Consider the following 144,179-nt stretch of genomic DNA (forward strand, 5'->3'; position numbering starts at 1 on the left):
GTACCTGCAAACTTTTTTTTTATATGAACAACTGTGCCCCTGCACTTACACAAATGTGTACAATTTCAAAATTCATATATGATTGTATGCATGCAATAGTGACATATAGCACATCAATCTAAACAATTGGTAGAGAACCGTAATTCAGTGACAATTTCATCTATTGAGACGGGTAAGTCAATCAACAGTCTGTATTTGGAGTGTCCATTTTCTGTTTATTGTTCCATTTCCAAAAAGGCCAACACGTGTTTCATCGCAAGGAACAAATGCGAATCTTCAGGGCTAAACAAAAAATACAGGGTCTGTTTTTACTACACATGTTTGGTTTATAATATCTATGCAGACAATGGGTGACTCATAGTGTCACCCTGGTGGACACGGCATGCGCAGAGGGTGGTAATGTGACTTAGTGTCCATGTGGGGAACAGTCTTGGCGCAAATGACATAAGTGACTTGGTGGTTTGTGTGGTGCCAAACGATATTTACTCAAGAACAAGGTGACTGGTGTGACTTGTTGATCAATACTTGAACAGAAACCTGGCCGGTTGTGAAAGTGAAGTGATGAGATAGGTGGTGTGTGGAATACAAAGGACGGTTTCCCAAATTTCACGTGCGTGACACAAGTGAACGTAATTGAATCACATTAGGATTGACAATATTAAATAATTGTGGTTGTCCATTGCATAGTGCGTATAGAGTATAGTATCTATAATTGTTTTTATTCTAAAGTGCGCACTTTATTAAATTGGTTTTGTGCTGCTGGACTGCAGTTTAAGCATACCAGACATACCTGGAGAATGACTTTCAGGCCAGGATGTGCTGGTTATTAGTGGACATACGAAAGGGCGCGAAAGGACCGGTCAGGTCGTGGACTGTGTAAATAGTTAGTGAGAAGGTTTCAAAACGACAGATGAAAGAGAAACGGAGGAAAAATTATAAACACAAGATTGTGGAGAGCTGTATGAATTACAGCACAGTGAGAAGCACGCTGGGCGTTACAAATTATTTTACCATTAAAGGCAGGTTTCTCTTTCATCTGTCGTTTTGAAACCTTCTCACTAACTATGAACACAGTCCACGACCTGACCGGTCCTTTCGCGCCCTTTCGTATGTCCACTAATAACCAGCACATCCTGGCCTGAAAGTCATTCTCCAGGTATGTCTGGTATGCTTAAACTGCAGTCCAGCAGCACAAAACCAATTTAATAAAGTGCGCACTTTAGAATAAAAACAATTATAGATACTATACTCTATACGCACTATGCAATGGACAACCACAATTATTTAATATTGTCAATCCTAATGTGATTCAATTACGTTCACTTGTGTCACGCACGTGAAATTTGGGAAACCGTCCTTTGTATTCCACACACCACCTATCTCATCACTTCACTTTCACAACCGGCCAGGTTTCTGTTCAAGTATTGATCAACAAGTCACACCAGTCACCTTGTTCTTGAGTAAATATCGTTTGGCACCACACAAACCACCAAGTCACTTATGTCATTTGCGCCAAGACTGTTCCCCACATGGACACTAAGTCACATTACCACCCTCTGCGCATGCCGTGTCCACCAGGGTGACACCATGAGTCACCCATTGTCTGCATAGATATTATAAACCAAACATGTGTAGTAAAAACAGACCCTGTATTTTTGTTTAGCCCTGAAGATTCGCATTTGTTCCTTGCGATGAAACACGTGTTGGCCTTTTTGGAAATGGAACAATAAACAGAAAATGGACACTCCAAATACAGACTGTTGATTGACTTACCCGTCTCAATAGATGAAATTGTCACTGAATTACGGTTCTCTACCAATTGTTTAGATTGATGTGCTATATGTCACTATTGCATGCATACAATCATATACGAATTTTGAAATTGTACACATTTGTGTAAGTGCAGGGGCACAGTTGTTCATATTCATTGTAGACCAGGTTTCTGGTCTTTCAGAGTGGTTGTGAGGTATTACCACTCGCCCTATTGCCTACACCATTTTTACGTTTGCTTGTCACCATTTGCGGTTACCAAGGTGTGCGCCCAGTTTATCTGGAATTCCCTAAAAGACCTCAACAGGTGCTATTTTTAAACTTTTTTTTTATACCTTCAATTCCCCAGTCTCTATCCTTACACTTCAAGCAAACACTCTGTGATTGCTGATTCAGTATTGTACTGAGGTATTCAGCAGAATGTCCTTATCTAAGCACTGTGCTAAAAATGAAGCTCTTATAAATTCAGTCATGCACTCTCTTTGCAGAACTGTAATCATGCAGTCAGTACCCAAGTGATTATGGAGCAAAGTAGGCCTTAGGCCATGAAGTGCTTTAAACCCCTATAGACTATGCTTGCAGTCTTCTATGCACCTGCAAACTTGCCTTTTATACCTTCAATTCCCCAGTCTGTATTGTTACACTTTCATCAAACACTCACACTACTGTTTCAGTATTGTAGTGAACCATACAGCAGTATGTGCTTATCTATACACTGTTCTAAAAGTGAAGCAGTTACACATTCAACTTGACACTGCTTGCAGAACTCTTATCATCCAGTCAGTACCTAAATATTCATGTAGTAAAGTAGGCCTTAGGGCATGGACTGCTTCATGACTATGGATACACTACTCTATGCACCTGCAAATTTGTCTTTTATATGTTCAATTACCCAGTCTCTATCCTTACACTTCCACCAAACACTCTGTCACTCTTGTTATAGTTTTGTAGTGACTCATTGATCAGTGTGTAGTAATCCATTCACTACATTAAAACACTAGTAGATGTACAATAAGTGGTACATCCTCAGAGATATGCCAGTTATTGTGCACTGTGACATCGCCACCATGGATGCACCGTATTTACAATGTGGTGCACTATGGGGCAAAAACGGCACAGATATGTGATGTATCTGTGCTGTGAAGGCGGCGCATTGCTTGTCTTGAGTTGCAAGCGCAACGCAGCTCCAGCAATGCTTTTGGGGCACTATGCTCACAATGCTGTGTCAATCCTTTCACCTGCTTCAAGCAGGTGCAGGGTTTTGATGCAGCATAAGCCCAAAAGTGACTGAATGAAATCTTATAGATTTCACTCAGTCACTTTTAGGATGCGTTCCTGTGCCAGAACATCCCCCCTGCACAGGAAAGCCTCCTTCTGGCGTAGGGCTTTACATTGTGATGCACCTTCCAGATGCGTCACATTGTAAATACCACACACCATGGCACATCTTTTGCACCACCGCTTTTTTGTAAATCCGCCCCTAACACATACAAATTCATCCAGGCAGTTTCACCAGCAGTGCAAATTGAAGCATAGACTTGTAACATATTTATGTGCATATGTTACATTCAAGTGCTTCGGAGATACTACAGTATACTATAGGTAAACACCTTATAGATTTATGCTGTAGCACTTCCTTATAGTTCTGCACTTTCACATTCACCATACAGTACTAATGTATTCATTCATTCATGTATGCACTAAACATTCATTCAATGTTTTACACACTATCATAGAAATATAGAACTTTTTTTGACAAGTGGAGGTAGTTCTGAGAAGAACTATTTTTTTGTCTTTTTAGTTTTGTATTTTTTTGTATTTTTTGTACTTTTTTTTTTATAAACAAAAAAATTAAACTGGAACCCAAAAAGTGTCCAACAGGAACAAAAGAATGAGAAAAAAAACTAATGTCGAGGACAACGATGCTCCTGCTTCCTACGTTTTATGAGGTCAATTGACTGTTCCCCATAACAAAAAAGTTCATCGCAATAAATGCATAGAATGTTTAGTTCTCCGAAATCGGGTTCAATCTGAGGGTGTGGACTGCTTGCCGAAGGTGGTGGTGGTGCAGTCGATGTACTTAGTACAGCAGCAGGTGGGTTCTCCTGCAACCTCCGTGTTGCAGCTCTTGCAAAGTTATTGGGGTGCAAGTTTTTCACGTGTCGCACCATACTCGCTGTGCCAAATGAGTATTTTTTTGATGGATCGCCCCTGGAGAGAGTTGTCTGGCATATTTTGCAGGTTACTAGCGGAGCATTAACCTTTTTTTCCCCTTCAGGGAAAGTAAAAAACTTCCGAATCAGTGCTTCTTTTTTCTTCTTCTGAGGCTCTTCAGGAATTAATTCTCCCTCAGATGAATGGCTGGAAGACGACTCCATAGGTGTAGTCATGGTGATCTTCCTTCTATTTTGTCAGGATTCACAGAAGAGATGCTTCTTCTTAGAAAGTCAAAGTAGAATGATTAAAATAGGAGGGGTCTTTCAACAGTTGGAATAGGAAGTGTTATGAACCAATCAAATCTCTTCTTTTAAAGTCACATGGCTTTGCGTACGCTTACGGTGCGCTTACGGTGCTCTTACGCTGCGAGTATGTACGACGTACCGCCGCGATTTGCGTAATTGCTTTTAAAAGTAATATACGCTTAATAAAAGTTTTAAAAAAATATCTTCATGATTATCCCAGATAATGTCTTCCCTTAATATGTACATTAAATACATAAATATATGTTTTTGAAACAACTAGAAACTTTCGCGCCGTATGCATACGGGGCGCCGTACACGACGTTACGCGTAAGCGTTGATGTGACGCGTAACGTCAAAGCGTATTAGTAACGTGTGCGCGGGTTTACCGTACAAAGTATGGTGCGATCACCGTACGCGTATGGTACGATTATCCACAAAAAAAACGATGAAAAATTAATTAAATAGAAATTTCATTTTAATATATTGACAAAAAAAGTAATTAATAAATAAGTTTTATTATTTTACATTAAGAATATGAAATATACCTTAAAAAATAAAATAAATAAAAAATAAATATAAATATTTATAATAAAAATGTAGGAAATTAGTATATAAAGAAACAAATATAATAATTAATACATTTAAAAATTATCATTTACGTACACATACGCTCTTAAACATTCACTTATAGAAACACATACTTATTTATACAGGAACTCTTCCAATCTCTCACACATATACTCACATATATACATCAATACTCACATATACTAGTTTAAAACATATGTAGTTACTCATAAAGATACTATTGAGACAGTCATTCACTCACTAACACACCCATACGCACACTAATCCACCCATACAGTCCTGCACACATGCTGTCTTCAAAACACATACAAACAGTGAGTCAATCATTCCTGCATCTGTGCGCTAAGTAATACCCCCCACCAAACCATACAGACACTCAGTCTGATACTCCAAAGTCCAGCTAATAACCCATACAGACACTCATGTAGCTACTCACCAACCTATGCAGCTACTTATACACAAAGTGAGACACTGATACAGATATTTACATATTTAAACATTACTCGCTAATACATGTATTCACTAAGTTACACTTAATAAGTCAGTTATACAATAAATTTTACAAAAAAACATACATTTAGACACTTATTTACCCATTTATTCTTCCATTGACCTTTAGATATACATATATAAAAAATATTTATTTTTCAGAAAGACACACATTCACTGGATGATGTCATCAGTGATTTCATCAGTGATGTCATTTGAGATGTCATCAGTGATCTCATGAGTGATGTCACTGACCATGTCATGAGTGATGTAATATGTGACGTCATCAGCAAGCATTGCGGGCGCGCAAGTTATAGTTAGCTGAACTAACTATAACGGGGGAATTTCAATGGTTTTGTATGAGTGAAATGTCCAGCTAACTATAACATGTGTGAAACCTATGTTTCTTTCAGTGAATTTCTAAGGTTTTTTAAATACTAATTCCTAACTATAACATGTGTGAAACCTATGGTTTTTTCAGTAATATATATATATATATGGTGTCTGAAGGAAAATAAATATATTCATGCACTCAACTTCCAGGGATGGCGGTGCATGGTGTCTGAAGGAAAATAAATATATTCATGCACTCAACTTCCTGGGTCCGTGTTCGTCTTTCCGTCAAGATTTGGTGTTTTGGAGACGAAATTCTGCATATATATATATATATATATATATATATATATATATATATATATATTACCTACTGGCGATAGCCAGTAGGTATATATAGTTAGGATTTTTTTCCTATGGGATTTTTGAAAATTCTATGTCGAATAACTTTGGCGTTTGAAGACAGAATTAGCTGAAATTTTCAGGAAAATGGAACATTTTGTTTCTGAGCAGCCCCTGAAAATTTGGGGGGGTTTCGTCAAGGGGGGGCCGAGAAAAAAGGGGGGTCCCAAAACATGTTTTTCCCATGCAATTTTCCATAGGGCGGTTGGCCTCACTTTTAGCCTGAACGGCTGAATGGATTTACACCAAACTTGGCAAAATTGTAGGGACTGGTAGCCCGATGTGCCTTTGCTATGTCTCAAGATATAGGCTCCAGTGGTTTTTACGAAAATTTACTTTGAAAAATATATATTGGGCTACATTGGGCTATATATATATGTTGGAGCCCAAATGTAGCCCAATGTAGCCCAATGTAGCCCAATGTAGCCCAAAGATGGCCACCAGAGACAAAAAAAAACAAATGTAGCCCAAATATCAGCCAGATGTAGCCCAACTATAGCCCAATGACAGAATGTCCCAGAGTGTTCTAAAGAACAACTAGAGTGCTAACAGTCCTGCTTATTACAAAGGTATGGCACACCTGAAGCCATCTTGATTGGAATAAAGTGGTAACTCTTAAAACATTTAATTTAAAAAGGAACAAAATGAGGGGGTTCATTTTGCCATAGAAAGTATGATTAGCGAATATATGACGAAATCCCGCATACCATCAGTCCGCAAAAAAAATCCCGCATGTATTATTAGGCCGCAAATTAAAATAACGAAAACTTTTAGAACGAATATGCCTTTAGCATACACTAAACAACTAAACTACCCTAAACCCTAAAACACTATCCCCAGCATGACCCTACACTACACAAACAGTACAACACTACCCTAAACCCTAAAACACTACCCCCAGCATGACCCTACACTACACAAACACTACAACACTACCCTAAACCCTAAAACACTACCCCCAGCATGACCCTACACTACGCAAACACTACAACACTACCCAAAACTCTAAAACACTACACCCCAGCATGACCCTACACTACGCAAACACTACAACACTACCCTAAACCCTAAAACACTACCCCCAGCATGACCCTACACTACGCAAACACTACAACACAACCCTAAACCCTAAAACACTACCCCCAGCATGACCCTACACTACGCAAACACTACAACACAACCCTAAACCCTAAAACACTACCCCCAGCATGACCCTACACTACGCAAACACTACAACACTACCCTAAACCCTAAAACACTACCCCCAGCATGACCCTACACTACGCAAACACTACAACACTACCCAAAACCCTAAAACACTACACCCCAGCATGACCCTACACTACGCAAACACTACAACACTACCCTAAACCCTAAAACACTACCCCCAGCATGACCCTACACTACGCAAACACTACAACACTACCCAAAACCCTAAAATACTACACCCCAGCATGACCCTACACTACGCAAACACTACAACACTACCCTAAACCCTAAAACACTACCCCCAGCATGACCCTACACTACGCAAACACTACAACACTACCCTAAACCCTAAAACACTACCCCCAGCATGACCCTACACTACGCAAACACTACAACACTACCCTAAACCCTAAAACACTGCCCCCAGCATGACCCTACACTACGCAAACACTACAACACTACCCTAAACCCTAAAACACTACCCCCAGCATGACCCTACACTACGCAAACACTACAACACTACCCAAAACCCTAAAACACTACCCCCAGCATGATCCTACACTACGCAAACACTACAACACTACCCAAAACCCTAAAACACTACCCCCCAGCATGACCCTACACTACGCAAACACTACAACACTACCCAAAACCCTAAAACACTACCCCCAGCATGACCCTACACTACGCAAACACTACAACACTACCCAAAACCCTAAAACACTACCCCCAGAATGACCCTACACTACGCAAACACTACAACACTACCCAAAACCCTAAAAGACTACACCCCAGCATGACCCTACACTACGCAAACACTACAACACTACTCAAAACCCTAAAACACTACACCCCAGCATGACCCTACACTACGCAAACACTACAACACTACCCAAAACCCTAAAACACTACCCCCAGCATGACCCTACACTACGCAAACACTACAACACTACCCAAAACCCTAAAACACTACCCCCAGCATGACCCTACACTACGCAAACACTACAACACTACCCTAAACCCTAAAATACTACACCCCAGCATGACCCTACACTACGCAAACACTACAACACTACCAAAACCCTAAAACACTACCCCCAGCATGACCCTACACTACGCAAACACTACAACACTATCCTAAACCCTAAAACACTACGCCCAGCATGACCCTACACTACGCAAACACTACAACACTACCCTAAACCCTAAAACACTACCCCCAGCATGACCCTACACTAAACAACCACCACAACTCTACACTACACTAACACAACACTACGCTACACAACACTACACTACACTACACAATCACTAACCCACGAAAAAATTAACACAAACCCACTTACCTCTCTCGTCATCGTGGTTTTCACAACGCAAATGCATTTACCATACATGCCTTTAAAACGTAATTCTTTGTAAAGGCATGCGCGATAAATGCACATGCGTTTTGAAAAAATGCGGGATAATGGTATGCGAGGTCAATGACCTTGCGGGATAATGGTATGCGGACTGAAAGTCTGCGGGATAGAAAATGCGGGAAAATGGCTGCAAACCAAGATTAGCAGCAGACTTCCCTGGTGAGCACTAGCTTTACTACAGTGATCTAATGAGCAACTAGAGTGCTAACATTCCGAATTTATGGCAAATGTGTGACACATCTGGATGCCTTCTTGATAGAACCAAAGTAAACAAGCATTGAAAATGCAATAGATCTCGCCCTCGTTTAAGTTAAAGCCATTCTGTTTGTAATGAGGTGGCTTTTTAGCTTTGCTTTTATTAGTGTTTTTAAAACTTTCATGTAAATAACATGCATATGTATGCATATATGTATATGTATGCATGCATTTATATTTATATAGATATGCAGATTATATATGTTTATATATGTATATTACCTACTGGCGATAGCCAGTGGGTATATATAGTTAGGATTTTTTCTCTATGGGATTTCTGAAAATTCTATGTCTAATAACTTTGGCGTTTGTGGACGGAATTGGCTGAAACTTTCAGGAAAATGGCACAGTTTGTTTCTGAGCAGCCCCTGAAAATTTGGGGGGGTTTCGTCAAGGGGGGGCCGAGAAAAAAGGGGGGTCCCAAAACGCGTTTTTCCCATTCATTTTTCCATAGGGCGGTTGGACTCACTTTTAGCTCGAACGGCTGAATAGATTTACATGAAACTTGGCAAAATTGTAGATATGGTTTGCCCGACGTGCCTTTGCTATGTCTCAATATATGTGCTCCAGTGGATTTTGAGAAATTAACGTTTAAAAAAATATATATATCTGTGACAGCGCTCCGGTTAGCGCCCCGGTTCGCGTACCTGACGCGTAACGGAACTTCGCGAAGCAAAGCTGATTGGCTCTCCGGTGTCTGTCAACATTCTAAACAGTCCAGAGCGGCCGCCATCTTGTCTCTCGGTACGATCGAGAGACAAGATGTGGTGAAAAATGAAGGGGGAAATGAAGGAAAGGGGGCAAGGTAGACCACTCCTGACCCCCTAGGATTGATGAGGGGGATATTAAAGTGCCCCGCGGGGCAAACAATAAAAAAAAAATATTTTTTGCGATTTTACGCCGTAGAGGCGCGTCCCGGTACGCGAACCGGGCAGCTCACCGGGCAGCTCACCGGGCAGCTAACCGGGCAGCTAACTGGCAGCGTAGCTGTCAACATTGTAAACAGTCCGGAGCGGCCGCCATCTTGTCTCTCGGTAGGTTCGAGAGACAAGATGTGGTGAAAAAAGAAGGGGGAAATGAAGGAAAGGGGGCAAGGTAAACCCCTCCTGACCCCCTAGGATTGATGAGGGGGATATTAAAGTCCCCCGCGATTTTTCGCGGTAGAGGCGCTTCCCGGTACGCGAACCGGGCAGCTAACCGGCAGCGTAACGGGAGTCCGCCATCTTGTGTTTTTGGAGCGTCCGGTTCGCGTACCGGGTAGCGTCCTGGTAAGGGTAACAAGGGGAAAACCAAGAGAAACAGTAAAAAAATAATGAAGGGAATAGATTTCCAGCAAACTTGGCAAAATTGTAGGGACTGTTTGTTTGATGTGCCTTTGCAAGGCCTCAAGATATGTGCACGTGTGGATTTTGTCTAATTAAGGTTAAAAAAAATATATATATCTGTAAGCGTGCTCCGGCACGCTTACGTTACGGGTTTTGTTTGCGCTGCAGAGCCGATACGTCACGGTTTTGCGACGCGTCATGAGGCGTCTCACGTGGCTACGTGATACGTCACGTAATAAAGAATATATTTTACAGCTATAGATATTAGCTTTTAAAAAACCAATGAAATTCACTGAAAAAACCATAGGTTATAGACCATATATAGTTAGGAATTTGCATTTACAAAACCTTGAAAATTCACTGAAAAAACCATAGGTTAGAGACCATATATAGTTAGCTGGACATTTTATTGACATAAAACCAATGAAATTCCATATATAGTTAGTTGCACTAACTATATATCGCGCACCCGCAATCCACTGCTGATGATGTCACATATTACATCATTCATGACATGGTCAGTGACATCACTGATGACATCACTGATGACATCTCAAATGACATCACTGATGACATCACTGATGACATCTCAAATGACATCACTGATGACATCATGACACACCAATACCAGTTACTACATACGCACTCACTGATTCCTACGTCTACACACACATTCACTCATTCACCCATACAATCACTCATACATACAGTCACTCATTATTACAACACTATCATATGCACTCATACACCTATGCAGACACTCACACACTGCCACTCATCCATGGAGTTACTCACACACCTAGTCAGTCCTGTAAATAATCAATCACACTTCCATTTCCTCATCTATACAGTTAAACACAGAACACCATACTTCAGTGACATCACTGATGACATCACTGATGACATCTCAAATGACATCACTGATGACATCTCAAATGACATCACTGATGACATCATGACACACCAATACCAGTTACTACATACGCACTCACTGATTCCTACGTCTACACACACATTCACTCATTCACCCATACAATCACTCATACATACAGTCACTCATTATTACAACACTATCATATGCACTCATACACCTAGTCAGTCCTGTGAAGAATCAATCACACTTCGATTTCCTCATCTATACAGTTAAACACAGAACACCATACTTTTCACACATATACTAACACATACTTACTCTCTTATACAATCACTGATACAAGTACACATTGATATGCACAGAGTCACACACCTCCCAGCCAGCCACACACACACTCAGTCTTCCATACATCCACTCATTCTTCAATATGTAAAACATATTTAAACTGTACAAAAACACACAGACACTAGAAGATGTCATCAGTGATGTCATTTGAGATGTCATCAGTGATGTCATCAGTGATGTAATTTAAGATGTCATCAGTGATGTCATCAGTGATGTCACTGACCATGTCATGAATGATGTAATATGTGACATCATCAGCAGTGGATTGCGGGTGCGCGATATATAGTTAGTGCAACTAACTATATATGGAATTTCATTGGTTTTATGTCAATAAAATGTCCAGCTAACTATATATGGTCTCTAACCTATGGTTTTTTCAGTGAATTTTCAAGGTTTTGTAAATGCAAATTCCTAACTATATATGGTCTATAACCTATGGTTTTTTCAGTGAATATATATATATATATATATATATAAAGATAGATAGATAGATAGATAGATTTTACACATGCATTTATAGGTATATACTTATATATGTGTATTAATTTATATATTTACATAGGAATGTGTGTGTGTGCACATATATATATGTATATATCAAATACCAATATATGCATCAAATATATATATATATATATATATATATATATATATATATATATATATATATATATATATACATATGTCATTAAAACCCCACAAACTCTCAACCCATGCCCACCATAAACATTAAACATTCCCTTACCACCCAAAAACCTATATCCACCCCTAAAAACCTATAAATTACCATTGCCACCCAATAACCCATACCCACCCAAAACCCTAAAATTACTCTTGCCACCCAAAAAGGAATACCCACCCTAAATCCTAAAATTAACCTTGCCACCCAATAACCCGTACCCACCTTAAACCCTAATATTACCCCTGTCACCCAAAAACCCATACCCAACCTAAAATCAAAATTATCATCGCCACCCAAAAGCTTACACCCACCCTAAAATTACCCTTGCCAAACAAAAACCCTTAGCCACCCTAAACCCCAAAACTGCCCTTGCCACCCAAAACCCATACCGACCTAAACTCTAAAATTACCCTTGCCACCCAAATACCCATACCCACCGTAAACCCTAAAATTACCATTACACCCAAAAACCCATACCCACCCTAAACCCTAACAAATACGTTTGCCACCCGAAAACCCTTACACACCCTAAACCCTAATATTACCCTTGCCACCAAACAATCCAAACCCACCCTAAAGTCTGAAATTACCCTTGCCACCCAAAAGCTCATACCTACCGTAAATCCTGAAAATACACTAGCCACCCAAAAACCCATACCCACCCTAAACCCTAAAATTTCCCTTGCCACCCAATAACCTATACCCACCCTAAAACCCTAAAATTACTCTGGCCACCCAAAAACCCACACCCACCCTAAACCCTAAAAAATGCCCTTGCCACCCATACCCATCCTAACCCCTTGCCACCCAAAAACCCATACACACTGTAAACCCTCAAATTAACCTTGCCAACCCAAACCCACCCTAAAATTATCCTTGCCAAACAAAATCCCATATCCACCCTAAACCCCAAAAATTCCCTTGCCACCCAAAAACCCATACCCACTCTAAACCCTAAAATTACCCTTGCCACCCAAAAACCCATACCCACCATAAACCCTAAAAACACCCTTGCCATACAAAGTCCATACCCACCTCAACCCTAAAAACATCTCTGCCACCCAAAAACCTATACCCACACTAAACCCTATGTTAGACTTGGCATCTTTTGGCGGATTTCCCCTGAGTTTTGACTCTGTTTTTGCTGGCGTAGTGTTTCTGTGCACTTTTCTCACTGCTGATCAGTGGCAAAGTGCAAGTGCTCCTGTGGTAAATTGTGTTATAGATTGGTGTTTCCATGATTGGATATTTGATTTACTTGTTAGTCCCTAGTAAAGTGCACTGAGTGTGCCAGGGCCTGTAAATCAAATGCTACTAGTAGGCCTGCAGCAGTTTGCGCCACCCACTTGAGTAGCCCTGAAAAAGTAACTCAGACCCGCCATTGCTGAGTCTGTGCGCTGTTTGTAACTGCCATGTCTACTTGGCCAGTGCATACCCTTCCCAGTCCCTCACCTTCCCTTTTCTTCCATGTCAGCCACCCCAAAGGTAGGGCCAAGGTACCCCTGTGGGCCAGGTGCAGAGTGTGTGAAAGGTAGGACATGCCCTGGTGTGTGTGGCATGACCTGATACAAATTACGGCCAATTTCGTTTTTCGCTATTGCAAGGCTACCTGTTCCCCATAGGACAGAATGGGGAGTTTGTTTATAACATCTTATACACATAACTGGCCTGGGGAATTAAACTCAACTACAAAGGGTTAATTAATCCTCAGAGAAATACCCAGGCGCTCAGCCTCTAGTATATGCAGAGGTGTTTTTAACTACAAAGTATCTGTATGGTGCAACTGGCAAGTGGGAAACCCCTGTAACCGCTCAAAAGTGTGTCTATAAATAGACACACAAATAACTAATAGCAAGAAAAGCCTATGCACACATAATCAACAATCCTTAACATTCGTATCTATACATGAGCAGTGAAAATATATGGAAACAAAGACAACAGTAATCGTTGATTCTTTAAGCGTTAGATTTTGCCCAGATTTTTAATCGTTCCAAAAGCCAGTCGACACGTGTTTCGTCGCATTAGAAACAGATTTAACGCGACTCCTCAGGGCTTGCGGCCGTGTCGCAAATCGGTCAAGGTCGCTCCACCGGTGTTATTTCCGAGCCGGCGGGGCCTGTTGCCGTCAGTAATCGAAAAGAGATAAATCAAGATTCCAAGTCTAAAAATCGTAACACAATATGTTTGTCCTCTTAGAAGTCCGTTAAAAGTGAAACACATCCGTAAATGGTAATTATAGCTGCGACTACGAGTACATAGGCGCTCTTGTAATGTTTAAATTCAATCCTACGAATCCAGGGAACCTCGCGCCTTGCTGAAGTGGAAGGCTTGCAGCATGCGTGAATGCAATAGTAGAGATCAGTCCATTCCGTGTCGGGTTCCTGGTTCACTGCCAACTGTATGTGTGTGAAAGGGAGGACATGCCCTGGTGTGTGTGGCATGACCTGATACGAATTACGGCCAATTTCGTTTTTCGCTATTGCAAGGCTACCTGTTCCCCATAGGACAGAATGGGGAGTTTGTTTATAACATCTTATACACATAACTGGCCCGGGGAATTAGGTAGGAAAATAAACTTTAGAATGCCTGAACTCGGAACCTAAAGATGTATCTTTCAGTGAAGGTGATTTTTACATTCTGTGTTTGATAATACCACTTTTAGGTCAATCGACCTGTGTGCCTCTGTTGGAATGTGGATTGCCTATCTGGGTTTTGGATGACACGAGGCTGGGGAGCAGGAATGGCTTCAGATAGTTTAGGTGGGTTAAAAGAGGGCTGAATAGACCTGCGCTGCAATTGGGGAAGGGGGAGGAAATTTCCTTGCACTTCAAAGGGCTTGGTCTGCCTCTGGCCATGCCATATTCACCTCCTGCCAGGAAGTCGCTCCAGAGAAAGCAGAACTGTTTCTGGCTGGGCACAGACACTCTCTGCTTAAGAGATCGAATGATTTTGGGATATAAATATTGGGGCCCGGACCCCTGAACTTTAGAACTCTTTTGGAGCAAGAAGAAGAGCCAGAGAAGCTGTGAGGAGGAATTACCACTTTCCTGTGTGCTTTGCAGTGTTGGCCTGCAGTGGCTGCTTCTGTCTTGGGCAGTGAAAGGACTGGACTGAACTTTCTGCAATCTACTTTGTAAGTTTCTCCAAGGGCTTGAGGTAGAGCTTGCCCCCTGTTCAAGAAGTCTCAGGAACAGCAAAGACTTCAAGCTCTTCTGCCCTCAGCACTGGAGACTGTGTGTTTTGTGCTGCAACAGAAAAAAAGCAACCTGATGACGTCTACGACGCCACTGCCGACTCCATGTCCTGAAGGCACCGCAGAGGGCACCACCACAACGCTGCACCGCGACTCCTGGTCTCCCTGCTGACGCACTCATGTTGTAACTGGTGTGTTGTAAATGTAATGCGTGGTAACATTAGCATTGTAATGGCTGTTTCCCAACGGTTACCATGAACAGGAACCAACATGCTGCATCAAATATACAGTATTTCGGGTTTGGCTACGCGCAACTCGGTGATGGCCGCGTAGGAGAGGAGCTCCGCACCGCCTGAGCCCTAAACCCCTGCATCGCCACACTGATCCGTGTCCTTTTTCGGGACTTGATTGCCCCGGGTGCCGTGACCACCTCTGGTCTGGCTCCTGCCCCGGAGGCGGAATGGGAGTAAATCGCGGCCTTGAGTGGTGGTAAAGCCGTGACCCACAGTAATTCCTGCCGCCGTGGGGCACGCACTGCTGGGCGGACCCGCGCCTTCTTGAGGTACACCTCCCCGAATAGCCCCGCCCCAACCGTACAGTCCGGCAGGGATCCATGGGGGGGCAGAAAGTGCACCTCGTGAGCTGTCCATCAAGGACATTGCAGGGCTGCGCGCCTCAGCCGACCCCATATCGGTGGAAGTGGTTTTGATCAGGGCCGACCTGGCGAAGACTCATGAAAAGGTCAAAGCAGCTGGAAATAACCACTCAAAGTTTGGTGGATGACGTCTCGCAGTTAGAGACGGAGCTTCAGGATTTCCATGCCTTTAAAAGGTTCGCGCTTGACAAGCTTGACGACTACGAAGGGTGCTCTTGGTGCAACAATGTTCGCATAGTGAGTCTTCCCGAAAAATCAGAGTGGCAGGCGCCGGACCTATTTGTCGAGGAGCTGGTGCTCCAACATCTCAAGCCGCGAGGACTCTCAAAATTCTTTGTGGTGGAATGGGCCCACCGCATCCCGGGGGGCCGACTGAAGCCAGGGGCTCCTCCCTGACCTATTCTGGCAAGACTCCTGAACTTTAGAGACCGGGACGAGATATTGCAGCATGCCAGGAATTTGCCGCCTTTCCAGTACGAAAACTCAACGGTCAGTTTTTTCCCAGATCACACTCAGGCGGTCCAGAGGCCGCGATGATCATTTTTGGCTGTCAAAATATCCTTGAGAGAAAAAGGTCGGAAGTACTCTATGCTCTTCCCCGCAAAGCTTAGAGTGGAGGCTAATGGGTAGGCCTATTTTTTTGATCAACCGGAGGCTGCGGCGGACTGGCTGGAGAGCTGGAGGGACCCCGAAGAACACTCCCCACGTTGAGCCTGGTGCTTACTGACGTTTGTGGTATGTGGGTTTGGGAGTTAACTAACTGTATGGAGGGGCTCCTAGACACATTGTTGTTGAATAAATGTGGACAATATGTGGGGAACATCACTGCGAACTTGGATGTGCTGGCGCCACTGGTTATGTATCATTACCTGCTGCCCGGGAGGGGTCTCCTCGATCAGGACCAATGTACTGTGTATTTCTTTTCTTTTAGGGGGGTTTTTGGGTGGGTGGGGGTCCTTCATCCCAGCATTTCACTTTATTTATTTATTTATAAATTTCTAAAGCGCGAACAAATACCACGAATGGTGTCTCGGCGCTGGGCAGACAGAGAGGCACTACCTGTGCATTATTGAGTGAATAGCCATGTCTTCACTTGCCTTCTGAAGAGCAACAGTGAGGGGCTGGTTTTTATGTGATGGGGGAGGGAGTTCCAGAGCCTCGAGGCAGCCACCAAGAAGCGTCTATCTCCCCAGTTGACTGTTCTCACTCGTTGAATGCATAGTGATGTGGAGGAGGCAGATCTTAGCGCTCTTTTGGGAGCATACAGCTGCAGTGATTCCCTAAAAAAGTCGGGTCCTTGGCTATTCAGTGCCTTGTATATGATGCACAAAGCCTTGAATTTTGTTCTCTTTTTTACTGGGAGCCAGTGCAGTTGGTAAATGACTGATGAGATCGGTGCGAACTTGGGAGTTTTGGTCAGAATTCGCGCCGCGGCGTTCTGCACCATTTGTAGCTTTTTAAAGACCTGCTCTTGGGCATTCAGCAGAAGCCCATTGCAGTAGTCCACCTTGGATAACACCAAGGAGGACATCAGGGTTTTCCCTGCCGATAATGGAAGGTAGGGTAGTATCTTTTTCACCTTCCGCAGCGTAAAGAAGGCAGAGGAGACTACTGCATTTGCGTGGTTGGTGAAACTTAGTTTGCTGTCGAACAACACTCCTAGGTTTCTAACCTTTGGGACTGGGATGGGTGGGTTGCCCATTTCCGGTGGCCACCAGATCGGAGACCAGGATGGTTTTAGATCTCCAAACACCATCACCTCGGTCTTATCCGTGTTCAGTTTTAGACAATTACTGTCCATCCAGCGACTAATGGCTCTCATCCCAGTCTGAAAGTTGGCTGCCACTTCGATCCCATTCTTGTGTACTGCGAGTACCAACTGAGTATCGTCGGCGTACGAAGTCACTCCCATTCCATAGGTTTTAATGACCCTCGCCAAGTCCGACACATAGATGTTAAAAAGCGTCGGACTCAGCGAGGATCCCTGGGGGACTCCGCAAGGCAGTACAAACGATGGTGAATAGAAGTTCCCCATCTTCACTGACTGTTCTCTATTGGCCAGGAAAGAGGTCAGCAGTTCCGCAGCCCTACCCCTTATGCCCATGGCTTTGACACGGTCGATCAAGATGTTGTGATCGACCGTGTCAAAGGCCGCTGATAGATCCAGCAGCATCAGTACGGCTGAACCGCCCTGGTCCATGATCTGTCTGATCTCTTCAGAGGCCTTAATAAGCGCCGTCTCCATTCCATGTCCACTCCTGAACCCGAACTGGGTGTTATCTAACAGGTTGTTTTGATCAATGTAGTTTGCCAGCTGTTTATTTATGACTTTTTCAAGTATTTTTGAAGGGTAGGGGAGGGCTGCTATAGGGCGATAGCTTTTTAATTCCAAGGTGTTAAGGGTTGGTTTCTTTAAAAGTGGCTTTATTATAGCGGTTTTCCAGTTTTGGGGATATTTTCCTGTGTCACAAATAGTGCTGCAGATGTTCTCCAGGATTGGTGCTACCACATCGGATGTTAATTTGATAATAGTTGGTGGGCAAGGGTCAAGAGGGGAGCCTGACATGGTGGTTTTGATAAGATCTTTTATTTCAAGCAGTGATGGAGGGATAAATTCAGTCAGAGATAAGGATGTAAGTTCTATATTCTTGGTGTTATCTGCCAGTTCCTCATTTGTGGTGTTATTAAATTTATCAAAGATTTCTGTTACCTTGGTCCTGAAAAAGTCGGCCATTTTATTACAGAAGTCTTGGGAGGTTTCATTAGTATTAGCTATTGGTATCGTTGTTAGTGTGGCCACTGTCTGATATAATTTTTTGCTGGAATTCTGTGCTTTTTCTATCTGTTCACAGAAGTATTTACTTTTTTCCAATCTTAGCGTCTTTCTATAATTTGATAGCGCTAGTTTGTACCTTTCTTTGTCGTTGTTGTCATACTTGACTCGCCATCGCCTTTCTAGATTGCGGCATTTCTGTCTTTCTATTCGTAGTCGTTCAGAGAACCATGGGGCAGATGGTGTTGTACGATTTGACCGCACTCTTTTTAGAGGCGCTATTTGATTGAAGGTATCTGTTAGCCATTGGTTATAGTTATTAGCCGCTGGTTGAGGGTCTGATTCTATGGGTGGTTTAGTATTTTCAAGAATCTCGGCTAGCGTGTTCATATCTATATTTTTCCAGTCCCTACTGAGCTTCTGTTGCTTGTTTGCAAAGGGTTGATTTTTGTGTTTCTTAACACAGATGTGAAAAACCACCACGGCATGATCTGACCATACTATGGGAGTTACAGTAGGGGGGGTAATGGCTGGGTTATTCGTGAATAGTCCGTCGAGAATGTGACCTGCTTTGTGTGTGGGTGAGGTGACCAGCTGGTCTAGGCCAACGGCTTTAAGGTCCTCAATCAGACTCAGCGTATCTTTGTCTGATGTATTTTCTAAATGAAAATTGAAATCTCCGAGTATTGTAAAGTCAGAGACTTCTGGCACTGTTTCTAGTAGAGTGCTAATAGATTGGAGAAAAGGTGTTCGGGCCGCTGGGGGACGATAGAGCAGGACTCCATTGAACACTTGGGTGTTCTTATTCTGGGGCGACAGGCACTCTGCGTAGTTGGTTGTTGGGCTAGTTGTAGGCCTGAGATGCAGGGAGGGGGGAGTTGGAACTGGGGTAGGGGGGGTTGTTCTTTGTTGTTTGGTCGGCTTCAATGATGTACATGGTTTTGGATATGGTGGCACCCTTCCTGGGGACCCTAAGATTGAAGCGTACACTGACTCTTCATTATGGGTTCGCACCGGGATAAAAGTTTCACTCTACTTAGCTAGAATGTCAACGGTCTGGGGGACAAGGTGAAACGTATGGTAGTCCTGCAGTACATTGAACGGCACTCGCCGGATGTAGTCCTCCTCCAGGAGACACACCTGGTCGGTAACACCTGTAGGGCTCTGAATAGGTGGGGGTACAAGCTCATTGCCCACTTGGGATTTACTAGTGGGTCCCGGGGAGTGGGGATCATGGTCAAAACTTATTTTCCTTTCTCGCCTCAGTCTACGCATGTTGATGATCGGGGGAGGTATGTTGCGCTTTCGGGGCGATGGGAGGGGAGTACACTGACCCTTTTGTCATTAGAGGTTCCCCAGGCCTCCATGCCCAGTCGTTCACTGATCTGGGCACTCTGCTTCTTTCTTTGCCAGATGGCCTTCTTATGGTGGGTGGGGATTTTAATGCAGTGTTGTCTGGGGAGCTGGACCGTCGGCCCTCACGTGCCTTGGGACCCTCCAACAGTTGGCTTCTTGATTTCATCGAGGCATTCAGGCTATCTGATGCTTGGAGGGCCCTTCAACCTGGGGACACAGAATACAAATTCTTTTCCGGGGCCCACCAGAGCTGCTCCCGTATTGGTCACCTACTCTTGCCTGCCTCCCAACTGTTTCACCTGCAAGAGGTCCGCCTCCTGGCGAGAGGCATATCGGACTACTCGCTGGTGTGGGCAAGACTTACGCTGGGGGAGGGCCGGGTAGACATGGTGGCGCCTGTCAATTCATGGTTCCTCCGAAACCCATCTCTCCGTAAGGACCTGATGAAGGAGATAGACCATTACTTTGGTAGGAACCTTGCGTGGGTGGATTTCCCTCAGACGCTTTGGGAGGCCTTCAAGTCTAATGTGCAAGGGGCTGCGCTTTCTTTAGTGGTGGGGATCCGGAAGGAGACTTTTAGGGATATTGACGTGATTGAAAGGGATGTAATACGCCTTGAGGCAGAGGTTGAGGGGGGTCCCCAGTCGAGGAGCATCTTTTGCATCTAAAGACGGATGCATGCAAGTCTCTCGCCACTTAGCGTGCCAAGACCTGAGGTAGGGAGAGGGATGGTAGAGTGTATGAATGGGGAGACAAGGCCAGGAATCTTCTTGCATGAGGGAACGTGCTAGTCGACTGGTGCCTGAACTTACGACCGATTTGGGTGTGAAGGTCCGGGAACCGGCCCTTAAAACAGGCGAATTTGCAGCACATTAGTCAGCGGTGTACACATTACGCTCACCCCTCAGGGAGGCGGATTCGGTGGATCTCCTCACCGATATTGGTCTTCCGTCCCTATCGGAGGATGACCGGGACTACTTAGATAGTGCTTTAACTAACGACGAGATTGCGCAAGCAATCAAGGCCCTCAAATCGGGTAAGGCGTCGGGGCCCAACGGACTCCCCATCAAGCTTTACAAAATGTGCCGGGACAAGCTAGCCCCTCACCTGCAGGCTATGTTCGAGGACGCTGCTGCCCGATCAACGGTTGGCCTCCATAGTTGTTACCCGAAGGACGGAAAGCCGAAAGACAGGTGCACTTCTTATCGACCCATCTCCTTGATTAATGCCGAACCAAAAATACTCGCTAAGCTTTTAGCCACCCGCTTGTCACGAGTGCTTGCCTCTTTGGTGCACCTTGACCAGTCTGGATTCATGCCTCACCGCAGCACTGCTTTAAATCTGAGACTGGTCCATGGGGTGATGGCACGAGCTGGCACGATACAGGAAGATGCAGTCATCTTATCCCTCGATGCGTCAATGGCTTTTGACACTATCGAATTGCCTTACTTATTTTCAGTACTCTCTAAATTTAGGTTTGGCCGCAGTTCGTCTCCTGGGTCAGGCTCCTTTACTCCGCCCCTCTTGCGCAAGTGGTGGTGAACAACAAGTGTTCTGAGTCCTTCCTTCTGGGTTGGGGCACCAGGCAGGGATGCCCGTTATCGCCCCTGCTCTTTGCTCTATCCTTGGAACCCTTGGCCGCTTGGATTCGGCAAGATTTGTACGTTTGAGGTATGCGGTGGACTGGGAGGACTGCATCTCCCTCTACGCGGACGACATTCTGCTCTATCTGACCTCCCCTTATAAATCACTCAGATGTGTCTTGGACATTTTTATGTCCTTCGGCAGATCATCGGGCTACTCTATCAATTGTGGGAAGTCTCTCCTCTATGTCTTATCCGGCAGAGCCCCATCACTTCCTAGGGACTGTCCAATACAAGTGGTGACGGATGGTTTCTGCTATCTCGGGATCTATGTTACGGCCGATACCAAGCTCCGGTATGAGAGAAACCTGCTCCAGCCCATGCAACGTCTGCGACGGGATATAGCGGTCTGGAAGTCCCTACCACTCTCGCTACTCGGACGCGCTGCTCTTTATAAGATGATGTCCCTTCCCCGCTTTCTCTATGCCCTTCAGAACTACCCAGATCCATTTCCTGCGCTTTATTTCAGGGAGATAGATGGACTACAGAAGCAGCTCCTGTGGGAGGGGAGGCCTAGAATTGCGCTCCACAAGTTAACCCTTAACTGGTACGATGTTGGGTTTAGCCTCCCCGACATTAAAAAATATTATTGGGCGCCTCATCTCGCTGCCATTAACCAGGGTACGTACCAGGCACAGGGGGATCCGGGATATGCCATGGATAGGTGGTTGCTACCAGGTGGCTCGTACAATCGGGCCCTCTACTCGAATCCAAATACCCTGCATTTGACTGGACCAATGTCTCACTCAGTCCAGGTGTGGCAGGGAGCTAACAAAAGTCTGGGATGGGAACACAAGTTGACACTCGCGACCCCCCCTTTGGGATACGGCTCAGTTGGGGGGGCCTTCATTCCTCCAAAGGCTTTGACAAGTGGGACCTGATCGGCATTTCTCGAGTGGGTGATCTTTTGGTGAAGGGCCGAGTCCTCAACTTTGACCAGCTTAAGCAGCAATACGAGCTTACAGACTCAGAGTTCTTCCGCTATTTACAGATCCCTCATGCTGTAACCACCACCATTGAAGAGGGTTCCAATCCTCCTGACTCCTCCCCACTGGAGGATAGGCTACTGGATGGGCTCCTCCTGCAAAGAGCCATCTCTTTGACATACAAAAAACTAGATCCCCTACTTAAACTGCGTTAGACATGGGAGGCAGATGGCCTCTTACTTGATGATGAGGATTGGACTGTTGCGGTGGCCTCATCAAGGGAGGTAGCGATTTCAGCACGTCTATGCCTGGTACAATTGAAAATCCTTCATAGGGTCTATATTACGGGGCCACAGCTGGCCCACATTGGGCGCGGTGACAATGTGAACTGTAGGCGACAATGCCGAATGGGGGCCACTTTCATGCATATTCTTTGGGAATGTGAGTACATTCATACTTTCTGGAAAGAGATCCATAAGGTCATGTGTGAGTTCCTGCACAAATCAGTCAATCCAGAGATAAAAAGGTGTCGGCTCAATGTGTGGGAGCCCACTGATTTGATTGCAGCTGAAAAGTTATGGGTCACGCTTGGGACCATGGTAGCTAAAAGAGACATCGCCCAACTATGGGGGGCACCAACACTTCCTACTGTTACATTTTGGAAGAGAAACATGGATTGGTGCATGTTCCGGGAGAAGAAGGTGTATGTGGCACGGGGTTGCCCCCACAAGTGGTCCCGGGTATGGGCTAAGTGGAACTCTTATAGGGGGGATATGTGTGTAGCACCCACTGCTCCTGCTGATGATGATCCACCGTCGCCATGAATATGTAACAGTAAACGTGTGACATTCCAGATGTACTCCTGTAAACCTATGATGCTACCATTCCAATCATGTATGCTATTCTCAGACAATGTAAATGCTGATTATGTTTTTTCTTTCTTTTCTTATCCTGCCAACAATTTCCTATATATCAATGATTGACACTGTGTGTATTATATATGTCATTTAATTAATGTAAGAAATTCTGTATTTTGACTGTATGTACCCAGTGCAAACATACATACAGAGAATATGTTTTATATTTGTTTGTGTATTTAGCCTTATCTATTTATAAAAAATAACAATAAATAAAAAACACTTTTGATACTACTGAACAGAGGTTGCATGTATATGTTTCTAATACTATTTAGGTCCATATTTATTTCCATTTTTCCTGAAACTGTGATATTCACACCATAATCCACTTGTGTTCAAATCCATTTATTGGTATATTCTGCTTCCCGTCTGTTCTGCCTGTCATAGATTGTTCCATGCCCTTTTGTTCCCAAGATTCTACAGCTGACTCCAGCTGTCTGGAACCATGGTGGTGAATGGAAGCAATAAAGCAATATTAACCAATTACCAGTGTACGTCATTTATAACACTGAATCTCCTTGGTCGGGGAAAAGAAAAGGGAAACAAAGGAAGAACCATCACTAGTGGAGAACAAGGGATGAGGAAAGGAAACCTGGCTGGGAAAAAGGTAGCAAGGAGGGAAAAGGAGAAGGAAAAGAAGAAAAAGAAAAAATGAATGCATGTACCGTGTGGCATAGTGCATGACAGAAGCAGTATAAGAAGGTATTTCTCCAAACTATTTGACTTTAAAATCGCTTTGCCAAACATGAGGAACTATGGTTCTCTGAGACCTATGGAGAACTTGTGGGTCAGCGCCCAGGGGAGCTTTCTCAGTAGTAGTAGGGACCATCTTGTATCCACTGACAAGCTTATGTGACATTATTTTGTCCAAACACCAGGTTTGAATATTTTCCAACAACACAACATTTCATCCCACTCTGTTAAATCTGAGAGGCTCCGAGTACCTAGAACCTTCCCTTCTGCGTGGTTTGTGAAGATCACACGGAGCCACTGTCCTTCACAAAATTTAGAAGATTTTACATAATGTTTGCAATCATACCTGTTTTTGTCCCTATCCTGGTGCTCAAGTAATCTCTTGAATATGGCATCCCTATTCACCACACACCTACCCTACCTTTTCAGCCAAGTAGTAGATAAACTTGGTTTTTGGAATTCTGCTTTTTTAGTGATGCAAATGGAGTGACTCCAGTGATGCTATTAGGTGCAGTGTGGTATGCCCATAATGTATCCTGACGGGCCATTTTAGCAGGTATACCTATTGCTTCTGATTGTTGCAAACATTCCTTAATCATACGATTCATTCTTTCAACCAACCTGTTCGCTCGAAGACAATATATGAAAGTTTTGTGATGTTGTAATTGGAGATCATTTAAGAATTCTTTCATCCGATCAGAGGAGAACTGCACACCGTTGTCAGTTACCAAAATATCATGAATGCCTTCCTCACAGAACATGTTTTCTACAAAATTGATAAGGGAGTTAGTGTCTGGTAGTCTACTAATACCAGGATAAACCTTTCATTCAACACTTTGAGAGGACCGATTATGTCACGTGCTAACAAGGTCCAGGGGTTAACCGGAACCTCCATGGGAGAAAGAGGAGGCTTCCTGACCTGGTGTGTTTTGTCACTTTTGATGCATTCTAGACAGTCTCTCACTTTACAATCAACCATAGCATTCATTCCCGGCCATCAATAAACCTGACGTACTTTACATTTGGTAAGACTGTGCCCCAAATGTCCCTCATGTGCAATATCAATTATTTTCTCTTTAAGTTTCTCTGGGGGAATCCTTTTGTCATCTCTGAAAACTGTGCTGTCATGCACACTTAATTACAACCTGACCTCCCAGTACCTGGACACTGGTTGCACAACACTTCCTTTGTTTGCTGGCCAACATTCATTTCATTTAATTTCATTTCAACCATTGGTTATGTACTCTTTAATTGCACTCATCTCACTGTCAAACACTCCTCCCATTCTAGTGTATTCATGCTTGACACTGAGTACAACTTCTTTGTCTTCTTCGATATAGCTAATCTCCTCCAACCTCTGCTGGTGTGTGGGTGAGGAAATCCGCCACAACATTTTGCGCACCGGGTACTGTACATCAAATTTATAGCCTTCCAATCCCAAAATCCTTTGAGAGATTCTTAATACTGAAGGCATACATTAGAGGCTTATGGTCAGTTTTAATGGGAAAGGGTATGCCCCATAGAAAGAATTTAAAAAGCCTAGCCGCCCAATAACAAGCAAGAGTCTCGTTTTCCACCACAGAATAGTTATTTTCAGCCCCCTTGAGAGCTCTAGAAGCAAACACAACCACCTGTTCATGACCATCCACCATCTGAGTTACAATAGCCCCCAAACCCTTGTTGCTGGCATCAGTACACAAAACAGTGGTTTTTGGTGGGGTTAAATCTACCAAGTGCAGGGGCTGCTACAATGCACGCCTTAACTGAAGAAAAGGCATGGTGACATTTTTCATCCCATAGGAACAGAATCTTAGCTTTGAGTAGTTTACGTAAAGGGTCGACTATGCTAGCATAGTTCTTTATGAATTTAGAGAAATACTCTGAAAGCCCTAAGAAAGACCTGACTTCATCCACATTAGTGGGGTCAACTGTGTTCTGAATCTCCTCCACCAGGTTTCGCTTAGGTTTGATGCCATCTTGGGATATGGTGTGTTCCAGGTATTCTACAGAACCTACGCCAATATGACATTTTTACTTTTTTAGAGTGAGACCTGCCCTATGCAACTCATGGAGCACTTTTCTCAGCATACCCTTATGCTCTTTCTCATCCTTTCCATGGATTTATATGTCATCCTGGAAACATAGTGTACCAGGTATGTCTTTTAAAACGTGTTGCATGAGACTTTGGGAAGCAACCGTAGTGGACTCTAAACCAAAAGGTATGCATAACTATTGGACAGCCCCCCTCGGAGTTACAAAGGAGGTGAGGTGGCGAGACTCACATGCAACTTCACCTGGTGGTACACAGAGGATAAATCCAACACACTAAAGCAGCTGGCATCCTTAATTAAAGTAAGAATCTCATGAATGCGTGGTGGGGTGTCTATTGACCCAAATGTTTGCGTTGAGATCCCTTTGATCAATGCAGAATATTATTTCTCTGTTAGAAGCTTTGGTTCTGCTAGCTCTCACTGGGCTCAATTACACAAAATCCTAACAATCTGTCAAGCTGTGCCTTAAGCGGAGCAAACATCATATGGGGTATGGGTCTAGGTTTATGCGTTATTGGTTTAGCTCTGGCCTTTAATGTGATGCAATGTTGATAACCTTACAATAATCCTAATTTTTCCATGAACAACTTGGGAAAGTCACTGCAGACATCATTACCACACACAGCCTGATCTACCACTAGCACTTTATCAGGACTGTTAGGGACTAGTTTGACCCATAGTTCCGTCTGAGGTCTCCATCCTAACAAATTTCACCCTTTCTAAGTGATGTAAATCTTCCCTACAGTGTTTCTACTGAGGAAAATGATATTTTGCCTAACAAAATATGTCCTCTACATATACCCTATGTTACATGTCATGTGCATGTCACCCATGCATATTTCCCGTAGTGGCCTGAATCACTAGGCCTCTGCAATCATGTCCTGCATTAGAAATGCCAGTCATCAAAGTCTCCCAAACATTAAGTTAGCATAAGGCCCGTGTATTTGCATTGCATTGTGCACTTTTAAATAAATATGTAATGAACCCATTTTGTGGCGCAGCCCGAGCCACTTTTCTGAAATAAGGGTGTTTCATGACTCCTGACACACTGAAGCTGCAGTTACGTCCCTCTGACCTCGCATACTTCTAGCTCAGCCGAGAGAAGCCCAGCAAGAGGCCAAGACAGTATTATGAATAACAGTTATCTGAGGAAAAGTACACAGAACCCGTCCGAGGGAGATAGGCCTAGCCATTCTGTCTCCATTTAAGTAAATCACAGTGCTTGCACCCATAGAAAGCTCATGCAACGAATAAATATGCCCTCTCTGTCTTTTAGTGACGAACAACCTTTGCTTCTTTTGCTTGCTGACTCTAGATATCAGTTGTACTAGATGTGCTGGTCGCCTTGACACAAGAGATCTCTCTGCTAGGTTGAAAGTCAGCCTCCACCCAGTTACACGTCAATTGCACGTCATGCTCAAAGTTGCACAATTAGGGCACAGTTCGAGCTGGTCATGCCAACTCCTCCTCTAAGTACCCACCCACCTATGACACCTACCTATCACACACCTATGACTCATCAAAGTACACACCCTCATGCACGCCCACATGCTCTTATCTCATTTTCTGTCTTGCGCCTGCTCCTATGTACAAGGAGTGAAAAGTATATAATATAATGTTTTGTTATTAAATGTTAGAAGACTCTTCCTGAACCTCAGAGGTGATGGAACATATTCTCCCTTTGACTCGAGTTATTGGAATAAAGCCCATTTTAACTCAGATACCACGGACTCTGCCTCTCACTTGATGCATGCTAATTGTTAATGACTAGAAATTATGCCAGGGTAATTTTTATTTACCACACTACCATTGAACCCAATTCGCATGGTAGTCATGCCTAGCAACGGTATGGGATCATCATTGTAACCTCCTGGCTTAATATCATGAGTTTTCTAACTTGTCTTGCAACTCGGGAAATATCTGAGAGAACACGTTTTTTCCAACCAGGGTAAAGAGTGAGCACAAGTCCACGAATACTGTGGCCGGCTTATTGTCAAGAGTGATTCTGCATGATGGAAAACTCATACAAATATTAACATCTTGTAGCTGGAATACAAACTTGTCTCCTTCTGTTTTATCTTGTTCTACAGCTAATACAGATTTAGAACGCTGTTCTTGGCAAACCCTCACTAAACGTCCTTTCTTCCCACATTTCTGGCATATTACCGTCACCACTCTCTTTCATTTCCTTGATGCAGTCAGCAGTATGCTCTACACTTACATCAATGTCACTGGCGTCTTTAAAATCTGCATTTACCACTGGTAATTTCTCTTGTTGGTGCATCTGACTAACTGATCTCTGATTAGCGAGTCTGTTAATTTCTCAAACTCACAAGTGTTTTCTTATCCCATCAGGACTGCAATGTATGATTTCACCTTATCATTTTTTCTTAGTATTCTAGAAAATATTTTTGCCTCTCTAACACTACATTAATTTTCATGCCAAAATGCTTCTCAAACTGCAATCTGATATACATTCTCATCATCATCACTGTCATCTCCATCTTGGGAAGATACAGAGATGTTTTGTATGACTAGAGACCTTCCAGGCCTAAATTATGGAGTAAAGTGTGTATTTTGCGAAATGGTGAGAATTCCCCAACCCTCCACCCCCCTAGCAATGAGGTATGATCCTAGCAAACCTATCCATTGTTTCCAAGGTAGGTAAGGTTCTCCCAAATCATTCAAGAAAGGAGGTGGTTGTGATAAACTAGTTGCTGCCATGACAATAAGATGAAACACTATAAATGCGTAACTTACAATATAACGGAAGAGTGTAGGTAATACTGCAATTATTACCCAAACAAAGAGAAAAATTCACTGCACAACAATATGAATTTCTGGAATGAATACTAAAATAAGGACGGAAAATAAAATTAGAAGAGAAGATGTGGGCTGCTAAATATTTGTTACAATAGTACCTTGGTGGGTAGATCCAGCAGGAAATGCCAGCAATGGAGAAACATCCAAAAACACTCTAGGAGAAGCTGGCAGGAAATCACAAAGAGCTGTACCTATCAGCGCAGTCAGGGGTGGGAAGGCAAGCACACTGAGAGTGAACTGACAGGCAGATACCCAAAAGCTGTGCCTGTCAGCACGATGCAGAGAAGGGTAGAGTTACCTTAAGAAAACAAACACACATAAGAGAGAACTGACAGGCAGATGCCCAAATGCTGAACCTGTCAGCGCGATGCAGAGATTTCAGTAATTCACTTAAGGATGTCAGGTCAACACGACCTGCTGTGCCTGTCAGTGCCTCGACAGTGAAGGAAATGATTCCTTTGCTGTGAGGTGAAGATGAGGAGAGTTAGCTAATCAGGCGCAAGGAGGCGTGGCGAAATCAGTGGAGACGATTCCCATCTGCTGAGCCACGCCCAGGATGTCGAAGCCATTCCGGGGGATGGACCGCCTACCACAGCCGTCCTGACACAATATTGGAAGAGCTGAGGCAGTATCCGCTCCAGCGCACTTACAAGCGTCACCGGGAAAGCGTCTCAGCCAATGAAGTCCAATTAAAAGTGCTTAGGACTCCACAGCACATTTTTAGAATACTGCCAGCACAACTGGGAACAGAGGAACTGAGGAGAGATTGAGTGCAATCCCAAACGGCTGGGGAAAGCATCCCAGCAGCCGAACAGGAGAGGGAAAGTGTTCAGGATTCCAAACTGAAGATATGCCACAACCGGGGATCCAGGGACTGTTGGTAAACCTCCAACACATGATACTACAGGCTGTGATGTGTTGTGTCTTGAGCCATATCCTTCCTGGCTCGAGTGTGACTCGTGCTTACTCTTTCTGGTAAGTGTTGTTATTTAAATGGTTCATGAAATGCATCTTACATTCCTTTTAGGACTGTAGGGGTTGGATGGAGACAGAGACCCAGGAGTAGAGCTGATAGGCGGCTGCGTCCGCACTTCCTTCTGTCACTAGCGTTTATGCTATAGTAAAAGAACCTCAACTTATTCTTTGTGAACATTGGTATCTTTACAACATGATGCACCACTCAATCGCAGACCTTGTATTCCTATATACCTAAAGTTCAACAATGCAGCTTAAGAGTGCACTCGCAGTGGCGTTGCACTGCAGAGAGGAACAGTGGCAATGTGAGGAAGAGCACAAAAGAAATCTCACACCCCAAGCAGGAACCCACAATCACCTTCCAGTCACAGATCCGAAGCAATGTCAGAAAGGCTCCGCCAAAAAGGCACCTCCACGAAAGGTACGAAGAAGAAGGTGTTTGATGAAGAGAAGAAATGAAAATGTCTCACCCAAGTTAAAGTTCTTCTAAGTAGAAACTGCAGCCACTGGAGGATAAATGGGGGTGGTGGTGAATCAGTCCCCCACACAGCGATCGTCGCCAGTATTATAATAGACATAAACTGGTAATTGGTTAAGGTTTCTTTATTGCTTTCATTCACCACCACAGTTCCAGACAGCTGGAATCAGCTGTAGAAACTTGGGAACAAAAGGGCATGGAACAATATATAACAGGCAGAGCTGTAGGGAAGAGGAATATACCAACCATATACCATATTTAACATAATTGGATTATCACCGTTACACCCACCTGTACAACAATGCACATATTCATCTAGAAAAATAACATACATCTAATAACACTGCATTACGAAATGACTCAATATCTTATGGTGTGTATGATAATTTAAAGCTTTTAAAAATTCAGACAGTAAGGCTTACATATTGGTAACATTTGCTTGGATAAGGTTGTTATCACAATAAAATCAGACTGACCAGTTATATTGCTCCACGTGCAAGCTGTAGCTCTCTTACTATTGGCCGGTAATATAGCTCAGTGAGTTAAACTACTGGCATCTGTTGTGAGCTGCAGGTCAGTAGTTTGAATACTAACTAGGCCAACTTATTATTTTGTCCTTCTGAGATCCGGTAATAATACCGGATCTCAGAAGGACAGAGAAATAACCAAGGAAGAGATGCTCTCCGCCCTTCAGGGTATGGCTTTAGGGAAAGCGGAAGGCCCAGATCGGATCCCACTGGAGCTATAGAAAGCAATCCAAGAAGAAAAAGTCCCTATACTTTTAGATCTGTTTTTGGGGATACAACACGGTGGGACCCCGCCAGAGTCCTGGCAAAGGGCAGATATCGTGTTTTTTTTTTAAAAGGGGGAAACCTGACGATAACCCCGCTGCATACAGACCTATATCTCTCATGAATGCTGATACAAAATTGTATAAAAAAGTCTAGCCACCAAGTTAGGGAGGATCATATCTCATCATGTCTCCCCATGGCAGCACGGTTTTATACCAACGAGAGGCACAACAGACCACATCAGACGTGCTATAGCCTGTAGCCCTATTTGATATCACAGAGACAACTGGTGAGAAGATGGCTATGATCCTTCTGGACGCTGAGAAAGCATTTGATCGTGTAGCATGGCAGTATTTATGGACAACGATGGTACAGAGGGGCTTTGGAGCCGGTTTTTTAACAGCCATACAAGCAATGTACTATCGGCCATATGCTAGGTTAAATATAATGGGCAGGAATCAATCTCTATAGAGATTGCAAGGGGGACAAGACAGGGGTGTCCCAGTTCTCCAATATTATTTGCTCTGTATATTGACATCTTTATAGAGCAAATCCTCCAAGATCAGACTATTACCCCAGTAAAGTGCAATGGCCATGAGACAAAAATATTGGCCTATGCCGATGATCAGGCAATAGTAACAGGAGAGCCAGAGAAAGCAATTGTGCAAATCCAGAAATTAGCTGAAGAATATGGTAAAAAATCAGGGTACCTGCTAAGCGCAGGGAAAACTCAGATTTTATGTAATACCAAAACTGGGTGCAGCGATCCTCGAAGGTCAACCAAGGTAACCTACTTAGGCATCAAGATCACCAGTAATATAGATGCCATTTGGAAAATAAATATGACACTAGCAATTAATAAAATTAGTACAGATCTTCGCAGATTAAATAGACTTGACCTGTCACTTATAGGGCATTGTAATATTCTAAAAATGGTTATGTTTCCTGAAATGTTATATATGGTTAGATCTATACCAGTAGAGACCGAAGATCAGTTTTTAAAGAAAATAGATAGTATCTTTAGCATTTTTGTCTGGAAAAACTCCAAAATTCGGCGATCCTTTAAATTTTGAACACTGCCACATGATCAAGGAGGATGGTCCGCCCCTAATATCAGGTATTATTACTATGCATGCTTTCTACAGCAAATGGCTTTTGTAATCCTGCCAGGTATAGAAAGTAGCAAAACCTTGTGCTGCATTCTGTCCATCAATTGTTGTTTTTGCATTTGTCACCCCGAGTGGGATGGGTATGCTCAGACGTGAGTCCCATGCTCTCCACACCACTGGAGTCAAGCTATCCAGACTGATGACGGCTGATAGCCAGAAACCGGTCCTTGGATGCTTGACTCCGGTCCAGGAAAGACATGGCTTGGCAGTTCGGGCTGGACTGTTCCCATGAGGCACAGGGTCAAGGCTGATTTGCATATGGCCATGTCTGACCTGGGGTGGTGTGGAGTGCAAAAAAACGATGGATTTAGGCCCAGATCCCTGTACTGGGGCGAATGTATGACATTGTGCTGCATTCTGTCCATCAATTGTTGTTTTTGCAGGTATAGAAAGTAGACAGTATAATATAGCCGGGGATCTTCCCTCAATATATGATTTAGCCATAGGAACCAACGCTCAAGGGGTGCTCCTTAGGCAAATCGAACCAAGCTATTATAAAAAAAACGACATTTAAGATAATGATAGCAATTTGGAAAATTTGGAAAAGGATGGTGGCCCTTGTCAATATTCCTATATATAACAGATATACTCCATTGTGGGGATCTCCCCTTTTTCCTATATCAATGTATAATATGCTGGCTAGGCAGTGGGAGGAGAAGGGAATTTTGAGGGTGGGGGATCTATATTTGATAGAACAAAGATTGTCATTCTTGGAGCTCCAGCAGAGATATGGTATACCAGATAGATCATTATTTAAATATAGGCAGTTTACGAGTTATCTGAACAAAATGAAGGAGAAGGGATTCTCTCTGCAAAGGAATTCAGTAATACAAACTATCTTTCAGCCTCAGACTAGAATCAAGAATATATATATAAAATTCTAATGGGTACATTTCCGTATGATTTGGTGGTAGTAGAAGCTAAATGGGTTATGAAAACTGGAGACCGCGATATTGATGTATGTCGCTCTCTGACCCTACCTAATGAGATATTTCTTGCAGCGAATTTAAAAGCCCAGCACTACTATACAATATATGAACTTTATTTTACCCCTGAGAAATTACATCGCTGGGGGAAAAGAGAGGACGATAAATGTCCTAGGTAGATCAAGGACCAGCAGACACCATTCATATGTTCTATAGCTGTGAGAAATTAGATCCATCAATAAAACAAATAGAAATCTTCTTGACAGCAGCTGTAGAGAACTCTATTAAAATATCTGTAACTTTAATGTTACTAGCGTACGATCAGAAGATACAATGCGATAACCGCAGGAGCAAATTTGTTTTCATTGCTGTTGCCGTAATACGACTCCTCATTGCCACCCACTGGTAAGATCTAGATCCTCCTTGATCTCAAGCATGGATAGGACGTCTATTGGCACTGAGAGGCACCCTTTAGCCCCCTCCTTCACACTCCTTCCATTTCTAATGTTCTACCCATCCCAGTAAAGAAATCCGGCACTGGTTGTTGTTGATCCCTGGACCCTCTCCGGTTTTGTTCGACTTGCTTACTCTGACTTTTGGTATCCACTGAAGTACTCTTCTCCAAAACTGGTCTACCTGACTTGATCTGTATTCCTAACCCTTTACTTGTCCCCCTCTACCATTTATGCACCTTAGGACTTGTTTTCTATGTTATCTTATGCTCTAGCAACGGATGTATTTATATAACATTGTCTTTTTCTATGCTATGTTATGCTTTAGAAACTAATGTAACTATGTAACACTGTTCTGTTGTAGCCATATCCTCAAATAAAGCGCTCTGATACCTCTGGGTCTAGCCAGCGCTATATAAAACTCTTAAAATAAATAAATATATATCATGTGGAGAAATCTTTATATAAATGTAAAGGTCGGGCGCTCGTAAGTGAGTCAGAGAAATCTGGGCAGCTTTGGAAAAATGGATCATTAGCCAAACTGGTGTATAAAGGAAATATGCCTTAGCAGGGTCTCCAGACCGGGAGATCTGCTAGAACTGATTGTGTATGGACATGTTATTTTCTGGATTTTGTTGCTATTCACCTATATATCGTTAATGTTTTTTTTCTTTGCGTAGCTTGTTTGATTTCTATCTATACAATGTAAATATATGTGAAATATGGAATCATCAGCCCATGCCTAATCGGAGGCCAAAGGTTAATTTATGTTTGGAATGTTTAGGAACTCTTATTTTGTAAATCCTCTCCAAATAATAATAAAAATAATAATTAAAAAAAGAGATCCTGTAATAATAATAACTTTATTATTTAAGTTTCTTTTAAAAACCTTCACAATATAAAACAGCAGGTATAAACATACGTGGCCTGTTCTTGCTAGTGATACAGAATAAAATGTCAAAATCTTAAACAATGATGTATTTTAGGTATTAAAATACATACCGCAGTTAGTGCTTTTATCGACCACATAAAGGGACACGCTAATTATTTCTCTTATGAAACTACACAAAGTCAAGTTTTTACAAGTTAAACAAGAGTCAAGGACTTGCATTTTAAAAAATAAATAAAAGAGGAGGTTCTGTATTTTCTTCTGAGATCTGTAGAGTGCCTGGAAACTGTAAATCTGAGGTATGGGCTGTTGCCTAACAAAATATATATCAGTTAGCAACGTCAGAAAAATACGCAAATTAGACACCCCAGTCAGGATTGTAACCTATGAAATGCATGTTAGACATACATATTTGCAGACGTTTCACAGACATTACAAGCTTCCTGACCGCCGAGGAACGTATCACATTTTCAGGCTAATGTGGCATAATCAATATGTCTTTAGGGGTCCTGACAAATGTGTTTTTGAAACAAACTTTTAAGAACCATACAATTTTTTCGCATTCTGGAATCACATGGTATTTATTTATTATTAAGGTCCAGACCTGTCTATAGCTTTCATGGGGTCTGGGTAACAAACATATTGCAAGGCCCCGCAGAACTCTTTATACAAAGAACTTGGCGAAGATTATTAAATGTTGCTTTCAAGTATTTGTGGCTCTTAGCAATACAAGTGCCTTGTGTAATCAGCCGCCGCAGCTGCAGGTAAGAGAGGTGTGGCCAGCTGGGGGGGGATTTCGAGAGACGACCACAAAGGAAAATTAATTATTTATTTAATTTTCACTTGTGGCTGTCTCTCGAAATTCCGGCTCAGCCGGCCCCACCGCACCACCGCTCTAACCTGCAGTGGCTGCGGCTGTATGTAATACAAGGGCAACATCATACAGAACTTGGAGGTGGTCCCAAAGAGTAATTTATGATGTCAATCAGTGAATTTTAACAGACATTCCTCAACACACACACAAGTATAGTAAAAGCAGTCAAGCTTCTCTCACACATAGAACCGGTTCAGCAGAGACAACAGCAGTTTAAGCTTTGTTAGAACATTAGAATGTTGGGAGCTCCATTGAAGTCAATGGAGAGCTCCGGGCTTCTATTGGCTGGTAAAAGCCCGGAGGGCCAACATTCCAATGTTTGCTGTTCACAGGTGCTGCTGTGAACAAAGTCCTAATGGAAATCCCCTCGGGCTCACTGAGGCCTTTGTATTATTTGTTATAACATTCTAACCTTTAGTGGTGGAATATTCTATTAGCCTTATAGCCTGCCATAGTTGGGCTATACCGGCCATTAAAGGCACGGTCCAATATTAAAGGCACTCACCTTCGGCTTGGGTCTTTAACACTGCAGTTGGCCTTTGGGCGGTATAGCCTGCTACGGCAGGCTATAAGGTAATATTAATATAGACAGAGGAGGTACAGCATACAACAGCAGTGCACGTGTCATACACAGAAGAGGTAGAGCATCAGACTGATGGAGTGCGATGATATTCTGAAATTTGTAGGGCTGCATCATAACCATGGATAGTCCGCACCCGCTTATATTTTCATGTTGTATTAATATTTGACCATTAGAAGGAGTTCAGCATTAACACGTGAAAGAGTAAATGCCAGGAAAAGTGTCATGCCATGCAAAGAGACAACGTAGCATTCATGTGAGGATATTGTAATTCATAGTATTTGACGTAATTTGCCAAACTAAATTGCTTATATGTAATGTGATGTGTATGATTTAAACATGCACCATATTAAAATTGCACACAGACGCGACTTAATAGACCTCTGTAAGTTGTTCGCAGTTAACAATGAATTTGGTGTGCTTCTGTAATGTAATGAGATGTAAAGGCCTAAATGAAAAGTTCACTTTCGTGTATTTGAGAGGCCTATGTGTTTCACTCTTATGTTGGCCGATTTCATTAGGACTTCAATTTATTTTCCGAGGGAGCTCAATAATGAGGGTTTTTGTAAATTTTCATGTGCATGCTGAATCTGTTCTGTTCTCACGTTACTATTGCAGGTGGAGAAAGTTGTCTTTGTTAGTTAGAGTAACGCCTTTTGTTTAGGAAAGTTAGGCTCAGGAGGATGAGTTACATTTTGGTGAAGAAAGCTGATGATTGGGAGCTGGTGTTCTTTCTCACTGAGGGAGGCCTGAGAATGAAGGTTGCGTGGAAAATCACCTTTGGGAAGTGTCCAGTAAAATGAGGTGATCTGTGGGAGTGTTTTTATGTTTTTGTGTTTTGTATTAGGGATAGTGTCCCAGGTGGAATCAGGAGAAGGGATGAGGAGATGGAAGGGAGAGAAGGAGCATCTTAGAACGAGCTCTTTAGCTTGTACAATGCGAGTGTACTTCTTAGGAAGTCTTCATTCGCTGAAACCTTTATCCTGATCTTGCCTGGGAAATGCTAAGTAGGGATGTCACAATAGTAGTAGTATAGGGACAGACTAATGCTTTTTATTCATATTCTGCTGTTGAAGACCGAACTCGACGTGGGGGCAATCATTGCCTGCATTCTGCTTCTGGAGATTGTCATTCTGTTTATGATTCATCGTATAAAGTTAGCCGTAGGTTTGGATCTGTATTAGTTCCCATGTACTTCTACAATCTTGTAATGAGGTATTTGTACATCCAGTTGTTCTTGGCGTTGTAATAAATCGCACTAACTTGGATTCCGGAGTCTGTGATTCTTCTGAGTCATGGTTTCTTGTAAATTGTGATCCGGTTCAAATGAAATGTTTCTCCCCTTTACGCTTCTCATCAGGCAATAAAGGTCCGTCGGTCATGAGTTCCACAGTAATTTGGTAGGGAGGAACTCGGCCCTTTCAAAACCAGCAGTGTATGTGTCCAGTGGACAACAAGTGCAAGCAAGTTATTCATAATGTATGAAACTATTTGTTTCATACTTGCGATTCCTAGTGGGGCGCAAATTGACCTACCTCATGAATACTAATGAGGTAGGTCGCAGTTTGCAACCCATTAGGAATCACAGCCATTACAGGTATGGTGGCCTGCTGAGGTCAGCAGATGAATATGTCTGTTATTGCCTTTGAATAAAGTTTTTTGTTGAAATGCAACTCGTTTTCATTAAAGGAAAATGTGATGCCTTTTTTAACAGAAAAATATGAGATGTTTTGTTTTCGTGGGACCACTGCCTGCTCTTAAAAAAGGGAGATCTTCCAATTTGAGAATGCTTTATCACAACCTTTGAGTTAGTGGTAAAGTGAAAATGTTTTCGACTGCATTTCGGTCACAAAACATTTGTATATACAATGCAATTCAGTATTCGGAAGGGATGCCCTAAACATGCCCCTCCCATATAACGAATAGCAAAATCTAAATTCTGATTCTTTAACAAGTTACCGAAATACAATTTGGGCTTTGTACATTCCAAAAAGCATTTTTCTGGTCACATAAGGACCGTTTGTGATCGGAAAAATGCTTTGTACATATATATTTTTTGTTTGCCTACCACATGCTAAAATTGTGCATTAGGCAGGTCAAACCATCTGCACATCCCACAACTGTGTCACCAGCGATGCACTGAGAGATTAATCCTTCCATTTCACAATGATGATCAAATGAAGTTGCCTATAATGGCCTGTGACGAGGGAGAAAGAGAGAACAAATTTAGCATGAATTATAGCTGTTTATTTATAGAAAACAACACTATGTCAACAATTACAACATCCCAGCTCCTACCACTGACCAAACTGCCTCATATCCGGACTTCGACCAATGCCTGTGCTGCATCCTCTTCTGTGATAGGTGGGTAGCTTTCCTAGTGAATATGATAGTGACCTTCTAACACCATGTAGATGCCCATAATAGGTTGTAGAGATCAGTAGCATAACAAAACCGTGTGCAGCCGATCTGCAAGGAAACAGTGAGGACCCACCATATCCACAAGCTAAAAGCTGTCGCCCGCCCTATGATCATGTTTCCCCAATTCCGCATGTTTTGCAATTCGGTGTGATTTGGCCTCTTGTGCTTTTTGTTCCTGCCTCTTGGGTCAGATTAAAGGTTTGCTTTCTCAAGGGACTGTAATTCAACTTCTAGTCTATTACCACAGCTAGCATGTGTCAGAAAAAAAAACATATAAAACTCCAAAGTTAAAATAATTAACTTAAATGCAGACCATGCACAAAAACGTTCACCTCTATCGTTATTTACATCATAATATTTCATAGAGAGTTTACGTGGCAAATTCACGTTTATTTACCCATATCAGTTCACACTTTCAACATGCACAATTATTACATATAATCGCATAATAACGCTGACGCATATAAATTCACAAGTAGGCAATAGTAGTAGTCATGTCCAGGTGTAACCCTTCTATAAATTGTTGTCTAAAACCATTGTGATTATGGCCTTATCATCATGGTCATAGAATGAGATTCAAACATTCTTTAAATATTCTATGCTTTGATTAATCAATCAATCAATCAATCAATACATTTATAGAGCGCGCTACTCACCCGTGAGGGTCTCAAGGCGCTAAAGGGAGGGGTGCTGTCATTGTTCGAATAGCCTCATATCCGGACTTCGACCAGTGCCTGTCCCGCATCCTCTTCTGTGATAGGTGGGTATCTTTCCTAGTGAACAGGATAGTGACCTTCTAACACCATGTAGATGCCCATAATAGGTTGTAGAGATCAGTAGCATAACAAAACCGTGTGCAGCCGATCTGCAAGGAAACAGTGAGGACCCACCATATCCACAAGCTAAAAGCTGTCGCCCGCCCTATGATCATGTTTCCCCAATTCCGCATGTTTTGCAATTCGGTGTGATTTGGCCTCTTGTGCTTTTTGTTCCTGCCTCTTGGGTCAGATTAAAGGTTTGCTTTCTCAAGGGACTGTAATTCAACTTCTAGTCTATTACCACAGCTAGCATGTGTCAGAAAAAAAAACATATAAAACTCCAAAGTTAAAATAATTAACTTAAATGCAGACCATGCACAAAAACGTTCACCTCTATCGTTATTTACATCATAACATTTCATAGAGAGTTTACGTGGCAAATTCACGTTTATTTAACCATATCAGTTCACACTTTCAACATGCACAATTATTACATATAATCGCATAATAACGCTGACCATATAAATTCACAAGTAGGCAATAGTAGTAGTCATGTCCAGGTGTAACCCTTCTATAAATTGTTGTCTAAAACCATTGTGATTATGGCCTTATCATCATGGTCATAGAATGAGATTCAAACATTCTTTAAATATTCTATGCTTTGATTAATCAATCAATCAATCAATCAATACATTTATAGAGCGCGCTACTCACCCGTGAGGGTCTCAAGGCGCTAAAGGGAGGGGTGCTGTCATTGTTCGAATAGCCTCATATCCGGACTTCGACCAGTGCCTGTCCCGCATCCTCTTCTGTGATAGGTGGGTATCTTTCCTAGTGAACAGGATAGTGACCTTCTAACACCATGTAGATGCCCATAATAGGTTGTAGAGATCAGTAGCATAACAAAACCGTGTGCAGCCGATCTGCAAGGAAACAGTGAGGACCCACCATATCCACAAGCTAAAAGCTGTTGCCCGCCCTATGATCATGTTTCCCCAATTCCGCATGTTTTGCAATTCGGTGTGATTTGGCCTCTTGTGCTTTTTGTTCCTGCCTCTTGGGTCAGATTAAAGGTTTGCTTTCTCAAGGGACTGTAATTCAACTTCTAGTCTATTACCACAGCTAGCATGTGTCAGAAAAAAACCATATAAAACTTCAAAGTTAAAATAATTAACTTAAATGCAGACCATGCACAAAAACGTTCACCTCTATCGTTATTTACATCATAACATTTCATAGAGAGTTTACGTGGCAAATTCACGTTTATTTAACCATATCAGTTCACAGCCCGTGTGTACCATGGATGTGTAGAGGAATATATTTACCATATATGCAGATACCCAGAGTACACTATGCCATTTATTACCTTTGATGAGGGATGGGAGGAACATTATAACTCATTGAGGGCTTCGCCGCTCATGATTCATGGCCCCTACTCACATTCCACAATGGTAATAAATAAATTATTACACTGGGCGCACGTACATATATGTCGGTCTATTTGCATCATTAGTGAAGAACACATTTGTACCTTAGAAACTATCACCGTGCACGCCCCTTTACATGAGTCGGAGCTATGAAATGTTAGAATTTTGTGAGCCTTTTTACAGCCCTTCCCATGCCCGTGGGATGGGGCCCTGACATCGAAGGTGTGATTGGCACAGAAATCACTTACGTTCACAAGGCATGACACTATTAGCTCCAGAGTCTGTTGCGTAGGTTGTGGTGAATTAATTAGCTACAGTGCCCTGCAAGCACTTCATGTGGTAAAGTGCATATCTGATTTTTTTTTAAAATAAACACATAAAATACATTTGCTGCAGAGCAGGTGTTTTTTACTGCGTTCTGTTCACAGACCCTTTTACATTTAGACAGGGGCGCTCTTTGTCGCCCCCGCTCCCGACAGCCTACAGCTGCGAAAGGAAATTAAACAAAAGTTGGAGGTGTATTTTTTTTTCACTGGCAGGCAAGAGAAATATTCAAAAGAATATGAATTATATCACTCAATCTTTTCAATGCGGGCTGAAGGCGCTGGCTAGCAGTGTTACAGGTGGTTAACTTTTACCACTAGCAGCTAAAATAAGTCTACAAGACACCCTGTTCTTGTACAGTGAGAGGCTGTTTGTAAAAACTATTCGGAGAGGAAGTGTTACAACGTCGGAGCTGCAGCTAATAAGCATAAATGTTGTGCAAATGCTGAATAAAAATAAAATCATATTTAAAGATGGAAATAAAAATAATATATTAAGAGAGATAGCAGTTTGTCCATCAATTAGCATAGCCCTGTGTCTCACTTTCCCCAGCATCAGGGATAGTAGCTGACAGAAAAAGTCAAGGTACCAGACGCACGAGGAGGGACTATTCGGACTCCATCATTCCAAGCTCAGCAGAAGCCCGCGTGATGGCCGTGGCCATAGTGTGGCACAGTCACAAGGGCCCCTTTAAGACCTGAAAATATGAGTGTGTAGCAATACACCAAAATAACAAGCCGTTATACGTTCATCACTCTTTTATTCTTATTGAAGGCTGGTAAGACGTATGTTTCAATGCACACTACAACATTTGTCAACAACTGCAGAAGCATTTTCATATCACCAAAAAGGGCTGCCCCGAAATGGTGGTGCACAATTACCAACTCCGAATTGCATGAGCAAGCAATGGAGTTCTTCAAAAGGGATTTGTGTGATTCTCCTGCAAGGAAAAGTTAGGGTGGGGGGTGGAATGTCCAAATGGTGTACCCGTACTCTATTTGAACCAGTGGATTCAACTGGGGCTCACCAGCAGTCGATTATTGGGGAATGGCACTCATTTTTCCTCAATAGACTGTCAGAAAGAACTATTCAAATAGGGGAAAGATGGAGTAGGGAGACAAATAAAAAAACTGTGACAAAAAGAGAAAGCAAGGTTGAAAAGCTCTTTAGTAATACATTGGGCCCGGCACTTTAGGGTAATTCAGGGGGTTCTTGACCAAGGAATGGTGCTTTACACAGAATCATTTTTAAACTAATTGGTTATCAATTCACAGGCTGGGGTTGAAGTATTACAATACTTTTGTGATTGACAAGCCAAGCGGTTATCCTCTCCAGGGATGTGGGGGCACAACTTCTGCAAGAAACGTTTGAAACATTCACGGCAAAACAGGTGGGTTTTACATCACAATTTCCCTAAAAATTGACTAAATGACAATTTCTGTTACAGGCAGTCAAAATCTAGTTGTGCAATGCCATATTACTCAATGTTTCAAACAGCATAGAACATATCTCTCTTTTTTAATTTTGGAGCAAATCATAAGTCCATAAAGGATCTACATATCACAACACACAGTGACAAAGATAAATACACGATCCAAGGGATCTACTAAAATCATCACAGAACAATATGTACAATACAGGCTGTAACTGATCATCAAACACTTGCAACAGAATCAGTTAAGAATTTTCATTATTTGGCGATAATTGGTCTTGACCAAACCTGATCAGCCCAAAAACGCCTCAGAATCTCCCTCATTGGGACCCAAATTCTCCTTAGCCTGCTCCGACGCTCATGATTATCAATTAAGGACTTTCCTGAGAACCAATATTCACAAATTCATGCCATCAGAGCAGAGGATTGGCCTCTTTAAGCAGGCAATGCTGGGCAAGCACTATTCTTGCCAGGGATATTACAATAAAAATCCCTCCTAAATGTGTTGGAATTTCTGGGGAGTTTCCTAATACTATCAACTTAGAATCCCTGGACACATTGGTCTGCAGTGGCAGCTGGCATGGCTCGGGGGTTGCAAGGGAGTCGCAGGGGTGTCGTGGGGAATTACAAAAATAATAATAAACTTAGCTGCAGTCCGGGTCCCATGTCTCTGCTCCTGCTCTTCTGCCTTCGACCTCAGGAACAGGAAGCAGGCAGCCAGGCTCCCTCCCCCAAGCCAATCACAAAACGCTGAAATGCAGCATTGTTATTGGTCTGAGCACTGTGACACAGAGCTCAGCCAGGGGCTGGAGGGGTGTGCACGTTCTACATGCAGAGATCGGGAAAAGTATGCATGACTGGTTTGGCCGACCAAATAGTCATTGCGCACTTGAGTGGGCAAAGCACTCCTCTCCTGCTCCGAGAGCAGAGCCGCCCTGCCCACCCGCCTGCCCACAAAGCAGCAGGACACGAAGCATAAAATGATAATAACTCTAAGTTATAATCATTTTATGTTTCTACTTGCCACTGCTTAAAAGCAGTGGGGTGACGCTCCTCTGCCATAGCGGAGGAGCCGCCGCTGTTGGTGTGAAAGGTCTGATTCAGCTTCCCCATGACTGACTCCCAGAAAGGCTCAACATGATGGGCAAGAAGCGAAGCTATGAATTGCTTTCTGCTTGCTCAGCCATTCAAGCAAAAGCATTTTGATTCTTGTCTGACCTTCATAATATGGAGGCGATAGGAATGTAAAATAAAAGTCATTAATAAACTTGAAATGACAAGCTTCAACCCAGTGAAAACTGGTTACATTTGAAAGTGTTGGGCTTAAAAGTTGGGTATGAGTGTTAAGTCGTGAGCTTGCTAAACGCACAAGCAAGACCATCTCGGGAGAAATGCGCATGCGCGGCCGCCCGCGCATGCGCATTGGTATCCAGGAAAGGACGCTATTCAAAGAGGGAGCCCCGGACGAGCCCCGGACAAGGTAAGTGCTTTAAAATTGTTTTATTCAGGGTAGTTGCTTAAATAATGTATCTAGGGGAGAGCGGGAGGGAGGTGCGTAGTGGGGCTACGCGGAGTGCGGGAGTGGGCGTAGCTTCTCGCCCAATCCGCGTAGCTCCGCGGAGCCCCACTACGCCCACTACGCCCAGGGTTAGACATAATATCAATTACAATAATATAGAATTACCAAAATATTGAGGAAAAAATTTAGAATACAAAAATATCGAATTCCTATCTACAAACAGGTAAGTACAAAAATATCGAATCAAACATATTGTTTTAAAAAATATAGTTAGTCAAAATATGTTTTTTTTAAATGTCTTAAAAGTAATTTCAAATTAATGAAATAATAAATATAATTAACTAAAACATACTTAAAAATACTTAAATAACCTTAAAATTATTTAATCATTTAAGTTATAAAAAAAACATAAAATTAAATTTTTTAAAACATATATATATCTTAAAATAATATTAATAAAAAATATACAATATTTTTACCGTAGGATAGCGGGAGGGTAAAATTTACTATTACCACTCCAGTGAGTGCAACAGTAGGGAAAACGTAGGATAGCGTAGGGGTAAAAATTACTATTCCCACTCCAGTGAGTGCAACAGTAGGGAAAGCCTTGGATAGCGTAGGGGTAAAAATTACTACTCCCACTCCAATGAGTGCAACAGTAGGGAAAGCGTTGGATAGCGTAGGGGTAAGAATTACTATTCCCACTCCAGTGAGTGCAACAGTAAGGAAAGCGTTGGATAGTGAGAGGGTAAAAATTACTATTCCCACTCCAGTGAGTGCAACAGTAGGGAAAGCGTTGGATAGCGGGAGGGTAAAAATTACTATTCCCACTCCAGTGAGTGCAACAGTAGGGAAAGCGTTGGATAGCGGGAGAGTAAAAATTACTATTCCCACTCTAGAGCGTGCAACAGTAGGGAAAGCGTTGGATAGCGTGAGTGTAAAAATTACTATTCCGACTCCAGAGAGTGCAACAGCAGGGAAAGTGTTGGATAGTGTAGGGTGAAAATTACTATTCCCACTCCAGAGAGTGCAACAGTAGGGAAAGCGTTGGATAGCGTAGGGGTAAAAATTACTATTCCCACTCCAGAGAGTGCAACAGTAGGGAAAGCGTTGGATAGCGTAGGGGTAAAAATTACTATTCCCACTCTAGAGAGTTTAACAGTAGGGAAAGCGTTGGACAGCGTAGGGGTACAAATTACTATTCCCACTCCAGAGAGTGTAACAGTAGGGAAAGCGTTGGATAGCATAGGGGTAAAGCAATACTATTCCCACTCCAGAGAGTGCAACAGTAGGGAAAGAGTTGGATAGCGTAGAGGTAAAAATTACTATTCCCACTCCAGAGAGTGCAACAGTAGGGAAAACGTTGGATAGCATAGGGGTAAAAATTACTATTCCCACTCTAGAGAGTGCAATAGTAGGGAAAGCGTTGGCTAGCATAGGGGTAAAAATTACTATTCCCACTCTAGTGAGTTTAACAGTAGGGAAAGTAAAGATTTAATATATTAATAAAAAGAAATTAAATATAAATACCAATAAAAAATGAATTACCAATTTCATAATATGTAATAATTAATCAATTAAAAATACAAATAAATACTAGTTATTACAATTAATTACCTGTTAATACAAATTAATTACCAATTAACAATTAATTAACAACAAATTAAAAATACCAATAAATTAATAAAAATAATTTACCTAATTACAATTAAATGACTTCCCACCCTATTCCCCTATAAACCCACAACCCGCTACGGAAAATAAATTCATAAAATTAACATAATTATCAATTAATCCATTAATAAAAATTAATTACCTAACAGAAATTATCTAATTACCAATTAAAAATGAATTAACAATTAATTCAAAATGAAGACCAATAAATAAATTAACATATTTAATTAATTACAAATAAATTACTTCACACCCTATTCCCCTATAAACCCACAACCCACTACGGAAAATAAATTAATAAAATTAACATAATTATCAATTAATCAATTAATAAAAATGAATTCCCAATTAAAAATTAATTATTCACCAATTAAAAATTAACAATTAATTCAAAATGAATACCAATAAATAAATTAACATATTTATTTAATTACAATTAAATTACTTCCCACCCTATTCCCCTATGAACCCACAACCCACTACAGAACTAAAACGCAAAATTAAATTAAAAATAATTAGTAATTTCTAATAATTAATATTTAATTTAATATAATTAAATTACTTCCCACCCTATTCTCCTATAAACCCACAACCTGCTACAGAACTAAATTACGCAAAAATTAAATAACATAAAATTCATTACTTAAAATAAATTGCAAAAAAATATACACTTTTCACAAATATACTAAGATACAAAACACTTGAAAAAATGCGATATTATTAAAAATTGGATATATTTTAATACCTATAGTATATACTTCGATATTTAAAAAAAATCGATATTATATTACTTACCTTCAATTCGATATTTTTCACCACTATATTCTGTCCATTCGATATTTTGTCCATTCTATATTTTGACTTCGATATTATTGCTGTTCTATATTTTGAATTCGATATTTTGTCTGTTTACCCATCTCTGCATCTTCATAAAGTTGGGTTATGCCCCTTCACCCACGGCTCTATGAAAGGGCCGATCTCAACTGCCTGATGTCAGGATAGGCTCCAGCGACAGCCCAGTTGGAAGAAATAAAACAAATGCCACAGAGCACAATCACATCGCCCTAGCAGGCAATAAAAACTTAGACGTTGGGTAGATTTACAAGCCCCTTGAGACATTTTTATGGCCCTGTTGTGTCACTTCTGTGACGCAGCGGCGTCGTAAACAATTCACCACCATGTGACAGATTTACAACATGACGCATCTAGTGAGATGCGTCATGTTGTAAAGCCCTTCACTACATTATACCCGAGTCAGGTATTATGTATGCATGTTGGGCGTTCCGTCGCAAGGAAACCCTGTAAAAGTGACGCAGTGAAATCTACAACATTTCACTAAGTCACTTTTACGTTCCCGCAGCGTCAAAACCTTACGCCTGCTTGTAGCAGGCGTAAGGAGTGACGCAGCACTATGGGTATGGGCCACACCTGAGCAGTGCTGGAGTTGTGTGGTGCATTAGTACTTCCGCCAACGTAACAGTACGACATGTCAGCATAATACTATGGTTAAAAGCTACCAGTAAGGTGCAAATGCCAGGGTTTGCAAATAAGAGATGTGTAGGTACCAAAAATAGGAAATGTATTCTCAAAATCGGGACAGTGACGGAAAGTGACATCGATAGGGCAAAACAACCATACTGACAAATCGACAAAAGGGCAAGTCAGCCTAGACAAAGCCTAAGTGACAAAAGGATACACAATTTACATACTCTAGTAGTACTGCAAGCCTAGGAGGTTCACAATTCTGCCAAGTCATCCTTGGAGTAAGTCACATACACCACAGACACCCAACTCTCACTGGTAAGGAATTCACAGAAATATTAACAAATCCACAGGTCTATGGGGTCAGGAAAATAGTGCACAATAAGGAGTGAAAAGTCACAAACAATCACAGAGTTGCGGTTTGAATCGATTGAGCCTGGAGCACTGCAATGAAGCATTATAATTATAACCACAAACTCCTTCGAACAGGGCCGTAGCAGGCACCGGGCATTTCCCCAGTGAGCCGCCAGAGTGGTGGCCGGTTTTGGGCCCCTGTAGGGGCTGTTTTTGACGCATAGCTGTTACAAAATCAGCCTAAACCGGCTCTGGCAATTAGCTCGGCCACACCCCAAACTCCCCGGGGGCCGGCTGAGATCTTTGCCATGGCGGGTTTTGGTTCCCAGTCCGGCCCTGCCTTCAAATAACAAAGCAGGCAGCAGAACTTGGAGCTCATGTTTTTACCATTTTCAGATTACAAACAAAATGAATTACTGTGTTCACCAACCGATCAGCATGTGGAACGCACTATTATGACATCACCTTCATATATGACCCAGGCCTTAAGCGCATCCAGTACCACTGGTATTGAGATTTCCAGCCTGGATAGATGCTTCTCTTGTACTCAAACAATATGTGTAAATAGAACAGCTCTTCCCTGATTGGTTCACATTTGTGGGGTGCTTTGATGCCATCTACATTCCATAACAAGATAAGTAGGTGTTGGTCATGACTATTAACATTATTAGCCATTATCAAAGTTCATCCTAGACCAGTCGTACCCTCTGAGAAACTTGAAGACCATTCCCGACTTCGAACAATAACCTCCCTGGGTGACCGCAATTGTTAGAAATGGGGTTTCTGGTCGGGCAGAGTATGCACCTAAGCCAGGTAGAACCCACCATCCTAGTCAGGGCACGTAAGTTACACATCAAATGTAACCTGTGCTAACCCCATTGGTAGCTTGGTACCAGGGCTGGACTGGTTACCAGGTATGTTTTGCTTGGGTGGCAGGGTGGGGTCCAGGTTCACTGCTGAGGGAGCTGATTTTGTTGCTGGGGAGCTGCCGGTGCTTCTGAATGAACAAAACAAATAGCTTTAAAGCGTACTTTTTTAAACATTTGTTTTGCATTGTTCATTAAGAAAAGCCCGGTAGCCAGTCCAACCCTGCTTGGCACAGTCAGACTTATCCCAGAGGCAATGTGTAAAGTATTTGTGTACACACACACACACACACACACACACACAGTAATACAGTGAAAACACTACAAAAGGACTCCACACTTTTTAAGAAAAATAGCCAATATTTATCTGAATCAAACAAGACCAAAACAACAACATTTCAACATACTTAAATCAAGATGTCACTTTTTAAAGAGTAAATCAAGTTTAGCTCTTAGAAATCAAAAATAGCTCCAACCGGGGCTATTTGGTTGCGGTCAAAGTCGGCAACTCCACAGAGTCAGTCTAACCTCAATGGAGTGAGGGTCAGTTACAGAATTGGGCAGACCCTAGTACAGTACCTTAGAGGCGTTGTGAAAAACAAAGACAGTGCATAATAAAGAAAAGGTGAGGCATCACGTAGACTGGGGAGGTGTTGGTTCTTTACTGTTTCAGAGGAGGTGATGAGTTAGTTCCATACTGCTGGGCACGGGAGGTGATGCATTGATTCCTTACTGCTGCAGAGAAGGTGACACTGTGATTGCAAGTGCGATACCTCAGTTCCTTACTGTGGAGTGGAGTTGATGAGGTGTCAAGAGTCAAGGAGCAATGCTTCGGTTTCTGCGGCATCAATGTCAGACCAGGTCACATGAATCAGAGTCGGAGAGGTGCTCCACGGACTTTGGTGGTGCTCAAGACTCGCGTAGTGGACGTTTCGGAGGAGCTGCAGCGTGGATGGATCCCGCAGTGCAAGTTGCAGTCCTTGTGTTGAGCGGGCCATGACTCCGGTGGAGATGCATAAGAGTTGCAAATAGGTACCAGTTAGGAAGTCGATCGACGTTGATGCCTTAGTTTCTTCTTAGTAGCACCTCAAACTCACTTCCAAGGGCCTAGGAACTGGAATTGGAACCACTTGGCAAGTAAGACTCCTCAGCAGAGGGGCCCAGAGGTTACAGGTGAAGTTTTGATGGGCCTGAGACTTCTCAACAGGACACAAGCTCAACCCAAGCTTTTGGAGTACGTTGGAAGCAGGATATAGAAAGCAACTTCCAGTTCTTTACCTCCCAGGACAGAAGCAACAAGCAGCAGGACAACACAGCAAAGCAAACAGAAAAGTGATGGTTTCCTGATAGCTATTCAGATCTTCTTGATGGCAGAATGTCCTCAACCCAGACGTGTTCTCAGTACATGGTACCACAGGTCCAATACTACATGGGGTGGAGACTTGTTTGTGTGTGGACAGGCACAACCCTTTTCAGGTGTCAGTGTAAATTACTCCCACCACTCTAGCTCAGAAAGACTCATCAGCGTGGTGATTGGCCATCAGGATATGCCGGGCACACCTCAGCTCCCTTTGTGTGACTGTCCAGAGTGAACAAAGAACCTAACTGTCATCCTGACCCAGACCTGGCTTCAGAGACAGGCACATGCTCAGAATGATTAAAGTAAGAAAATCCCACATTTTTAAAGTGGCATTTTCAGACCTGCAAGTTAAAAACCAACTTCACTAAAAGATGTGTTTTTAAATTGTAAGTACAGAGACCCCAAACATCAATTTTCTATCAGCTCTTAATTGGCAGATACACTTGTAAGATGTTACAATGCAGCTCCAATGCTAACCTATGGGAAAGATAGGCCTTGCTATAGTAATAAACGATATTAGCAGTATTTCAACATCAGGACATGTAAACCACAACAGTACATGCTCTACCTTTTAAACACACTGCACTCTGCCAATAGGGCTACCTTGGGCCTACCTTAGGGGTGCCTTACATGTAATAACAGGGAAGGTTTGGGTGTGGCAAGAGGGTGCACTTCAAACCCCATAAACCATGGAGGCTAGCCACTGTAGGGAACAAGAAGCTACGAGGCCTCAAGTGTGACCTGACTTCCAGTCGCAGACTGTTACACACAAACGAGTCACCAGGGTGAAAAACTATACAGGTATTCAATCAGCATAATATCCACCATGCTCATGTTGCGTCACCCTAGAATTGGACATACACAAAAATGTGATGGGATATCCTCACACACTACCAGGTGTCATGCTTCATCATAGGACTTCCCTCGCTCTTCAAAGACCCCATTTGATGAAAAGTGGGTCTACACCCTGGAGTCAGGGAGATGACTCCCTGACTCCTCGCTTTGCTTCAAACACTCTCCAACATCTCTTACCAATATTCCCCTCTGGAATGCAGGTGTAGCTAAAAGTAACCTCTCATGATGATATTGCCCACTTAGCATAGATGCCGAAAAACAATTAGTCTTATATGATCTATCATAACATCAAACTAAACTACTCAAAAATGGATTTCCTGCTGATAGCACACTGTAACTGCTCTTCCCCAGTACAATCGTGACTAGATACCTCAACATCCTAAAATATAGCCCTTCCATCATCAAAATCATAAAATCTTTGGGTTTCATCCAGAGTAAGATTCTCAGCCTTCAATCCCACAAAAGTGTTTTAGCTAAATAGGCTCATTTACAAATTAGATTCTGTAGTGGTATCAAACCTCTTTTATAGAATTGAAGACTTTAAACAAGTGTGTCCAATCCCTAGTCCTCTTATGACTAGACCATAGCAGGTCCTTTCTGAATGGTCTATCAAAGCTACATCTTGCTCCCTGAAGGTAAAACACTACGCTTCAGCCAAAAATGTCTCAACGAAATTTGCCCATATCCCACCAATCTTATCTCTTTAACTGGCTTCTGATCGATCGAAGTAAGGAGCCCACTTAAATTGTTCTGCCTTACTCACAAAGCCATACAATCTGCCCCCCTTGTTACCTGGCCAAGAAACTGGGCATTTTCCGCTGGGCAATGGAATTTACAAAGCCATCCTAAGAGATCTTCAAGAACACATTTGGAAACACTACTGTTCAAACAACACTTCTCAATCTGATTTAAATCTCACGTACAAGATTGACCTGGACGCACCACTTACATATGTTCACATTTTTTGCGCCATGCATAGGAATATGTTTTTTGTGAGTTTTCTGCCAATGCTTCAAGACATATCCCACAACAAAAAGCATATGCCTAAAACAAGTCAGACCTATTGGATCTGTTAGTACCTTTTAGCCATTTGATATACACGAGTAACAACAATGATTCTGCTGGAAATAATTATAATAGATCATTTAAAAATGGTACATATGTGACGATCACTGTTTGCACGATGGGGAGAGCCATGGATTGGAAGAGCATGTATAATAATATGTCTTGGAACAGACAATGCATGTTCTTCCAAGTAGGTGAGACCTAAAAATGTAGTTCTATCCTGAAATACAATTTATTTTTTAGTAACTGCATCTTTGGTCTTCAACCAAGAGCTTCTCATTTTCACAAAGTACTGACATGTCCAGGCCATTTATAACCATCATCAAATCCCACAGTTGCCCATCATAAAACCGGAATGTTCACCATTAATAAAATTGGGATAGATACAATTATGCAAAGAATGGCCTCAATACATTAATATGGACACCATTGTGCCAGAACCACAATTATGCAATAGAATGGCAACATTTGCTGAGTTACATTTGATTATCAGTAGGCATTTACAGATGAGAACTGTGTCCAGTGGAATGATTGTTTTAGGTGTGAAAAGCATATTGGCTATTTTTACGTTCAGAAGGGGATTTGGGCATTGGAGAAGTAAGCCGTGGTGGTGGTGGTGGAATATGGCAGTGGTGGCGGTGATGTGTGTGGTTTTTTTTTTCACTATGTCAGTCCAACCTAGAGGCAGCTTTAGTTGTATTGCCAGCCTCATGTTTACAAACAAATAACATCATAATAAAAATACACAAATTCAGGGATTTTTGGTTAGCGCTCTTTATTGATCTGTTCAAGTGTCATTAACATTTTGATTCTACTCACCACAGCACACGGGTTGGGGCAAAGTGTCAGCCTTATCCACTGGCTGATTTACACATTGAGTGACAACTTTTTACCTGATCCCCTACGCGCATCTTCATGAAAAGTAGTGCACATCGACACCTTGGTAATTGTGCTTAGGGCTCCTTTATTTTTATATTTGTTATTTATCTGCCAGTTCCATTTTTTGCAAGTTGCAAATGTTTGCAAAACATTAAATAAAACTATTGCCTGATGGATAAAGCCAGATCTTTGCTAACATGTGTTACTTTGTAGGGAGATTAACTAAGATACACACAATGACATATTCTATATCATGTCAAAAGCTCATGCAAAATTTAACTGTAGCTCCACAAAAGGACTCCTATTGAAGAACAGCAGCCTGAAATCCCTCACATTCGTAAAACAAGGAACAGTAAGAAACGTTTCCCCTATCTTATGGATGGGGCATTTTGAAAACCTTTATGTGGATCATATACTTCCTCTGAAGGTGGAAAACTCTTCCAGTCTAACTTGATATGATCTTCAGATGGATGATTCTGTCAACATAAGTCTTCATGACAAGATGGTGCTCCAGACCAAAACGATGTACTAAATAGTGTTTCTAAAGACTATCTAACATTTTGGGTAGTCACACTATCATTTTATTAAAGAATTTGCCCAAAAACATCTACCTCTTTATTGTTAAGGCTCCCTCTGATGATTGATGGTCAGCTCATGCTGATGCGGTCAATGCATTGTGTGATGGCTATGAAAACATTCACGCTGAGAAACAATGACAGGCAGTCAGAAGATACCAATCGTGATGCCCTAAGCTTCCTTAATATAATGGTCAAAATGGAAAACATTTTCTTGATCATTATTTAAATTGACACACTGGTGCAATTTTCAATTAAACTACAGGACTGTACATAAAGATCATTCAGACTTTTTAGTTTTATGTGCAAGAGCCGAGAGGTTAATTTGATGACTATGAATGCAGGGCAAAGGCAAAAGCTTCAAACACTGATTTTAGTGACCACAATAGTTGTAAAAAACAACAAAGCTGGCAACTAACTCACTTTGAATGACCTGCAAGTAACACCGTACTTAAAGGATGAAACTACTTTCAGGTAAAAAGATATTTATCAATTATGGATGAATTGATTGATGGTTTAATATAGCGAGGTGAATCTTACACAGACCTAAATATTTGGTTTGGCTTATTCATGGAACTGAGGAACATGAGCAGTGTGAAAACTTGCCTCCCTGCATCACAAAGACCTCAATAGATCAGATCCCATTATTGAATGTCAGCAATTCAAACATTATCCATTTCAAGAGTTTGGAGAAATGGCAATATCTTGTCTATACAGCAAAATAAAATATGATGGTCTAGATATCACTTTTCCAAATGTTGGAATCGCATTGTGAATATTCTTATCCATGATGGTCCCAGACTGTACTGGTGAAAGGTCTTTGAGGTTGAAGCTTAAACAAATCTGCTATGTAATCTTATGCTACAAGCTCGACTAAATTCTCTTGCTCTTCTGAATATTGAGCCCCGCATGCTGCAAGAAATAGAATTTTCAGATATAGTTATTGAATTTGCAGCAAGCAAATCCAGAAAGAGATGCATATTTTGACTAGTAGGTGGTCAGTAGCCTACTAGAGAGAATGCAAAGATTATACAGCAAGCTGCATTTTGAAGAAATAAATAAACAAAGAATTTCTAACCATTTCATAAATGTTTATAGAAATATTGTTAGTTATTTTGCTCTAAATTCAAAATGTTTGAGAAAAATCATTATTGGACAGTCTGTTCTTAGAGATACCTTCCTACTAACTCAGAATTTGCTAAGATGTCCCTTGGTAAAAAGTACTTAGTATGTTCAAAACAAAAACAAAAACGATGCCTGAAACAATGAAGAGCACAGAATAGATATTACACCATTACCAGAACTTAGGATGTCCAAAATAAATAGAGAACGAATATCTGAACCAGCCAGGAGCACCAGAGAGATGCTTCTCACTCTAAAAATAAGGATGCCCACAATTAAAATAAATGCTGATGTCTGAATGAGTCAGGAGCACCAGAGAGATGTTCTTTGCTAGAACAAAATGAAGGCTGTCCAATGTAAAAGGAATACCAAGGCTTGAATCAGGTCAGTCAGGAGCACAAAGGGATGTTCCTCAGTGTCACGCAGTGGGGCTGACGGGACTTGTAGTCCTAAAATCCCGGCAATCAGGAGGTGCGCGGAGCAAGGAGGCGTTCTCCCCCAGCAAGGTCTCCTCTCAGGGAGAGAGGCAGACCCAACAGGATGGACAGCAGCACACTCCGCAGTTAACCCCCACAGCGCAGCGGCACCCCACAGTAAAATATCTGGTGCCTGACTCAAGCACCAACGTCAACAAGATGTTTTCTAGCTGTTAAGCGTCTTTTGACAGCAAAGTGATAGCAACTACAAACCTATTTCTGCGAGAAGACTGGAAACTAAGAAATCAGTTTCAACAACTTTATAAAGTCCAACTAAAGTTAAATAATTACCTGAAGATTGAGCTTCAGCAAAGTCAATAGATAGCAGTCGCCTTCTCACCATTTCTTGCTGCAGGCTGTGGATTAAACAAACATAATCATGGTACAATTTAACGTAAATAACTGCTTATCTGTTTTTCTCATTCTTTTTCCGCTTCTAAAAACATGAATGTATAATTCAGTATTGTTTGACATTACCCATGCTTGAATGAGCAGGAAATGGGTAACACATCCTTAAAATAGCAATGAATTTTGCAGCTTATGCACAGAAAAAAGGGGATCACAAATCACATGCAAATTGTTTAATTATTTACTTTCTAAACACTGAGGCATACATATTTGTCAAAATACTTCTTTATCACCCTGACGCCTGGGTTGCAGAAAAAACAAGCAATGCAATTGGTCTTGCATTTGTCTGAGTTGGAGCTATTGGCACTGTAAATGGCAATGAATTTTTCTTATGTGTTATGGAGTGTATGTAAATGGCGTGTAGTGGAACTATATGGGTTGGATTGGATTAGTTAGTTGTGGAATTGTGTGGTGTGGAGTGGATTTGTGTAGTGGCATTATGTGGCATGGTGTGCTGTGGAAATATATTGTTCACAATTATGTGGCATTCAGTGTAGTGGCATTATGTGGAGTGGAGAGGGATTGTGTGTTGTGGAGTGGTAAGTAGTTCAGTTTAATTATATGTTGTGCTGTTAAATTCTGTGGATTGGATGTATGTGGTGTATTGTGTAATTGTGTTGTTGAGTTGTATTATGAGATTTGTTGTTAAATTATGTGGTGTGGACTGGAAATGTGTGAAGCTATATTGTTTGGTATGCAACTGTGTGTATAGCTTTGCGTTTTTGGTGACAGAAAAGAACAAATAGGTAGGAGCTAAGCATCAGATCGGTGAAATAAAAAAAAAGGAAAGAGTTGGCGCTATTGGCACTGTAAATGTCTCTGACATATGTGTTAAGGATTGGAGTGGATGTATGTGGTGTGTACTAATTATGTGGGTTGGATTGGACTTGTTATTTGTGATATTGTATTGTGTGAAACTGTGCGGTGTGGATTTGTGTAGTGAAATTAAGTGGTATGATGTGCAATTGTATTATGTGGATAGTAATTATATGTTTTTGTGTGTATTGGAATTATGTGGAGTGGGACTGTGTGTAATTGAGTGTAAGTATGTGTAATGGTATGTTGATTAGTGTTATGTAGTGGAGTTTAAAAAAGACATTATGTACAATTGAATGGTTATTAAAATAGAATTAACAAAAAATGTGTTCAAGTTTTTTGTCCTTGCAATGCTGGCAATCTCTTCTTGCCTGTTGTAATGCTTGTTTATTATAGCTTTTTTATTGTTATTAATGAAGGGACATAAACAATAGGAGGATAGAGATTGAGAAATAGGACCTGAATTACAACACAAGCAGCGGACAGGTACTAAGAGAGAATCAACAGATGCCAGATTTCGAGGACACACTGAGGTGGTGCTAAGTAATTCTGAAGTGGGGCTGAGGTGGTGGTGTGCTAGTGCAGATGTGATGCTCAGGTGAAGCCGAATGATACTCAGGTGGTGATGAGTGATGCTGAATTAGTGGTGTGCTGGTGTGGAGGTAATAATGAGTGTTACTGAGGTGGTGCTGAGAGACGCTGAGGTGGTGCTGAGTTATGCTGAGTTATACTGAGGTGGCGGTGCTGCGCTGGTGCTGAAGTGGTGCTGCATTGAGGTGATGCTCTGCTGATGCTGTGTTGATGCTCAGTTGGTGGTGGTGCACTGATGCAGAAATGGTGTTGTGCTGGTGTTTATGTTGTGCTGCGTTGGTGCTGAGGTGGTGCTGCGCTGATGCTGAGTTGGTGGTTGTTAGAAAGTGGATTATTGGTAGGGGCAAATGTAGTTCTGCCACTGGCAATAAGGCCACTAACTCAGTAAAATTATTCCTATTCTCAACCCTTGGTAACGTGACTGCAAAAAGGCAGGTTTAACTTCAAAGACAGGTATGTTAAGCATTTAAAAACACCAATTCAGTAAATAATTAAGATACAACACAAAATAAAAATACAACACCAATTTATGAAAATAGGAAATATTTGTATCTTTTATATGACACCACAACGAAAAAGATCTACTGTAGGGAACAAGAGATATGAATTTTTAAAGATTAGTCACTTTCTAGGGCTTAGAAACCAACAGTGCCCCTTTTAGTCATTTTGTTGCCTCTGACAGGGACATATTCACCTTTAGCAATTGCTCTAGAGGATCTCTCACCAGTATTGTGCATCCGCCTCCAGCAGGCCGGGTCCTGTTAGAACTCCTTCCTGAAGTTCCTCTTGCAGGTCCCAAAGTATCCAACACACAATCCAAGTTTCTGGAATCTCCAAGAGGGTCCTTGAAAGTGTGAGACTTCAATTCCGACAAGCCACTTGGACAAAACCCTTATAAATCCACTGGTAGTACTCCAGGCTGGGAATTCTTTGTGGTGCTGGTCCAGGTGAGCTCTGTTAACCTGTAGCTTGCAGGGAGTCCACTCTTTAGTCCTTCTTAAGCATGTTTGATCCACAGGACTGTAGTTGCAAATGGTGCAAAAAGGCGCCAACTTCAGAGTGCAGGCCTTAAGAAATGCACATCAAACACTTCTCAGATACTTATTCCAACTTCTCTGGATCAAGCAGGAGGTCACTCCTGTCCAATGGGCTGCAGGGTTCCACCCAAAGGTCTGACCACTTCCTGCATAGTGTGGCAAAATGCAAACCCAGAAACCACTATTCTTCCAAAATTCAATATGTCAGAATTTTCAGCAGGGAGATAAGAGCCGGATAACCCCCCCCCTAGGATGGCTAATCCCCATAGCCCCGCCCCCATGCATCTGCTCATTTCTTTCTTAAGCCTAGCATCTGGCTGTAGGTGAACAGGGTAAAGTTGTAAATGACAGTGGGGTCCTACCCTTACTCTTGAAGTCCAAGGTTTACGACTCCTCCCCCTGCTCTGGCATTCCTATCCCCAGCAAAGTCTACTCCCTGAGAGGCTTCCTAACCCCAGGGGTCATTTATCACCTCTTCAAAGCAGCCAGGCACACCCACGTATCTCTGACCAATCAGGGCACAGCAGCACAGGGTTGAATTTTGGCTTACAGATAGAAAGACTTATAACTTCTTGTCTGTACATTTTACAATAAATTGAACAATCCATATTGTTGGATTTATTATTACCATTCTACTGAGTCCTTTAATCCTAGTTTTATGGCCTTTCTTTCTCCAGTTATTAACTAATAACCTTTTCCAATATTAAACTATGGCATGGGATTTCCAATGGGAAAGATGACTTGGTCATTTTCCAACACCAGGGCTTATAAAAACATATGCTATAAGTATGCTACATATATCTACAGGACCCCCCCCAGGAACACCTAGGGGACACTTTAGGGGTTCTGAATATGTAAACATATTGCAGATCCTCCCTCCACAGTGCTCCTACCACCAAAGTCGATTTTGGGCAGCACTCTATCACAATGTGGGGAGTGAATTGTGCAATTTCATTTTACCCAGGGCATATACAACTCATTGTATAAGGGTCCATCCATATATACCTGACCCCAACCCCAGGGACACCTAGGGGAGACCCTGGGGGTACCTAATATGCCCATACATTGCAGGTTAACCATGTTTACCTGCCCCAAACACAAAAGCCGAGTTTGTGCACAAATTACTTTTTAAAAGCCTGTAGCCCAGAGCCACTTTTTAAACTAACCTCAGGCTTCCGCAGTGCACATATGCAAGTGCAGAAAGGGCAGCTGACCTCTAAACTGCCATGCCCTGTTATATACTAGGGACTGATAGGTAGTTTTAATTACCCTGCCCTATTGTGTACTAGGGGCCCTATATGGTAGGTCATGCCAATAACAGGGGTACCCCTACCCTTAGTGTACCTTAGTGTATGCAGGTGTTTTCACTGTATTCGAGTTGTTTTGAACATAACACTGGACCTGGATCTGGTTAGGCAGAGCCCAGGGCCAGTCAGAGTCAGTTACCACCAGTACCAGTCAGCAAAAAGTTAGGGGGTGGCCAGGGCACAGGATGACTTTGCAACACAGCCCCCCAAACGAAAGGTGATAGGTTACTAACCTACACCCTGGTAGTCCTCATCAGCTAAGTGGAAAGACCTGGAAAGTATATCCGCATTTGCATGGGCAACCCCAGATCTGTGTTCCACTGTAAAGTCCATTCCCTCTAGGGAAATAGACACCTTAACAGCATGGGATTCTCCCCTTTCATCTGCATGAGCCATCTGAGAGGCCTGTGGTCAGTGTGAACACGAAAGTGAGTCCCAAAGAAATATGGTCTCAACTTTTTCAGGTACCAAACCACAGCAAAAGCCTCTTTCTCAATGGCATTCCACCTCTGCTCTCTGGGAAGAAGTTGCCTGCTAATAAAGGCAACTGGCTGATCAAGACCCTCTTCATTTAGCTGTGGCAACACTGCCCCAATCCCTTGTTCTGAAGCATCTGTCTGAACCACAAATTTGTTTGTGTAGTCAAGGGCCAACAACACTGGTGCTGAACACATAGTAACTTCCAGAGTGTCAAAAGCCTTTTGACAGTCTGGGGTCCAGTATACCTTGTTGGGCCTTTTCTTAGAAGTGAGTTCTGTTAGAAGCCCCACCATGGCTCCATAATTTTGAACAAACCATCTATAATACCCTGGCAGTCCAAGGAATGCCCTGACCTGATTCTGGGTTAGGAGCTGTCCAATCCAAATAGTTTGTATTTGGAGTTGGAGAGGCTTTACATGGCACCCACCTACCAGGTACCCCAGGTACACCAAATAACTCTGCCCTATTAGGCACTTGCTTCCCTTAATAGTCAGGCCTGCCTGCTGCATGGCCTGAAGCACTTCCCTTAGGTGGCTTAACAGATTCCCCCCAGGTAGAACTATATACTGCTATATCATCCAGTTAAGCTGCACTGAACTGTTCCAACCCAGACAAGACCCTGTTCGCCAACCTTTGGAAGGTGGCAGGTGCATTCTTTAAGTCAAAGGGCATTACCTTGAACTGATAATGTCCATCTGGTGTGGAAAATGCTGACCTCTCCTTTGCTCCATCAATGAGGGCAATCTGCCAGTAACCTGAAGTCAAATCAAAAGTACTGAGGTACATAGCAGCCCCTAACCTGTCAATGAGCTCATCAGCTCTAGGTATAAGGTGAGTGTCAGTCTTGGTGACTGCATTGAATCCTCTGTAGTCCACACAGAACCTTAACTCCTTGGGTCCCCCTGAGGATTAGGTTTAGGTACCAGCACCATTGGACTGGCCCATGGACTCTCAGACGGTTCAATTACCCCAGATTCTAGCATCTTAGCAATCTCAGATTTAATGCTGGCTCTGACATGGTCGGACAACCTGTACAGTTTATTTTTGACAGGTAGACTGTCACCAGTGTCAATGTGATGCACACACCACTCAGCGATGCCTGGGGTCAACGAGAACAGGCCAGCGAATTACTCCGGCACTTGCTTACAGTCTCTGTGCTTGCTGTCAACTTGGGAGAGAGTACAACTCCCTCCACTGACCGATCTCACACATTAGTGGAGAGGAAGTCAGGCACTGGCTCAGTTTCCTCCTCCACTCCCTCATAAGTGACCAGTAATATGGTCATGTCTATCCTGTCTAGGTGGGGTTTACATCTATTTACATGCAGGACCCTATGAGGATTCCTGGGGGTGCCAAGGTCAACCAAATAGGTAACCTCACCCTTCTTTTCTAAGATTGCATAGGGCCCGCCCCACTTGTCATGAAGGGCCCTGGGAGCCACAGGCCCCTATACCCACACCAGTTGTTCGGGGGTATATTCAGGCATAGTAGCCTTCTGATCATACCACTATTTCATGAGCTCCTGGCTGGCCTCCAGTTTCCGGCTTGCCTTGTACATGTACTCTGCAATTCTAGAACTCAGGCCTAGCACATGGTGAAGCACATTGTCCTTTGCTTCTTTAAGAGGCTTCTCTAAAGACTCTCTCAGCAAGCTCAATGGCCCCCTCACAGGGTGTCTAAACAACAACTCAAACGGACTGAAACCAACCCCTTTCTATGGCACCGCCCTGTAGGCAAACAGTAAGCAAGGGAGGAGAACATCCCATCTGCTCCTGATCACTATGTTTAGTTTTTTTATTGCAAACTCATGGCCACTTTGTTTAGAAGTCATCACATTTTCTTTTTTTCTACTTGTATTCTTTTAATATATTCTGCACATGTTGTTGAGTTTGTGGATGTCTTATTGTGATTAGGTCAGAGGGTGAATGGAGGTGTGAGTCAGTGAATTGATTAATAGATACACGAGTGGAAAGATGAGTGATAGAGTGTGTGTATGATAACTTATTGAGTGCCAACACCAATCAGTGACAAAAAAGGTACTCTCATTCATAAGCTGAAACTATTGCCAATGCCGAAGCCCTCACCACCAAAAAGCAAACTAATCTGCAGGATAAAACCACCATGCCTACTATAATGCTACAGACCCTCATGGCCAAGCTTAAAAATATACATACTTCCATATGATCAGGAGAATACTCAATGGCATAGACAAACAAGGATGTTAAACTGTTGATAGATTATAATACTTAGCTCAGGCTGCAGCAGGACTCGACCAAAAAATGACTAACCACTCTTAAAGCTAAAGTCTTGGAGTGGGGTCTGTTTATCCCGTTGCTGCTAGAAGTTTGAGCTATACACTTATTTCTCCCAAAGTTCACTAGCAATAATATCTAGAGATTAATATACATATAAAGTACCACACACACATACTCAAACTTTATTCATTCAGTTTCTTCATTAGTGGTGGGCCCACATGACTCTCTTGTGTTAATGCGTTATTGCATTGAGGCCTTCTTAGCAAAAGCAGTGTCCATCTATAACACTTGTTAGGAACACAGCGCATGATCCTCCTCCTTTTCTTAATTTGCCCCCACTTTTTGCTCTGGTTTAAAGTGAAATGTCTATTTCTTACAGGACTGCATCGCTGTATTCTGCTATCTGTGTTGGGCTTCTTTTTTTTTGCTTCATGTCTCTTACCTGTTTGATTTTCCCTATTTCCAATATACTCAATAAACAGATTTGAAAATAAAGTCTTGGAGTATACAGACTGGGACCTTGAAATTTAGCACCAACACAGAAAACTAACAGATTTGGAGGACAGAGGTCAGCAGGACAAAACCTGAATGTATGGTCTGCCGGAACTGGAAGGTAACCAAGATTGAATACAATTCCCATCAGGATTCCTACCTAATCTCCTAAAACTGAACTTTGATTCTCCTGGAACTCCAAAGTGCCCATAGTGCTAAAATGTGGAACCGGACTCTGAAAGATACTCTACAACTATTCATAGATCGCCTGCTGAAACATCAGCATGCATCTTAAATCCTACACACATCTAAGAACCATGGACCATGTTCCTATAAGGAACATAAAATCTCTTTTGTGATGGATTTTTCGTATGAGACTAACATCCTCTGAAAGAAATTCTTTTTGGTGCTTCATCCTTCCATAATATTCCATTATAATAATGGGGTATCCCTGTATTCTGACAATGCAAAATAGTTATAAACACAAAATGATTCTGTCAGATAAACCTTTACAGGAAAAATGTACAATCTGTAAAAAGGCCAAGAAAGGTAATCTTTGAATTCAGTTAATGAAATCAAACTGCAGAAGCAAAAAAATCCTCTGTATTAAATAAACAGTTTACATGAACAATAAACAAGATACAGGGAAGTCAAGGACCAGGACACATTTTATAGCACCATCTTACCCAGCTCCTCATATCTCAGGACCCGTGACATTCTCGTGTATTCTGAGGTCCCTTTGAATTAGTTAGTACCCGTTTATTCATCTTTGCACCTATGTTGTTTTCTCGTTTTCTACTTCCCTGTGGTTAGAACTTCCCTTTTGTGTCCTTCGTTGTTTATTGATTATTGTGCTTTACTTCTTAGTATTTTGTTTACTATTTGGTTCTCAGCCTGTGACCAGACCATATTCTGGCATCCTTGTTATCCTGCCTGTATCCTGGTCTGACGGGAGCTTTGTTTCAGCATATTCCTCTATTACAACCGGTAAGCGTCATTCTATTAATCTGCACAGCTTTTCCGTCTCATTTTATACCATATTCCATAATCTCAGCTATTATATTCTGCTTACTTTTCATAAACGCCTGGTTCCTAGCGACTACCAGCAGTTGGAAGTCACCTTGCAAAATTATGAAAGTGCTATCAGTGCCAGAAGCCACATGTGCCAACCAGGACAATAGTCATATTTGCCTGGAAAGCCGCTAGCCTGCTGTGCGCCTAAGTGCTATTATCTCTGGCTGCACTGCAGCAAAGCTGCACCACACAACACAGAATGAGAGCTCACCATGTGGGTCCTGAAAGGTTTCCTGCACTCTCCCACACCCTACACCCACAACTTCGGTACAAAGATCAGCCAGCACCTCACTAGCTCACACAAACTAGCCACCATTCACGCTCACGCAATCCGAACACCACCCAAACAACATGCCACAACACCTATTTGCTCACCAAACACACCATGGAGATATGGGACCTACTGCAAGTCCACGTTCCGAACTCTTTCTCACAGAAACATGGCTAAGCCCAAACTCGGCACAGGACATCACTATAGTCATCCACGCTGGCTACAAGATCGCCAGGCAAGACCAGTCAGCACAAACCTGGAGGTGGAGTTGCCATCATATTCAAAGATACCAGCAGTTGCACCAGCAGCACGGACACCCCCATCAGCTCCATGGAATACATCACATTCAGATTTGCATCACAGCTAACTCCTCCCTGGGTGGAATCCGCATTTACGGCCACCAGTATCCCGCAGCAATTTTGCCAGCGATTTCACGGACATCATCACACCCTTTATCATCAGCACCTTCATCCTCCTCAGAGACCTAATCTTTCACCTAGAAGACAGTACTGACCGAAACTCTATAGCCCATCTAGAAAACCTTGGAAACCTTGACCTTACCCAGCACTTTACCGAACCCTCCCACGCTAATGGACATCAATTGGACCCAATGTTCTCCTTAATCAGCAACATAACAATTGAAACACCAGCGACTATGACATGACAGACTATGCCCTCATCAGTTTCAGAATGCCCATTGCGCACCACCGTAGACCTCTCACCACCAGAACTGCCCCCTGCAGCTGGAAAATGATCTCAGAAGAGTAGGGGTATCTGCCCTCTCTGAGCACTGGCCCAAGCACAACAGCAACTTGCCTCAAGCGATCAAAAACCTAAATAGCTGGATTACTGCATGCACCAACACCTTGGCTTCCCTTGAGTGCAACCCACTGGCAAAAGCCAAACCACAGAGCAGCTTGTACACAGATGAATTTAGGCTGACAAAATGCTTTGGCAAGCAACTGAAGTGCAAATGGAGAACAAGTCAAGACACTGCAGATACAGACATCTTCAAGTCAGTCCTAAGACACCACCACCAACAGATGCAAAACACCAAGCATACAGATCTTGCAGAACGTATCAACGCCAGCATTAAAAGCAGCAAGGAAATCTTTGCCATCATCAGAGGTTTCACCATGCCTCCTGCCACCTTGAGCAACATCACCCACTAACAAGACCTTTGCAACAAGCTCTCATGATGCTTCTGTAACAAAATCACTTCCATGTACAGCACCTTTAACTCTTAACCGGACCCTGCCACCGTTGGAACTCAACTTTGCATCACTGCCAATTAACATAAACCGGCCCCATGACTTGCTGTCACCACAGTCGAAGTTGCTGCTACAAGAAGACCAACTATCTGGGGGCCGCATCTGGCCTTTGCCCCCACCACGCCATCACCAAAAGATTCTAATGCTCGGTGAAGTACTAACACCCATCCTCACCACACCTTCACTAAAGCACTCCTACTGATCAGTGGATCATCAACATCCATAGTCAATGCCTCCATTAATTCAGCCACATTCCTGGACACCTGAGAAACATGCTACTGTCATGCCCATGCTCAAGAAACTATCAGCTGATGCTGTCATGCTCTCCAACTACAGACCCATCACCATCCTTCCATACTCGGCAAAGGGCTTATGGTCTTAAAGAAATGAACAAAATGATGTCTCACTGACCACCTCACCAATTACCAGCTCCTTGATGTCATGCCGTCTGGATTAAGGCCCAACCACAGTACAGAAAAAGCATTCATTGCCACACAGACGACATCCGTATGATCCCTGGGAGAGGAGATGCGGATTTCATCCTCATGGACCTCTCTGCATCATTTGACACATTCCCACACCCTGTCCTCATCAGGTGTGTGCTCGTGATTGGCATCTGAGGAACCACTCTAAGCTGGATCTGTTCCTTCTTCACAGATGCAACAGAAACTGTCAGGCTGGACCCATACTCCTCAGAAGCCCGCAAACCCTTCTCTGAAGTGCCTCAAGACTCATTGTTCAGACTCAATGTGGTCAACATCATCGGTGCACACAACATCAACATCCTCTCCTACACACAACTCATAATCTCCCTCTCAGACAAGACCCCCAACACAAAAAACAAGTTCACTGCCAGCCTGACCAAAATTGCTAACTGAATGAAAACCAACTGTCTCAAGCTCAACACTGACAAGATAGAAGTAGAGTTCCTCTGCAACAACACCTCACCATGGGACTCAAAATGGTGGCAGGCCAAACTTGCACCCATGCAAGCATGAAGATCCCACACCAGGAACCTTAGAATAATGCTACTTAACTCCTGGTGAATGCAGTATCCTTCCACCACTACGAAGGAAGAACTTTGGTCACCCCTTCCCTTTCAACAAGACTGTAATCCGCGAGACAGGCCTCTGTCATGGCACACAAGCATGAGCTGTGTTTGCTTATGACAACAAAAATCAGCATTACGGATCCAGATATCAGTACAGTGTGGCACTCAGGGCAGAGGTACATGTCTCTTACCAAGTAGAGGACTTTTCCGTCACAAGACGGTAATTAACAAATACACAGAACAAGCAATGCACATTTCCTAAGCTAAGCATTGCTCTGGTTACAGTGCCAGCACCACACAGCAGCTCATAGAGGTTCCTAAAGCAGTCTAAAATAAATAAATGACACAAATATTAAGTATACATTAAGATATCTTGGTCTTTCTTTCTGTCATTGTCTCTAATGTGATGGGCATATTTTTTTAGCAGAAACTCTGTAAAAGTGGCTAGGGAATTTCCAACTTAGCACAACACACCTACCATTCGCTTCTTGATCTCTGCGTAGGCACTGAGGCAGCTGTGGTTACTGCTGACATTGTAATGCGTTTCAGCTTGTGTTCATAGGGTGTTAATGAAGAAACAGTCTGAACAATCACTGGGTGCATCCTACTTTGCCCAGCAGTAATTTATACTTTTATTTAACAGTTTTTACTTCAGTAGACAACTCTTGCCGGTGATGGGAGTTTGCTCAGAGTTATATGTTCACTCAGCTTTCTAAACTTAGATCACTAAAGTATGGTTAAATTATATAATTGTAACACCAGTCAATTACATCACTTTGAATCTATATAAAGCACCATGTAAAAAACACATGTATATTATTCTGCTTTTGACATGCTCCTATGTATGGAGTGATCTGGAGCACCTGTTAAACTGTCCTTCTGGAGAATGCAGACAACTATTCAAGGGAAGGAGAAACACTGACCAATTTACTGGGGCTTAACCATTTACGTCAAGGGAATTCTATTTCATCCTGAGAAGACAATTCTTGGACTCAGGGAGGGTCCTTGCCCACTGCTTCTGGCATTCAAACCACTTTCTGTGCAGGTTGAAGAAACAGATACACTTCATTATGGTCATCCTGGGAATTTTGATACTCTAACCTTGTAACAGATTGGACTTTAGGGCCTAACCGGGGAAGACAGACGTCCTGTTGTAGCACTGGCCTTAAATAACCTGATTTCTTCAAGCACAATCTTTCCCTCAATCCCAACAGTCCTGCATGCATCGGACAACTAAATATGGGTCTTGAAGAATGTTATACTTGGTATCTTTGGCGTGGTTTCCCCTGACTTTTTGCTTCTACCTCCTGTATTTTTGATGCTGCGCTGGATTTTGTTTTTGTTGGCTTAGGTGCTTTGGGCACTTTGACACTGCTGATCAGTGTCAAAGTGCAAGAGCTACCTGTGTAAATTATTGTTAAAATTGGATCTCCCTGACTGGCATATATAATTCACTGGTAAGTCCCTAGTAAAGTGCACTGAAATGTGCCAGAGCCTGTACATCAAATGCTACTGGGGCCTGTAGCACTGATTGTGCCACCCACATGAGAAGCTCTGAAAAGGTATCTCAGACCTGCCACTGCGGTGTCTGTGTGCAGTTGTCAACTGCTGTGTCGACCTGGCAAGTGCACCCACTTTCAAGGCCCTAACCTTCCCTTTTCTTACATGTAAGGCCCCCCTATGGTAGGCCCAAGATACCCACCTGGGCATGGTGCAGTGTATGTGAAAGGTAGGACACTTACTCGTGTGTGACATGTCCTGATAGTGAAATACTGCCAATTACGTAATTAACTATTGAAAGGGTATCTTGCCCCATAGGATAGAATGGGAAATGCTTTTTAAAATCTTCCAAGTATAACTTCCCATTAGGACAAGAAACAGAAATAACGTTTAGGCTCTCAGAACTCAGAATTTAATAACACATATTTTAGTAAAGATGTTTTTTAAATTGTGTGTTGGAAAATGCCACTTTTAGAAAGTAGGCATTTTCTTGTTTAAACATTCTGTGTGCCTCTGCCTGTTAGTAGATTGCCTGTCTGATTTTGGAGTGACAGGGGCTGGAGTTGTGCATTCACTGTAGACAGCCATTGTGGGGGTTGAGTTGTGCCTGGCACTTCCTGGATGACTCAGAGCTGGTCTGACAAAACCTTAGCTAAATTTAGAGTAGCAGGAGGAGTTTTCCTTGCACCTGATTAGGGCTGGCTCCCTTGCACAATGCTGTCTCCACCTCCTCTGGTCATACTGAACCAGTGAGGACAGAACTGGTTTGGACTGAGCTCAGAGACCCTTGCACAAAGAGAACAAAGACATTTTGGGGTTTAAGTATTTGATCTAAAACTCCAGAACTTCAGATCACTTCTGGACTCAAGAAGAACCTTTTGCCAAGTAGAGAGCTGAAGAGCTGTGAGGAGGAGTACTATACCTTTGCTGTGTGGGGTTGGCCTGCAATTGCCGTTTCTGCCAAGGAAAGGACAAAGACTGGAACTCTGCTTTGAACGGGAAACATCCTTTACCACGCACTTTTACCACGCAGTGCCTTTACAACGCAGGGTTTACAACGAAAACCATTACAACGCATTGCACTGGGGGGCGCTCTAGGATAGGGAATAGTTTTAATTTACTATCCAACACCTTCCCTACTATCCAAGGGGACTGGAGTTGGAATAGAAAATTAAACTATTCACTATCCAGCAGCCCCCAAAGCAATGCGTTGTAATGGCTTGCGTTGTAACGGCATGCGTGGTAAAAGCATGCGTTGTAACAATGTACATCCACTTTGAACCTGCTTGAAGACGATCTCCAAGGGCCTGTGTGTGCTAGCCTCCTGTTCTACAGTCACAGGGACACAAAGACTTCACCCTCAGCTTCCCTGAACTCTGTTGCTTAGAGTTCTGACCTGCCAAGAGGTGGCTGTTCCAGTTCTGGGCCTCTGGAGGTTGTGCTTGCTGTTGGGAGCTGGTAGAAACTTAAAGAACTAAGAGGATCGACGCATCAATCTTCTTGCTGCTGTTTTTCCAACGTAGCACTGCAGTGCGAGAAGAATCTCCATGCATCGCTGTGCTGCTGCCGAAACAGATGCAGCGCCTATCTCCGCTGCAAGAACAGATGCATCGAGGGATCGCGGCTGAAGAAAGCGCTGCAGCGCCGCCTGACACCGCCATATCAACAGCCGATGCATCCCAAATTTCCATGCATCGTACCTGTGCAACAAGTTTTCCCAACGCATCACCCGCTGACCAGAACTGTCTCGGAATCAACACATCGCTTTCCCCTACAAACCGGATTCGACGCATCACTTCTCCTGCATGCAGCAGAACTGTTGCATTGCCTCCCCATGGTCTCAGGAACTGACGCATCTCTTTGTTTTTGTGACGCTTCCCATCTCAGCGGCTGTTTGGCCTTGTGAATTTTGATGCAGGTACAGGTACTTTGTGAGAAATCATGCATCCATATTTTTTTGATGGACCCAGTTGTTTGAAACACTTTTAAAGTCATATTCTTATTACTTGTATGTTGGATTTTTTATGTTTTGGTCTTGTTGAATTTAGATAAAGATACTTTTTTTTCCTAAACTGGTGTGGTGTCCATTTGTGATGTTATCACTGTATTACTCTTTATTTTGAGTACAAATACTTTACACATTGCCTTTGGGATAAGTCTGTCTGCTCGTGCCAAGCTACCCGGGGGGGGGGTGAGCAGGGGTCATCTGAAGTGTGTATCCCCTTACCCTGACTAGAAGCAAGGGTCCCTATTTGGACAAAGGTACCTGCCTCTGCCAACTAGAGACCCCCATTTCTAACAAAAGAGATTTCATGACAACAGAGACATATGTTATATAACATATGTGGGTAGGAGACCTTCTTCAGCATTTGGTAAGCGAGTCTGCCAGTTTGTATGGCTAGTAACCTACTATTAGAGGGTGAAGACCACAAACTGGAAACCCAGCTTACATGAGCCAGTCTGACAGTGGCCAAACAGAGGACTGTCATGCATCTTTTGTAGTATGTACTGTGATTCACATGCTTTCAGAAAGGCCCCTGCTATGTGTAGCGCCTCTCCACTTTTAGGAGCACTATGCTATATGTTTTGTCACCACTCATTGAGCATCAGAACAGATAAAAACATCACTGATTGAGGAGCTATAATAAATCTTTGCTGAGCACTCCTAATATCTGCTATGTAACAGTAAAATATCAGTCCAAATCTCAATAGTTGTCTAGAACTATCCAATCAGCAGGAAATATCCAAATCCAGTCCAACAAAGTAAAGTCACTCCAATTAAAACACCAAGGTACGTTGATGGTCACTGCATCAATCAATTTTATTTCTTTCTTCTTCCATCAGTCAAGATTGGCAGCCAACACGTGTTTCGTCAGGCATTCATATCATGCCTTTTGACTTCTTCAGGGCTGCAAGCCAAGAAGATAGTAATAAAACTCTATTTACAAATCAATTCTTTAGACATAATTTAACAAGAAGTAAGAGCACCACTTAGGTGTAGGTCATAGCGTTACCATAACTGTGAGTTTAACAACAGAAAAGAAAAGTACCCCAATAAAATGAGTGCATACCATGGTGCCTATAGTAAGCAGGACAAGACCCAAAGTACCAAATATGTCAGTCTTATGTAAATTCGAAATGTATTTACCAAAAAATAGTATCTCTCTGTCGTTAAGATATCCTTTAATATAACCAAGAGTCCGGATCTGAAAAATATAGGAAGCAAATCCTAAGTTCCTACTTCTACTGCACAGTCTCATAGTTTTACATGTAAGTCGATGTACTCACTTTTGTAGTGTAAGCCAAATGCTTCTCCACCACTTCCAGGTATATTATCCACAAGTAATTGTAAGTTCAATAGTCTTCGTATCAGTTATTATATCCCGGCAGACACGGGTACGTGTCAATTTTTCTTTTCGCTATATAAGAAACGAAAAAACAAAGAGGAGATATATCCTCTTTAGATTCTATAGTTATAACTAAGATTAGTTAAAAGTCTCTACTTCTCAAAAACTTACCGCTGGTTGTAAGCGTGTACGCTCACTCCGGTCCCCAAATCGGCAACTGGCGTGTAACATAGGCGCCATATTCTTTAAATATCTCCATGCTTTCTTACTTTAAACATGGTCGCCATCTTGTAGTGTCTAAAACTGTAAGTAACCTCCTGCATCTGACTATTTTAACTATTATAAGTATCCGTAAACATCTATTATATATTTCTCCTATTCAGCAAGATCAAATATATATATCTTCTATCAATTTCTGTTAATATGATTCTGCGTTAAATGTCTTCCGATATTTTGAGTAAACATATAAATTATATTTAGTTTCCCAAGGTTAAGTATAAATCTAATATTTCAATTCTGGAGAAAGTTAAAATTAAAATTAACGGATTATCACGAAAAAGATTTAATATTTGTTAATTCCGTTAACTATGTTTCATTCTCCACGTGTATTCGAACTGTCAGTCCTATTTGACTCAATATCATTCTAGTGCATAACGCTACCGATTGCGAGTGTTCACCGAAGTGAAATTAGTATCTAGAGTCTAAATATAAATAAGTTTGTACCTGTTATAAAGTCTGTGATTCTAATATGTGACCAGCAGCAGAACGGAAACATAAGGACTGCCCCCCACACCTTCCAGAAACTTGGCCCTGGACATATAGTGTAATAAATCTACAAATATAGAGGAGCAGTAGAAGAGTAAATGGAGGAATGGAAAATGACAGAAGAGCAAATTACAGATATGGAAGTAATACATTCCTATATCAATGTCATATGGCATCTCTATAATTTTCTACAGCACATAGTATAATATTAACTGTACCATATGCATAAGTTTTACAAATAGAGGTTACAGGATAAGATTATATATCTCTATTGTTTCTCTTATTCATATTCAAAATACATAATTAATATATCTGTCAACATTTACATTAATCTCCTAAGAAAAATTGCAGTTCTGAATCTAAATGTAAGCCTTCTTCAACTGCACGTAAAACCATGATCCATTTTGCTTCTTTGGGTCTAAGTTTCTGGGTTCTATTCCCACCTCGTCGGTCTAGTGTCACATGTTCTATCCCATGATATGTGAATTTATGATTAGCAGAGTCATTGCTATTTCGGATAGCATGGGAGGCAATAGAATATCTGGTATCCCCATTTTTTAAAGCACGAAAGTGCTCTACAATTCGATCCTTCAAGCGTCTAACAGTGCTGCCTACATACATTTTTCTTCATGTACATGTTATAATGTAAACTACAAAGGTAGTCTCGCAGTTAATGAATAAGTTAATCTTGAAGGTACCTGTGTGGTTGTATTCAAAGGAAAGTATTTTCTTAGTAGCCCATCTACAAGAACTACAAAAACCACAGTAATAAAAACCCACAGGTCGTGTACGTAACCATTGATCTGTTAGTAGGGGTTTTATAGGTTTAGGGTAACTTGGGCTTACCAAATTTGCAATCGTGGTACCTTTACGAAATGTTAAGCTAGGTCTCTCTGTCAGAAATGGTACAACGTCGCTATCTGTTCGTAGTAAATGCCAGTGTTTCCTAAGAATTGCAAAAAGTTTATGACTCCCTGTTCCAAAATTAGTAATCATTCTCACTTTCTGTAGATTCTCTGTATTCTCACTCTTATTCTTAGTCTTTAATGTTTCATCTCTCTTGAGTTTAAAAGCTCTATCATAAGCTTTACCAATAATCTTATTTTCATAACCTCTATTCTTAAATCGTATTGTCATATCCTGAATGTTTGTTTTAAAATCAACATCATTGGAGCAATTCCTCCTGGCTCTTAGCATCTCACCAAAAGGAATAGCATTATCTGGCTTCTTGGGTGGCAACTATCTGCTCGTAAAAGTGCATTGCAGCTAGTTTCCTTCCGGAACATACGACTGCATAGTCTGTTATCTTCTACAAACAGTTCAATATCTAAAAAGGTTAGGCGTTTCATATCATAATGAGTAGTAAATGACATATTTAGACTGTTTGAGTTGAGATAAGTAAAAAATGTATTAAGTTCATCAGGGGTACCTCTCCAAATCAACAAACAATCGTCTATATATCGCCCCCAGTAGTAAATATGGTCTATCCAATTCTGACCCTTAGGGCCCCAGATCAGCTCCGCCTCTAAGCGCCCCATAAAGAGGTTCGCGAAGGACGGAGCAAATCTGGAACCCATCGCAGTCCCCAGTTTCTGTCTATACCATATATCTTCAAACAAGACAAAATTGTTCTGTAATACTATTTTTGTCATTTCAATAATCATGGTTGTATGATCTAGGTATTCCACTGGTCTTTGATTTAGAAATTTTTCCATAGCTTGAATACCAAGGTCATGGTCTATGTTTGAGTATAGAGAAACAACATCTAGTGTTGCTAAAATCATGTCAGGTTCCCAAGTAATATCATTCATAATGTTAAGAATGTGTTTGGTATCTTCTATATGTGAAGGGAGGTTTTGTACAAACGGTCTTAAATATAAGTCTACAAATTGTGAAAGTCTCTCTGTAGGTCCACCTATACGGGAAATAATGGGCCTGCCTGGTGGTTTCTGGCGATCTTTGTGGATTTTCCAGTATATAGGCATGGGGCCCTAGGTGACTACTCGCAGATATAAATATTCTTCATGATCAAGTAAGGAGCATTCATACCAATCCTTTAATTTGGTATTAATCATAGTCTTAATAGTTGGTAAAGGATTGGAAGAAATCTTATAATACCTAGAATCAAAAAGTTTAGATAAAATCTCATCATTGTAGTCTTTTTTATTCATAACAACGATGTTGCCACCTGTCTGCTCTACGAATAATAAGATCTGGGTGTGTCGATAGTTCCTTGAGAGCCAACCTTTCATTCAAAGTTAGGTTACCACCATAATGTGTTTTCTTGTTATTACGTTCCCTCTTTATCAAATTGTCTATATCAGCAGTTACTGATTTGTAAAAGGCATCCACCACATTCCCAGCCGACAATTGTGGTGTCCACCTTGATTTGACTTTAAGTCCACTTATAGAGGCATAGCCTGGGTTAATCTCTAGGTCCCCCAAAAGTGAGCTTACTGTTACGGGATCATCTTCATTTTCTGTTAAAGATAGCAGTAATTTGGTATCGTACACCTCTTGAATAGTAAGGTTACTAAATAGTGGTTTACTGACTTCTGTCTTTTTACTACTTTCATGTCTGGAGAAGTGTTTCTTTAATTTCAATAGTCTTGAGAATTTATATAAGTCAATTTTAGTTAAAAACCAATCAACATTCACAGTTGGACAGTATCCCAGACCTTTCTTTAATGTTGATATCATATTTTTTGATAGTACAATAGATGAAAGGTTGATAATCTCAATTTCATTGATATCTTTATTCATTTCCTCCAAGAACGTAATCTCATTCCTGGTCTTGTCTCTTCTACCTTTGCCTCTGCTCCCTCTCCTTGTCCTTCTCCTGAATTGTTCCCATATCTCCACCCGGGATCTCGATTTCCCATTCTGATTCTGCGGACCTCTTCTAAAAAAGAAACCTTGTCTAAAGAAGAAGCTGTATTCGGTTCAGTATTATCCTCATTCTCACTTGTAGAGATATTGCTTGAGGATGTGTTAAATTCCGAACTGGTAGGTGTTAAACCTTTACTGGAAGTTGGCCCTTTAGTAATTAGATGATCAAATTTACGAGCAAAAGTGTACACTCGACCTGTATTATAGTCATGCTCGTCTCTTTTTAGTTTACGGGCTTTCCTACGCTTTATGTCTGATTGTAGATTGGTTAAAATCTCATCCAACATATTGTAATTTTTAACTGTGGCTTCAGGTAAGTTAAGCTGTTTAATTTCATCCTCACATGTTTGTATCTCAATTAGAAGTTTGGCAATCTTCCTTTCTGCGTTATCTATTAAGATTCTAATCAAATTACTCGAACTATTAGTAAGTTATTGTTCCCATGTCACCTTCTTTTAAAAACTGATTGAGGAGCCCCTGAAGTTACAGACATTGAGCAGTAATACCCCAAGAGGTACTGGCAGCACCCTTGATTAGTTAGCACCAGCCATTTGCCGCAGCTAAAGTACAATCCATATTGTACAGCCCGCCTTGATATTACAAGCAGAACACCAATGTTAATTTGGGAACTTTTGTATTACTGAGTGCCCATTAATGCAACATTCCCTAATGTTTCTTGCGGCATCCATTGAACATCACCACACCGACAGTATTCACAGCCCCTTAATGTCAGTAACATCACTGACTGTGCAGCAGTAGTAACATGGTACTGTGCTATGTTATGTGCGTCTTCCCACAGTTTCTCAGGTGAAGCACTATACTCTGTAACGTGTCCTGTAATATTCAATTTCTCTTGTTTTCTCTGTGAAGTACTGGTACTGTGATCTCGTAACATGGCTTCTCTTTCTATTACCCAGGGTGAGTGCTGGGGCAGGGAGACCATATCTATGACCGAAGAGCTCAGTGGTGGATGGGATATCAGCTTACTGTAGTGGTGCTAGCTGGGGCTTTACTGAAATGACTTCACGTAGAGCAGAATTGAAGATATATTAAGTAGTTTATTTGTAGTAACAACCCCAGGGAGATCCAAGACCAACTCATCCAGTGACTGCTCATCTGTGTACTGCTCCCTGGATTCTACATTCTGGAATCCAGTGAGCACAGAGACTATGGAACATTGCATCATCATAAGGATATAACATATCTCCCTTTCTATAAAACAATGAAATAATACTTTAAAGAAAAATGAGAAACAATACTGTAACCCTAAATCATGTGTCAGATGTTGTCAAATCATGAACAAACATAATCCTTCATCCACACAGGTTTACTTTTAGGCCTAGTAGATAAAGACATTGAGGTGGGAACATGAGTGGAAACAGGGCTACATTTGGGCACTGCGGATAAAAAAGTGGAAACAGGAATAGGAACATCACTTCTCTTCTCAACAGATGTTTTTTGAGAACTTGCAGTCTGACCAAAATTGTGTTTACATTCAAGATCATTACATTTTGTTATGCTTCTTATATTCCATTGTTTACTATCATCTAGTTTCACGACGTTACCATTAACTGAAATTATTTGCTTGGGTTTTGACCACTTAGAAGAACCGGGTTTCTGATTCCCCATTAACTGTGAACGTACCCAATCACCAACTTTAAATGTTCTACTATTACAGTTGATTTTTGAATTGTGACAATTAACATATTTGTTTTGGTATTTTTGAACTTTACTAGTTAAAATCTTGTTGTCAACTACACTTGGATGGTTTCTGGACATCCAAGCGGGCTTGACTTTGGATCCAGCCACACGCCCTTTTAATAAAGAAAATGGAGATACTCCAGTAGCTGTGTGGGGAGTGTTCCTGTAACACCACAACATTTCTTTGACAGCATCTTTGCAATCATCATCATTATTGCTGGCCAGTTGAATGCATTCTTTTAACACCCGGTTGAATCTTTCAACTAAACCATTTTCTCTTGGATTATATACAGACGTTGTCATGTGTTTAATGCCAACTTTGTTAAGATAAACTGAGAATTCCTCTGCTATAAATTGAGGACCGTTATCAGACAGGATGATACTTGGATAGCCTTCTCTACGAAAGATTCCTTCACAGAATTCAATTATATTGGAGGCCTTAATTTCCTTGACAAAAGCCACTTCCGGCCATTTTGAATGAAAGTCCATCAAGACAATTGCAAACTTGTTTTCAATACCTTTTACATGAAATGGACCACAAATGTCGATAGCTACTTTGTCCCAAGGTTTGTTAGGAAAAGGAGTAGCAGCAATGGTAGTTTCTTGGGACCTGTGAGACTTGTCACTAGACATACATGCCAGACAACTTCTGACACACCTGTCTATGTCCTTGTCCATTCCAACCCACCAAAAATCATTTCTAGCTCTTCTTTTCATGCTAGTCATTCCACTGTGTCCTTCATGTAACAAATTCAATAATCTGTCACGCAAAACTGTAGGTACAACTAATCTGTCACCTCTCCTAAGAATTCCATCATAACATGATAATTCCGGCCAGACCATTTTATAGTCTGCCAAGATGGACTTGTCTAAGGAAGACAGATCTACACCAACGTGTAGATTGTTGATAACTTGTTGTAACAAAATGTCATTAGACACAGCTTGAACCCATTCCTGCTTGCTGAATGCATTGTTGCAAGACTCTTCAATGCTAGCAATTAACCACTCATCATTGTCTTCTGTTGTATCGCTTTTGACACAAGGCAAAGGAAGGCGAGATAAACAATCTGCACTTATATTTTTATGACCTGGAACGTAGTTAATTTGAAAATTATATCCTTGTAATCTATACAACCACTTTGCTATTCTAGGTGTAGCCCTTGAAGCACCTTTAGTGGTAAAAATGTCAATAAGAGGTCGATGATCAGTCCTTAATTCAAATGGAGTCCCCCATATAAAAGTCTTGAAATGGTCTACACCCCACCAACATGCTAACGCTTCCTTTTCAATTACTGAATATGAAGGTTCAGCACCCTTAAGTGTGCGAGACGCAAAGGCTATGATTCGTTCAATTCCATCATGCTTTTGCATAAGAACGGCACCTAAACCATAAGCGCTGGAATCTACCACAATAATAGAAAGGTGTTTAGGATCATACGGTTTAAGAGCTACAGCTTTTGTGATATCATTCTTGATGTTCTCAAAAGCTTGTTGACACAAAGTTGACCATACAAAAGAGGTACCTTTCTTCATTAGTAGTCTTAAACTATGTACTTTATCAGCAAAGTTTGGGACAAATTTAGAATAGTACTCTGCAAGTCCTAAAAATGATCGTAATTGATCCTTATTAATGGGGTGAGGTGCTTTCTCAATAGCATCTAATAATTTCATTTTAGGTTTAACACCCTCATTTGAGATGGTATGACCAAGATAATCAATTTCTTTCACTCCAAACTTGCATTTTTCGCCAGACACAGTTAAACCAGCATCTTGTAACTTTTGCAACACATTGTGAACTGCATTGTCATGACTAGTTAAATCCTTCCCCCAAATAAGAACATCATCTTGAAAAATTCTAACATTCAGTTCATCCTTCAAAATGCTACACATGACCCTCTGAAAAACTGAGGACGCAGATGCTAATCCGAATGGCATCCTGAGATATTGAAAAGCACCCTCCGGTGTAATAAAAGATGTCAGATGTCTAGAATCAGCGTGTAACTTGATTTGATGATATGCATTTGATAAATCAATTGAAGAAAAATACATGGCATTTTTGATACTAGAGATCATCTCATTTATATGAGGTAGGGGATGTCTATCCACCCAAATATTTTTATTTAGATCCCTCAGGTCTACACACATCCTGATTTTTCCGTTGGATTTGCGAGCCAAAACGATGGGACTAAGCCATTCTGAAGCTTCAATAGGTTCTATTACCTTAGCATCACATAACCTATTTAATTCTTCCTTTAAAGGATTCCGTAGGGCAAAAGGTACATTCCTTACTTTGTGGACAGATGGAGTGTTGTCAGCTTTTAATATGATTTTATGTTCGAATTTGATTAGACATCCTAAATTCTTGCTAAACAGTTTAGGAAAAATAGTTTCCCATCTTGAAGATGAATCTTCATTGGTTAGTAAAACTTGGTCAAGATAATCATAAGCCAAAACTACTTGATCAGGATGATTTGGGTTAAGTAGTAATCCCATCTTTTTAAGATCTTTCCAACTTAATAGTGCACGTCCTCGCTCAACAACATATACTTTTGTTGAACAAGACCTTCCTTTGAAAGTTACTTTAGCATCAAAATAACCCATAACTGGTAATTTAATGCCACAATACCCTTTAGGTTGTGCATCGGGAGTTATTAAGGGGTATTTGTTCCCATTTTCCCACATTTCTTTATCGATAATGGTATACGGTGAACATGAATCTGCCCATAACATCATGTAAACTTCATTTATCAACACTTCACATTTAGGTGGGCAATAATCATCAGATATATCATTGACAAAGTCATCTTGCAGCATCATCACTTCAATATCATTGTCATTGCTGTCAATTTCTTCATCATCACTTTCAACATTTGATTCAACAAGATTAACCGAACGTTTCCAATTGCTATTATCACCAGTCCTACACCACTTGGCAAAGTGGCCAATTTTTTTACATTTGATGCAGGTAACTTTACTAGCAGGACATTTATTGAAGTCAGCAGTGTGTTTTTGACTACCACATCTGAAACATACTCTTTTTGTGAAAACTGATTTATTTCTGAAATTGGGTTTGAATTCCTTATTATCACTTTTAGAATCTGACTTTTTGTAATTAGAAGTTAAAGCATTAACATTACTTGACTCATCTTTAGAACCTAACTCCCTAACATAATGGGAAGTATTTTCCATTTTTCTAGCGGTGTCAAGTGTTTTCTGTAAGGATGGATTTTTGAGCTCAAGTAAACGTTCTTGAATTTTTATGTTTTTAACTCTGTTTATAAATTGATCTCTAATTATTTCCTCGTGTAAATCTTTAAATTTACATGTAATGGCCAAAGTTCTTAAACATGCCACATATTGTTGCACATTTTCACCAGGTAGTTGTGCTCTGGAGAAAAATTTGTGCCTTTCAACTACAATACTGGTTTTCTTTCCATAGTTTTCTTCTAATGCTTTTAATGCATCAGAATATACGTCTATGGATGTATCATTTGCGCTTGTTTCACTGGTTTCACTACCTTCATCATTGTCTACAACAGTTGAAACGACACGAGTGATGGTAGGTAAAGTTTTTAAGACTTTCCTGCCCTCAACTCCCAAGTTATGTTTTAATAAAGCTAGTTTCCTGGATGGTAAAAATACATCACCACCTATTGCTTCCAAATAAGTTTCAAAAGATTCAGACCAGTCTTCCCAATTCATGGGTGGAGGACCAGGGGATTGTAAAAATTTTGGGGGAGCAATCACAGTAGATGAAACATCCATATTATTCACAAATGTAATAACAAGCACACAATAACAGTAAGAAAATGGAGAAAAACAATTAATTAAAATAATAGATGTAGTCACCGTTGTCACTTTTAGCATAAAATAATGAATTAAAATAAATAATGTAGTCACCGTTGTCAGCTGTAGACTGTAGCAGTGGTAGATTGTTGTTAAATAGATCCAGTTTGTCGAGATGCTTGAGGTTGAAAGAAAACGCTATAAAATTGAACAAGTTTGGTAGCGCTTTTAAATTGTGACGAACAAATTGCATGTAGCGTGTAAAAACGCGTGTAAACAACAAGTTGCCGCTGAGTTGTGGCGTGACGATCAATGGCATCAAGTTGCCATGGTAATTCAAAATGGCCGCCACGTACGCGTAGTAACGTGATCATGCGCTATGACGTTAGAGCGTGGTTGGCGTTTTCTGACGTGGATGCTTTGTTGATGCAGACACTTGAGGAGGCACGAAGACAATGAAGGATCGAGTGCACGCGAAGGAATCCAATCAAAAATATACAGCGTTTTTCAAGTAAGAAACGTTGACAGTGTAAGGAGATCTTTACGTTGAAATTGCTTTTAGTTAAAAATGTCGAAATTGTGCTATACTTTGGCGAACGCTTATGCAAAGATATTTGAATTGCGCAATGGTTAAATAAAATGGTAAGGTTTTACCACAAAGCGTTTATCCCGCAAAAAGATAAGTTTAAAAAGTGGAATATTAATACGATGTAGGTAAAAAAAATTGAATACATACATCAGATGCCTTGGAAATCCGCTGTAATGTTCAAATATAATCTGGGGTTGTTGTATTCATGAGATGAAAAATTTCTTCAGTTTATCAATTGATTTTCTTCATGAAGTCTTCATTAGTTTAGTTGGAATTCTCCAAAAATCCCATCCTCGTGGCCACTGAAATGACTTCACGTAGAGCAGAATTGAAGATATATTAAGTAGTTTATTTGTAGTAACAACCCCAGGGAGATCCAAGACCAACTCATCCAGTGACTGCTCATCTGTGTACTGCTCCCTGGATTCTACATTCTGGAATCCAGTGAGCACAGAGACTATGGAACATTGCATCATCATAAGGATATAACATTTACCCCTATAGTTTGTGCTTCCAACACCTTACTGAGATGTGAAAACTGAGTTTGGCATGTAAGAGCTCCGCATGTTTACAGAGGGAATCCTGAGCCACCAACCTCTAAGTGATGCCACATGTTTTCTTGGACATGGGGGATTTCCAATCCAATTGTGTCTTCTAATGGACTTTCCTCTTCGACATGTGAGTCCCTCTGGCCTGCTCCTCCTGCATCAGTGTGGGTGTTGTTTTTCAGCAGGTCATTGATTGAGATTCCTTTCTACAGAGGTTTGTTTTTCATGAAATATTATCAAGCACATGCATGAGGGCAGTACCAACAGATGTTTTGTCAAGGAGATTGAATTAAATGACGATTGCAGGTAGACAGTGCTAAAAAGAAATGTAGAACTCCTTACGGTACAGAATGTTAATTTGTCAATCACTGTCTGTATCCTGTGCGGCACTTCAATGTTCATTTACAGGCTTAACAAACCAATCCTCTTGGAAATCAGATCTACTCAGATCTACTCCAGACTCCATTCCAGGGCTTACCTATCAACTCCTAATGCATTAGGCTGCTTGTATGCCTTGCCCAAGAGTGAGAGCTGGAAAGAAGACATTTGGTGAATGGTATTATACTTTGAACTCTGTCTTACCATTTCCAGCATGTCCATGTGCTCTCATGTATGAATTTCTGCCATGTTCTCAAAAAATATCCAATCCTTGCTCCACTTGGGAGTTTCATTCTGCCCACATGTTGCTTCCTGGAACTTCAGTGCACTCCTTCTAACAGAGATCTAGAGGGGGACTTTAAAGGCCCCCACCTCCTCTGTGCTACAGCTAGCTCACACCTGTTCTGAGTTCCAATCACCCTGTGTGGCTGTGAGCTGGGGGGGGGGGGTTAAAACTACCTTCTGAATTCAGAATTCGTGCTTCAACTGCTGTCACTGGGAACTCCTGCTTCTTTTCCAGTTGTCTACACTGTTGAACCTTTGAAATCCCGAGAGAAGCCCTGATTCTAAAATTGCTTTTTGCAGTGCCCTGCTTTCAGGTAGCTGCACTTGGCAGTAATGTGCTTTATGTCTTTTCCTTGCTTCTCAGCCTCAGCTTTCTTTCTGCCCATTCTTTCTATCCTCATATCATGAATTCTGCAAATTCCTATTGGGATTTTGACCACATATTTGCTGAGTTGGCAGCAGTTCCCTTTGCTCCCTTGCTCCAATATACTGCCGTGAATCTGTTCTGAATCGCTGTGTTTCTTCCATGTACTAGCAGGGCATTACTTGTTTTATTCCTGTTGGCAAATCTTTTTTCGGAATCCTAGTTCCAGTTTCCCAGTACCAACAGGGCAGTAGCATGATCTTGATTTCTGAAACCCTGTTCATGCCGTGTCCTAGTTTTCTCCTTGTCTCCTTGCTATCTTGTCCGTCCAGTATTCTGGTTATTCTTGCCACTCTGGTTTTCTATTTCATTTCAAATTTGGTCCACTGTCTGTTGCAGTCCATATCCATTTAAAGTGTAACCTTTTTTTGGCTTGGTCTCTGTTCTGATCAGGTAAGGAGATTACTTCTGTTGTTGCATCTAGGTAGGTCCTTTGAAGTCTTAACTGTCTCAGTGCTGTTGTCAGCCTCGTTCCATCTTGCACTGAGTAAAACAGCCTTTCAACAGCAGGCCCAAACTATGAATTTGCCGGTTTAAGTCCAAAGGTATTCCCTAAGCTAATCAAAACTTCTTCTCATATAATAGTACATCCGTTACTTTGATCAAATCTTGTTCTAGTTTGTCTCCTGTCTCTTTGTCTCTACTTACAGCCAGCTCTTTTCCTCTGAAATTCTGTGACCAGGGTATACTTTGAGTGGCCTTTCCCCGTCATCTTGCTACGTTTTACCTCAGCAATTACTCGTTCCTGCCTCCAGGCCCTGACAGTCAAATGCCAGAGTAAGCCACCACCACGTCTTAACACATAAGCAAACTGGGTGGCTGTCAAATGAACCTTTCAAATGTTTCGTGGTCTACAAAAACTGGTTCAGATTGAGACCAATTTACGTTTTTTCATAGGACTATGATATTTTCAGTTAAAGTTAACATATGTTTTGCAAACATTAGAAATATGATTGCTAATGATTTAGTGCTCAAAGTTTGAACTAACCTTTTGTCAAGAGTACTGTGTATAAAACACATTGCATGGCATAGAACACTATTAAATGTTTTCAAGCACTTCACGTGACAGCATAGAGTCTGTTATCTAGTCTCATCAGTGTGGCATGGGGCATGTTCTGCTGAAGTTAGTAGGTAGTACAGGCCTTTATATCTGTGAATAAGATCTGTACTGGTGCATTTTCTATTGCATGTGTACATTGAGTGTGCACATTTAGCATTACTGCACATTAAACTTTATAATAATGCTTAATAATAAGCAATATGTCATTCCTTCATTCCTGCAAAACAGAAAAAATAATATTTTAATTTCTTTGTGCAAAATTGCCAAATACCTTTTGCTCTTTGCTGCTTAAGTTGAAGGGGAACTTTCTTTTCTATTCAAAAACAGTGGCTGGCTGTACCTCGGAGGTAAACACTTCTCCCAGATGCCCTTGCTAAAAAATTGGGTTTTCCAATACAGAGTTTGAAATTTAACATGCACTTCTGCTGCCAAATGCTTAAAATGAAAACATGGTCTTCAACTGGGCCCTGTAAACACAAGATTCTAAGTGAGAGGGCATCCACCAGCTCCATAAACGGTGTATACATTCTCTTTAGATAGGGAAGGGTAGAGATAAAAAACAGATGCGGTGAAACATGCTATCTGTTGGGACACTTAACTAAAGGTTCTCCAGTTTTCTGCAGATAAGCGTGGAGTATAACATGACTTGGCAACAAGTAGCATAACAATATGACGCCACAAGGAAAACAGGAAGTTCCGGACTAATTCTTTAGGGATATGTGATGACTAATGTTTGTAGTCTATATTCTACTCACTTTGATAATACTCATAATTGGCAAATTATTCATTATTATGATGAATCAAATTTATATAATTTATATTAGATTAGCACACGACTTGGCAACAAACAAAATAATATGATGGCACAAGGCAAATAGTAGTTAAAGACTACTTGACTAGGGATGTGTAATTAATAATGTTTGAAAGCAATATTCTGCTCGATTTGATAATATTCTCAAATGCTGGGTTATTCATTATTATAATGATGATAATCCTAACTCATGTGATGTATATCAAATTAGCATTTTATTAAATCGAAATAACATGAAATACCATAGTCTGTGCATATGTTTTCTGGGGGCTCACTGCGGGGTCCCTTATATACACCCTGCAACAATAAGTGATGTCTGACAGGTGCGTCGGATTCTAAACCTTCTCACACTTTTGTTAACTCAATCCAAGGGAGAGGGTTAGATATACTTGTCTGTTTTCCATTTCTCAAAGGTAATAGCCACCTTTGTGGTCTTAGTAAATCTACAAAGTGAGACCTCCTAAGAAGAGGTGGTTTCAGAACACCCGGTCCCAATTAGAACACTGTTCAAAATGTGAATGTGTCCATTGTCCTTTGGAGCTTGGTCTTGCCTAAAGTAATGTGGTAAGTTTGGGTGTGAAGCAGTATACATCACACACAGCAGCCAGAACATATGTGCAAACTCGAAAAGAATTCTGGTGTGCAAGGCCCACAGAAGAGTGTAGACTTCATTTTTGTCTCCAGTTTAGACTGCCCTTGCATCAAGTATGGATGTATGTCTGAGTCCTACTTTATAAAGGCATGTTTGTTTACAGCTTTTCTAAATTGGATCCTTCCCCCTGCACATGTCACTGTTGTTATTTCTGCAGCACACAGTCAAGCAGTGTTATGTTTGTTTATTTCCAATAATGTTGTTCTTGCTGTGCTCAAGAAACATTTTCCGATTATAGGACACTGTTAGAACTGGGAGTCTCTAGTTGGCAGAGGTAGGTACCACTGTTCAAATAGGGACCCTTGCTTCTAGTCAGGGTAAGGAGGAAACCCTCTGAGATAACCCCTGCTCACCCCCTTGGTAGCTTGGCACGAGCAGTCAAGGCTTATCAAAGGCAATGTGTAAAGTATTTGTACCAAAACTCACAGTAACACAGTGAAAACACCACAAACTGACTCCACAACAGTTTAGAAAAATAAAGGTATTTAATCTAAACTACACAAGACAAAAACGACAAAAATCCAACATACACAGTTCAAGAATATGGTTGCAAAAGAGTTCTTAGGGTTCTTAAGGTTAGCGATAAAATTATCCACAGTTGTATCACGTTTTAGCCAGAGTACCTTTGTTAGCGATAAAAAGTTCCAAGCACAGAAGCTGTAGAGGTGAAATACAAGCGATGCTTTGCTCCTGAGACCCTGGGGAGGCATTAGCGACAGCCCCGCTGCAGCATCGGGCGTGTTGCGACGAATCCGGTCTATATGGGGAGGAAGGCCACTTGTATGGATTCCGGTGCATAGGTTCTGTAGGAAGTTTTCTCCCGCAAAGGCACGATGCGATGATTCTTGGGTGTTGCGACGATCTCCGGGGTGACGATGCGCGGTCCAACGGCGTTCTTTCTCTCGCAGTTCCTCGATGCGATAGCTCTGCGACGTTTCTCGCAGCGACGTGATGCGATGATTTCACCCAGCAGCAGCAGGCTCTGCGACGATGTTCGCAGCGGCGAAATCTTCCCGCTAACGAAGGGTGCGACGTCTTTGGGCAGCGGCGACAGGCGCTGCGACGATCTCGGTCTTCGTAGCGGTGGGAATTTTCTCGCTCGGCCGGGTTTGCGATAAATATTCTGTAGCAAAGTCTTTAAAAGCTTGATTTACAGCTCCCCAGCACAGGTACAACTTCCAGAGGCACCACACATGGGCCACGCACTCCAGAAAGGACAGAACTCTCTCAGTAGAGTTCAGGGAAGCTGGGGGTGAAGTCCTTGTGTTCCTAGGACTTCATAACAGGGAGCCAGCTCTCTCTCAGGCCCTTGGAGATTCCTTCAAGCAAGGGGACACAGCACAAAGCAAAGTCCTTCCCCTCTCCTTGGCAGCAAAGCAACAGCAGGTCAGTCCAGCAGAGCAACAGCAGGACAGTCTTTCTTCTTCAGTTTCAGCTTTCTCCTTAGCAGAGGTTCCTTCTTGATTCCAGGATGATCTAATTTTCTGTTGTCAGGGGTTCTGTACTTATAACCCTAAAAGTCTTTGTTCTCTTTGTGCAAGTGGGCCCTGAGCCCGGTCTGAACCAGTTCTGGGTGTTCCTTGAGCACTTTGTTTTCCTGGATTCTCCTGTCCTTTCAGAGTGAGGGGCAGGATCGTCAGCCGCCCAGCAGGAGGTGGAGCCAGCATTGTGGAAGGCAGGCACAGCCCTATTCAGGCCCAGGTGCTATCTCCTCCCACCACCCAAGTTGCAATGCAGTCAATCGGCCTAGGGCTGACTCAGCAAGCCTCCTGGGGAATCCCCAGCCCCGGTCACTCTCAAACCAGACAGTCAATACACAAACAGGCCAAGGCACACAGAAAGGGCAGACAAGAGAACAGCAACTTTCTAAAAGTGCTGTTCTCAAACACAGGATTTAAAAACAACCTTTCCCAAAAGGTGTGTTATTAAATTCTGAGTTCAGGGATACTAGACTTTTATGTCCTATCTTGTTCCTATGGGAAGATATGCTGGTAGCCACTGCAGCCAGCATCCCCCATAATAACCTATCGAGCAAGATAGCCTCGCAGCAGTGAAAAACGAAAATGACTGTAATTCACTACCAGAGCATGTCACCTGCACCAGTACATGCTCTACCTTTCACATACACTGCACCCTGTCCAAGGGGGTACCTTGGGCCTTCCATAGGGGTGACCAATGTGCACAAAAAGGGAAGGGTTGGGCCTGGTCAGTGTCACTGACCTGGAGGACATGGCAGTTCACAGACTGCACACAGGCACTGCGGTGGCAGGCCTGAGACACCATTTTGGGGCTACTCCTGTGTGTGGCACAATCAGTGCTTCACCAGCCCTGGCACACCCAGTGCACTTTACTAGGGACTTCTTGGTGATACAAATTTGTCAATCATGTATATCCAATCATAATAACAATTTACACAGGGAGCACTTACACTCTGACACTGATCAGCAGTGGCAGGGTGTCCAAAGCATCTAAACCAGCAAAAACGAAATCCAGCACAGCATCAAAAATACAGGAGGTAGAGGCCATAAAGACAGGGGAAAACACGCCAAAGATGCCAGGTCTAACAGACACTATTGTATCTTATTCCAAGGTCCTTCCGCTAGCTCACTGTACCCTCTACATTCCCAATAACTTGCTGCTGTTCTTGTATTAAGTTTGTTCTACCACCTCTGGATATCAAGCAATCAATCAACATTTTTAGAGCTCAGCACTGTCACCCCTGGTGGTATCTGGGCGCTGGGGTGCAAGGTCTCAGTCCATAGAGTGAATAGTCCATAGAGCATAGAGTGGGCAGAATTGATATTCACATAGTGGGATAGTGCTTAGATGCCAAGGTTATATAACATTTAATAAAATTGTGCTCCGATTTGCTGAGAATGTAACGTTTTTGATCCTACCACAGTGATTCTGTGGTTTTAGTGTTTTAATATACGAAAATAGTGTTTATAAACTCTCGATTTTGAGGGTGAGTCAGGAGGGTTTCTTGAAGGCTTGGATGCTGCTAGGGATGCCGTCCATTTATCTTCGGTTTTGCTGCCCACTAGGGACTTTGAATATTTTTTTGATTTTGCACTTCTCTATAATGTTCATTTGATGGGAGCCTTCATGGCATCAACTGTGTACTGCATTATTTTTTTACATTTTTGTAATAAATCCTTTAAACTTTTATGCTGATGTAGAACTCAGTGATTGATGGGTCCCTTTATTTAATTGACCGTATTTTTACTATTCAGATGTGTTGGGAAGTGCCTTATCTTGGGGACACATGCCTCATGAATCTGAGGTTAAACACCATCTCCGATTCATAGAATTGTCAGTGTTTTGTTAAGGTAATATTTTGGGGTGTCAAAATTGTGGAGCTTCCTCACCCACAGTACCTTGGGATGCTGACACTAATGTACCTCAGGCATGTCAATCCTTTCAAAGTCCATGGATTGGATTTCTCTGTTGTAATCATGTGTCATCAGTGTCTTTTCCAACTTTACCAGGACAGCATCCATCACAAGTGCCAACTTGACATGTGGATACCTAGAAAATTATCTACTAAGACCACGGTATGTTTATATAGAAGACATTGCAGAAATCAATGCTGACGTCTATGTTTTTAAACTGCGTTCTTCTGGCCATCATGTCTGGCTTTCATCTACTGATGCAAGCAAGCACACTTCATACACAAATGTACTCAGTGTAATTGTGTCATTTCTCTGTTCAACCTGCAGCACTGTAAGAGTGGGAAAAACCAAAACCATAGACATAAATGTCATCACAACTGGCAGGTTGCACAGGAACACAGCACAGACGAGTAATTGTGCATGTTTGGCCAGGACATTAAAGCCAGGAGTATTGGCTTTGCCAATGTTTATTGCAGCTAGAGTTGAAAAATATATCCTGGGAAGACATTATACCCCTGAAAGCATCATGTTTCCTTTTCATGTTGTTTGGAGACATACTTGGAAAACTTGCAAATGATGTTCACTTTCTGTTATGGCTTGAACAGCCATTGGCTCTAACAAGAAACTATTGCTTGGCAGCTCTTCCCTGTTAACGTCTAGACCTGCTGGAAAAAAGCAACTTGTTGCCCATGTCTTTTACAGCTGTTGAGTGTTTTATACAGCTAAACCATTTATGTATTTATTCTTCAACTGACACTAGAGGCTGGAGTATTTATTTTTATTTTCATAAAAATCCTTGAATATAGAAAAACACACTTGCTCATCTCATGTGAAGATGGACACTGTTAGTACTGCTAATGCGAAGCATTTCTAGAGGCATATTTTTTTTAAGCCAGATGCAAGGCTGTCTTCTTGGTCACAACTAAATCCATGTCAGCGTGTTTGTTGTTCTGACTTTTCTTATCCTGTGTGATGTTGACCTCACAGGTTTTTGTTGGTTCCTGATGTTCTTGAATGCATCCTTTTGCTGCTTCAATGGTGCGATGAATAGGGCTGTGCCAGCAGCCTACAGTAACTTGGTACAGTCAAACCCAAATAAACTCTGATATGTGGTATGAACTGCAAGCCAAAAGTTCAGCTCATAAGGCCAACTTAACCTTCCAAACTTAGTAAAAATAAGTTCCATTACACTTGGTAATAGTAATACCGGTAATGTACAAAGTTTAGAAGCTGCAGAGCTCAACTATCAAGCACTATGTAAAAAGTCCAAGTAAGAAGGACAAAACTGTGCGAGCGGAAAGGCGGCGAGGAGGAAAAGCATGAAAGGACGGCAAGCGTAAGGGAGTCTTGGTGGTCTGAGGAGGCGGCTTGCAGGCTCGCGGTATAACCCACTGTAAAACCCACTGCTTGGTCTCCCTTGCCAGGCCTAGGAACGAGGAGCAGAGAAGGGGGCCTCAAGAACCACCGGCTCAGTGTTGTTGTAAGAGAAGCAAGAGGAGTAGAAATCGGCAGAGAAAGAGCAAGCAAACAAGCAAGTGGTAGTAGGGAGATTGCACAAGCGAAGCACAGGGGCTCCTCAGCCCAGCCCCCCAGGTGGCAGCAACAGCATAGCAAGAATTGGGGAGGGGGGCTGGGGTTGGGGAGGCCTGTCTGGTAACCATATTCAGTCCACCCGTTGCGTCCAAACACAGGCTCTCTCGCGCCCTACACTGCACTGCATTTTCGTGCCCTGCACTGGAAGGAGATGAATAGGTGTCAGAAACAACCAGAACGCTGCAGGGAATCCTCCTTAAATTCAAACAGGGACATTAGGAAAATCAGCCTAACACTGCTACGAATCAATCAACTAACTACTCGGGCAAGTTATTCGAGCAACTGTTCAGGGGTACCACATAACATAACTACAACCCTCTCAGGTGTGCTATGAGGTCGGGTAAAGTACTGGTACAGGAGCATTCTCCATCGGAAAATTTGATGCTGGTAGAGACAGACTCCGCTACCCTGCACAGAACAGCAATTAAGGGCTTTCAGCCAAAGATTTACAAAAAATTTTCATTTTTGAAAGACACTGGTTCATTCTTAAGCTCTTCAATTAGCGACCTCAAGGAACTCCCTTCTCCTATGGAGCCCAAAGGGGGAGCGCAAAGGGAAGGAGGGAATGCAACAGGAACCGTACCTTCAGTGCATAACACTGCCCCTGATGGTGAAAATACCGATAATGTAATACAAGACAAGACAAGAGACGCACAAGGTACTTTTATAAGGGCTGGACAAGACCAAGGAAATGGCATTGAGGGCAAGGAACTGACAGAGGGCGTATTGCACACACTTATACCCACGACTAGCCCCACCCAAGCAGGAATGAAGAACACTGACCGCAGTGGGGAAAACCATCGTACTGGAAATAGAGTCATTAACGATAGGGTTTATCTGCTCAAGCCAAAGATCGTAATCCTGCCAATTCTGTGGCCAACAACCAAAGAAATAGGGGCTGAGTACAACAATCATTAGCTCAACAAACACAAAATACCTGACTTATCTAGCTGGCAGATCAATATTGAGCCACAAGCATTAACACAGCCTAACCAAGGACCTCGACGCGTCGGATCAAATAGGAGAAACCCTAGGATCCAACGTCGACAAGCCGGTGGCAAGCACCATTACAGAACAGACCCCAGACCAGATAACTCACCCTGACCACGATCCAGAGGGGGCAGAGGGAGCTAGGAAAGAACCAGAAAAAAAGGTGACAGCAGAAGAGACAGAGTACATTCAAACGGAAACCTCTTAAACAGGCAACACTTCTCAGCTTACAACAGAGGAGTGGGAGATACTAGTAGCCTCATATTTCCCAGTCATCCCTCAGGAGGAAGTCAGTTAACGAGAACACAAAATGAATTCAACCACAGAGCAGTCTCCAAAGGGAGTGGAAAATGTATGGTCTTCCTTGCTAAACATAGTACAGCTATCAATAAAGGCCAAACAGTACCACTCTGACAAAATGGACATTCAATTATCCCTCCTTAACTTCTTAGCATTACATGTGTCCAACATTGACAAGTTAGCAGATATGAATACCATGATCAAGAGGGTCCAAGTAGAAACAAAAATAATGCAGCCGAGTTGTACTTGTCACACTATCGTGGATAAACTTACAACAATTCCATCACTAGTGGGTGGGATTATATCTGACTTAAATAAGGCAACCAACATTGCAAAAAAGGAATCCCACCCTGGACCCGTGGAAGTATTGACAGATCCATACTCTAGCTATCCAAGAGGACATCCTGGGAGTCTAAATCAGCAGAGCCTTGTTTGAGAACTCCCCAGTAGTCCTTGTTGCACTAAAAGAACAACAGAAGAAAAATGCAAAACGCCATTCCAACAACTAAGAGGCACTGGGTCGACTAAAAAGTAGATGCCGACCCAACCTAATATACCTTAATCCAGAGCTAATAACGGGCCAAAGGCCCAAACTTTAATGAGGGGGTGACAGCTCAAATTCATCGGGGAACACCAAAGATAAAACCTATGCTAAAGTTGCAGGGAAAGTTCCAAAGCAGCCTAGAGAAACAAGGCAAGAGGAATGCCATGGGCAATCAAACATACAGCTCTGCCACACCCAGGGGCAACAAGAGAGTGCTCCAGAAGACACTGACCACCACAGCCTTCATGGCCAATGTACAGGGAAAGGAAGCCCAGAAATATCCAGGGAACAAAATTAAAGATGTTGAAAACAAAAGAGGAAAGGAAGAAAAAAGACCAGCAATATAAGAGCATTCTTCAAAGCTGTAACTGCGACCCCAGAAGATGAAGAAGACAAAGAAATAGACAGGCTAACTCCGGCTATAATAACTCCACTGGTCAAGGAGACTGCACAATCTCAGAAGCCCAAAAACATAGACGAAGCCACAAATTGTAAGTGTCAAACTGGGAGTAATCACCGTCAAAAAAAAAAATGCTAACCTTACGAAAAGGGTTGAAATCACTGACTTTTCAAATGCCCAAATGGCGGGAACACCGCTCGTTGGCAGAGAAGGAGCTCCCTTGAACCAGGACTTTCTGCCGGCAGCAGATAACGAGGTAGCAGCACTGCAGGCTGAAGCACTATTATTCCAAAAAAGATGCTTGGACCCAAGAACAACCATTCATAGAAGAACCTAAACAAAGGCACCATATCCAGGAGGAGGCAGATAGCTGCACAATTCTACTCATTCCAGAGTACAAGTCAAGAGGTAGTGGGGATATCCTCAACCGAGGCAATATTTTACGCTTACTATCTTCCATCAGCAACCCAACTGATATAAGCACAAACAACCTCGAATGTGTTGAGTTGGAATATTTCAACTATTTGTCAGATCAAGAGGTCACAAAGACAACATTGGCTACGCAAGAAACTGCTGGGAGAATCATGAAGGCAGAACGCAGTTTTCATGCATGGGGGATACGCATAAAACTACAAATAAAAACTGGGTACCCAGATCAGCTGTGTCAGACACAGCAAGAGAGGGTTGACGGCAGAGTGTCAAATGAGCAAAAAACACACAAACCGGCATGTGTTCTGAAAGGGGCCCGAAGTTCATCAATTTCACAGATGGAAATCAATCTACGGGGCCCAAAGCAAGCACAAGGAACACTTAGACCAAATCATTGGAAGTGGATAGCAAGGACCATCAATACAAGGGCCATGAAAACATGACAAGATACACAACAAAACACCACACCAAATCATCAACTAAAAATATGTTCCTGGAACATAAACGGTCTAGGGAATAAAGTGGATGATATTCAGCTACTGTGATATCTTCACAAATCTGACTAAATTGCCCTCTAAGAGACTTGGTTAGACCAACCATATCAAATACAGGGCTTCAAAGATACCACTTACCGGCTATAAGAAATGCCAAATATGGGCACTTAAAATGACGTCAAACAATATACTCTTCAATAAAGAGCATTAATGAAATAAAGAACATGGAAGTTAAACAGCCAGGAAATAACATCATGAATGTTAAAGAACTGGATTCTGGAGGAAATAACCATAATCAAAAACTACTACTGTTAAATATATACCTGCACCCTCGAAAGAAAAAAGCTGGGATGAAACTATTGATTGCAGAATTGTAAAAAATACTGTCAGAGGAGTCAACATCTAACATCATCATAACAGGGGACTTCAATATGCATCTTGAAAGGCCCCGACATTGGATCCACTTCAGAGCAGTTTTTAGCATGGGCTATTCAACAACAGGAGGCGAGTAAATGGGTTAAACAATGCAGACTAGCGAGGGATGGCTTAAATGGTTTAGAAAATCTTAATCTAAAGGCTGCCACCTTTCACAACTCAACAGTAAGCACAACCATAGATTTGACATTCACATCACTATCACGTTTGTGGTTACCGAATAGGAACGATGGAAGCCAGCGATCATCTACCGCAAGACATCACACTAAATATTCAAGGAGCAGGATTAACTTTGCCGTTAGCAAATTTGCGATCTACGCTCTCAGTCATACAAAAAAGAATAAAATGTAACACGCACAACTTGGAAGGCTTTGAGAATGAAGCAAAAATCCTGTGGGTAAAAAAGCACATCGACTCAGATTGACAACTTAAGACAATGGGAGCTATGTACCAACAGCCTTAGGGCTGCACACACAAAGAAAAAATGACCAAACAACAATTGAAGCTCAACTGCAAAAAGGCCCCTCACTGAATACTCATAGTGTCATAGGCCAACAAAGCAAAATTCCAACATAATGCTCCTTAAGAGAAACATCAACAAACTATTGCGGCGCCTACGCCAAGCCGGGACGGACAAGGCTGCTCAAAAGCAATTACAAAATTTTAAAATTACCAAAAAGAAATTTACCTGGCATTTAAAAAGGGAAGCATAGGAAGACTTATGGGCCAAGCTGCTCCATGATGTGAAAGGAAACAGCAGAAGATTCTGGCGAACGGTGAACAGTCTTCTGAATCCAAGTAGACCTAGTATTAATTCTCATATAAGTGAAGCAGCTTAGGCTGATTACCTTTGGCATCACTTTAATACAGCACCTAATGACAACAACAGGGCCACCTGAACCCAACAGAAATGCATCAGACTGGGTCTTATCATCGGAGCCAACTAATATGGCCTTCACTGGAAAACAAATTATAGGAAGGATAGCTAAAGGCAAGACAGAGGGGGCACCGGGTTCTAATGGTATCCCACCCATTCTGTACAAGCGAAACCCAGAATACTGGGCAGCGGTCATTTTACCGTTATATAAACAGATCCTAGAAACTGAGATAATTCTCGAATCATGGAAGGGTTCAATAATAGCCCCAATTCATAAGAAAGGCAGTATAAACGAGGCAAAAAATACAGACTTGTGGCCTTAATTGATAATGATGCCAAATATTATCTCTTAGAAGAGCTTACAGAATGGGCGGATGAAAATGCAGTGATTCCCATCATTCAGACATGTTTCTGCAAACAAATGGGAACAACGACAAATATATTGGCCCTAACACTCTTAATAGATGCCACTAAATCTGCCAATCCACCACTCTATGTATGCTTCATTGATTTCGCCTCTGCCTTTGACAACATCAACAGAAATACACTATGGGAGAAGCTGTCCAATAGAAACATTCCATCGATTTTACTATTGCAATTAATGCTACTACATACGGACACGTGAGTACAAATCTTGTTGGGATCAGGCGATTGCTTATCAAGGAAAGTACAGACAACTGAGGGGCTTAAACAAGGGTGTGTGCTAGCCCCGACCCTTTTAAACATCTTTATGTCCGACCTCTCACCCAAGCTGGATGACTGCAACTCTCATGCCCTTCACCTAGGGGGGCTCAATCTCTCAAACTTGATGTATGCGGATGACATTGTGCTAATCAGCTGTATGCAGATAGGGTTACAACATCTAATCAATACAACAAATAAGTACTCGGCAACGAATGGCCTAGGCATAAACCTCTCCAAAACGAAAGCAATGAGAATAAATGCTAAGAGGTCGACGACCAGGTTCCTCTGGCAACTGGGAGGATCATCACTGGAAATTGTGGATGAATACAGATATTTGCGCTTAATAGTTGATAGCAAAGGGACACTCCAACCACAGAAGGAAGCGGCAGTAAGGAGAGGAATTACAACAGCGGTTGCACTGAGGAATCTTAAAATGAAAACGGCTGGCCGCAGCTTCACCCCTCTACTACAGGTGATCCAAGCTAAACTTATACCGGCCATCACCTACAGAAGTGAATGCTTACGAGGCAGTGATACGCGGACATTGGACAACATAGTAGCCAGGGCAATGCGGATGATATTTAACCTTCCTAAGTACACATCCCAGGCACAAATAAGGCTTGGATTTGGCCTGAGGCAACAAAGAATAGCAAGAATGGGCGCTTATGCCAAATGTTGGCATAAAATACAGGGAGCCGAAGTAACAACATTGGATCACTATCTCTGGAAGGAGCTAGAAAGAAAAAATGGCTGTGCAGCCGCAAGCTATCTAAAGTATTCAATAGACACCCTGGAATTACAAGATCTTTGGGAAAGCAATGGATCGCACAACACGTTCAAACAACTATTAAATAAATCAGTAAGGGTGGCTAAGCGGGCCATCATGGCGGACGTAGCCTAGAGAAGCTCCGTCCTGCCCACAATCTATCCGACAAACTATCCTGTCCCCCCTACCTGATTGCTGCCCCGAAGGTAGGGATAGCGCACTGGACGGAGCGGCTACGCAGCGGTGGCATTTGCGGAGCGCTGCGGGCTCTGGACACTGTAGGAGGAAGCGGACTGCCTGCGGCCTAGTCTGGTAAGTGAAGCCGGGACCTCAAGTTTGGTGTCCTCCGGGCCTGGTGCGCTGGTGGTGGTCGCGAGGCGCGAGGCGGGCCCGGGGGTGTGGGTGCATCCTGACACGCCCTGGTTACATCGGAGCCCCCGCGGACTCTCTTCTGGCAGCGGTGGCCCCCTGGGGGCCGGGCCCCCCCTCCTCGACAAGTGCTGCTGGGGCCTTTTCGTGGCGGGCCTGGTGACCTGTGGCGCAGCCGGGGCCTGGATTTTCGCGCCGCCTGAGGGGACGGCCCTGCTGTGGACACACTCGGCGGGCGATCGGGGGCGGGTCGGCCCCGGAGGGTGCTACAGGGGTGCCCACGCCCTGCAGTGGAAACTAGCGGTGGAGGCCTGTGGCTCGGAGGTGCTTTGGTCCTGGAAGAAGTCCATCTCGCTCTCGGGGCCCTGAACATCTAGGTGGCTGGAGGCACTGGCGAACATTTAAGGGGCTGCGAGCCGAGGCGAGAGGCCAGGAGTGGACGTCTGGCAGGGAAGAACCGGTGTCGGATCCAGGGGAGAGGTCGGGGCTTGCGTGCGAGGCACCGGCGGACGATCCTGGAGACAATATCCTAAGGTATAGGTGGCTGGTTCCATCGGTGAGTGCCCCCGGCCACAGTTCATAATGACCAGAGGTGGGAGCGGTGGAGGGACGGCAAAGCATAGGCCCATTGATAAGTACACAGGGCCGACTGAAGGTGCTGGAGCCGCCGGGGGTCACCTGGATCCAGGGGCGGACAACGCGGCGCTGATGGCAGCCATAACCCAATCCAGGGATATGCTGGAAGCGAAAATAGGTGCCGTGGGAGCAGATGTTACATTACTGCGCCAGGACTTACGTAATGCCGTGGCCCGCATCACCGAGGCCGAAACCAGTATATCGGGAGTGGAAGACAATGTGGTGATCCTGAAGCGCCAGGTGGCCCACATGGAGGGCGTCCAGAAGGGCCTAGCGCTCCGAGTGGAGGATGCAGAAGGGCGGGCCCGGCGGAACAAACTGAAATTTCTTGGGCTCCCGGAAGGCTGCGAGAAGGGCAACATGGAGACCTTCTTGACCCAGTGGCTGGAGAATTGGCTCGCACTAGAATCCCTTTCCAGCTGCTTTGTGATTGAGCAGGCACATAGGGCCCTAGTCCAGAAACCACCAGTGGGGGCTCGTCCCCGGCCTGTGAGAGCCAAGTTACTGAACTATCATGACCGTGATACTATCCTGCGGCAGGCGAGGGCAAAGGAACCCCTCCTGTATGACAACCAGAAGATCCTGATCTTCCCGGACTATACCAGACAAGTACAACAGCAGCGGCAATCCTTTACAGCGGCCATGGCGCGCCTTCGGGACCTTAAGCTTCCTTATGCCTTGCTCTACGCGGCCCTACTGCGGGTGGTCTTTCAATCTCGCACCCACTTTTTCGACACCCCGGAGGAAGTGTTTCAATGGACTGACGAGACGGTGAAAGTGAGGGTGCACACCCCGCCGGGTCGAGACTCGGATTCCTCGTCGAGGGGAGCGCAAACGCAGACCACCCGGGGATCGCGGAGCAGGGGAAATTGGAGGTCCAGATCCAGGAGGCGCTCTTCCTCGGGTGGGGCTGCGGAAGGCAAGACGACGGCCCCTGACCCCCCCGACGGGGGGCCCTTGACTATTTGGCCTGTGAGCAGCGGAACTTTGATGTGCATGTACCCCTACAGTGATTGGTAGGCTAAAGGGGCCACGGTTGTATAGCCATAGGGCTGGAACTGGTCGATGGTGACTTTTGTGCTACTATGATTATAAATGTATTGGGCAGCGGGGGTGGGGGGAGACTTATGAGGGGCGGACCCTTCCCCTTGCTTAGGGCTTGTTGGGGGGGGGGGGGAGTTGGGTAAATGGGCAGTTTGCTGGGGATCCATTGGGGTGGACGGCCTCGGGTCCTGCGTTTTGGGCCCGGGGGTGTCCATGCCACGACAGGTACTTCAGTGTTCTTGAGGTATGGGGGTGGGTGTTGGGGGGCGGGGATGGGGTGGGGTATTTTTTGGGGGGGTTCTTTGGTTGTGCTGCACGATAGCTCAGAATTCTCAGAAGTTTCATTGTATGCTCCTTCGTGCCCAACTATTGGGCCTTTAACACATATGCCCCTAGATGGCGGCTGAGGGGATAGGGCTGCTGAGCCTCAGAGCATCTTTACGTGTCCTTAGCTGGAATGTGCGGGGAGTGCTTGACAAGGTAAAGAGGGGAGCGGTCCTGCGGCAGGCGAAAAGGGAGAGTAGATGTCCTGCTACTACAAGAAACTCACCTGTTAGGCAACAAAACACTATGTTTACAGCGTTATGGCTACCAACAAGTTTATCATGCAGGATTTGCCAGGGGATCCCAGGGGGTAGCCGTTATGGTACACCGTAGGCTGTCCTATGTCCACTCGACTCAGTGGGTGGATCCACAGGGCCGATACATTTTTAATAAAGGGATGATTGGAGAAGAACCTCTGGTGTTTGGGAATGTGTATGCCCCCCCTCCTCTGCAGTGGTCCCTGGTTGAGAAACTGTTTGCAACATGGGCGGATATTCCTGAGGCTCTAGCGGTGATTGGAATGATGTGAAGGATGGTTGTGTGGATCGATGCCGACCGGGGGGTGGCCAAGTCGCCGATACGCCCACTAAATTAGTGGACATGGTTAGAGGGATGGGCTGGGTGGACACGTGGCGATATCTACACACACATAGCCGGGAATATACCTATGTATCAGCGGTCCACAAGTCCTTTTCCAGATTGGACTATGTATTCATCCCTCGCGCAGCAATAGGCAGGGTGGAGTCGGCGTTGCCCCGGGGGTTATTGGACCAATCCCCGGTTGCCGTAGACCTACTGCTACACAAGGGACGGCAACCCTTAAGATGGCGCCTCTCCGTCTGGCATCTGCAGCAGGAGGCTTATAGGAAACACATGGGGGAGGCCATAGCACATTTCCTGGTGGAGAACGTCGGTTCAGTCGCAGGAGCCGGGACGGTGTGAAACCCACACTTCGCGGTGTGGACATCGCCTGGTGTGCGGCAGCTCGCAGGAAGCGCAGAGAGGAGTTAGTGACGGCCGCAGCAGATATTGAGGCCCTTGAAAGACGATGCAGCATAGAGGGGGAGAGTCAGGTGGTGGGGCAACTTCTGCTGGCACAGCAATCCTATGCGTCTCTGCTACTGAACGAGGCCAGACAGGTGTGGCTCGCGACACGCAGTAGGATCTATCAATGGGGGGATAAATCGGGTAATATGCTACACCGCCTATGTCAGAAAACGTTCCAGGCACCGACTTTACCGGGAATCAGGGATGTTGTTGGGGCCCCGATTCCGGACCCGTGGGTGTTGGCAGACAGTTTCGCGACCTACTATGCCGCACAATATGCCCCACAGGAATGCCTTCCGGCGGCCGAGATAGATAAATTCATAGCAGATTTACCGCCATGTGCGGTAACAGATGAGGTACGGGAGCGCCTTGAACTCCCATTGACCGAGGAGGAACTGTGCACGGCGCTGGGGGAGCTTAATATCGGGAAGGCCCCGGGACCAAATGGGTTCCCGAGTGAATTCTTTAAGAAATATCACTTACAACTGGGCACACACTGTAGGGCGGCTCTGGAAGAGGCGAGAGATCGAGGTAGTCTTCCGGCAGACTGGAGGCTTGCGGAAGTAGTAGTGTTCCACAAGCCCGGCAGGCCCCAGGACTAGCATGCATCGTACCGTCCAATATCTCTCCTAAATGTGGAGGCTAAGATATTGGCCATGGCACTGGCCAACCGTCTCCTGCCCCACATAGCCGGGCTGGTTCATCCAAACCAAGCCGGGTTTGTGCCCCACAAGGCTACGAGACACAATATTAGACGCGCCCATGTAGCCGTGGCGGCGATTCGAGGCACCGGGGAACAGGCGGCCCTCCTATTAGCGGATATAGACTGGGCCTTTGACTCGTTGAGTTGGGTCTACCTGTTCGCACTTTTGCCTCGACTTAACCTGGGGCCCCACTTCCTGTCGTATTTGAGACTCTTATACACAGACTTAACGGCCTCGGTTAGGGTGGCAGGGGCCATATTGTAGTGTAGTTCCCATGTTCCCAATAGGCTCTGCGCATTGGAATAATATAAACAGCAGTGTAGACGTAGGACTGAGGTCGACTAGGTCTCTACTGACTATATTAGACTTAATTAGTTTTGCCAGCTAGCTCAGAGGTCACTAGAAACTTTCTTGAATGTTCAGGAAAGAGTTAACTCTCCTGATTTAGACAAGAAGGGATTAGCTTCTGACAACCATATAACATGACAACTTTGCTCCCTCAGAATAAAGAGTGTATCTCTAGAGTCGTGTGAAAACAATAGACAATTATTTCACTCAGTCAATCGTGCATACTTAGTTTTACCAGAGTGCAGAGAAATAGAGAGACGGGCGTTTTCAATAAAAGGTGTTATTTATTGAGCAGTCTTCTTTCTCATGCAAGAGAAATGAATTGCCACAATTGCAATACTTATCATAAAGTAAAGTGCGTACAGTAAAAGGAGTATTATGAAATAATACTGTAAAAGCATTGATATGGTTTCTTAGCCATATGATACTCTAAAATGGATAAAATATATACATACATAAAAACATTGACTAACGTCCTCAACTGGTACTTCTAATCTACGCCTACCCCGGTGTACCTGACCTAAGCCTAACACGTGGGAAGGAGTAAGTAAGTTGCAGTTTAAGTTAAGTTGGTTTTTGCCAAGGATCTGAATCAAGAATTCTCTTAAGCGTTTAGTCAGCTCTGTACCTTGGTTCTTAGAATGAAGGAGGTCTTGTATCTCTCTCTCAGGACTCGATATCCCAGCAACCCGCAAGGGTGACTGGAAACACCGGAGCTGGATTTTCTCGGCTGGAGAAAAAGACAGCGTCTCTCTTAGTGCGTCAAAAGGGAGGGGCGGCTTCCTTCGGCTCCTCGCATCAGCTGGGCTTCCGGGCAAGTAGATAGCCGCTCTGCTCCAAACCACCGTGTGTTTGCTTAAGGCAACGTTGGTATATTTATATCTGAAAGGTGCCGGGTTTGACGTAAGGTTGGACATAAGACGTCACCAAGAACTAACAGTTCTTTCTGACTCTAGGAGTTCTTGTGCAAATCAAAACAAGAGCAGGGGGATTTCCCGGGCTGCTGGAGGCTTGGTTTGTTTAAAGAACGCGTTGTACTTTCTAGGAGTCTAGGGGAGTAGTCATGCCGTATTTGGATTGCATGGGCTATTACTAAATATAGATATGATTCTTATGCCTTTATAAGGATATTATTTATTATAGCCATATAAGGGCATAAATCGGGAATATCGAATTAGGGTCCTAGATAGAAACACAACACCCACTCCACGAATTAATGTCCATCATTACTAAGGACTAAGCAATATTAAACATAACGTTGCATGTGTATTTAACAACCCACCCCAAAATACAAAATTCGCATTTGAAATGGTATATGGTAAATACACGAAAATGAGTATTGGTACTGTACGCTTTTTAAGCAGTGGTATCATTCAGGTAAATGCATTTATATCTCAGCTGAATGAATTGCGAAAATTACACATGAAATGGCTCTGAATACAGAATAGAAGGTCGAGAACATTCCATCACATATTTATACATATGATGTACATGTGCTAGACGCTGATGTAAAATATTGTCTCTAGAGTTCCTAAAATAGAAGCTCTGTTCTCTAAGAATAGTTCTACTTTAAGCAGAGTACTTTGTGCCAAAAAAAAGGGTAAATATTTTGGAAGTGGAAAAAAATAATTTTGCTCTCAAGGGAAAAATAGTTCCAATTGTTTTCAATAGCTGTGTTTATCAAAACTGAAGGCCGAATTCAGAGTTCAGGGAACGCTGTGTGCTCGTTGCTTTAAAAAGTTATTCTTTTTGTTCCGGGAGAACATCATTTCAGACAGGCTTGCTAAAAATTGGTCTACAACATCAGGTGAAAGTTCGACCAAGTTCGAAAATGCTGAAATTGTGCATATGTGAGAATGATTGCTATCATCGATGTCAGGATCAGCAATGCTCACAGAAGGTTGTACCTGTTTGGTGCTGCTTTCCTCTCGTACTTGACCGCCACCTAATCGTAGTGGTGAACTCTCAGCGAATGCCGTCATCAGAATTGGTAACCGCTGGGGACATAAAAATGCATGAGTCGTTACCGGACCTAGCAAGGTATCTATATCCATTGGTACTGCTGATGGTGGTGTAAGACAGACGTCCAACACGCATTCTTCTCCGCATAGCAGACATCGAAGCACAGGTAAGATGCAATCTTGCCAGATGGGTCTGAATGAAAGAAACCAGGTTGCACTTAGATCTCGTAGCCGGGCTAATCCGAGGACTTTAGTGATGCGGTCCCGGTAGCGTATAGCTAGGATCGTTTCTCCCATCGTTGCTAGAGTCTTGTCTGTGGCTTGGCTTGCCATATCGGAGCAGAAGGATCAAAAATAAAATTCCTGCTACGAGTCCCAAAAGTAGAGGCAGACCGCCGAAGACAGAATGGACAAAATTCGGAAAGATGCCCAGAACTGTTTCAAAGGGTGTTAACAGTCCCGAAAAAATTATCTTAAATACATGTGCGATGCCACTGGTATCAGACATGTTTAAAATTTGGCTTAACATTTCTACGAAATGTACGGGGCAATTTGTTGATAATAGGGAATGTATCTCTGCTGCTGTCCTTGCAACTTGCAGATCATACGTCTCTTTGGACGAGGTTAAAGGCACAGTTGTTTGTAAAAGAATGGATTTCATTCTGCTTAAAGTATCAATTTGAATAGAAGAGATATTCAAAGAAGGCCATATTCCCGCCTCCATGTCTGGATTGCTGTTTGGATACAATACTTGCATACAGCAAGTGACCATGGAACTAACGCTCACGAGATAGGCTTTTCCTGGCACCATGCCACAACAGCTGTGGTCACTTGTTAGAACGTAGCTGCCGTTGGAAAGCTGCCTGAAAAATGGCTCTATCTGTTTTGCAGGAGTGCCGTGCAGGTGGCATGAAAGGTTATTTGAAGACCCTTCGCAGGCTTTATGCAGGTTAATACCTTGAAACAGGAGTGTACCACTTAGTGATTTTTTACAATTGTTACCACTAAGGAATAGCTCTTTTTCCCTTCACTATAACATTGGTGTGTATAAGATAATTTCCATGTTGACTTGATGTATCCTTTACCCAACGTTTCATACAGGCCTGCTGGTATATATTTTTGGTAATACTTAAACTGGAAAGTTGTTATTGGGATTGTAATCGTCCTATGTATTATCCATTCAATGACAGGTCTCTCTGACATTGTCAATGGTAATCTCTCAAGTTTTTCAATGCTCAGAATCGTATAGTCTGCTCCTTTTTGTGCCAAACTGATTTGTTTATCAGTAAGGTTAAAGATAGAGAATAATGACGTTACGTTGATTAAACGCCATGGCACGTAGCCTGAACGCAGATTTTGCAACGTCCAGCCAAGCTGTACAATAGAACGTAATTGGGACTGACCATGTTGTAACATTAGTAAGTCCTGCTCTATTATATCAATAGCAGTTGATACAATGCTGTCCAGTGAATATATTCTGGAGGACAGAGTCATTAACCCATTGTCCACTACAGAAAGTGATTTCTCCAAATAAATACGATCAATTTCTCGTATTTTTTCAGCTGTTTCAATTTGTGTTACTTTCCAAGCTTCGTTGTAAGCAGCGTATATAAAGGCGTATATGAAACTTTTTTTACGCTGTTTGCGAGGTCCCAGTATGAAATCTCGCAAGTCAGCACCGTCTTTAAGTAAAGTCAAGTGTTGCTTAATTTCAGCCAGTGTGGATTTCTGTAGCCATTCAAGGCAGAGTTTCCCTACACTGTATGTTGTAACTATCCCTGGATGTTGTCTCTGGGAGTATCCAGGGTCTGGCCTGGTCTGTTTAAACCCCTGTGTTTTGTTCAGGAATCTATCTTGACAGTTATTTGTGTCTGTGGGCCAGATCAACCATTTTTTCCAATCAGGATGTGTTCTGTTTTGGTGTAAAATATGGGATACGTCTATCTCCACATCTGTAGTGCTATTACTATCAGGCATGGGCTTCGGAATAGACGGTTTACAATTGTTACCACTAAGGAATACCTCTTTTTCCTTTCACTATAACATTGGTGTGTATAAGGTAATTTCTATGTTGACTTGATGTATCCTTTACCCAACCTTTCATACAGGCCTGCTGGTATATATTTTTGGTAATACTTAAACTGGAAAGTTGTTATTGGGATTGTAATCTTCCTATGTATTATCCATTCAATGACAGGTCTCTCTGACATTGTCAATGGTAATCTCTCAAGTTTTTCAATGCTCAGAATCGTATAGTCTGCTCCTTTTTGTGCCAAACTGATTTGTTTATCAGTAAGGTTAAAATTAGAGAATAATGACGTTACGTTGATTAAACGCCATGGCACGTAGCCTGAACGCAGATTTTGCAACGTCCAGCCAAGCTGTACAATAGAACGTAATTGGGACTGACCATGTTGTAACATTAGTAAGTCCTGCTCTATTATATCAATAGCAGATGATACAATGCTGTCCAGTGAATATATTCTGGAGGACAGAGTCGTTAACCCATTGTCCACTACAGAAAGTGATTTCTCCAAATAAATACGATCAATTTCTCGTATTTTTTCAGCTGTTTCAATTTGTGTTACTTTCCAGCTTCGTTGTAAGCAGCGTATATAAAGGCGTATATGAAACGTTTTTTACGCTGTTTGCGAGGTCCCAGTATGAAATCTCGCAAGTCAGCACCGTCTTTAAGTAAAGTCAAGTGTTGCTTAATTTCAGCCAGTGTGGATTTCTGTAGCCATTCAAGGCAGAGTTTCCCTACACTGTATGTTGTAACTATCCCTGGATGTTGTCTCTGGGAGTATCCAGGGTCTGGCCTGGTCTGTTTAAACCCCTGTGTTTTGTTCAGGAATCTATCTTGACAGTTATTTGTGTCTGTGGGCCAGATCAACCATTTTTTCCAATCAGCATGTGTTCTGTTTTGGTGTAAAATATGGGATACGTATATCTCCACATCTGTAGTGCTATTACTATCAGGCATGGGCTTCGGAATAGACGGTTTATTTAAGTCTTTTATCTTGGATAAACCAAGACAGGTTGTTTGCTGAATGGTGTCATTCAGGAATATTAATTGTTCTGGGATCATGCAGGCTCTAAATAATGCTTCTAAACCTTGGACCTGCCATTCTTTTGTACCCCAGATGGTTTTTGTTTCAATGTAGCTTTTCCAGAATTCAAAACCAAATGTAGTCATTTTTTCATAAAATGTTTCAGAATAAATCAATTTAGTATTTTGTCAACATTGTTTTCATTCCTGTCTTATTTAACATTCTAAAATAAAACGTTTCTGCATCACTTGTGTTAAAACCTGAGAAGTATGGGAATTTCTCATAAAATATTTTCGAGCTGCCTTTAGGCGGTGTTGCACAATGTTCCCATTGATTATAATTTAAAACATTTCTAGGTTGAGCAGATTTATGTAAATAGTGATGACCAAAATGATTATAACAATATAACTCTTCATAATTTGATGAACCCTGTAAATAATCATGTTCTGTGAATTTAGCTGACATTACTAAATCTGACATCATATTATTAATATTATCAAAGTCCCAATCATCAGAAAAAGTACTTGGTTTTACAAAGTCACTTAATGAAACCTTAAATTGGTGTGGATATTTCAAGAGCTCGATCGGGCCATAGATTTCATAATCAATTTTGTCCCATGCTACCCCACCGGGTATTGGATTGGCTGTGATGTTCACTGGTGACAGTTCTCTTTTTGTGATGTGAGAGGATGTGTGAGGCTTTAGGACCAAGTCAATGTTCTGACTTGCTGTGTCCATTGTACTATATGTTCCATCAATGAATTTTCCCAAACATAGAACCATGATGAGCCAAAGCAGGAGGAAAAGTACACCTAACACAATCCAAAATTCAATCCATGGTGAAATCAGATATGTTTCTTTGAGTTGATGAAAGAGTTCAGTTACTTTGTCTTTGAAGGTTTTTGCTGCTGGCGTTTCTTCATGCTCGCTTGGATCTTCAGAAAAGTCATCGAAATTGATGAAGTAGCCAGATGCAGTTCTGTCAATTGTTGGAAGTGCTTCCGAATTTTCATGTGCTTTTGGATTTTTCTTTGTTTCACTAGCATAGTCTGAGGCTACATCGTTGTAGACTGGTGTTTCTTGACGAACTGTTGCAATTTGGGTTTCAAGAGGCACAAGTTTCATGGCTTTGTTGCATAGTCCTTTTGTATTCACTGCAGGTTTATCAAAAGTGATTAGTCTTTCAGTTTGAACCTCTTGGATTGTAGCAAGATTTGGTCTTCTGCTATTTCTTGGGAGTCCACTGGGCCTACTACTTATTATTGGCCACATGATTGTGGTTTTACCAGGTCGATGGATACAACTCGGTTCTCCTTTTTACCAGCATGGGGCGGTAGTACAACTGATATTGTTCCGCTGACAGCTAAGACAGGTACTGCTCTTCTGTAAGAAGGCCTAAATTCCTTCTTCACCGCGATCTTTTCTCTGACCAGATCCCCAATCTTTGGAATCCAGACAGGTCTTGCTGGGACAGGTGGTTTTTCTTTAGTGGCCGTTGGCTTTAGATTTAGATTACTCAGACTTCTTCTTGTTTCATTTAAGTCCTGTAAAACAGCCAAACGGTCTTTGATATCAAAGGCTTTTTCTTCTACCACTGAAGTGTGACTATCTAAGTCCTGGATATGCATTCTAGTACCGAACAATAGTTCGCAGGGAGTGAGACCTTTTAGAGAATTTCTTGGCAGATTGTTAAGACTACGTTGGACACTTGTTAAATGTTTGACCCACCCATCACCCGAACCTAATACCCTCGCCGTTATAGATTGCTTTATGTCACGGTTTTTTCTTTCCACTACCGCATTTTCCTCAGGATGGAATGGAGAAGAGTACCGCAATGCAATGCCCATGCTGGTCATGGCCTCTTTGTAAGCCCTAGAGCTAAACGCAGGACCCTGGTCAGAATGTAGCATGCCAATTGCGTATATGCCGATAAAGACTCGCAAATCTTTTATAACAGTTCTGGCGTCAGCCGAGCACTGGGGCCACATCCAAATGAATCTCGTGCAGGAATCCACTGTGACCATGATATATTTATAGTTGCCATTCCTTTGTAAGGGACCGCAGTGGTCCAGGTAAACACACGCTAATGGTTTATCTGAGATTAGAAGGGGCGTCTGTGCTGGTCGTTTCACTGTTGATACTTTCATTCTTTGGCATATTTCACATTCTAGAACATAGTTCCTAGTTTGTTTTCTCATGCGCGGCCACCAATATCTCTGTTTTAATAACGATATTGTGGCTGAAACACCAGCGTGTGCAGAACCGAGCCCTTCGTGTGCCGCTAAAATTTGTCCTAATCTGTGTTCCATGTTTGGAATTGCCCTATCCCCCACTCCAGGGATTCGAGCAAAAGGAACATTATTCGCATCAGTTATGTAAGAGTACTTTACTGGAAAGCCTTTCGGGAGTGTTTTTCTATCATCTTTTACTGTAGCACTGACAGCTTGCATTATATCACTGTCTATTTTTGTTTTTGACCGGGTGATGGCAGCTACGGAAGCCGTTTGCACAGCAGCCTTCGCGGCCTCATCAGCCAATGAATTCCCCGCAACGTGAACGCCATCACGTTGATGACTCAGTGTATGTATCACGTGAGTCTTTTGTAGTTCTTTCTGTAAAAGAACTACTTGTTCCCAAAGCTTTTTATGCTTGATTGTGCCACCTTTCGCATCTTTGAAGCCGTTTTGAACCCAGTTCTGCAAGTATTCATTATAAGACTGAACGCAGTAATATGAATCGCATAATAATAGTGTGGGGAATTCGCGATCGGTATTTTCAAGCGCCATCTTAAATGCTAGTAGTTCAGCTCGCTGAGCTGTACAATCTCCTAGAGATTGAGTTTTAGTGACCCGTGGTCTAAATTTTCCTTCATGCCAAAGACCTTTAACAATCGCGCACGCAGCACTGTAAGCTTGTTTACCCTCAACTGCGGGTTGTGCTGATCCACCTGTATATATTATACAGCCGTAATGTTCCAGAGGCAGGATTTCCGGCGGCAGAGGACATTCATATTCATATTGGAGAAATTCTTGTGTTTTTAAATTAGGATCAAATTCGTATACTACGTCTGTTACAGCAAGAGAATTAACACATTGTATCCATCTCGGATGTAGTGCTTTAGCATTTGGAATGCTTGCCTTTGTCACTGCTTCTAGGGCAGGTATTGGTGTAACGATTATTATTCGTTTACCTTGTGCTAGGGCTCTTTCTTTTGCTACAGCAGTCTGAACCGCAGTTAGAATTTTTTCAGTAGAACTGAATTTCATTTCAGCTTGTGTATACAAATGTGCTTTGTAAGCTATTGGTACCGTTTCTCCCTCATTAGAGGTTGGGTACGTGAATCCGCATCTTCCTGGGATGACTCGGATTACAAGGTTGCGTATGTTTTCGCCGGTTTGCAATTTAGTTTTAGCTAACATGTCTGTTTGCAATGATCTTAAAATTTCTGTGTGTTTCTGAGTCCAATTAATTGGTTTGAAATCAGGTTTTATTACTTCATAGAGAGGTTTAACCCTCTCTGCATAAATTAGAATGTATGTTCTTCCGAAATTCAGGAAACCTAGTATTGATTGTAAGTTCTTCAGCGTTTTAGGTGCTTGGAGTACAGCACACTTCTCTAAGAAGTTGTCTGCTAGGCTTTTGCCTTCACTTGATAATTCATATCCTAAAAATAGGACAGTTAGATGGGCAATTCGTGACTTTTTAAAGTTGAATTTGTAACCCTCAGCTGCAAACCCAAGTATTATGGTGTTCACTCTTTTCAAGTGTGTCTCCAGGTCATCATCTGTGAGATAGATGTCATCGACATAAGATAATGCCTCATAATCATATATTTGTAGTAACTCTGTTACTCTTGCTGAGAATAATACTGGGCTATTCTTGAATCCCTGTGGGAGTCGACAGAAGTGTTTTTGCAACCCCATTATTGAGAAAGCGGTCAAATACCTGCTTTCAGGTGCAATGTTTTGACAAAAGAAGCAATTTGATATGTCTAATGTCGTTTTATATTTTTTGCGCACGATGTTATTCATTAGTGCTGCACTGTGTGAGTTTTGTTCTGCAAATGTTTTGCAACATGAGTTAAGGTGTCTGTAGTCCAAAACTAGACAATATGAATCGGCCGGCTTGGAGACAGGAAACAAAGGATTGTTCATTTGTGAGGTACATGTTTCAATCACCCCCTGATATTCAAGTTGATCTAAGATCTCCCTGAGTTGCTTTTTAGCTTCTTGTTTAACTGGGTACTGCCTTTGTGCAGTGGGTTGATTTTTTAACTGAATTTTATGGTGGGGAGAATCCTCATCCCATCCTACATGATTTTTATATAATGCAGGAGCTTGGGCCACTGCCCATTTTCTTGCAAGTGTATATTTTTTATGTATTGGAATATGATTTGAGAAGGCAGGCATAATCATTTCTTCGCCATGTGGGCACTCCCTGACAAACTCTGGTGGCCAGTCTTTCTCAGCTAACAGGATGTCATAGCCTTTCGAAAGGTTATCCCAAAAGAGACCCCTTACTTTCCTAGTCTTGTCCCCCTCTATACGTAATGTTATTTCATATAATTTATGGGGGTTGCTAACTGTGGTGTCTGCAGTTTCCACTTGAATGTATTCATTCGTGTCCACTGTCTCCAGAAGATTCATCAGGATCTTGCGAGCTATGGTCACTTCTGCTGCGCTGTCTAGCATTGTCTGGGCCCACTCTCCGTTTTTCAGTTGTGTCCTCAGTATCCTCAGCAGGTTTTATTATTTTAATACTAGCTACCTTCTTTCTTGGAAATTGTAATTTTTTACTTAGATGAGCAGGTTCCTTGTCTTTGGACTTGACGTGCTCTTCCTTGTGTTCTGACCGTCCTCTTCTTTCCGATTTCTGTGAGGAAGTCTGAAAAGATCGAGAGGGACGTGTATCAATATCTTGATATCTATAATGTTTTCTCAATTTATCCCTATCTCTAACGTTTTATCTTTTCTCAGAGGGCTCCCTCTGGGGAGACTTGCCACCTCGTTCTGGAGATTTTTCTCTCCGTTGAGGAGACCTTCCTCTGGACTGGAATCGTTTTTCTCTGGGAGTGGATTATTTATTACCATCCCAACTCTTTTTTAGAGTATTTAGATTCTTTTTAATGAATGTTTTTTCAGGATTTTCAAGTAGCTGGGGTTTTACCCACCCAAACTATCTCTTCCTAGTTCTTCATTAGATTTTTCTATGATTCTGACAAGTTCAAATGGTTGTTCTGCTATATCTGTTTCTTTCAATTTCTGGCGGATCGCCACAGATGCTGCTTCTCCTTTTATGGTGGCTAATAATATAGCCGAGACCTACTTGAAGTCTTTCAGTAATTTGATACCCAGAGTTAAAGCAGGTTCTGGACCGTATTCATTTTGAATCTGTCTTAATACGTCTAGTATAACCGCCATGGACGGAACACCATGTGTTTTTGTGTATATCGAAGCAAAGACTGTGCCCCAAGTGTCACAGTCCTCCACATGTGGTGCGATCCCCATTGGAAGACAGATAGTCAGAATTCTGTGTTTCTCAGTAGGCGTAGTATCAGGAAATACTGACTCTATTTGAGTGATTTTTTGTGCTAACCAGAATGGAATTTGTTCCCGTTTTGCGGGTATTTTGCCAATGGCTGATTGTATATTTTGTGGTATGATTTTATTTGTGTTCCCCTGGAGAGGGGAGGTCTGTGGAATTTTTATTGCTGGTTGGACTGTTGAAGTCCGCATTACATATTGGACTAATTGTCTATGTATTTTAATTAGCAATTTTAGATGACCTAAAAGTTCCTGGTCTGATATTGTTTCAATGTCTGGATGTGGTGTGTAGCTGGCTAGAACCGGCCACATGGCTCCTGGTCTACCTAGTGGACCGAGCCTGATGATGTGATTTTGATGTTTTAGGGCGCCATTAAACCAGAGCAGGTGCTCTTGGTAAGTTAGTGGGATTTCAACGTCCTCGAAAGGAGCGTATTCATCCGGAGGTTCCCCTATTTTGTAATAGTGGAATTCGTGTGTCACAGTGTGTGCTGCTGGAAAATTTATCCATGAATAGAATACCTCTGTCTGCCGATATTCATGGGCCTCTACCACGAATATTACTGTACCACCTCGTGATGATACTCCATTTTCTTTTTTTTATTTCAAAATATTTTATTGAAAATAAATTTCTTACATATACAAAAACAAAACAGTTGTCTTACTTTGGGCAGCTCTTATACAATGTGTTATACAATGTGTGCTTTGGTATAGTGGAGCCAAAGAGAGAGAGAAGAAGAGAGAAGAGAGAGAGGGGGGGAAGGGAAGGGGGGGCGGTTTACTGCCTCAGGTGGGCGTCGAGGGCTTCCCACATGTCTTCTTTGGCTGTATGGTTTGCCGCCTTGTGTTTGGCGGTAATGTTGTCTGCCCCCCTAAGGAATGTCACCCAGTTAAACTAGCGTTTGAAGGTGGCTTTGCTAGTGTCCTTCCAGTTCCCCAGGATAGTTTTCACTGCTGCCGTCAGCAGAACGTCGATTAGTTCACGTTCCTCTTTGGACTGAAGCTGTGGTGCTAGCAAGGCAGTGGCAATACCCGCTAGGCCTCGTTGTGTCTGGCTTCCTGTGATCGTGTCTATGAGGATGTATACTTTGTTCCAGAATGTTCTAACTTTGGGACATTCGTATACCATGTGGGCTAGGTCTCCCCTCGCTTTATGGCAGTTCCAGCAGGTGCTACTTCCGCTTGCCCCCACTGTTTCTAGTTTCGCTGGTGTCCAGTGTAGTCTGTGTAGTATCCAGTATTTTGTTTGTGCCAACTGCGGTGTTACTTAGTTTTTGGACGCCGATATCTATACTCTAGCCCTTTCCTCTTCGTTTAGCGGTCTATGTATAATCTCCTCCCAGAAGGCTATCGTTTTGTTGTTTAGAGCTGTGGTGCGTGGTGTGATTAGTTTGTAGATCTGCGCTGTCTGGTGGCCCGTCTTGTTGAGGTTCTGTGCGTACTGTATGATGGTGGGTTTATGTTTGGAGAGGTTTGCCCTGGTGATTGCTGCTTTGATTCTTAGGAACTCATAGAATTCCTTGTTTAGTAGTCTGGTCATTTGCTGCAGTGCCTTGTAGGTGAGTGGATTGTTTCCTACTTCTAGTTGTGCCGGCGTCGTAATTCCTCTGCTGTACCACTCTTTGCTATCTAGTGCCTTCCCTCCGTATGTGATTTTGGGGTTGTGTCATATTGACTCCCATTTGGTACCTCTGATGCTTACCTCCAGTTCCTTATCTACTCTCAGTAGCGCTGTTTTTGTGTTCCGGAGTATCGCATTTTTGACTTCCGGGTGTCTGTTTGCCGTAAGCGCCATGATCGGGTCTGCTCCCCCTAGAATGCCCCTTTCCAGGTCCATCCATACCGGCATGTACTCTGGTGTGGGGGCAACCCAGTGTAATCCCTGTTTGGCAAGGCATGCCGTTTGGAATGCCTTGTAGTTTGTGAGGTTCAGTCCACCCTGTTCTTTTTTAAGTCTGAGTTTTGCTAGGCTGATTCTCGGCTTTTTCCCCCCCATAGGAACGTATTGGTAGCTTTGTCTATGTGTTTGTGGAAATCCGTTGTTAGAGTAAGTGGCAGCATGGACAGCAAGTAGTTTAGCATAGGGGTGATCATCATCTTGATTGTCTCAATTCTTCCCCACCAGCTAATACATTTGGGGCCCCTGGTTTCTAGCTTGGTCTTAATCTTTTTCAACATCGCTTCCTCGTTGTGGTCTAAGGTTGATCTAAGGTCTCTCCCGAAGAGGAGGCCAAGATATTTTAGGGGTTTTGTTTGCCACGCCAGTCCGGACGTTCCTAGGACTGTTCTGGTGGTATGGTAGTTCATCGGTTTGCATTCTGATTTCTCCCTGTTAAGTTTGTACCCTGAGACTTGTGCGTACTCCTCTATTGTTTGTACGAGTGCTTCTATTGACTCTTGTGGGTTGCTTGTGGTGATCAGGATTTCATCCGCGTATGCTGCTAGCTTGAAGGCTTGACCCTCCACTTGCACACCTGTGATCCGTGGGTTCGACCTGATCATGTGGAGGAGTGGCTCTAGTGCCAGCAGGAATAGTCCCAGTGATAGAGGGCACCTTTGTCTTGTCCCTCTGCCTAGGGTGAATGTTTCTGATGTGGCCGCATTGACCACCACTCGGGCCCGGGGTTTTTTGTACAGAGACATGATCATGCCTCTGTATCTCTCCCCAAGTCCGAATTTGCGCATACATTGGTCTAGGAAAGGCCAAGAGACCCTATCGAAGGCCTTTTCTGCATATAGCGCGATCATAACGGCCTTCTCCGTACTGTTTGCAGTGCGGTTTATTAAGTGGCAGAGCAGTCTGGTGTTGTCTTGTGATAGTCTGTTTTCCAGATAGCCCACTTGCGTTTTGTTTATGAGAGAGGAAAGATATGCATTTAGTCTCGCAGCCATTACTTTTGCGTATATTTTACAGTCCACGTTTATTAAGGAGATTGGCCTGTAGTTTTGTGGTAACTGAGGGTCTTTCCCTTCTTTGGGGATGACAATAATGTTTGCCTCCGCCATTGAGTCTGTCATATTCCCCTTTTCCGCACATGTCTGAAAGACTCTGACCAGTGTGTCTTTGAGCAGCGGTTGGAACTGTTTGTAAAATGTTGCCGTGAAGCCGTCTGGCCCTGGGGATTTGTTGGCTTTTAGCGAGTCTATGGCCATTCCTACTTCTGTTCTGATTATATCTTGGTCTAGCGCCTCTCTTTGATCGTTGCTTAGTTTAGGTAGGTCTAGTGTCTCTAGCAGGCTTGCTCTCCCGTCTGCCTCCAGTGATGTGTCGGCAGTGTATAGTTCCTTATAGAACCTCCTGAAAGTTTCGAGGATTTGTTTGTTCGCCGTGTGCGTTTTGTTGTCTATGTCTGTGATTGCTGCAACTGAGTGCCGCCTCTGTTTGGCTTTTAGGTATCCTGCAAGTGCCCTTCCTGCTTTGTTTGCTGAGCATAAGTTTATGGATTTGTATTTGTTGATCCATGTGGAGGCTCTCTCGCTTAGTATTCTGTTGAGTTCGTACTTTTTCTTTGTGAGTGTCGTAAGTGTGTTCCTGTCCGTTAAATTTAAAGTGTGGTTCCCTTATAGTTCCTTTATCTGCTCCTCTAGCTCTCTAATTTTTTTGTTCCTGCCTCTGTTCATTCTTGCCTTAATGCTTAGGAGTTTCCCTCTTATTGTGGCTTTTAGTGCTTCCCACAGTGTCATGACTTCTGTGTCTTCTGTGTCATTGAATTGGAGATATTCTTTGATCGCCTCTTCTATTTCGGTGATGTTAGCGGGGTGTTCTAGTATGTCGCTGTTGAGGCGCCAGCTTCTGCTTGGAGTCTCGTTGTGTTTCCCGCTTATGGAGAGGGAGATGTGGGCGTGATCTGAAATCGCTATGGGTCCTATTTCGGTTGTGTCCGTCAGGTGTGTGTGTGTGTTTGACATGAGTATATAGTCTATTCTGCTATATGAGTTGTGGGGGTTTGAGTAGAACGTGTATTCTCTAGCGCTGGGGTGTTGTAGTCTCCATGGGTCTGTTAACGCCAGTTTGGTACATACGTTTTTGAGTGTGTTCTGTTCTTGTGTGGCATGGCTGGGTCTGTGTGGGTGTCTATCTATGGCGTTGACCATCGCCTGGTTCATGTCTCCCGCTGTGATAAGTAGTTCACCCACTGGGATCTTGCTGAGCTCGCTTTCTACCTCCTCCCAGAACTTTTTGTCCGCTGCATTCGGCCCGTAGATGTTTGCTATGTGTATGGTTTCCTCGCCTCTTTTGATGCATGTGAGTAGTCTCCTCCCTTTTGTGTCCACTACGTTGTCGTGGACACTGAACTTTGCTTTCTTGCAAATAATGGTGATCACCCCTCCTTTTTTATTGACGGCATTTTCTATAAGTTTTTTAGTTATAGTTCTTCTTACATTTACCGAAATGATTATAGCATTCAGGTCTTCATCTCGGAGACTTGCGTCATCCACTAGGAGTTGAGCTGCTAATCTAGCTCTCTCTGTTTCTTCTTCACTTTCCGTCATTTTTACTAACAGAAAGTTTTTTGTTGCAGATCAAGTTTCAAGGGAAACAAAGATTAGGTGCACAATATTTTGGAACAGTGTATCCTTCAACGTTGACTAAACCAAAAACTAATACATAGGAATCTCTTCCTACTAAGTTCTGGCGGATTTTAACCTTTTACCCACTCCAGACGTCTTTTGGAGCTTTTACAGGAAAAAGGGTCTGTGTGAAAAAGCATGACTGAGTTACTCTAATGTCTTGCGTTAGATTATCGCCTTACAAAATGTTGGGCGCCATGTAGTGTAGTTCCTATATTCCCAATAGGCTCTGCGCATTGGAATAATATAAACAGCAGTGTAGACGTAGGACTGAGGTCGACTAGGTCTCTACTGACTATGTTAGACTTAATTAGTTTTGCCAGCTAGCTCAGAGGTCACTAGAAACTTTCTTGAATGTTCAGGAAAGAGTTAACTCTCCTGATTTAGACAAGAAGGGATTAGCTTCTGACAACCATATAACATGACAACTTTGCTCCCTCAGAATAAAGAGTGTATCTCTAGAGTCGTGTGAAAACAATAGACAATTATTTCACTCAGTCAATCGTGCATACTTAGTTTCACCAGAGTGCAGAGAAATAGAGAGACGGGCGTTTTTCAATAAAAGGTGTTATTTATTGAGCAGTCTTCTTTCTCATGCAAGAGAAATGAATTGCCACAATTGCAATACTTATCATAAAGGAAAGTGCATACAGTAAAAGGAGTATTATGAAATAATACTGTAAAAGCATTGATATGGTTTCTTAGCCATATGATACTTTAAAATGGATAAAATATATACATACATAAAAACATTGACTAATGTCTTCAACTGGTGCTTCTAATCTACGCCTACCACGGTATACGTGACCTAAGCCGAATACGTGGGAAGGAGTAAGTAAGTTGCAGTTTAAGTTAAGTTGGTTTTTGCCAAGGATCTGAATCAAGAATTCTCTTATGGGTTTAGTCAGCTCCGTACCTTGGTTCTTAGAATGAAGGAGGTCTTGTATCTCTCTCTCAGGACTTGATATCCCAGCAACCCGCAAGGGTGACTGGAAACACCGGAGCTGGATTTTCTCGGCTGGAGAAAAAGACAGCGTCTCTCTTAGTGCGTCAAAAAGGAGGGGCGGCTTCCTTCGGCTCCTCGCATCAGCTGGGCTTCCGGGCAAGTAGATAGCCGCTCTGCTCCAAACCACCGTGTGTTTGCTTAAGGCAACGTTGGTATATTTATACCTGAAAGGTGCCGGGTTTGACGTAAGGTTGGACATAAGACGTCACCAAGAACTAACAGTTCTTTCTGACTCTAGGAGTTCTTGTGCAAATCAAAACAAGAGCAGGGGGATTTCCCGGGCTGGTTTGTTTAAAGAACGCGTTGCACTTTCTAGGAGTCTAGGGGAGTAGTCATGCCGTATTTGGACTGCATGGGCTATTACTAAATATGGATATGATTCTTATGCCTTTATAAGGATAATATTTATTATAGCCATATAAGGGCATAAATCAGGAATATCGAATTAGGGTCCTAGATAGAAACACAACAATATCAAGAAAATTCCCCATCGGACGTGGTACTAGGCAGGGTTGCCCTCTATCGCCGTATTTGTTTGCCCTCGCCATGGAGCCGATGGCGGCGTGGGTACGCATTGACGCGCAGCTGCGTGGCTTTGAATGGGAAGCCGGACCGTCAGATACAATCGCGCTATACGCAGATAATGTCCTCTTCATCATTACCAGCCTCAATAGGTCGGGACCGCGTATCCTAGAGATTATGCGGATATTTGGCGAGGTTTCCGGGCTTTACCTAAACCCTCGCAAATCAACACTATGGGTACTGGGAGAGCGTTCCGGGGTTGGGAAGTGGGCATCCGCACTACAGGTAGCTGTGGGAGGACTTAAATATTTGGGAGTGTTTTTGTCTGAGACCCCCGAAGTCTCGTGGGAGCGAAACCTAGCGCCAGTTTGGGACGGGTTCGGACAGAAATGAAGACATGGTCCCGCATGCCCCTTACTATTTATGGCCGGTCGGCCATCTTTAAGATGGTTGCCCTCCCACGTCTGCTGTACCAACTACAGAGCCACCCTTACCCGATCCCACCCCACTGGTTCCGTCAGGTTAACTCGGCGTTGGGACAGTTTCTATGGGCAGGAGGCGCGGTGCGGGTTGCGCTGCGCACCTGCTTTTTGTCCACGTACTGTGGAGGATTAGCGACGTCTGACATCCTGTCGTACTACCAAGCCTCCCATCTCCTGGTCCTGAATGAATGGTGGTATGGGGATAGGGGGGACCCCGCGTATGCTCTAGAGCGATATCTTATGGGGTCTGACACGCTGCATACGATCCTATACTCAGCGCAATTGCGGAAGAGGTTACCACAGGCCACTCAGGTCGTTTTTCAGATTTGGAGGCAGGCCCTGCGACGCATGGGGTGGTGGGGCACATTAACTGAGGAGACTCCCCTGTGGCATAATGGCCGTCTGCCTGCACTGGCGTCCCTTCAGGGATTTCGGAGCTGGGATAATATAGGGATTTCCACGCTGGGGGATGTGATGTCAGGGACGACCCTTAAGTCTTTTCAAGCTATGAGTGTGGAATTTGACATGCCCCGATCCCAATTCTTTAGGTATTTGCAATTCCGCCATGCCATTACACCTAACCTGGAGGGCCTGGACTCCCTGCCCGAATTTAGCCTGCTAGAGGCCAAGGTATTCATGGGAGAGTTAGGAGACAAAAATATATCTTGCATATACCAGACGCTAGTTACACACTGCTCCACATCACTGCAAAAACTGCGGGAGGCCTGGGAAAGGGATGTTGGGACACTGGAGGAAGAGGATTGACGGGAGGCACTTGAGGCCCCTAGGAGTGCGGCCATTGCGATGCGCTTGAGACTCATCCAGTTTAAATACCTCCATAGAGTCTACTTTACAAGGGAGAGACTGTGGCGGGCGGGTCTGATTGCGTCCCCAGACTGTCTCCGATGTGGCCAGGAGGTGGGGACGTTGCTCCACACGGTATGGAGTTGTAGCTCCCTGTTCAGGTTCTGGAGAGGGGTGTGGGATTGTATGTCCGAGGTCCTGGGTTGGGAGCTTCCCTGGACTCCTCAGTTGGGCCTGCTGCATGTGCTGGAAGGGGTAGGGGGCAATGTGTATAAAAGACATCTGTTGTTGTTAGGCCTCACCATTGCCAAGATGGACGTGGCCAAGGCATGGAAGGATCCCCAGGCTCCCTCAGTGCAAGGTTGGAAGAAGGGGCTGGACTTCTGTATGGGGTTGGAGCGTCCTATTTTTGTGGCCCGGGGCTGCCCTAGGAAACACTACAAAATATGGAAGCGTTGGGCAGATTATCGGGGCTTGTGGTTAGAACCACCAGCTGAACAATCTGAATCCCTGGAGGCAATTTGATGAGGCCAGGATGGCAGGAGTATATACACTATCACATAGGAGAATGTTCTTTAAAAGTATTAGACAATATTGTGCGGCCGGGGGAGGGGCGGGGGGATCCGGGAGGGGGGAGTTGGGGGTAGGGGTGGGATAAGGGGGGGGGGGGACAGAACTGTTTGGTTGTAATGTTATTCTCTGCTTCAAATGTAGCATAGATTGCCTATTGTATGATGCTGTACACTAGACTTTGTAGGTATCAAGGACCCCCTGATAGGGATAGGACTCCTGGGTCAGGGAAAACAATTTTTATGTAAGGGTATATACCCAGGCAGACTTACGGTACAAGAAAAATGGCTAGTCAGAAAAACATTTTATATACATTTTATAAATACTAATAATAAAAATAAAATTAGTGCAATGGACTGAAATGATATCAACAAAGATGATTTTAATTCCAATAAAACCAGATAAATTTGTATACACAATATAGACGATAAAAGCTATTGATTCATTGTGTGACCTCTCTTTTAACACATCTTATGGAGTCATAGCAATTTAATAAAAGGTTACGTTCCCTTATTATTAAGTCTCTGATTTTGAAGAATAGGACTGTGTGTGTCAACGCGTTTCGACAAGGTCTTTTGTCTTCATCAGGACAGATGAATATTCAGCCACTTTTTCTAGAAACGAAATGTGAAACAGTTATTTTAAAATTTATAAAATTTATATAAAATGTTTTTCTGACTAGCCATTTTTCTTGTACCGTAAGTCTGCCTGGGTATATACCTTTACATAAAAGCTGTACACTAGACTGCAGCTCTCTCCGGATTGCGGGGGACTGCGCCGTATGTGCAATCTGTCAATAAAATCTGTTTTGAAAAAAAATAAATCAGTAAGGACCATCTCGCAAGCAGAGGACAAAGCAACACTAAACAACAGGGCCCATGGCTGGACTGTCATTCAAAGCTATACCAGGAGCTTCCATCAAAGCTACTTAAGTGACGGCTTCACACAGATTATGAAAGAGAAGCTCCTATGACTATGGCTGGGCATCCTCCCATCACAATATCATTTGCCCCCATGGAAACGCCCTCAAACGATAACTAACTGTCGCCTATGAGGGAACTCAAAAGAGGAAATCCTTCATCTAATATGCATCTGCAAGGAACTTGACAAGGAGCGCAAATCCCATTTAAAACCTTCTTTAAAGGAAATGGGAATAAGAACATGCAGGCAGGCGGTTTAAGCATGCTTTGAAGGAAAAACTTTCAACTAGCGTGTCACCTTGTTAAATTTCTGGATAAAGCGGAAAAAAGCTGAACTCTAGTAGGGAGCGATTAGACGAAGACATTTCATGCCGTACTTAAGTCTTACTGCCTTTTGGCAACAAACAAGGAATAATTACCTCCATGTTAAAATATACAAATGCAAAACTTCGGATTATCCATCTTCTATTTTGTTTTGAAGGAGGCTCATGAAATGATACATTTTACTCCACATACTAAGCGCTGACCTCTGATAACCTGGCTGTGCCCATCTTTATCACAATACCGAACATTCTTTTTAGACATGTTTGCATTTCTGAAAGTGTCTTTCTTCTGTCGCTGCATGAACTTCATTGAGGCAATGTTCAATCTGGCAGAGCCCATTTTATCATAATAATCCATATCCTTTTCAGACATGTTTGCACATTCTAGACTGTTTTCTTCTGTTGTCATATGGACTTTACAGAGGCAATGTTTTAAGTAACCATGCTACAAAAGCTATTACAATTGTTTATTTCAAACAGTGCGTTACTCTGGATTGGTTACTATGTCACAAAATTGATGTAGCTAATTGCAACTAGCCAACACGCTCTTCCGGAGGACCACCTTTTGACTGCCACGCTAGCCTGGCCATGTTTCTCAAAGCCAACTTTATAGAAACTTGAACTGCCCTAGGAACTTGTAGGTGAATGGACTCCAAATTCGACATCTTGCACTCTATTACTACTCCTTTTGCATTTTACTGCACGTACTAAATGCCAATTTTTATACTCCTCTTGTAGATTTATGTAATCATTGTAATTTCTCAAACTTATTTTAACTAACTCTACTTATAAAAAGGGTTGTTTTAGGCACTTTTTATATGTAACCCACCATGCAGCTGACTGTAATGGTTTTTATCAATTAAGCACTCTTATGTGTGTAGTTCTATGTAGCGGATTGCAATGGTTTTTATTAACTAAGCAATAAAGATTATTATTATTAGCAACAGGGGCCATTTAGACTAGGACTTCTATGGAAATTCACAACTAGTCATTATGTGTCAATTTTTGTATGCAGTTCAGTGCTTAATGGCTGTGACTTCAGTGCGGCAGGCATCAGCTATGTTTGGGACTACGCAAGTCATGTTTTGTACGAGACCCCCCGGTAGCTCATTTGATAGAGATAAGTAGAAAGTGGAATTGTGTATGATTGTGGGTTATTTCAGGGTACATCAGGGAGATGTGTTTTTTCCAAATCTGTCCCCGATTCCTAAAACTTTTTCAAACCTTAGTGTAAATCAAGTGATCCTTTAGATGAATTTGCAGCAGAAATATCAAATGGTGATTAATGAATGAGGAAAATCGGTGCAAAATGAAACACACAAGATATTCGCAGAGATTTGTGGTTATTTGCACACATGTTTTACAGCCATCCCTAACTTAAAAACACAAGTACATTTCCTAACAAGGGTTGAAATAATTGTTTCTAGTGTTATATTGGTATAGATAAAGATGGTATTTGCACCGCGCAAACCTGGTGCAAACTCAGAACTCCACTATGTCCACTCGGATGGACAAAATTTCTTGAACAGAGGATGGAATCCTAAATTTTGTAACATTTCAATGACAGCGAAACTGATTTTACGCCACAGTAACAATAGGTAGGAGAAAGTTTGCCAATCATGAAGGTTTATTAGCAAAATGCAATCTCAGATCGATTAAGCATAAAATCAATAATCACCCAAATAAATCATGTATAAATATAATCCATGCATTTGAAATCGACTAATGCAAGTATGTGTTGTTGAACTTGGCCCTCTCTGCAGCGTCACCCCAAACGTTGTGTCCCCACCTCTCCTGTTTTCTGATCCCACTTTTATTGGCTTTTAGGAATCTGTGCACTTTACCACTGCTGAACAATGATAAACTGTTTGTGCTACTCCTTTAAACAAAGTAAAATTGGCTTACGTCTAATTGGCACAATTATTTTACTTGTACGTCCCTAGTAAAGTGGTACTACATGTAACCAGGGATCGCACCACTTATTGTGCCACCCACCTAAGTGACACTGTAAATCATGTCTTAGGCCTGCCTTTGCAGCCTATGTGTGCAGTTTTAGAATCAATTGTTTTTATTGAGTGGTAAGACAACTCGGAACACAACTCAACTGCCTACATCCACAGGCCGGCAGGGCAAATTCTAGGAGTAGCAGACACAGCGTTCGGGCCTACACCCCGGAGGGTGACCCCGCGATGAAAGCGTCGGGCCACAATCAGCAGCCAGTAGACATGCATAGCTACCACTTTTAAAACAGAGAAAACAGACATAAAAAAAGAAACACCCACTCCCCCACTCCCCGAAGCTCCCTACCGCCAACCCCCACCCATCTCCACATCAGTCTCGTATTCCTCCTCATACTCCCTACTGCCCCTAGGCCCACCTACCGCCGCTCAGACAATCTTAGCAGTTCCCCAAGGCTCCAAAGGGATAAGTTGAAGGATCTGTAGGTACTTCGGACAAGTGACCTCCCACAGGTCCCTAGACAGGAGACGCAGGAATGGACCCCACAGTTCCACGTATTCAGCACCCTTCCCATGCTCAACGAAAGGCGTTCCATAGCCAAAAGGTGCCAAAGTCTTCGAATCCAATCCCTCGGGTCAGGTGAGTCCGGGGAACCCCATTGAGCCAAAATGACTAGTCGCGCCGCCAGTAAAGCTAATGCAATCTGTCTACCCCTCAGCGAGCGCAAAGGAAACAATTTGGTGTGGGGAAGCTCCAATAGTGCATGCTCAGGTGCTCGGGGAATGTGATCCCGGGATGTATCGTCCAAGTCATCAAGAATCGCCTTCCAATACCTCTCTAACTTCGGACAATGCCACAGCAGGTATGTCAGGGTACCTGGGGAACCACACCCCCTCCAACAAAGGCCTGAGTTCGCCGCATCCCAAGCCTTCATATGGGCTGGTGTATAGTACCAATAAGCGACCACCTTATTGGCGGACTCGATACCCGCTACATTAGCAGTGGTGTGATGCACACAATAGAAAACGTGTTCCCACTCCCTACGTGTCAGCGGGCGTCCCAGCTCCGTCTCCCAGCGAACCTGCGCCTTCGTACATTGTGATTTGGGGTGGGTCATAATCATAGCATATAAGTCAGATATAAGCTTACGGTCATCTATCTTGCTGACTACCCATTTTTCAAAGGCCGTCAAAGGACGGGACATAGAAGCGAAATTAGAAGGCTGGCTCACTCAATGCGCCACCTGCGAGTAAGGAAAAGCATCGGACGCTGGGAGAGAAAAATAGTCTTTACAGAGCTGGGGGAACGGGATCAGGCCGTCAAGGTCAAAGAGGGAACCCACCCTCTTACAGCCCTCTTACCTCCAGCGGTGGAAGATCGGAGACGCACAACCCGGGGGGAAATCTGGATTATCAACAATAAGAGTCATAGAGGAAGGAGAAGTAGTCCAACCCCTGCGCTGCGCCAATTGGTCCCAAGCTTTCAGAGTCGGAGACATCACCGGGGATGAGTAGAGACCCCATGCTCTAGGCTTGCGAGGCAGCCACAGCTCGCGTCAAATATTAGACCCCGCCACCGTCTGATCCATGAAGTTCCAATGCTTGCTGGACCAGGGCCTGTTCTACTCAATGATATAACGCAAACATGCCGCCTGAAAGAAGGCCTTCAGCAAGGGGAAACCCATTCCACCGACAGACTTAGGAGCAGTAACAAGAGATAAAGCAAGTCTTGGGGCCAGATGTAGGTAAATCCTGATTACCGACTCTTAAATACCGAATCATACCGAATCGGTATTTAAAATTCCGAAAACGGGATGTAGGAAAAATAAATCGGTAAAAATTACCGATTCGGTATCACTCGGAAAATGAAATCGGTATTTACTGAATCGGTATATTCCGATTCAGTAATACCCATTCATTCCTATGGTCCCCCTTGCCCATAGGAATGAATGGGAATTACCGATTCAGTATTTACCGATTCGGTAAATACCGAATCGGAAATTTGAAAAAGAACCCATGTGAGCCTGTGAACCAATCAGGAACACCTACCTCACCCCACAACAAAGCTACAGAGGATCCAACCAATCAGATGCAACCACCCCTCCCCAGTACCTGGGAGTGGCCACACCCATGCAGGTGCAGAGTAACTGAACTTTTTGCAGAGCAGGAGGAAACAGATAGGAGCAGGCTTCCCTGAACATACCTGTCCCAGGATGGGCAGAAGGATGCAGCAGAGCGCAGGAGGAAAATAAAATTCAGCCCAGCAGAACTGCAGGTGCTTGTTGAAGAGGTGGTCAAGTACCACACCCAAATTTTCTCTGCAAGTCTGTGAAACGTAATATATGGCTTGACATCCAGACAAAGGTCAATGCCATTGGGGTGACGCACAGGGAGATTGATGACCTCAAGAAAAGATGCTACGATCTGCGTATCATCACAAAGAAAAAACTTGCTGCACAAAGAAAGGAAGCTGGAGCCACTGGTGGAGGAAAAAACAGAGCGCCAAGACTAACAGACCTCGAGGAGCTGGTGGAATCCACCCTGGAGCCAGAAAGCATCCATGGAATTGGTGACGCTGATAGCTCTGCCAGAGCTGCAAAGAAGCAAGGTAAGATGCATGGACAGTAATCCCTACCCATTTCCCTGTCCCCCTTCCCCACTGTGTGTGTAAGCATAACACTCCAGAACAGGTTTCACTGATGTCCAGCAATGCATCATGGGAGACGTAGTCATAGGTACATACATTCAATGCAGTCACCATAGAATTCAGCAAGGCATGCCACACACAACTTTGAGAAGCTGATGTAGACTAGGTAATTGTGTGATAAAAATGTAATTTAATCATGACACACAGGTGAACGACACCACTGACCCAATGTCCATATCTGTCCACAGGAGAGTCCTCATGCAGTAGAGCACCAGAAAGGGAGGAGAGGGCACCAACAACTAAGAGGAGGGAAAAGAAGAAAGAAAGAGCAGGTCACAGCGCTGTTGAGAAAGACAACACCACAGCGCAGGAAGCCACAACACCTGAGCGACCCACAACACCACAGCCTCAGTCACCTCTGTTGTTTGGGACACAAGAGTTGGAGCCAGCAGCACTTTCCCCAACACCAACAACACAGTCATCTGTGCAGGAAAGGGGAAGGAGGCTTGCTGTGTCCCCTCTGAGGATCTTGCAAACCTCAGATGAGGAGGATGAGGAGGGTGAAATGCAAAGTAATCCACCTGTGGCTGACAAGGCTAGGCAGCAGAGTAATGCAGGCACTGTGCGGGCCAGTGTCCTTGGCCGAAGGGCACGGGAGAGAGATGAAGGCCAGGAAGGAGAGGGGGTCTTTTGTGGACTAGAGGCCACCATGGTAAAGGTGCAGCGCCTGCAGGCGAAGGCAATGTTGGCAGTGCACAGGCAGGTGCGCAGTATCAAGTGCAAAATATCTAACATTGACCATGGAATTGGCAACATGGCTGAGAGCATGCAGTCAATTGCAAAGGGGATGACAGACATCACACAGTACATGAGTGCTCTCTGTGACAAATTGGATAGAGACCACTCTGAGCGGCGCAGGGAGCGCCAGTGTATGCGGCAGCAGTCAAAAGCCCTGAACCGCTTTGCCACAGCAACCTGACTGCTGTGCCAGCGTTCTGTCGCCATGCAGGATGCAATTGTGCACTGCTGCACAGATTTGTCAAGGGGGATGGGGAGAATCACCTCCGACATGGAGCAGATGCTCACAAATCAGGCAGGCACTGCTGGAGACACAGGTGTCGATGAAACTGAAGGGTCCACCAGCAGGAGTGGCTCCAGCACTCCTGTCACCGAGATGCGTAGGAGCGGCAGGCGCCAAATTTCTGAGCCAGGCACCACCGAAAGTGTTGAGACCCAGCCTCGTACATCCCGCACTGTAGTGCGTGGGCGCAAACGTTAAAAATGCCCTCAACCCTCAGGACAGGTCACAGTGAGGAGAACTGTGACCACCCAGTCATGGACATAGACATTGTAGGACCATGGTGTTGAATCTTTTACATGCTGTAGTGACAATTAAACTACATACTTCACATACTACGCCTGTCTGTGTCTCCTTACTTACTTAGAAATATCGACGTGTGATCTCTGCCCGTCTCAATCTCCCATCTGTTGCTGCTGCTCCTGTTGCATGGGGCTCTGTCTGTTCTTGGTCATCATCAATATCCTCGTGATGTGTGAGCTCCACCTCTTGGTGGCAAGATTGTGCAACATGGCACAGGTCGCTATCATCTTGCAGCACAGGATGGTAGTATACTGCCGAGCACCTCCACTCTTGTGGAGGCAGCAGAACCTGCTCTTGAGGAATCCAAATGTGCGCTCCACTACGTTGCGAGTAGACCTGTGAGCCACATTATAACGCCTCTCACTCCTGGTAGTTGGATTGAGGTAGGGTGTGAGCACAAAGGACCGCAGGGCATATGCACTATCGCCTAGGTTGAAATGAGAGGTCCATTAGTTACATACTCATGATACATTCATCTGCTATGACTATCAGGGTGTGTCACAGTTATTTACCTAGCAGGTATCCATCCCCAAACTCTCCAGCAACAAGGCGTGTGTATATCCCACTGTTCTGGAATATGTACGAGTCGTGGGTACTCCCAGGGAATTTAGCCACAATGTCTGTAATGATGTTGCCAGCATTGCATATCACCTGCACATTGATGGAGTGCGTTGACTTACGGTTCCTGTATATGTGTTCAGTGGACAGCAGGTGGACAAAGTGGAATGTGGGTACCATCTATGCAGCCTATGTCATGAGGGAAGTGTGCCAGTTGATACAAATCAGTTTTGGTCTTGGCAAGTTCCGCAGGTGTGTCAGGGAACCGGATGTAATGATGCATTCTCTGCATTATGGCCTCAGGGAACTTCCTGAAAAAACGGGACAGGCAGCTCTGAGACACGATACAAATCAGTTTTGGTCTTGGCAAGTTCCGCAGGTGTGTCAGGGAACCGGATGTAATGATGCATTCTCTGCATTATGGCCTCAGGGAACTTCCTGAAAAAACGGGACAGGCAGCTCTGAGACACACCACCAACTGCAGCTATCACACTCTGGTAGCTCCCGGAGGCAAGCAGGTGTAGGCTACACAGCAGCTGCACATGGGGTGGGGTGGCGTGCGCCCTTGGTGTTGGGTGATCCAGGTGTGGGTGGAGGTCCCCAATCAAGTCCAGGATGGTTTGGGGTGTAGCCTGTACCACTGCAGTATCTCTGGCTCAGTCAGTTGGAAGAGTGTTATCCTCTGCCTGTAGACCTGCTCCTCCCTTCTCCATACCCTCTACTGCTGCCTGTAGCCGTAGCCGCCTTGCTATGACGTAGAATGCTGCCATTCTGGTTGCACTGTTGCATTTTGGGACCTTCTTTTATAGCCAGCACCTGGTTACCACCTGCTTTCAATCCATGGTAAATACCGACTCTTAAATACCGAATTTCATGAAATTCAGTATTTTTTGGGTTTCCTACATCTCGATGGACATTTTTTTTTTTTTTCCAAAACCTTTATTGCACCATTTAATCACACACAGCACTTGGCCCACAACCCAGCGGGCCGGCCGCTACAACATAAAAGAATGAGCCTCTGCACTGGAAAAGTCTGCACATTAGTTACTGTGGCCACGTTCCGGTCAATTCGCTCTTTAGGAAATGTGCCTTATTCACAAGTAAAGTCCTGCTCGCCCAAGGTTTAGGTTTTGTTTTTTATGCTTTAAACAATAAACAAACCTAAAAATCAACAAGGAAGTCTCGGGTAGGTCAGCTCGCGCTGAAGCGATTCCGCACACGTTGTGCTTTGCAAAGTTCCTGGCAAATTGGCCTGCAAAATATTCTTACAATTACTCATAACAAATAGTGCTGATGACAAGGTTACATGGAAGTCCTACGGTGCACCTGCTATACTGTCCCCTTCGTGCCATCCCTCCCATCTCCCCATTGTCTCCCGTTGCCCCCACTCCTCCCCCACTCCTCCTCCTCCCGGGGACGCTAAACGTCCTCATCTTCCTCGTCAGACGATAACGGTTCGTCCTCTGGTAGGGGCTCACAGATGTCTCCCCGGTAAGTGTTCCACGGGGACCAGATCTTATTCCATTTTCTCGGGCATGCCCTGTTCCTATATACCTCTCTTTCTGTGAGCATTACCTTGTCCAAATTCCCACACCACTGCGACCTCGTCGGCACGTCCGTGGCCCCCCACTTCTGTGCTATGTCTCTCTTGGCTATGACCAAACCCAACGTGACCCACTGCAATCCGTACCTGGTCAAATCATTAGGTTCCCACACATTAAGTAAGCATTTGCGCGGTTCAGGGATCAGGGAGGTTCCTACAGTTTGTGATATGGTGCGCAGTATACTTCTCCAGTATTCTTGAATGCGAGGGCAGTCCCATAACGTGTGGAAGAAAGTTCCCTCCTCCCCACACCCTCAGAGAAAAAATGGGTGTTGCGCGCGGTGTATGAGGTGTAGCGTCGTCCTAGTATAATATACTCTGTGTAGTATTTTGAGCTGTATGAGCCGGAATTTAGCTGATATACCTACTTCTTTGGGCGAGGCCATAGCTTCGTTCCATTCGGTTTCATCCATAGCTGCCACATCCCCCTCCCACTTTTCCTTAAGTTTGAGCATGGGGTCCGGTAAATTGTTGCTTAACTTTCTATACGTGAGTGAGGTGGCTCGTTCTGGCATATATTCCGTAAGGAGACGGTCTTCAAGTGGCGAGGCCTCTGGCGCCTCCGTGTCTGGGGGGATGGCTGCGAGCAATGCGTGTCGGACCTGTGCATATCGAAATGTTTCTCGAGGCCCTAGCTCGTATTGTTCTCTCAGTTGTGCAAACGGAATCACCGTGCCCCGGTCCCACAGATCCCCCACCGTGGACAGGCCCAACATGTCCCAATGGGTGAAGCCTTTACTGTTCCGTAGGTTCCCCAGCGCCCGGGAGTCCCACAAGGAAGTAAGTTTCGTTATCCTCCCTTTCCACCCTAGAGACGCCTGAGCCCTGTGCCATAATCCCGCAGTGAGTTTTGTGGGTCCCTGAAGTGTGCGCACCTTGCGTTGGTCGTATAAAGGGGCCAATAGAGTACTAGTACCCAACTGTGTCCTGTCCGCTCTAAACGCTGGGTCATTTTGGGGGGCATGTATCCACTGGTTTATGATTTTCAGCTGCGCCGCCCAATAATACATTCTCAGGTCTGGCAATGCAATCCCTCCATCGTACCACCCTCTGTGCAGCTTGGCCTGCGCTATGCGGGCCGGGCGGTTACTCCACAGGAGACTCGCCACCACCGCCGACAGTCTCCTAAAGTATCCTAGTTCCACCGGGTACGGCGTATTCTCCAGTATTTAAAGGAATCGTGGCAATGACATCATTTTATATAAAGCTGCCTTACCCAGCATCGTGAGGGGCAGCCCGGCCCACACCCCAACGTCTTGTTTGAGCCGTTCTAAAGGAGGCATCAGGTTTTTCTGCGCAAATTCAGTCGGGTCCCTGGTGACATGTATGCCCAGGTATTTGAAGGAGGAACCGGCCTCGGTCAGGGGGCCACGAGCATCCAGTGTCGGGCCTGGTCCCTTCAATACATACATTACCGACTTATTCCAGTTCAACGTGTATCCCGAGACTTTCCCGTGATCATCACACAGAGTCAGAAGCGCCGGAATACTATGGTCCGGGTCAGTAAGGTAAACCAACATGTCGTCTGCGTATAGCGAGACGCGGTCCTCCTCTCCCCCAGCCCAGGAAATCCCTCTAATCAGTGGTGTGGACCGTATCAGGTGTGCTAGCGGTTCCAGGGCGATTGCAAAGAGCAGTGGCGACAGGGGGCAACCCTGTCGAGTTCCTCTACCCAGTGGAAATGTGCGTGAGATATGACCATTCGCTACCACCTGTGCCATTGGCCCCGCATATAACAGCCTAACCCATGCTATGTATTTGGGACCGAACCCCAAGTGTGCCAGGACTTCGAACAGGTAAGTCCACTCAACCATATCGAATGCCATTTTCGCATCGAGTGCCAATACTACCGCCGGCTCGAGAATCGACTCCGCTCCCGCCATCACTCCGTGCACTCTTCTCAGATTCAATGCCGTGTTTCTATGCGGCATGAACCCGGACTGGTCGGGATGTATGAAGTCCGGCAGGTGTGACAGCAATCGGGTAGCTAGGAGTTTGGCTAGTATTTTAGCTTCTGCATTGAGCAGGGATATGGGGCGGTATGAGTCGCAGTCTTCCGGCGGCTTCCCGGGTTTGGGAATCGCGATTATTGTCGCTAGTCTTTGGTCTGGCGGGAGCTCGCCTTTCGCTAGGCTATCCTCGTACATGGCCAGTAGGTATTCACTAAGCCGTCCCGATGCGGCCTGGTACCACTCAACCGGGATGCCATTCGGGCCGCTCGCCTTACCGGGCTTCAATGCTCGTATTGCCATCTGGACTTCATCCACCGTTAGGTCTGCCTCCAGGTCCGCTGAAGCCTCCGGCTGCAACCGCGGTGTGTGGATCGGCTCTAGCGCTGCCCTGGCCATTTCCACCGTCACCTCCCTATCAGACGTGTAAACACCCTCAAAATGGACGGCGAATATTTCTACGATTCGCTCCGGGCTCGTGTGTAGCTCACCCCCTCTGTCTGTCACCTGTTGGATACCTCTCGAGCTCCCTCCCTTCTTGCCCAACCAGGCCAGCATCTTGCCCGCCTTGTCTCCTATATCATATATTCTGTTCTTAGTTTCCGTTATCTGCCCTCCGACCTGATGCCGCAGATATTCCGTATACGCGTGCTGCTGGAGGCGCAATGTGTGGGCAGTGTACGGCGTGGGGCGTGTCTCGTGTGTCACCGTCGCTTCTCTCAGTGCCAGCTCTATTTCGGCCAATTCGCGCGCCCTTTCTCTCCTATGGCCTGCAAGTGTAGCGATTGCGTGCCCCCTCAACACTGTCTTGTACGCTTCCCACAGGGTAGCCGCCGAATGCACGGACTCTAGATTCTCTTCGAAGTAAAGCTTCGTCGCCGCCTTAAGCGCTTTCCTGACTTTGGGCACCTTGAGGCACGCTGCCGGTATAGGGTATATCCGTTTACGGATTTTCCCCTGGGTGGAGAGTGTCAAGAGAACCGGGGAGTGGTCCGAAATGCCCCTAGGGTGAATGTCTATGGTGTCCATGTGTTGCATACTTTCTCCCAGCGCCAAGAAGTAGTCTATCCTGGTGAGGCTGTTGTGGACAGCTGAGTGGTAAGTGTATTGACTCATGTGTGGGTGTGCATGCCTCCACATGTCCACCAGACCCATTGCATTCAGAAATCGTTGGAAGCGTGAGGGAACCCCTGACGGTCCTGTGGGCGGGAATCTATCAAGTGTAACGTCCACAGTGGCATTAAAATCCCCCCCAAGTATAATGTCCCCCTCCGGAAGGGCCAGTAGGAATTCACCCAGAGCCGGAAGCATGACGGAATGAAGGGCCGGCGGAATATAGATCGAGACCACATTAAGAAGTCTTCCTTCCCACTGTCCCTGTATGGCCGCAAAGCATCCCTGCCCATCTGTTTTCGTGCTCAGTGGTATAAAATGTGAGGATTTCTGAAGTAATATCCCAGTCCCTCGAGACCCAGATGAGAACTCTGAATGCGCCACCATTCGATAACCTCTCCTATCAAGTGCCTTCACAGTCCCCCCTTGTAGATGAGTTTCTTGTAGAAGCGCCAGAGCCGGCCCCTGTCTTTTCAGTGCAGTGAGTACCAGCCCACGTTTTACCTTATCCCCCAGGCCCCGCACGTTCCATGTTAGAATGCGAAGGGGTGCACCCCGGGGACTAGGTGCACTCACTTCCCCCCTACGGTGTGGGCAATCTGCCATGTTCCATCGTGTGGCTATCTATGTGACCAATGTGTCCTGCGATCATCGTGTCCCACCCTTCCTGCCCAGTGTGACATCGCGGGCATCCGCCAGCACAACCCGACCAACCCAGTAGACTTCCTAAAGACTCAACTAGCTCCCCTTCTCCCTTCCCCAACTGAACCTGGAGAGACATGCAGCAGAGTACAATTCGCGGTTCACTTAAAACGTTCAAACATCCCCCCCAGTCCCCCCCCCTCCCTGCCTCCCTGCCAGACGGGCTCAAAACTGACCGCCTCCCCAACTCAGCAGAGTGCTTTACCCAACCCATTAACAGTACTTGCTTGCTGGGGTGAAGTGTCCTCCGGAGTAGACAAGACCCCTGCCCTCTCCGGTCTCCCCCAGCCAGTGTCTAAGCCGGGTCACACCCATGAAGCCATGGCAATGTTCATTCCGTCCGTTGTCGGGGACTACTCCTCCACTTCTTCCAGACAAACGGCGTGTTCCTGCGTCTGTGAGTGCGTTGATTCCATTCCACCTGATGCTTGGGACCTCGGCTGGCTGTCTCCTCGGTGGCTCTGGTTCGTCCTCTGAGAGCGGCGGGGTAATCCTACTTGACGCCATCCATCCAGCCAATCACGCGCTGACTCTGGCGTATCAAAAAACCAAGTCTTGCCGTCCGCGACCACCCTCAGCCGGGCAGGGAACAGCATCGAGTACGGCAGTTCCTTAGTCCTCAGTTCCCGTTTGATGTCAAGGAAGGTCCTCCGTCGGCGCGCCACCTCCGCTGTATAGTCCGGGAAAAAGGCTATTGTGGAGTTCTGGACTTGAAGCGGCGCCGCTCTCCTAGCCGTCTGTAGGATCGCATCCCGGTCTCGAAAGTTGAACAATCTCGCTATTATGGGTCTGGGGGCGGCCCCCGTCTTGGGCTGACCCCCTGGAACTCTGTGCGCCCTTTCGACGGAGAAGAAGTGCGAGAGGCCCTTGGGCTTGAGCTGTGACTTGACCAGGTCCTCCATGTACAGATCCATGGCTTTAGTTCCTTCCGACTCCGGGACCCCAAGAATTCTTATGTTGTTGCGCCGCGAGCGCCCTTCCTGATCGTCCAGCTTTTCTTTCAATGTCTTGTTCTCAGCCGCCACTCGTTCCATTGCCAATTGTAGGTCGGAGACGTCCTCCACTAGAGATTTAGTGACCACTTCGACCTGTTTCACTCTTTCTCCCATTTTCTGGAAGTCCGCCCTCAGGAGCGAGACTTCTGTGGCTGTGGATCCCACAGTGGCCTGTACCTGTGCCAGCGCCTTCATCACGTCCTCAAGCGTCGCTTTTTTCGTCCCATCAGTCTCCGGCGACTTTCCCGTTGACGTGCGTGGTTCAGCCTGAGAGTGCGCCTGCCTCTCATACGCAAATTTGTTCAGCGTAGACTGCGACGAGGTGTTCTTCGGGCCCCTGCCTGCCATGTTTCGACCCAGCTCCCTTACGGTCTGTGTGATGTCAGTGAGGAACGGGTGAAGGGTGGACCTCGATGTTCGCGTTCACTTACTTCCACTACTTGGAGAGCGGGTAGTCCGTGGATGGCAATGTGACGGGCAAGATCCCTGACCTGACAATCAGTTAGAAGAAGGCTTCAGTTCAAGGGCAGACCGGGTCGGACCCAGTGCACCGAACTACCTGCCCGCCACTCTTCATTCCTCCTCGCCTTGGGGTGCCGCCCTCCACCTCAATCCGTGCTACGTGACGACTCCGTAGCAAACCCCAATCCAGTGCCAGCTATGTATGGGTGATGTGGGGTGGAAGTCTCTCCCAGCCCACCGTCAGTTCTGGGGCTTTTTATGTTGTGTATGGGCACCTCGCCTGTGCCCTCGTCGCTGCCCGGGCCTTCTCCTCCTCCTATGCCGCTCCTCAGCTTCTGCCCCCCCCCTGCCTTGCGCACAGCAAAGTCCGCTTTCGTTCCAAAAGCGGGCGTTTCCAGGGTGGCACCGACTCACTTCAGGATGCGGCAGGTGCCGCGAGCCGCACGAGTGCAGGTCCCTGTAGTCGGAGACTGAGAGCCGGCCCGCTGCGGCCCCCGCCAGACGTGCTCACCGTTCTCCCCCTACCGCTGTCTACTTTCTCCGCCTGAGTGTGCCAGTACTGTCCTTACTCCCCCGCCGGTCGGCGCCCCACCACCTCCGTGGGCAGTCACTCGGGGAGTGCTCCGATCAGTGGGTCTGGCGTGTTTTCGGGGGGGAGGGGGGGTAGGCAACGCTTACTTCCGGTCGCCCTGTGCCACTTCCCTCGAACTTCCTCCCGGCCTCCCCCGGTGTTGCTGGAGCGACGCAGGCCCTCTGGTGGCGGATGCTGGAAGTCAGCCTCCCGGTGTCTGATTTCGGCCGTTTCGCCTCCGGGCGGGTCCCGCTCAGTCCTGGAACCGGGTTCCTCCGGTCCGAGGTTATCCGTGGTCGGATTAATGGTCGGATTGTTGTGGGGTCGCTGTCTCACTCACGGAGCCCTACAGCTATGCGACCACCATCTTCAGCCGCTAAGCCACGCCCCTCGATGGACATTTTTTACCGTTTCTTATTTACCGATTTGGCAAATAAGAACTCGGTAAATAGGGATTCGGTACATACCAAATCGGTAGATTACCGACTCATATTTACTGAATCGGAAAGTTTTTGCCTCCTACATCTCAATTTCCAAATACCGGTCAGTAACGGACGAAATTACCGAATTTCGGCCGTTACCGACCGGTATTTGGCTACCTACATCTGGCCCTTTGTCTTTTATTGCCCCACAAAAATGTATTTAGGAGTTCCTGCAGTTTCTGGAGAGTACCCGGCGGGGGATTCAATGGTAGCATCTGAAAGAGGTACAGGATACGTGGGAGCACCGTCATTTTGACTGCCGCCAGCCTCCCGTATCAAGCCAAATTAAGACGGGACCAATCTGCGATTTGGCCGTCTGATCCACCAACAGCTTGTAGTTGAGAGAGGCCGTTTTAGCTATTGAGGAAGTTAGGCGGATTCCCAAGTACTGAATATTGGAATGTATCCACTGGAAGGCAAGGTTCTGCTGCAAATCCTGCACCTCTGCATCAGGAATTGAGATATTGAGTATTTGCGATTTGGAGAAATTAACTTTAAACCCCGCAACCTTACCAAATTCAAGGAGTTCTCCCGACAAATGCCGCAAGGAGGAGTGAGGCTGAGTGAGCGAGAGGATCACATCATCGGCATATAAGCTAATTTTGTGCGTATCAGCGTCGAATCGAATCCCCGATATACCCCCATTTGACCGAATACGCTGGACAAAAGGCTCCATATAGAGCGCAAAAAGCAGCGGGGATAAGGGACACCCCTGCCGTGCCCCTCTGGTGATGGGAAAGAGGGCGGACCTGCACCCGTTCACCCGCACCGCCGCCTTAGGTGCCGCATAAAGGCAGTGCAACCATCGCACAAAGCTGTCGCCCAGACCGAAGGCCTTCAATACAGCAAACAGGTATTCCCACTCCACCCGATCGAAGGCCTTCTGTGCATCAATAGATAGAAAAAAGGCCTGCGCGAGAACGGTGAACCAGATCCGTGAGGTGAAGTAGCCGCTAAGTATTATCTCTCCCGTGTCGTGTTGGAATAAAGCCTGCCTGGTCGGGGTCTATGATTCCATCCATCAGCGGGCTAAGTCTCGCTGCCAGGATGCTTGCAAAGAGCTTGACGTCAATGTTAAGGAGCGAGATCGGTCGGTAAGATCCACACTCCTTAGTATCCTTCCCGGACTTGGGAATAACCACAATGGCTGATTCCGACATGGAGGGAGTCACCTCTACCGCATCCAAAAAGGAGTTGAAAAGGCGGGGTAAAAAGGGAGCCAGCTCCACACAATAGGTTTTATAAAAGATGGCAGAGTAGCCATCCGGCCCCAGGGATTTGGCCACCTTAAGGCGCGCAATCGCGGATATGACCTCTATACGAATCGCGGCATCCAGAGCATCAGCCGAAGTCATAAGGAGAGGCGTAATGTCACAGGACGCCAAGTAAGCCGCTATTTTCTCAGAGTCCGATGCCTCCCCCTTGTACAGGTCCTGATAGAACTGCCAAAAGAATTCCAAAATAAGTGAATCAGTGGTATGTTCCACAGCCTGAGAATCCCGAATGGACTGAATGGCTGTCAGCTGCGCTCGCAACCTATGCGCTAGCATCCTTCCCCCTTTGTCCCCGCTGAGGTAGAATTTGTGTCGCAGGCGCAAAAGGGCGTGCTCTGCCCTATCTAAATCTAAGTGCTTTAGCATGCGCCGCTTTGTCTCCAACTCCCTCCACACTCGTGGGGCCCCCATCCTCTTATGTATCGCTTCTAAGGCAACCACCTCTTTTTCTAATTCCGCACGCTTCTCTTTGCGCACCCGCGCATATGTCGCAGCCAGCGCAATAAACTCCCCCCGAACCACCAGTTCAAGGGCCTCCCATATTGACGCCAGGGACATGTCATTTTGATAATTGTTGGTGAATTATTGAGTGATAGTGTCTCTAATTCGAGTGACCGCGGACTCTGAGTGAAGTAGGGAGTCTCGGAGACGCCAATCAGACGGCGGCTGCCGTTTGCCTTGACAGGTAAGCAAGACTGAAATAAGAGCATGGTCTGAGAGGGAGCACGGGGTGATAGTTGCTGTGGACAAGTGAGGTAGAAGAGAGGACGAAGCTAAGAAATGGTCTAAGGGCGCATAGGTTTTATGTGCGGAGGAATAATAAGTATGATCACGCTCAAGGGGGTGCTGGACGCGCCACACATCATGCAGACCACCCTCTAGCAACCATTGCCTTCCCACCTGTGACAGAGCCCCCGCTTGGTGAGACCGCATCTCAGACCTATCCAGCCCCGGGTCCATTACTATATTCAGATCCCCACCCACTAGCACAAAGTCATCCAGGGACGCCAACACTTCAGAGAGGGCCGCCCGCAGGAAGGGCTCTTGTCGCTCATTTGGAGCATACAGTGACCCCACCGTTAGTTGCGTGTCTCCCCACTGTACACGGACAGCCAAAAACCGCCTTTTGATACCAACCACCTGGGAAAGAATTTTACAATGCACGCATGCACTAAAAAGGATTGCCACCCCATGTTTCTTAGCTGGGCCCGAGGACCACAGTTGTACAGGAAATCGCCTGTCCTCCATCCGTTTAGTATCCCTAGAGAGGAGGTGAGTCTCCTGTAACAAGCACACATCACCTTCTGCATGCTCCAATAGGGAAAGGATGGCGGCACGCTTGACAGAATTATTCAGGCCCCTAACGTTTAGGCTTACAATCTTCAGGTCCCTACCCATAACTCCCGAAAATAAGGGAAGAGCCAGCGCAGTACCTCAGGACAGTAGCGTTAAAGGGATCACAGTGAGCGCCTGTGGACCTAACCTACACCTAACTACTAGGAGAACTGATGCAGAGCCCCAAAAATAACCCCAATCCCAAAACCAAACCCCAACTCCCACTAGATAGTACTGAACCACACAGAAGAATGAAAATGCCAAGAGTCTTGTGTGATACTATAGTCCGTCTGACAAAACCAACTGTTGGGGGAACATGGCGCCATCCTAGAACCTTACCCAACCTTGATACAGGGCGCATCCAATCAACAAGGACAAAGAAAAGAACAAAAGAAGCACTCTCTCCCCCCAAGCGTTCCGCCTCCTGCGCCGCAGAAGGACCCAACCAGTACCAAGCTTGCGGACCTCAAGGAACTCCAGTGTTATCAGTCACCAGCGCCACCGAAGAAACAGCCGCTTCCCTCTCCAGGAGGCCCGCAGAGAGGTCCGGATTCACCTGCAGAGGCGATCTCCTGACTCGCTGCCATTCGGTAGAGCGTCTGCGCTGCCGAGGAGGTGATCCAGCGGTCTCGGCCCCAGGTGAGGGCCGCTCCAGTCCCAGTGCCTTTGATTCTGCATCCAGCGAGCGGATTTGCAGAAGTTTGCCCTTGTGTTTAAAAATAATCCGAAATGGGTGTCCCCACGAATAGGGGATGCCCTGCTCCAGCAGATAGGCAGTGATAGGTTTAAAGCTTCAGCGCATGACGAGAGTGGAAGCCGCCAGGTCCTGAAAGAGTGCCGGTTGATGGCCCCTAAACTACACAGGATTGAGATCTCGGGCTTTGCGAAGAATCCTTTCTTTAATCTGAAAGTCAGGGAAGGGTGGTAACAAATTTTAACAAGGCATTAGCATACCCCTGCAGTGGACTGTGGCTACCAAGGTGAGCATCAGACAAAAAATACGTACTCACGTAAATCAGCCAGGCACCCCAAAAAACCATTAAGCCTTATATATTTATGGTAATAAAAACCGGCCCATTGCATCAAAAATGTATACAAAAAATAGCTAGTGGTTGGTAAAGACCATAGTAAAAATAGCTTGCACAGAATATAACAAGGACATCAGGTGTTAACCTACACAAGGATGAATGGGCCTATAACATTTAACCATTTCAATAAACATCCAATGGGGTTGTTTCTGGTCACATCTAACATATTTAAAACAAATACAGATTTATACGCAAAGGAGTACGTATATGGGTACTTTCCTCAAAGGAAAGCCATAAGGATACCTACTAGGTACACAAAACTAACAACTCCGGTTCTCTCAAAAGGCAACAAATGGTACTCTTAACCATTTGTGTCTTTTTATTATCTTAGGGGGAACAACTACACTTCACTCCCTCCTCCACAATTACAAAATACCGCTACGCAATCGATGCACAGTATTGTGAATCTAGAAGACGTCTATGCTGCAAAACGAAAATATTACTTAACTGTAAGAATAGTTTTGCAATATAAGACTCTTCTAGATTCAAATACGACCCTCCCTCCTATCTCCTATTATATCAACTTACGCCCCTCTGGGAAGAGGGCACACCTAAAAAAAATATACATGTATATAGGTATATATTTATGTACATATATATATATATAGATGTTTGCATACGTATGTAGACACATACATGTATAAAAGGTGTGCATATATCAGTATTTATTTATTTATAAAGTTTTGTGTGGCGCGGGCTTGGTCCCGAGGGATATCGGAGCGCTTTGCAGTTTGGGGCGGGGTTGACGAATCAGAGCATTGGTCTGGCATGGGGAGTCTAATGGGCGCCATGCAACTGAGGGATTGGTTCGCCTTGTTCTCGCAACAAGTCCAGTATGTATATAATATTCATAAAGAATCACCTTTTGGAAATCGCCCCACACTCGCAGCCCCTTAGCCAATATAAATTAGACTTTTTAAGCAACGAGAAAAAAATCGCAAGGCAGAAGGGGAAAACATAATCTGAGAGCCTGCACACACACGATGGGGGTTGAAGCCTCACCAGAGGGATCAGGTTTCGCAACCTCCCAAAGCAAAAAAATAAATAAAAAATACAAGGACTTTCCGAACTCCAACCACTAGACGGCGGAATATGCACAGTACTGTGAATCTAGAAGAGTCTTATGTTGCAAAACTATTCTTACAGGTAAGTAATATTTTAGTTCTGATTTGTTACCTTTGCCTCAAATTGTAAAGCGCTCTGATATCCTTCGGGATCAAGTTCGCACTATATAAAACTTTATAAATAAAAATAAAAAAATGCACACACACCAGGATGTCCGGTGGCAGAGCTTTGGCACCCCTCGGCAGGCCAACGCGATGAACACAATCCAGCTGAATGTCCTGCTCGTCCCCTTCATCAAGAATCTGTCGGAACAGCGCACCGATATATTCATGCAGACTGTCCTCTTCCCCTTTCCACGGGACAGCTCGGATTCAGTTGTTATTTCTCCGTGATCGATTCTCCAAATCTTCGGCGTGGGCCTGCATATCCAGGTTTTGTTCCGTAAAGCGGATAACATCCTGCTGAAGCTGGTGAACATCGTCGGCAGTGCCCAGATCATGATCTTCCAGGGTCGCCACTCGCTCCCCAATGGTGTCAACATTCCGCCGCATCTCACGCACATCTGAGGAGAGCTGGGAGCGGAGTTCCAAAATGTCCTCCTTGATGGCCGCGAATAACTCTAACATGAATGCTCTAGTCACCGGCAAGTCAACATCCTCAGATTGCAAGGACTGGGCATCCGACTGCGAGGCAGCCTGACCTGCCGCCTTCTGTAGCAGGTCCTTCAGGGGTTTGTCTCTTTTGTTCCTGGAGGCTGACATTGCGGCGTAGTCAGGGCCCTGGCGGGGCGCAAACAGGCCTCAGCAGTGCCCGCACCTCACACAGCAGCCCAGGTCCAAAACACAGCAGGGAAACACCGCCTGCCGACACACGGGCTGATGGTGCGCCTCCCACTGTCCACGGATCCCCTCAACACAGCAGTACCGCTGAGGGGCAGCTCCAGGAGGCACCCAAGAACACCGACCACTCAAGGCCGCCTCAGTGCAAGGGCTAGCTCAGTCCATACGCTGCCCGCAACCCCGCTTCCCAGCCGTCAGCGCTGACACTCCACCCAAATTTTATATAACAAAACAAAAGCCAATGCTGAGAAACCCAATTATCAACTGATAATTAACCACAATAGCTGTTGTCGAATCAAACAAAAACAACCTGCTCATAATATAGCATCATGTGAGATTTATTCTCTTTTGTAGAATTTTCACTTTTTGGCACAATATTTTTAGTGCATGGGAGTACAAAGAATTTTATATACAATATATACAAACATAAGCATAAATCACAGAGAACATTTTACACATTACATACACACTTGGCCATTCAATCATACAAAGAACATTCACACAAATGGCAACAAAAAAAAACAATATGTCCACGTATTGGTAACGAGTAGATGGAAATAATCCTTTCGTGATTGTCAATTTCTAGAGTCTGTATAATTCACAGTTCTACCAGAAAGTCTCTTGTAACAAATTAAAGAACTGTTATACGGCATCAGTAATAAACCAAATACGGGACAGGGCTGGTCGACGCGTTTCGAACCCCTGTTTGTTGTTGGGGTTCTCCTCAGGACCGGATGGGTTCCGAAAAAATAACAGAGGCTTGCTTAGGATTGCTTACTAAAAAGGGATAAGAGACCATCTCCAGATAAACCATAGCCGCTCCCTACCTTGAGATAATTGTCGATAAATCACAGTCAATCGTGTAAAGAGTAAATATCCCAACTACGGAGTTCAATTTGTATCCCACAGGAGGAGTGTTCACGGGGACTGTGAAAGGAAAAAATACAGACACGTGCTATATTTAATCATGCATGCATGTCAACCCGCACTCATTCTAGTGGTCCTAGCTAAGGGGCGTCGTGCTTACTCGCTGCTGTGACGGCTTCTGGCTCGCCGGCATATCCTCGTTTGTTAAGAGCGGCCGCTCCTTTGCTGTAAAACAAACGGGGAAGAGTCTAACATGCTGGGCGTCTCGAACATGCTGGGCGTCTCAAACGCTTGCAGAGTGTAAATCGGACTGGTGAAAGTACATACCGATTGAGGGAAAAGGCGTCCGTCCTTCTCTCAGGTTTGGTCGAATGGTTCACCTGAACTGGTTGCGCTGCTGAGAGCAATACTTCCTGGTTTACGAGTGAATTCCCAGTGCTCATGGGACTTGTAGTTTAATACCTCTACACCCTTACACATTGATGGATGCAAACGACGGACTGGATGGCAGTCCATTCTGATTGAGGAAACAGGACAATGTTTAGGCAAATTAGACAGTTGGTTTATAAATTTCAGAGATCTCGTTTAAACCCCTGATTGCCGTGTTGAACTTCATTATTAACATCGCCTCGCGCTGTGACAATTTTGCGTCCAAATCACCGCCTCTTGGGTCTTTTTCGATTTTGGATAGCACTGTCCATTTTAAATCACTTTTCACATGTTTACATTTTGACCAGTGATTCACTAGTGGGGCATTTTCAACTCCTCTGTGGATTCGTGATTTATGCTGCGTTATTCGACTTCTTACTTCTTGTGTCGTCTTCCCGATATATACCAGAGGGCAAGGGCAGATAATCGCATACACGACATTTTTGGTTTTACAATTTGTAAAAGCGTCGTGCTTCCAATAGATGTTCTCAAACGTAAACACAGAGTCTTCTATGGTTTCATTGCAACAAGTACATGTTCCACATTTGTGGTGCCCTTGTGGGGGGGGAAACCCAAACATACTTTGTAATGTTGGAGCCTTCACAATAGGTAGAGCAGCTCTTACGACGTGATTAGCCACACTCTTCTCTTTTTTGTATGCGAAGAGCGGAGGTACAGAAAAATCCTCATGAAGGTTTTTGAGTAAATGCCAATTGGACATTATAAGTTTCTTATGTTGGTTTGCAGCTGGGCAGAAAGTAGTGACGCACACCATCCTTTTTACGTCCTGTTTAGTTTTTTTCTCAAGTAAAGTCTCATGTGGAGTCCACCAGGCTCGTTTCAGGGAGTTTTTTAATAGTTTTTTAGGGTACCCTCTTTGAATGAGACGATTTCTCAGATGGTCAGCATGTTTAAAATACTCTTCCTTTCCCGAACAATTACGGCGAATCCTTAGGAATTGTCCATATGGTAGGTTTTGTTTGAGACTGCGTGGGTGGTTGCTGTTAAAATGCAATGCTTTGTTCCTATCTGAGGGCTTACGAAATAAGGTTGTGTTTAGACCTTCTCCGTTTGGATCTATTTTCACGTCCAGGAAAGTGATAGATTCCTTGGATGCTGTGACTGAAAACTTGATGTCACATGTTCTCGAGTTTAACCAACAAACAAATTGATTCAAGTCCTCGTGTCCTCCTGTCCAAATGAGGAACACGTCATCTATATACCGCATATAGTTGGAAATGCAGTTGCCATAAGGGTTGACGTTGTATATAAATTTTTCTTCGAAAAGTCCCATGAACATTATAGCTAGCTCCGGAGCAAAGGGGCATCCCATCGCTACCCCTTTTATCTGGTAGAAAAACTCTGCGTCAAAGGTAAAAAAGTTTTTTTGTAGTGCAAAGCGAGCAAGGTCGAGGATAAAATCAGTGGGGACTCTTACTGGTCTTTCTCTTTTTTCCAGAAACACGGTCAACGTTTCCAGTGCTTGTTCTTGCGGGATTTGGGTGTATAAAGACACCACATCCAGTGTGACAAGAAGCTGCCTATTATGATCAAAACTGATGGTGGATATTCGATTTAGAAAAGCAGTTGTATCTTGAAGGTGAGCAGGAATAGTCTGAATGAAGGGTTTCAAAAAGAAATCGATATATTTCGCTATTGGTTTTTGATTCTTTGACACTCCACCCAAGGCACCAAGGAGTACCTCACAGCAGCACCCCGCCAAATGAAACAAAAGAGCACTGCACTCCGGGACTCGGGCCGACCCCAACTCCCACGCACTCTGCAGAGGTCTCAGCGCAGCAGGGCAACTATGAACCCCAAGGCAGGGATGTGCCAAGACTCTCCTCCTCCACAGCAACAATCCTCCTCTCGGGCCACGCCGAGAGCCTCCCCGCACTCTCGGCTGGACCACGGCAGGTGATGAGGCCCAACACCCTCTCCTCCATCAGGCCTCCCGCTGTCCGCCCACCTGCGGACCGAGCACACAGCAGGGGGTCTCAACGCCCCAACGATATACGGGCTGAGGTAAGGCCCCTCTCTATGCCCCAAAAGACACCGAGCCCGAGTCAGGCAGCAAGACCCCCCGCCACCACTCTCCGAGGAGGCCTCCGCTTGAGGGACACCTACGCCCCCCCGCAGGACCTCCTCACCCTCAGGCAGCATGCAACAGAGAGCGGGGAGTCACCAAGCACTCCACTCACAGTTCCGGCGGCGAGGCACACCGCCTATGACAATGGCGGAGGCTACCTAACGTCCGCCGGCTCGCGGATTGAGCTCCCGGCCCCGGGTCAGCCGCCCCTCTGCTCCTCACCTTGCACCGTCATTCGTTAGCGGGGCCCAGGCAATGCCTCGTCGCACTACTGCAGCGCGGGAGCGCACACCCGCCCAGCGAGGGTCTCAACTGCCGCCGCCTCTTCAAGGCGGGCACCCAGGCTGCTCTTCACTGCACCAGACCTCGCTCCTTTGCAGTCCCGGCACACGTGGGCAGGCCGCAGTCCGAAACAATGGCCACCTCCTCCTCCGCCGCGAAGGACACGGCCCGGGCAGATTAACTGCTGAATGCCAGCGGCCACTTCGATCAGGCACGGCGCCGCACCGCAGCGGGCCGACCCACACTCCTTCCGCCACCAGGCCCGACAGGTGTCCGCAGAGTCAGGGACGGCCACCCGAGACAGCGATCAGCAACCTCCCAGTACGAAAAGAAGGGCACCGCTGGATACCGGACTGCTCACAGGCGCAGCAGTGCACCGCGGCTGGTGAGGATGGGCACCAGGTAGGGCGATATCCAAAGCAAATTGTCAGGCAGCACCGGAGGGACAGTGAAGCACGTCCTACTCCGCTGCCATCTTGGCCACGCCCCCCCCTAAGGAGGATGTGTGCAGTTTTAAACCCCCATTTCGACCAGGCAAAATAAACCTTTTGGCAGGCCTAAACCTTCCTTTTTAATACACATAATCAACCCTAGGATCATCCATAAACAGCCCGTATGGCAGAGTGTGTTATATTTAAAAAAAGTTGGACATGTTCTTTTACATTTTA

This window comes from Lissotriton helveticus, chromosome 2_1 (genome assembly GCF_964261635.1).
Source record: "Lissotriton helveticus chromosome 2_1, aLisHel1.1, whole genome shotgun sequence".
Taxonomy (NCBI): Eukaryota; Metazoa; Chordata; class Amphibia; order Caudata; family Salamandridae; genus Lissotriton; species Lissotriton helveticus.